Source organism: Stigmatopora argus, chromosome 4, assembly GCF_051989625.1.
Source record: "Stigmatopora argus isolate UIUO_Sarg chromosome 4, RoL_Sarg_1.0, whole genome shotgun sequence".
Classification (NCBI taxonomy): domain Eukaryota; kingdom Metazoa; phylum Chordata; class Actinopteri; order Syngnathiformes; family Syngnathidae; genus Stigmatopora; species Stigmatopora argus.
In genome coordinates this window covers 19,625,485-19,755,370 of record NC_135390.1, presented here as the reverse complement: position 1 = coordinate 19,755,370, position 129,886 = coordinate 19,625,485, and the positions used below count along the sequence as shown (strand labels likewise).

The following is a 129,886-nucleotide window of genomic DNA, read 5'->3' as shown; positions in this document are numbered from 1 at the left end:
CGACTCAGAAAGGTTGGATTGCCAAAAGAAATCTTAATACGTGATGACACTTGTCACCGCAAGGATGCATTTCAGACACATTTGATCACCTGTATTTACTTCCACATTACGGTCGTTAATCAAACTCTAGTTTTGCTGATCTTCTAAGAAAGTTCTCCATTTCTTATGTTCTTTTTAAAATGCCCACTAATGAACGGCCACATGATCGAGTGCATAAACAACAAACAAACAAAAAGAAAATTCCTCGAATATCGCGGTTAATGTAGACCTGACATCTCTCTCTCTCATTTTTCTCTCATTTTCTGAACCGCTTTATCCTCACTAGGTCGCGCGGGGTGCTGGAGCCTATCCCAGATGATTGTGGGCCAGAGGCAGGGAACACCCTGAAACGGTGGCCAGCCAATCAAAGGGCACAAGGAGACAAACAACCATGCATGCTTACACTCACTCATACCTAGGGGCAATTTAGAGTGTCCAATCAGCCTACCATGCATGTTTTTGGAATATGAGGAAACCGGAGTACCCGGAGGAAACCCACGCAGGCCTAGGGAGAACATGCTAACTCCACACAGATGGACATGACCTGGATTTGAACCCAGGACCCCAGAGCTGTGAGGCCGACGCACTAACCACTCGCGCTATATATATATATATATATATATATATATATATATATATATATATATATATATATATATATATATATATATATATATATATATATATATACATAAAAGTAAATACTTCAATTACTGTACTCGCAGTGAAAATAGTTCCTCTCCGCTTGATATAGTAAATCCCAAAAAACAGGTTAATGGGAGTTTTAGTCCAAGTCCTTTGTTTTCTTGTGGCCATGGGTCCATTGTCCACAATATTCGAGGGATTACTGAACCCCATTTCTCAATGTCAGATGGCATAAGATTCAGCTCACACATTTGATTGTAATTGGGAAAATCTGTGTAATAAATTTAAGTATACAAGCATAGTCCAGCTCCATGTTAAATATAAAACAAATATCGGAAAGAAAAACACAGCCATCTGGTGGGCACAAATCCAGGTCCTTATGCAAGTCCACCGATGGATGAAGCTTCTATTTTTGTCGGCCATTCTAATTGAGATGATCATGTTCATGCGCTCTTAATGCAAAATTTGCAGACAGTTGTTTTCCTGTCATACTGTGTGATAAATGTTCCACTTAATTGTCAAAGCTGTAAATATGATCTAACATCTTGCTGGCATTTTTGTTTATTGTCTAAAAGGGACATTTTTTTTCCCTCATGTCTGAATAGCCCTTTTCAAACGCCACGTTTTTGTGGTGTAAAAAGATTTTTCAAAACTTTAATATGAGCAATCACGTTTTCAAGTCAATGAGTAGAAAATGTACTAAAAGAATGTATAAAAACTTTCTATACCGACGTTACAGCATATACCATTTTCATGAAAAGCCCCTCTAAAGTTTTAATATTATTAATATCATACTTGTAATCATTATTAAGAGAAATTATATTAATACGTGGGAGCACTGTGTATGATCCCGGGCTTCGCGAACCTGCCATGTTGGGTACAGATACAAATATATATATATTTTTAACCTCGTGCACAAGGGAAGCTCCATAAGATTATAATAAGGCAAACACACGGGTTTGCTCTGGGTCAGAAAATTCTGACTATTAGCATTAGCAGAGTTTTGCTATGCTGATAATAGTGGCGAGGTGATGATGTGTGGGGTGCGTAAATAGAGGTCTATTAATAAAACCATGTGAAGTGGCCCTTCGCTGGGGTTAGCGCGTGCACTTTTAGCATGGCCACCTCCACAAAGTCAAAATGTGACTGTACTTGGAAACCTGTGTTGTTTTGTCAGAGCAGTCAAAGGGAATCAATTGTTAATCTGTGTCTGGCTTCTGATGAGTGGGGAATCACCACACAAATCATTCCGTGCTCGGAGACCATAAAATATTGCCCAACATACTTTTGGGGGCGCCGTAACCGGACCGCGAGTGATTTTTCATGCAGTGATTGTCCCCACTTGACAGATGTAGGACAAGGACTAAGTATGGTGGTCCGGTTGTAGATGGTTATTGCACGTGGGCTGTTCGGCGGTCGTGGAAAGTAAGGTAAAAATAATTTACAAGTGGAATTAATCTCGGGACGGCACATCTACCACCAGTAGTAGTAGTAGTAGTAGAAACTGTAACTGAAGAACATGATTTGATTTAATCTCTCACTATTTGATATTTAGGCCAATTGGGATCTGATGAATGTAAAAACAAAGAATTATCTTTTTACATGATGTAGTTTCAGAGAAAAATGATGTCCACATCATAAGTGGACGCCAGGCCCTTGTAGTCCAAAATTGAACATTGTAGTCTTTGACAACCAAAAATGTGATGCCAGGTTGACAAAACCAATCTGATTTTGTACCATAAAATGGTACATTGCTGCCATCTACTGGCATTTGTGTAGCAGTAACATTTATTTCAAGCTTGAAATTCACTGTGCGCCTGTGTTCAAACCATTTTTTTTTAGATCTGAGCTTAGTTATTAGTTTCGGATTTATCATTTTGTTTTATTGGTGTTGCTTTTCAGTCAGTCGTGAGTAAATTGTGCATTGAAATCAATTGTGGTCTTTAATGAAAATGGTTTTGGGAGCTATCAGGTTAATGATGACAACAACTGCCAATCTCAGAATTTTATTTATGTTATATCATTGTTGTAACATTCATCCTACTAACAAAAAATAAACAATTTGAAATTCCGGTTCCTTTAAAAAAATACACAGTGACTATATATGCACAAAATTTTACAGGCATTATAGATAAAGTTATAGCAAAAGTTTTTTTTAATTATTAAAACACACATGAATATACACACAGGAATCTATACAACAGGAGAATTGACGACAATATCTACAGATATAATAAAAAAAAACTGAAAATACAGAATACATTTGCTTACAATAAAATATATTTTTCTTGGTACAGTTCTTGTATTGAATTTAATTACATGTTGTGTGCAATCAAGTGCGGTTTTTCCCTGTATTACAAACTTAACGCTATAGTGCACGTTTGACACCCCTGATATATGTTTGACTACAAAAAAAAAAATCATTATCTTTCCCCTCTCCCTTCCCTCACCAGCTCTTCTCCCACTCCTCCCCCCACCTCCCCAAGTTTCCTGGCCTCCCGCCGGGCCTCCTCCTCCCTCCTCCTCTCCTCCTTCTCCGTCTCCATCAACCAGGGTCCCCCCAGGTAGCTCAGGATCTCCTCGGGGCTCCCCCGCCGCTCGGGGTCCGGATGGAGCAACAGTCGGAGGAGTTCCATGACGTGCGAGCTGAGGCCGTGGAACTGTGACGGCGGCGGGTTATTCCGCCGGTTCTCCTTTTGTACTGTGAAGCCGTCGGCTTCCTCGAGGCCCTCCCCTCGCTCGAACCAGACTTTGTATTTGGCGTAGCCGGGGTCGTCGCTGGTGCTCTCCTGCCAGGGGAAGCAGCCGGTCAGCAGACAGTAAGCAAGGACCCCCAGAGCCCAACTGTCAATGCAAGGCTCCACCGTGATCCAAATGGTCTCCTTCTCCTCCTCTTCCTCCGTCAGTTCGCCTTTCTCCACCTCCTTGGCGGGCTCCACTTCGGGAGTGCAAAAGGGCGACTCGTACCAGACGGCGCCCACGGTGTGGCCCACGGCCCGAGTCAGGCCGAAGTCGCCCAGTTTGACCCAGCGGCACGCGCTGTCGCAGAGGAAGATGTTCTCGGGTTTGATGTCGCGGTGGACGAAGCCCAGGGAGTGCAGGTGAGTCACGGCACCGCTCAGTTGGGACATGACTCTCTGGACGTGTTCCTCGTCCAGGCCCACCTAACGTCGACGCAAAAGAGTCTTTTTAATGCCGTGGATTTTCAGAAACAAGTTTAGCTAAGTGGTATATTTGTGTGGTTGTGCATAACAATCCATCGAAAACAGTTTAAGTTGAACCCAATTGAATTGAATGCTTTTATTGTCATATAGTGTAATGAGATTTAGGGGCGGCCCGGCGACTTGAGTGGTTAGCACGCCGGCCTCACAGCTCTGGGGTCCTGGGTTCAAATCCAGGTTGGTCCACCTGTGTGGAGTTTGCATGTGCGTGGGTTTCCTCCAGGTACTCCAGTTTCCTCCCACATTCCAAAAACATGCATGGCAGGCTGATTAGACACTCTAAATTTCCCCTAGATATGAGTGTGGGAGCGTGAATGGTTGTTCATCTCCTCGTGGCCACCGATTCATGGTGCCCCCCGTCTCTGGCCCAGACTCAGCTGGGATAGGCTCCAGCACCCCCCGCGATCCTAATGAGGATAAAGCGGTTCAGAATATGAATGAATAATGAGATTTAAAGCTTCACCACAATGTGTACAAATAACAACAACAAATCAATAATTAATAATAATAAATTATCAATAAATCGGGCGGTGCTGATGACAAGACGCGCGTAAACTCAGCGGCGCTGTGGGAAAGCTCCCTCCTCCCATCATGCGCTATCTTAAAAGGGGTTAGGTCGTGAGAGTCGAGTGTTCTCATGCTTATCGCGTTCTTTGCTCGTTACTGGCAGTGACAAGATGGCCGCAGTCGTTATCAACTTGCCGTTTTGCTGACGTGAGCAAAAGGTTGCCGCGTAGAAGCGCGGGTTCTGTTGCCGACGGTCGCGACAGTTGCTTACACATTTTTTTAAAAAATCAAGTGTACAGCCATTTTATTGATTGGTTAAGTCATGATCAAAATCAGTTTGATATCAACTGCATTCATTTTATTCATCTTCATTTTAATGAATCTATCTATTACTATTGTAATGATAAAATTACTAATTATTATTTATCACCAATAACACAGAGGAAAATATATTATTTATCATTCAAAAATAGGCCATTGCATAATTTCTATTTTTATTATTCATTCATTTTCCAGACCGCTTATCCTCACAACAGCCATGGGGGGTGCTGGAGCCTATCCCAACCAACTATGGGCACCAGGCGGGGGACACCCTAATTTGGTGGTCAGCCAATCGTAGGGCAGAAGGAAACAGGGGACCAGTCACACTCATATTCATACCAAGGGGCAATTTAGAGTGTTCCACCAGGCTACTACTATGCATGAGTACTTGGAGAAAACCCACACAAGGATGGGAAGAACATGCAAACTCCCCACATGAAGGTTCAGACCTGGCATCGAACCCTCGATCTCAGACCTGTGAGTCCAACGCGCTAACCGCCCCCCCAAATGCAACAATTTTCTCATAAATTTTCATTTTCAAAACGGCTAAATGTTTGCCTTCCATCCTTCCCAACACGCTTTGACGCCAACTGACCTCTGACACGATCACGCTGTACAGGTCGCCATAGAGACCGGCCTGCTGGGCGAAGACGTAGTGCGACGACGTGGAGAAGAAGATGCCCAGCGCCCGCGTCAGCGAGGGATGCGTGCAGTAGGAAAGCGAGAGGTTGTACTCCCTCAGGAAGGAGGTGAGTGTCGTTGACTTACGAGGGAAGAACTTCAGGGCCATCGGGGTTCCTGCCCGGGACCCACAAAAACATGTCAAGTCGAGATATTGAATAAAACACCCCCAAAAAACGAAAGAGCTCGCCTCAACATTGCGATTGAGTAACCCCGCGATCAAATTTAACTCGCTCTCCAGGGGCGATTGGATTACCAGAACATCACGGCAACTCTATCCGAAGAACGCCGCTTGATTCAAGCGGCTGGGGCGTAAAAAGCAAAACGGCAGCCATCCAAAGACTCATCCGTCCTCACATTGTAGCCAAAGTTACGCCACACGATACCAAGTTTCATCTCAAGAGCGAAACCAGAGCCAGGATGGCTTTCATTAGGGATGCGCTGGTCGGCTTTTTTTTCGCATCGAGTAAGCCGCGTTACCTAACCGACCGTATAATCAGATCGAAGGGCGGACCGTGACCGGACATTTGGTCGAAAGAAGTTTGGTCCCCGGACGTTTGGTCGACCGGACGTTTGGTCGATCGGACGATTGGTCGAACGGACGTTTGGTGGAACGGACGTTTGGTCGACCGGACGTTTGGTGGAACGGACGTTTGGTAGAACGGACATTTGGTCGCCGGGTTCGCTCGCTGTCAAATTATGACAGAGCGTTTACTGTTGATATTTTGATATTGGATATTTAGATATTAAACTCACTCTCTCTCTCATGATTATAATTTTGAGAGCTGGTTTCAACAGTAACAACCCGGCGACCAAATGTCCGTTCTACCAAACGTCCATTCTACCAAACGTCCGGTCGACCAAACATCCGATCGACCAAACGTCCGGGGACCAAATATCCGGGGACCAAACGTCCGGGGACCAAACGTCTTTCGACGAAACGTCCGAGTACCAGGGCGGACGGGGGAATTTCACACTGCGGCGATGGAGCTGACCTCTCTTCCTGTGCACGGCCAGCATGACTTTGCCGTACGAGCCTTCGCCCAGGAACTTTAGCACCCGGAAGTGCTCGGACACCTTGAGGCTGGACATGGCCTGCGCCGACAGGAAGCAGCGCTCGTCCAGCTCCTCGGCCGCTGCGTCCTGCGGAAAGGAGATCCTCCGATTCAAGATGTGGGAAATTGTACGGGTATGTTTATAGAGGCAGAAAATAGGAGGTCATTTTAGTACAAGATTCCTAACCTTCGCGATGACTTTTATTCAGATACAACTTGTTTTGTAGTGATGATTGATTGGCATTGATGGAGATAGACGTCCAATCCATTGTGACTGGGAGGCTCAAGTCCAGTAGGTATGATGGGACATCTATCGCCGTCAATGGCAGGTCAATGAGTACCCAATAGTACGACCAAATTTATCGTTGGTTGTATTTTCCTTCATTTATATTTATAAGTCACTTGAGACGTTTTTGTGTACTTCTAGGTTTTAATTTGTTTTTTGTCAACTTAAATTGAGTTTTTAGTGAGTATTCTGGTCACTTGTTGAGTGCTTCAGTAGAAAGTATTTGTTATTTTGAGCAAATATTTCAAAAGATTTAAGTCAATTTTGCGCATTTTATTTGGGCGTTTGAGTACATCTATGCCAACTCTCCTAGTTCAAATGAATTTATTGTCTTTTGCTGTCATTGGTCATGAATGAGTTAACTTTTAGAACATATATTTGAGTAGTAGGTTGAGTATTTGAGTACATATTAGTCAGGTGTTTTTCTTATTGTTTACATGCATATTTTCATGTTGGTCATTATTCTACTACTTTGAGAGCTGCAGATTTTGGGAGAGGTTACATATCAAAAGTTTGACATATGCTAATTTAACTTAGTAGTAGTAGTACTGGCACATTTACAATGCAACACTCCGTATAAAATGTGAGTGTACGCAAGAGAAAATGTTGTCCTGTCATGTCTTGTGAAGACTTTAGGGGGGTTCTTACAAAATGTCAATTCGTAGAATGCAAAGCGAATGAGATGAATGACACTGGGCACCCGTAGGAAGAAGACAGCTCTATTTTAAACAGATCATTTGACCTCTTTGAGGATGGCCGCTGGCTTGTTGATGTTGATGTTGTGCGCACGGATTAAGCGCTGCGGATTCAAATGTCCCAAAAATGTGAAGACAGTCACGTCTGGGGCAACACGTTTATACGAATGACCTCGCTGCTTGGAATATTGCGTTACCCCGGAGGTGTAAAGTGATGCCCATTAAAAGAGACATGGTAAAAATATGAACTGATCAATTCCCCGACAACTTGACGGTATCTATGATTGGCTGGCGACCGCTCTTTTAATTGGCAGGCTCACCTCGGTCATTATGAGGATAAGTATAGTCGAGAAAGTTGTATTAACTCATTGGCTGCTATGATTTTTTTTCCTACTCTCACAGGCCACTTTTTTAACCCTCAGACTGCCATTGAAGGCATTAGATGTCATTTAAGGTTTAATGAGTACATTTTTTAATTAAAAACAACGGAAAGCATAACTATCATCTTTTTTATCCTGTGTATGTTATAATTTTTATTTTAAATAAGACCAAAAAAGTAGAGCAATTATATGTATATGTAAATGTATATGTATATATATATATATATATATATATATATATATATATATATATATATATATATATATATATATATATGTAAATGCATATGTATATGTATACATGTATATATATATATGTATATGTGTATGTATATGTGTATATATATATGTATACATATACATATGCATATACATATATATATACATATACATTTACATTTACATTTACATATACATACATGTTCATGTACATGTACATATGTATATGAATATGTATATGTAAATGTATATGTATATATATGCATATGTATATGTATATATATGTATAATATACATATATATACATATGCGTATACATATATACATATGTACATGTACATGCACATGTACATGTATATGTATATGTATATGTATTTGTATATGTATTTGTATATGTATTTGTATATGTATTTGTATATGTATATGTAAATGTATATGTATATATGCATATGTATATATATATATATGTATAATATACATATATATATATGTACATGTACATGAACATATACATCTATATGTATATGTATTTGTATATGTATATGTATGTGTATGTATTGATAGTGCACAATTATTCACATTTTTAAATTAAAACTGGACTGCAGTGTTTGCAATAGTTTCATAGGTTAATTAAATACATTTTTTACAATGCATCATAGTCCAATTCTAATGAACTAAATCACTTAGGACTCCTACAATTTTTATTGCAGCATTGCAAGAAGAAATTAATATTCCGATTTAATAGCATGACTCATCTTCAAACAATTAATCGAGTCGGTGAGATTCTAAATAGTGAGGTACTCACTGCCATGCTTCCTTCTCCTGTTAAAATTGATCGTCCCTTGATTGTTCTGCTCTCGCCGCGTCTTCTTGCACTTGAATGAAGGAGCTGCCTTGTCCTGTTTGTTTGTTGAGTCTACTGCGCCCGCGACTGATCCACGTACTGGCAAAGTAGACAATGACCACCACTCCCTCGGGGGCAGGCCCTGACACTAACACCCCCTTCTCTTTTCCTACCCTGCGGCCAAATCTGTCTGCGGTTCAACTCTGGGCTTCTGGCGAGTGGGCCCGAATGGGTGGCGAGATATTTCAAACCTCTAGCTCACTCTCGCAGTGCCACCCTGTTTCCAATCTGTCATTGGCCTTAACCCTTCCTTCCCTTGTCACCTCCTCCCTCTTTCCATGTCCCCGTTTTTTTCTCACCCTCTACTTCCAGCTGGGGTCAGTGAATTCCCTCCATCGTGTGGGATTCTCGGTTTAATCAACAGGTATGCGGGAATGATCGCAATAGGCCAACAAGCTGTACCCTTGATCCAAGAATCTTACTGGGATTACTGGGTACAGTTAAGCGTGCCTCCAGTGACTTTATTGGGCAAGATCACTCTCCTCTTATATTACTCTTCATTCCATGTCTATCAATGCATGGGCGGTAATAAAGCAATGAAGAACCCTAAATGAGTCTGCCTTCGCCCACATGAATGCGTTCAATTGTTTGAGGACTTCAATCACATCCGTATCACTCATCTCAGCTTTCATTCTATTCTCCATTTGCATACAGAACATTTCTCAATAATAGGTCGGGAGCTAATGTATAATACTGTGACCGGACGTTTCGTCGAAAGACGTTAGGTCGACCGGACGTTTGGTCGACCGGACGTTTGGTCGACCGGACGTTTGGTCGACCGGACGTTTGGTAGAACGGGCGTTTGGTAGAACGGGCGTTTGGTAGAACGGACGTTTGGTAGAACGGACGTTTGGTCGAACGGACGTTTGGTAGAACGGACGTTTGGTAGAACGGACGTTTGGTAGAACGGACGTTTGGTAGAACGGACGTTTGGTAGAACGGACGTTTGGTAGAACGGACGTTTGGTAGAACGGACGTTTGGTAGAACGGACTTTGGTAGAACGGATGTTTGTTAGAACTGACGTTTGGCCGCTTTGGTTCGCTTGCTGTCAAATTATGACAGAGAGTTTACTGTTGATATTTTGATATTAGATATTTAGAAATTAAACTCACACTCTCTCTCTCATGATTATAATTTTGAGAGCGAGCGAATCCGGCGACGAATTGTCCGTTCAACAAAATGTCCGGCGACGAATCCGGCGACGAATTGTCCGTCGACGAAACGTCCGGTCACGGTACCACCACATTACTTCATGAAAAGTCTACTGGGGTACATTAACAAAGCATTTGTACTGGTACTAATGTACTCTATTTTGCCTCATTATGATGTTTTTAAAAATCAATTCCACACAATGGTCATGTTTTTATTTTTTATTTTTTTTTCAATTGGGCAACATAGGCAGCTGCTCATTTTGGCATTAAAAAAGGGAACCAGCACCAGAAAAATAACTAAATAAAGACAAACAACTCTACCTATTTCCTTGCTCCTACTGTATTATGGTATGTCAGCAGTCAATGCAAACTCCAATGTCTCCACCTCAGCTGTTGTTCCTACTTAGCACCATCTGCAGGACCCCTGGCTCCCACCTCAACACCCTCCTCCACTTTCTGTCAACGCCCTTCGATTTCCCCCCTGGTAGTACATACTACCATACTATTATTGCTACTGCCGGCGTTATGTAACACAAACACAGGCTGCTATCACAACGGCCGATTCGTACTCAGGTTACCGTCCCACTCCCAACTACTGTGTTTTGGGCCACTCCAGTTGTAGTCACTCCGTAGGGGTCCTTCGGCCCCTGCTGTGACAACGCCAATCCACTCCGCTCCATCATCCAAAATACAGACTTCATCCCAAGGTCTATGAAATATAAAGAGCGCACAGGTTCAAAATGAACATAAACGTGTTTTTATTAAGTACCAGTGGCGGTCCGTGCATTTCCTAGTGACGCCTTCAGCAAAAACTATTTTATGGCTGTCGTATTTCTGGCATCTGTATTTTCTTTGGTGTGGAAGAAAATATTCTTGACCATTTCAAAATATGTCTGAAGAGAATCGGACATTTTGACAAATGAAATGATATAAAAGCCAAAAAGGTGTGTTCAAGGGGTTAGTGTAGTATTTTCCATCTGATTTAGAGGTACACAAAATGTTTATATGAAATCGTAAGTGCAGGGAAAGAAAGTTTGTAGTGTGACATAACCACCCGCCGCCACAACACCTGTTATAATGGCCTTTTGTGACAGTGGTAATCGCCTGCATTTTGGGGGTTTATCTCCACGAGATTCATATTTCCAAAGCAGTGTCACTGCGTGTTAGAGTGCTATCTTTTCGCGTGGGTCACACCCCACTACAATTTCTCTCGTCCTTCTCCGTGGAGACCTGAAAGGATGAAAGAGACACAAGCGGGATAAAAGTCCAACGTGGGATCACACATGTCTGCGAGGGCAGCTGTTCCTCTCTTGTTTTGTTCTGTGAGGCTTACTATGTCGTATTTATGGATCCGCAGACAAATGAATGTTCGAGTTAGTGCGAGGATGCCGCGACGTGGACGCTTTATGCTATAACCACAGCTTGTCACACGTTAACACTGTTCAGCGTCGCTTATGCTGAGTATGGAAATAGTCAGCATACCTGGGAGCATGTGATGGGAAACAAAAAAGGTTGCATTGCAATGTTACACAATGCAAACAATGATGTGGCAATTAAATGCAGGAAAATGAGAAACTATTCTCAGATGTTCAAATCAACAAAAATGACCACAGTTCTGGGGTCGAGGTGTTCGATCCCCAGGGGGTCCTCAATGTATGGAGTTTGGATGTTCTTCCCGAGCTTGTGTGGGTTTTCTCCGGGTACTCTGGTTTCCTCCTAGATCACAAGAATGTGCAGGATAACCTGGTTGACCTCTAAATTGCCCCAAAGTAAGCGTGAAAGGTTGTCTGTCTCTTTGTGCCCTGCGATTGGCTGGCCATCGATTAAGGGTGTCCCCCGCCTGGTGACTGTAATTAGCTGAGATATGCTCCAGCACCCCCCTATAACCCTTGTGGGGATAAGCAGATGGGAAAATGAATGGATCAAATTTAGATAACATCCCTGTAGTCATGAATAAAAGGTCAAGAACTAGTGAAATTAGAAAATATATACATTTTTAAACATAAAATGTACAATATAAGAAATTAAAAGAGAATTTTTATGTTTTGTACCTTTTTTAATCACAGTTTTTTTATTTAGGGGTGTGGATAAAATAGATTAGATGGATAGACTGTGGATAGGTGTGGATAAAATAGATTAGATGGATAGACTGATAGTCAGATCGATGAATAGACAGATAAAGATAGGTGATATATTATAGATATATTATAGATTCTATAAAAGAAATAAAGAGATTTTTTATGTTTTGTACCTTTTTTAATCACAGGTATTTTTTATTTATTTAGGGGTGTGGATAAAATAGATTAGATGAGTAGACTGATAGTCAGATCGATGAATAGACAGATAAAGATAGATGATAGATTATAGATATCTATAATCTATCATCTATCTTTATCTGTCTATTCATTGACCGATAGTCAGATCGATGAATAGACAGATAAAGATAGATGATATATTATAGATATCTATAATATAGCATCTATCTGGATCTATCTATTCATTGATCTGACTATCAGTCAACCCAAATAAAAAATACCTGTGATTAAAACAGCTACAAAACATAAAAAATCTATTTTTGTTTCTTCCATTGTACATTTTATGTTTAAACAAATGTACATTTTTCAAATTTCACTATTCTTGACCTTTTATCCATGACTACAGGAATGTTATCTAAATTTTAATCTATAATATACATATATAAAGATAGAGATCGAACGATAGATATAGAGAGAGGTCGATCTTTAGTTTAATGATTATAGATAATTCTCAAGTAAAGTCGAACATTCTGTGAGCTTTTGGTTGGAGCCTTTTAATGGCGTCGCCATAAAATATGGCAAGAAACACTGCTATATAGTACATAGTTGATGAAAACAAAGGTGGCGGGGGTGCGGTCTGCTCCGTTCCGCTCTCGCCAGCTCCTCCGTCCGTCGTCGGGAGCGGAAGCGGAAACTCGGCCATCTCCTCCTCGCACGTACGTTCGGGCTACACTAACGGGGTCAGCCCACACGCTCCAATTCGAAGCCTTTTTCTCGCGCTTTCTCGTCACTTCTGGAGCTCGCGTTTGGCTTTTGAATGCGACCGCGTCCCGCACGGTCGTGCTCCCGAAGCCGGACATGCCTCCGCGGAAATCGGCCCGTTTCGCAGCCCAGCTGGCCAACTAGCATCTGCTAGCTAGCTGGCTAATCTCTCCTAGCAGCAAGTGATACCTTTGACCACCCGCTGGTAGGTAACACAACACTCAGTTCATCGCTTACTCTGGTTAAATGTTAACATTTAAATGACATTAGAACAAAAGTCATAGCTTTTTTATTAGCTAGCGGAGCTATTTGTTGTGTATTGTTTATGCTTTTAGACAGACTCTAAGTCAATGCTTTGGGGCAAAATTAACTCAGTGTTTCCATATTTCAGGTAGCGCCTAGCACGAGTTAGCAATGAGTTCATTGTGGACTGATCATTTGTATAATAATAATAATAATAATGTTTTTTAACTAACTTAGCATGCCGACATGCTAAGTTGGTAGGTGTGTCAGGAAGGCTACATTGAAGAGTGGGCGCGACTTCCTTCAGAATTGTTATTAATTAGATGATTTCATCTGCACCAAAGAGGACCATCTAAGGTTTGTATTCCATAAATTAAGTTTAGCTATGTTGTGTTGAAAGATACGGATCATTGGCAAATTCCCCTTTAACATGTCAATTTTACTGTGCTTGTGTCAAGGCGCTCAAGAACCAAGCTTTCCTGTACATTTTATTTGCCATAGCAATTATTTTATTCATTGAAGACACTGTTTTCAAAAATCAATTAAAATTACTTTAATTGAAATTGTCCCAATTCCCTGAATGAAGCATTTAACAGCAAATGCTATCCAATTTCCTCTCTCCCATTGAAAGGTATTTTTGTGTGCAGTCCAAATAAGACATTTGCAAACGTCAGCTTTTACACGAGGGGAAAAAAATATCACTTTTCTTGCCTATTTTTTTTGCACTGTCAATTAATAATACTTAAGTTCGCTCTTATGAGATGATATTTTTATCCAATTCATGTTTTAATAAAAAATAACAGAATAAACACAAATTTATAAATAAAAAAAGCATATGTTCAGCCCTTAATGGAGACAGACAGTTTTTTTAATTTACATATATTTATTTGATTTGATTTTTGTGAAGTATTTTGTGTTTGTGTGTGCACTTCATTAATGTGCGCACACGTTATTTATTTTTCGTAAATGGGACGTTTAGTGGCAGTAATGTGAAGATGCTCACCATATTTTATATCAAATTACATATAGTATTTTATATCATATTAATAATATCATATGTGGCGCTGATTAAATGATAGATGGAAAAATGATTTATACAATCATTATTTATCAGAAATAGTAGTTAACAACTAACAGTGAATTCAGCTGCATGTTTACAGATGAATTACTGAAAAAAAGACTGTATATAATGACTTTTTATTAATCTGTGACAACTTCATCAGTCATCTTCTTAAAAGTAAATACTAAATAAACAGGTTTTTTTTTATAATAGTTAACCACACAACCATAAATGTGACACAGACTGATGAAACTTTGTCAAATTTCAGTAGTGCTAAAATCAATCAGTGTATCCCAAAAGTCTCTTTCAAATAATTTCAGTAAATCATGGCACATTCTATAACTTTAGAAAGAAAGAAAAGGGAGAATTCTAAGCTTCAGTAGCTTTATCAATTGGCTCTTGTGAACTTTGAAACTTAGCAGTGACTAACTGATACAATGGTTCATTCCTGGTTGGTTACGCAACCCTGTGACCTGTATGTCGTTGTACATGTTTTAGTTTTCTTTCAAATCGATGTTTTGTCCTTTTTAAATTCAGTCCAGCATTTTTTTTGGTGCACGTGGTAAGTACTTATTTAAGGACATGGGTAAAGTTTGGATTTAGTTTGGGTAAACATACACGTTTGTATCTTTGTTTTAAAGGTCAAGTTGTGCACTTGGCCGACACTGTCTTATATCAGTGTAATAATATCCGAGCTGCGAGAAGGTTGACCTGTGAGTAGGAAATACTTGCATGCTTGGCGACTTAGTAGTTAAAAGGTGTGGTTAAGTACTTGGGAAAATATACACAAGTACGTATATGAAATCAAACTGCTGTTTTTATGGTAATAAAAAATGTAACTCTATGAATACTAAACAATATATACTGAATACCATTTTCAATACAGAAATGAGCAAAAAAAAGTTATTTAATTTTTTAACTCTTTCAGTGCCATTTGTGATGATGACATCCTAGCATGTGATCTTATTGTTTTATTTATTAATTCAATTGGGTTGGATAACTTTATTCATCCCGTATTTGGGAAATTTCATTGTGACAGTAGCAAGCGGGTGATTAGACAGAACAACAAAGCCAAAGTACAAAGCAAATCAAAGTAAATGCGATCATTAAGAATCACCAAATCAGATCATTAAGACAGAAAAGCAGCAAAAACACAAAACGAGCAAGAGTGGACGGAGCTACTGCCGCCGGCTGCCACTTGAACGGCGCCATCTTGGTTGCGGTAGCTAAAACGGATACACTCAAAAGACGTAAAGTTGGACAAAAATTGAAATGAGTTTGGCGTGAGTAGACGTCCAATCCATTTGAACTGGAAGGGTTGGTAGCGAATGCTAGTCAGTTTCAGCCAACGCCCTCACAAGGAAAATGGCCACCCGCCAGGCTTATAAAGCACTGGTGGAAACCCTGAAAATGATTTACAGAAATTTGAGTCAAGTGAAAGATTTGCAGTAAAAGGACGTTTTTTAAACAGAAAAATATTGTTTTTAATGTAGATTATGACGGCGCATCAACAAAATAGTAAAACTTTCATGGGGGAAAACATTTGTTCTTAGGAACTCTCATTAAAATGTGCGGATAAAACTTGTATTAAATGTATAGGCATTCATGGATTTACTTACCATTAGTTAGCAAAGTGTCGAAACTGTCATTTAGGAAATCAAATCCTAGATCAGATCTGCCAATCCAAGCAAATAAAATCTATTCTCTCTGCCCATGAGCTATTTGTTCTTTTCCAATCATGTGATTTTTCTTTTTTTTCCCCTCACTGAATATCTGCTTTGTCCTCATTTTATCACGGGCACGTTGGAATCTGCTGCTCAGCCAATGTTTGTGCGTGGGTGACTTAGCAGTCAACAACCGAGCGACGCTGTCATTTATTTGTATTGTTCGTCTCATCTCGCCCCGCAGTCTACTTCTTCCGGCGTATGTCATTTTGTGAGCCGATGTTGCCACGGGAAGAGAAAAGAGGCCGTTCGCTGTGAATGTGTGGCGCACCGAAGCGCAAGGCCACCCCGCACACCCAGAGGAGAGACCCCGATTCAGCGCTATTCTTGTGTAACAGGTGTGCATGACACTGATAACCAATTTTATTGGATTGTTTGATGGAATAATGCAAAATAATATGGTTAGGAATACCGTATTCTCGCATATATGCTGTATTTCAGGGGTGTCAGACTTGGGTTGGTTGGCGGGCCGCGTTAACGTCAACTCGATTTCACGTGGGCCGGACCATTTTAGATATAATATTTAGATTATTATTTTTTTAAATGGATTAAAAGAACTGGATTAAATATATCTGAATATTTGGTTTTTTATAGATCTAAAACAATGTTTATTTTAGCTTTTTTAAAATATATTTTTAGATTTTACAAAATGATTTTTGAACTAAAAACACAGAAAAAATGGATTAAAAAATTACAATTATTGATTTAAAAGGGGGAAAATCAGGAAATTTAATATACAACTATACTCTTCATTTTAATTTGATCCTAAAACAGAAAGTCGCCACTCATGATTTATATTCCCGGGCCACACAAAATGATGCGGCGGGCCAGATTTGGCCCCTGGGCCGGCACTTTGACACATGTGCTGTAGTTTAAAAAAATCTAGGGTACGGCTTATATGCGCACAAATTAGACTTGACATGCTCAAAACTGCAAGGTGACAAAGACGAAATGCCATTACGCAAGACAATGTGGCCACTACAGTTGCTTATTTCAAAATAGAGAAATTATAAACAGATAAAATGCTAAACAACATTTATTTTGATGTCTATGAATATAATTCTGGGAAAAAAATAAATCGTATCTTGCATAAAACGAGAAAAAACTCACTTTTGCCTGCCTTTGCTCAATCGGGGCAATTGTAAAATTCAATGATTTCTAAGGCAATTTTAATGGTAGATTTTATTGGTTTAAGTAGGGAAGCCAGTGATCAGAAATATTTTGTAAGTGTCATTTTGACAATAATATTTAATAGCTCTTGAAAAACAGCTTAATTTTAAAGCAACAGTTTGTCAATGCAGCTCACAAGTTAGTTTTTTAATCCCCTTTACAACCATTCTTCAGATTCCAATTCAGTTTGAAGGCCAGACGGTTGCCATGTCGACCTCATCGCTACGGCGACAAGTGAAGAACATCGTCCACAACTATTCAGAGGCTGAAATCAAGGTTGTTTCTCATGTCTCTATTTCTACTTTTTTTGTTGAAACACCCACATCCCCTTTTGTGTGTACAATTTTCAACACCCCATTTCATGTCTCCCACCGCACCAATGACTCAATGCCTGTTGCTAATCTAATATTTGTTAGAAGCAATCCTTTCCCCTTTCCTCTCATTATATGCTGCATGACCTAACATCACGTTGAGGATTCTTTAATATGCCTCCTTCAACTTGTTTTTTTTATGACCAGACTCTGTGAATGTCATTTCGTTAAAGAATTTCCCTTGTTTTAGGTGAGGGAAGCGACGTCCAATGATCCGTGGGGACCCAGCAGTTCTCTGATGTCAGAGATCGCCGATCTGACTTACAATGTTGTGGCCTTCTCTGAAATTATGAGCATGGTCTGGAAGCGCCTCAATGACCACGGCAAGAACTGGAGACACGTCTACAAGGTGCCTTTCTGTCGTGCTCGCATATTGTTTACAAACAAATTAAGAACTCCAGGGCAAATATATTATTTTTACCTTGTGCAGATACTAAAAAAATATAATATTTCATTTTTCTGAGGTGTAAAAGCAGAGGAAAACGTTACTAAAATGCTGCTACTATTTTAGTCCTTTCCTCGTTGTCGTCTATACCAGGGGTCTCCAACCACCGGTCCGAGGACTGCGAGCCACCTGATGCCGGTCCACCAGAGAAATACATACTAATAATGTTTTAAACCCCATTCAGCTGGTCCGAGTCACGTCCGACATTATGGAACAAATTAGTCTCTTATCTGTTTTAATTTGTAAATACCGTATTTTTTTCGACTATGCAGCGCATCGTATTTTTAGCCGCAGTGTCGGTAACGAGTGCTATTTCTGTATTTGACACACACAAAGGGCGCACCGTTTTTATAGACGCAGCCAGGCATGGCAAATCATACACCAGCTTAAACATACACGCTATACCCACACGCTAAAAACACATTTTTAAAAAGGCAACGGAAGCAAAACCGAGTTTGGTTGTACTTTATATAGCCATTTTACAATGTACTCACGTCATCACCCACAAATCCATCAAAGTTGCTTCGTAAGCTTTGTTGATGCCGATCGCCAGGCCACAATCCATTGGGTGTATTGACAAAAGAACTACATATCCCAGCAGTCACTGCGCAGTACTTTTTCTACGGGAAAATAGTAGTCGGGGGCTGCTTGCCCTAGTTGTGAGAGCTGTAGAGGATGGTGTACTGATTTATTTTATTTTATCGTGGTAAAAAATTTAGTATTGGTCCATATATAAAGTGCACTGGATTATAAGGCGCCCTGTCTTTTTTGGAGAAAATTTAAGACTTATGTGCGCCTTATAGTCGTGAAAATACGGTAATAATTATTTTTGAATTTATAAACCTAACAACATTTATAATGAATTCCTTGGTTTGTATAATTGAAACATGCTCATTCAATGTTTTTTTCTGTAATCTATTGTGTACATATCTGCCAGGCCATGACTTTAATGGAGTATCTGATCAAGACGGGTTCCGAACGGGTGGCCCAGCAATGTCGAGAAAATATTTACGCAGTCCAGACCCTGAAGGATTTCCAGTACATCGACAGAGACGGCAAGGACCAGGTATGCAAACCTATTTCCCTTTTTTTTTTTTTATCTCAAGGCAAAAGTCAAGACAAAACTTTGACACGGCTTTCCCAGGGTGTGAACGTACGCGAGAAGGCCAAACAGCTGGTGACCCTGCTGAAAGACGAAGAACGGCTGCGAGAGGAGCGGATCCACGCCCTCAAAACCAAAGAGAAGATGGCCCAGACCTCCAGCGGTAGGACTTTAGTTTTCATCCAGGTGGGGGATCTCACCACCCCACCGACAAACAGGCTCGTCTTTTCACGTTAGCTTCTTCGGCACCCTCAGCACCCAACCTCGGGGGCAGCCTGTCCCTGGGCTCCCACTCGGGCGGCGCCGACCCCGAGCAGGCGTGGCCGCAGAGCTCCGGAGAAGAAGACCTGCAGCTCCAGCTGGCACTGGCCATGAGTAAAGAAGAAGCCGAGCAGGTAACGCCAAACCACCGAGCGGAGAAAAGAAATACTGCTTATGGAAGTTTGATTTTCAGTTTCACTCTGTCTGCAACATTGAGTGGCGCTAAGCCACACGTACACCTAGCTTTGCCCTCACCTTGTGACCCCTGACCTCCCTCAGACTAGCAAGGACCCTCTGGAGGACGCAGAGATCCGCTATGCAATGACACTCAGCAAAGAGATGCTCCAAGAGGTTAGGGGGCAGTCGGCGCGTCCAGCCATCTTGTCTTTCTCTCGGCTGGAACTTTTAATATCGTCCAATCAAGGCGACAAATGTGTAGCTGAGATTTCTCCCGTGTCCTATTGGGACTGCAGTAACACTGATAGAGAGGGCTTTCACACCTATGGTTGGGTTTCTGTGGTTCACATCGGTTTGGTCCATTTTCCCCTGACTTTGGAAGACAAAAAAAGGAACCACTTGACATTGGTTTGGATTGTATTGGATTGGATAACTTTATTCATCCCGTATTTGGGAAATTTCGTTGTCTCAGTAGCAAGAGGGTGAGGATGCAGAAATAGGAAAGGCATTTTAGACATAAATAGAGAGGTAATAAGTAAGTTAATAAATAAATACATGAATAAATATATAAATAAATGTGTTGCTGAAATATATATATATATATATATATATATATATATACACATATATATACACACACACATATATATACATACATATACACACACATACACACATGCACACATATGCACACATATGCACACATATGCACACATATGCACACTTATGCACACATGCACGCATACATGCATACATGCATACATACATACACATACACATACACATACACACACACATACACATACACATACACACATACAAATACACACATACAAATGGCACATGGACATGGCTCGTCCTTTGTAAATGATTGATTTGGTATTTGACAAATCATTTTCATAAACTATAAATAATGTTATATACTTGTTTATATAGGAGAAATCAAGTAACCTTTTTTATTGATTTTTTTTTTTTGCTTTTTCATAAACAATTTAAAAAAATAAACTAATGATGAAAAGAATAATTTTTTAAATTTAAAAATGCTACGTTTTCAATATATCTGTATGTATATTAAATAGACCCGCCACGGTTAGTTTAAAACTGCTCATTTGATCTATGACTAAAGTTCACCATGGTTCTACACAAACACCTAACCAAACAGACTACAGAATAGGGGAAAGTGGACTAGACTTTGATTCTCGAAAGCCAAGCACATAAAAGTAATCTTTACTTCAGCATCAAATCTAATTGTTTTCAATCTAATCTGCTGTAGATTTTGCATGCCGAATATCTATTAGAAAAATCCAGTTTTTAACCATGAGTGGCTTATGAACCCGTGATTCTTCTTTCTTATGACGAACTTTGGGCTCGATATGAAATCACTCCTACTGACACCTCACTTTAGTTTCTGTATTTCTTCCTCAAGCGTTGATTAAGTTAAAATATAATCCCACAATCTTCATATGCTGTCTGCCGATCCTTTGTTTGGTTAGTTCCACGCTCTGCTTCCTCCAAAAAAAGCCCCTGGTTGATAATTACCCAGCAAAGTGCTGTTCATGCTGGACTTCAATGAGGAAGGCAGATAGATGGGTCAGCATGTGCTTTGAAAATTCATAAAGGAAACTGTAAGAAGTCATTTGTTAACACAAGCTTGGTATTAACTATCCCTTTGTAATAAACTTTATTTCACCTCAGGGGTCTTTCATAAAAGATTTTCACGGTTAATAACGTGTGAATGACTTTGCTTATGACACTGTGTGTGATCGACAGGAGGAACGACTGCGCAGAGGCGACGACTTGCGACTGCAAATGGCCATAGAAGAGAGCAGAAGAGAGAAGGCCAAGCCAGAAGAGGTCGGTGTCACGTTCACGGCACTACTTGCTCTTCACGAGTGGTTCTTCATGTTTACAAAAGTCGGAGCTTGACAAATGTACAAAGCTGCCTCTGTCTGCGTTTGCAAATCAGCTGGTCAACCGTAGCACGTGAATGCAAAATTCAAGTTTGTCAGAGCCAATCAGACAAAAGACATTTTCTATTGACCCGCAGCTTTGACAAATCAACTCAAGCTAAAATGGACGTGAGATACTACGGTACACGGTCGTTTGGTCGCCGGTCTTTTGGTCGCCCGGAAGGTTATTGATAATTACCATTTAAATTGTTGCTCAAATTCCCTAAATACAAACTGCGAATTACTATTTAGTCATACTTAATGCCCTAGTAATTAATAGGCTAAAGAAAAGCTCCAAATTTCCCAGACTTTTATTGTTTTTTGTTGGAGAACTTGTTAAGACCCTGACTGACATAGCTTCTTAAAGGGACAACGCATGTACATACAAACTCTTCTACACTCACACGTCGGCTCAGTGAAACTGCTCAGGGCCATTGTTGGCTTTTATTGATGCGTAGACCGTGTTGTTATACCTTGTTTTGTCGCCGGTCTTTTGGTCGCCCGTTGTCGCGGTCCGGGCGACCAAAAGACCGGCGACCAAAAGACCGGCGACCAATCGACCGCACACGAGATACTATATGCCTGAAAGAAAAAAACGCAGTCACCCCCCTCGCCCCTCTTAACGAAATGCGTATAAGCTAGTTGTACTGGAGTTTTATTTGTTAAATTGGTGGGTAGGATTAATATTTTTCGCTCATGACTGCAATATATTTTTCTGTGCTTGACAGAGTGCGCTAATGGAGCTGAGTGCTGTGGACCCCTGGGGGGCCCCTGCCGCCGCCGCCGCCCCCGTCCCCACCGTCGGCTCGGCCGGCCCATCCCCTCCGCCAACTCTTCCCATCGCCACTTCGGGCCCTTGGGCGGCGCCTCCCGCAGACCCATGGGGGGTGGCCTCACCCACCTCCCCTACCATCGCCGACCCCTGGGGCGGAGGGCCGCCGCCAAGCATTGCCCCTCCTCCGGACCCCTGGGGTGAAACATCCAACAAAGTTAACAACGTGGACCCCTGGGGAAGCTCAGGTGGGCACCAGTAAATGTTCGCCGCCCGCCCGTCCGTCATGACCGCGCACGTTGCCATTTCTCGCCATCGACTCCCATTCTTTCAGCTTTCTGTCATGGAAAGCATGCTTGTTCAATACATTCTCCTGCCATTTCCGCTCAGGATTGTTTCTCAAGCAGAGTGCTCTCACAAATCCCCGTAAATATGACAATTGACAAAATACCAGACCTCCAGCGAGAGCCCCTGTTTAAGAAACTAACTGGCCAGGCGATCAATGACTTTGCCCAGTCCTAATGTGTATCTAAGGTTTTGTGTTAACCGTCCCCTCACCCCTCGCATTTCCTCCTCCCTTCCTCCACTCCCCCCCCCCCCCCCCCCGTCATGTAGCTGTGACACCCACTAGTGTCGACCCTTGGGGCCCCACCATACCACCCAGCACTTCCTCCTCAGGGGGGCCCGTAGACCCCTGGGCGAAGGACATGCTCGTCCCCGCCTCCGACCCAATCACCTCTGACATCTGGAACGACTCCGCCAATCACACTAACGGCACAGGTACACCCGCAACGTTCGCGGACTTCCGAACGTTGACTCACTTGTCTTTGTTTGTCCAACATCTCATCCCCTTCAAGTAGATCAGGGGTGTCAGACTCGGGTTGGTTCGCGGGCCGCTTTAACGTCAACTTGATTTCACGTGGGCCGGACCATTTTAGATATAATATGTAGATTTTTTAAATAAATGGATTAAAAAAAAACTGGATTAAAAGCCCAGAATATTCAGTTTTTTATAGATCTAAAACAATGTTTATTTGAGCTTTTTTTAAAAATATATTTTTAGATTTTACAAAATGATTTTTGAACTAAAAAAATTGATTAAAAAATGACATTTTTTTATTTAAATGGGGGAAAATCAGGAAATGTAATATACATCTATACTCTTCATTTTAATTTGATCCTAAAGCAGAAAGTCGGCACTCATGATTTACTTTCCCGGGCCACACAAAATGATGCGGTGGGCCAGATTTGGCCCCCGGGCCGCCACTTTTACACATGTGAAGTAGATGATGGCTAGGTTAGTCTTGGGAACGGAATCCAACTTTGCACTCTGTTCCCGGCAGGAGACCCCGAGCGACGAGGGTCCTCGGCGACAGGATGCAACAGCACCGGCTCCCCCGTTCCCTTTGACCTCTCCTCCCTGGGCTCCTCCCTGCCGGTTCGCAAGACCCCCGAGTCCTTCCTCGGGCCCAACGCGGCGCTGGTGGACCTGGACTCGCTGGTGTCGTCCAAACCTAAACCCAAACAGCCGCCGCCTCCTTCCATCAACGCCTCGTCGGCACATAACCCCTTCCTCCAGAACACAGGTGAGATAAAACCACTAACAAAAACACGCTTTTTGACAATGGCGAAACAAGAACAGTCGTACTTTAGCAAACGAGTGAATTTTTGCTGTATGTGCCCAAGAATTTGAAGTGAAAGTATTTGTGTTCACTAAAAACTTGGGAGTTTTGAAATTTGAGGCTATTTACAGGTTTCTCCAAATCAGGTGAAGAGTGTAAGAATAACATTTTTTGTGCCCCTTCCACTTTTGCAGGAACCAAAAGTAATGGGACAATTGGCTGCTCATCTGTTCCATGGCCAGGTGTGTTATTGTTTTGTTTCATATTGGATTGGATAACTTTATTCATCCCGTATTCGGGCAATTTCATTGTGCCAGTAGCAAGAAAAGGCATAGTTATAAATTAGACAGTACAACAAAGCAAAGCACAAAGTACAAACCAAATCAAAGTAAATGGGATCATTAAGAATCAAATCATTAAGACAGAAAAGCAGCAAAAACACAAAACAAGCAAGAGTGGACGGAGCTACCACCACCGGCTGCCGCTTGAACGGCGCCATTTTTGGTTGCGGTAGCAGACACGTATACAGACTCCAAAGACGTAAAGTTGGACAAAAACTGGAACCACACACAGGAAGTCTTCAACGAGATGGGGAACTTCTGTAGACTGTGACCGAGGTAGAGAATATGCAGAGTCACTCTTCCAAGCTTAACCGCACAGTTCCTCATTAGTCTGGAGCTGAAGACAATAGTAGCAGAGTAGAACCCCTCGACTCCGTTTCCGGCCTGGTAAGCGCCAACAGCTCTTCCATCTTATCCCATGATGGAATGGTTGGTCTGAAGCGTTGCTTCTGCGTTGCTTCTTCTCCCGGCACTTTTGTCCAGCTCCGAATTTCCAGCGGTATTGAGGTGTTGCTCCTTCTGCTGCGTATTGTACCAGCTAGTCCCACGTGTATGACAGCGTAGGCATGGCTGAATGGTTCCAAAAAATAAGTAGCAGAAAGAAGCCAGGCTAACAGAACAAAGAAAGTTGTAAAAGAATTGAAGTGAAAAGTATAAATTACACAGTAAAGTAAAAAGGAACGTATTAAGAAATATTAAAATGTAATTAAGAAAAAGATAGAAGGGCTGTAAAACACAAAAAACAAATAAGAGTGGGCAGAGTTACTGCTACTGGCTTCCACGTGACGGCGCCATCTTGGGAAAAAAAACTTACTTATTATCTGTCTTTATGTCTAAAATGCCTTTACTATATCTGCATTCTCACCCTCTTGCTACTGTGACAACGAAATTTCCCGAATACGGGATGAATAAAGTTATCCAAACCAATTCAGCCAATTCCCTTGACTCAAACCCCATTGGAAATCTCTAAGTAAAAGTCAATTTGTGCGTAACGCGTTTTCTGATTGCTCCCCCCTTTCTCCCTTTCTCCATCTCAGGCTCGTCTCCAGCACCCGGCATGGCCGTGACCCCGGGCAGCGCCATCTCCAGCCGCGGGGTCTCTCCCACCCCGGCCTCGTCCAACCCTTTCGGCGTGGCTCCCGCCATGATCTCCATTTCACCTCAGCCCTCTTCCCTGGGCCTGAGTGGTCTTCGCAGCAGCCCCGTGCCTCCCAACCCCCTGTTGGGCATGGCGCCCGGCGGGATGAGCTTGGGTCCCATGAGCGCCGGTCCCCCCGCCATGGGACTGGGCCCCATGTCGGCCGCGAGCTACGGGGGGCTCTCCCCGATGGCCCCGCCCACTTCGGCTATGCTCGGCACCGCCATCGCTCCCCCTCAGCTGATTTTGGGCGGGCCCGGTAGAGCGGGCGGAGTGATGGGCGCCGGCGGCGCGGTGGGGGGAGCCGGAACGACGGCGGGAGCCAGCACGAATCCCTTTCTTCTTTGAGGACGCGTCGGTCGCCACCCATCCGTTTTAAACCTCTCGGTCTCAACCTGCTGCTTCCGTTTAATTTCATCCCCCACAAAGGCGAGTCCCCATTTCCGTTTGTCCAAAAAGCATTTTCACAGAGAACTAATTTCACCGCGTTCATTTCCAGAGGGGTTCTTTTAGGGGGAGGGGGGGAGAGATCTATTTATTTAGTCTAACATTTGCAGCCGCCGAAGACTAACAACGAGCCCAAGTGAGAAACTCTGCCTCGCCGATGAAGACTAACACAACCTGTGAAAGAAGTGTGCATGGAGAATGATTTTTTTTTTAACAACCTGCGCACGGACTGAAGAAAAAAAAAAATCAACATTTCAGGTACAATGTGGTCAAATCATTTCAATTAATTTAAGATTAATTTATTGTATTTTTATCCACTTTAGGGAACAATTAAGGAAAATCTAATGTGATCACGCCATATATAGAAAGGAATCAAATGGTTTTTTTTTCCTTTTTTTTTTTTAATTGCCGTGGAAGCCGGACGGGAGCCCCGAGTAATCTGGCTCTGGTGTGAGAAAAGTAACGCTACGTTGACGAAAACTTATTCGCGCAAGTCTGAAATATTTCCAATGCCTTTGTGTGTACGTGTTTCGAGATGTCGTCCTTTTCTTGTGTTTTTTCTGTCTTGTTTCAGTGACTCACGGGAAGACATTTTTCATCCTTTTGTTGTCCAAAAGACTAACCTGCATCGCTACTGCGCAATCTCGGAATTTGAAGGTATTTCTACGTTTAGCCCGTTGGAATTATTGTTATTTTTTTTATTTTTTTTGATCATCCATGCCCTTTCAATCCCGTTTGTACGTCCTTTTTTGTTTTGCCCCACGTCGCTCTTGTGAATAGGCAATGATGACATGAATGAGTAGAAATTGAAAAGACTTGACAACATGCACCAATGCTGTTCTTTTAATTTTCACATTTTATATCGACAAGAAGGAACAAAAATCTTATAGTGGGTCATCGTATGATGTTGCCTGTGAACATTCACCTTTGACAAGAAAAGAGAAATTTATGAGATTTTATCGAGGGGAGGGTGGGGGGCAAATAGGATGCGGGGTTATGGCTGGTTTCATGCTTGTGCTGTACTTTAATGTCTTTATCCTATTTGCAATTTTTACTGCTGCAGAGTACAATAATGTGACAAAAATAAATGTATATTTTATTTTCCTTGATCCAATTGCATTATGAATTCAACGCAAGAACACATCGCGGAATACATGTGGCAAGAAGCAATCTGGCAAAGCAAAATTGATAAAAATGTTTTAAAAAAAACAAACAAACGGAGAAATTGAACAGTTAATCTCTCGGTTTGCTCAACTCAAGTTCTTTAGACGAGTAGAGAATCCCAGTCAAAATCGTCTTGGAACTCTTCGCTGTTGCTGTGGAGACTTTTAAAAGGAGGATGCGGTCGGGGTGCTGTGGTGTGAGGCTGTGTGCTGGCTAAAAGACAAAAATTATATTAGTACCCGGAAAAAAACCCACGCAAACTCCAGGGAGAAATTCCGAACCTGCCATAGAAACCTTGTTCTCAACATTTTGGCACCAATAATTAGGTTTTGCAAATCAATCTCTGAAGTGATGCCTTTGGAACTAAAACGTGCGGCTATGAAGCGGGTCTTACCGGTTGTGTTTGCAGGCTGCGTTTGCGCGGGCCTATGACTGTTGGGGCCCTGCACGTGAAGGGCCCTGCGGGGCAATGGCGCCGTGCCGTTGGCGGATCCGTAGTGGGGAGACGGATGGGGCACCAGATGCTGTGCGTTGACGTAGAAAGAAGTTGGCGCCGGTGTCGGGTAATGCCCGCCCGGGGCCAGCGGGGATTGGCCGCCCGTGGTCAGCAAGCCTTTTTGAGCGAAGAAGCGGTTGAGGGAATCGCACAGCGAGGTGAAGAGCGCCGGGTCCAAGGCCCAGTCGCACAGCTCCGCTTGACGCATGCTTTCCAGCAGCTCTGACCACACAAGAAAATGTTTACATGATGCATGTGTTACTTAGGGACATGCATGTTCTCCCCAGACGTGTGTGGGTTTTCTCCGGGTAGTCCGGTTGCCTCCCACATCACAAAGACATGCTTGCCGGTTGAACACTAAATTGCTCCGAGTGTGGATGGTCCACCGTCTCCTTTGTGCCCTGCGATTAGCTGGCCACCGATTTAGGGTGTCCCCCACCTGGGGCCCGTAGTTAGCTGGGATAGGCTCCAGCACCCCCTGTGACCCTTGTGAGGATAAGCGGTTCAGAAAATGAATCACTCTATAGTACAAGCAAGTTAAAGCTTTAATCCCTTAACACCTGAGTTTATGTTTATCATAAAAAAGCATTGGGGAAATTCTGAAGTACATAAAAACATGTTCAAAACGGTCAAATTTTGTCTTTTAATTATTGCAAGCGTACGCAAGACTGTAATGCAAACAACGTTCAACCATTCGCCAAACTCAGTATTTGATTCTTATTAAAACCCAGATGTCAAACATAGGGCCTGGGATTAGATTAGATTAGATTAGATTTTTTTTTGCTAAAATGCCAAAATAGCAAAATCTTGCCACTTTTAAAATATGTGAGATATATTACCAGCATTTTCCTGCAGTCCCCTTTGTTTTTTCAAGTTATTTGGGTGCATCCGTTACTTTTAGAGTCTCACCTGGATGACCAGTGAGGTCAATGTTGGCCCAATCCAGATTACTGGCAATGCGGAAGCTCTCCTTCAGAGAATCTGTGTTCGTAAACCAGTCTGTCGGCACCGCTAGAACAAACAAAACAAAACGCAGTTTAAGAATATTGACCACTATAGAAATGGGTATCAATCAATCAAAAATAAATGAGCAAACAAGCGACATTCACATTTAATTTCTTTTTTTACATTACAAAAATCAGTTTGACACCCCTTTTTTGTCAATTTGAAAATGTTTGCCCAATTTTTGAAACTTTCGGGGACTCACTTTGTTGCGTAAACCGAACTGCGTCGCTTGGTGTTGCGAGCGATGCCGCGTGGTGAGGCGACATGGGCAGAAGAACCGGAGTGTGAAGTGGCGTGATTGATAGGTCATTGCTTGGCATGGCCGCGGGAGCCGAGTCAGCTGTTTAAAAAAAAAAAAAAAATGAAGACAAGACATGAAATGATTGCATTGCTGTGCAAAAAAAAATGGATTCGATGTCTAATGGTACGTTCAGACCGGCTACGGTTTTTCGTCACGCGATGGGTTCTCATACAAAATCAATGAAGAGCGTGAAAGGGCGACACGTGGTATCGCTTGTTGATTTTTTGCGTAGCAACCAAGAAACGGGTAAAAAATTGTAGTATTAATAGATTAATGTCATGGGACTACGAGATTAAATTCGCAATGACGAGCCTGAAGTCATAATACAATGAGATAAATCATTGTATTTGACTGGGTATCAAGTCGTGCATTGTAGTATTAAAGGATTAAAATGGTAAGATTACGAGATTAACCCTATAGGCCCAAACGTAGCAGATTTTAATGCATGAAATGTCCTATTTTTTTCCTGATTAAAATTTATTAATACAAATTTATGGCAGATTATATACTTAAAATTTTGCAATTTGTTTTCTTCCGAGACACCATTAAAGGCTCATAGTTTAATTTATTTTTACTTTTCTGCTTATTTTTACATTACGTGAACCAGAAGTTGTTATGCTTTTACGGGTTAAGACTTTGAATTACGTATAGATTAGATTAGATTAGATAACTTTATTCATCCCGTATTTGGGAAATTTCATTTCATTCATAAAGACAAACCTATTATAAGCGTAAAGTAACATAAGGATTTTTAAAAAAAAAATGTTATCATTACATATGGTTTATTTTTACATTGCGTAAAAGTTGTCCGACGTAGGCGGACTTTTGGCGATGTTAAGATCGTAGTGAACGCAAAAGTACATTTGGCAAAGAGCATAGCGCAAGTGACGCGTCAAAAAACGTGGCCGATCCGAACGCAACACATCGCCGCCGATGGTTGAGAACTAGTACGAGGTGTTAGTACGCTACTTTGTGAGCCTCCCCTCTCCCGCATCGTCTTGAAGAGAGACTTGAAGGATGCGTACAAGTCGGGTAAGTTCATCTCGTCGAAGGTGAATCGCAGCGGGGGGTCCGACGTCGGGGGTCCCGGCCCCGTCAAGGTTGAGGATGGGGTGCTTGCAGCTAGAGGATAAGCGAGACCGGAGGGGGTCGGGTGAGAAGAAGAGGAAGCGGTGCCGCATTCTGCTCCAGGGCGAGCACTGGGTGTGGGAATTGGGGGGATCGTGGGAGTGGGCTCGGGCCTTGGGGGGATGTTCACGGGGGTCGTGAGAGCTGGTGTGTAGGGTTTCTGCAACAACAACAAAACATGAGTATAAATTATGTGAGCAAAATTTAAGAATTGTCGGTTGCTATTAGTATTGCTCTATTCGTGTGCGGTCGATTGGTCGCCGGTCTTTTGGTCGCCCAGACCGCGACAACGGGCGACCAAAAGACCGGCGACAAAACAAGGTAAAACAACATGGTCTACGCATCAATAAAAGCCAACAATGGCCATGAGCAGTTTCACTGAGCCGACGTGTGAGTGTAGAAGAGTTTGTATGTACATGCGTTGTCCCTTTAAGAAGCTCCGTCCGTCAGGGTCTTAACAAGTTATCCAACAAAAAACAATAAAAGTCCGGGAAATTGAGCTTTTCTTTAGCCAATAATTACTAGGGCATTAAGTATGACTAAATAGTCATTCGCAGTTTGTATTTAGGGAATTTGAGGAACGATTTAAATGGTAATTATCAATAACCTTCCGGGCGACCAAAAGATAAAAGACCGGCAACCAATCGACTGATGGGGTTTTCAGCTTTTCTAAGGGTGCAATGCTAGTGTGAAAGTTTCTAAAGTGGGGGTTTGTTTAAAAGTCACAGATACTCACTTTGCTTCCACAGGGTGCCATATCTTATTTTGTCATCAAATGTCTGCGCTGTGTTGTGGCTAATGTATTTTATAAGGGCATTTGTTATCCAATCAGATGTCAGCGTGGACGTGTTGCCATGTAAACATTTTGGCGCAGTAGTGCTGATCTAACGTAAATTAGATTTCTAATTAGTTAGTCAGTAACGTCCATCAGAGAATACTGTTGAGTCATTAGCAGCAGTGTTCAGTGATTGTATTTTATGCTTCTTTAATGTCATGTTATTGGTGAAATATGGTTTAAGAGGCAGTATTTTTTTATGCTTTACCTTGTATGGGGGAGGTGAGGGTGACGAATGCTGTTCAGTAGGTACACTGCTTTCTTTGTGGAACACGGAATGAGGCGAGGGTTTTTTTGCGGGTACGTGCTGGAAAGAAATGTTGAACATATTGAATTGAATGATATTCCAGAATGTTATTTTAGACTTAATTTGCCGATTCACCCACATTTAGTCTTTGTCGTTCCTCCTCCGGGTGGGGCCGTTTGGATGCCTTGACTTGATTCAACTCAGCAGGACCGTCCATGGTCCAATAGGAGCCCTGGAAAAGTCCGAGCAGGACGTTTTGTCGACTCAGAGTCATATTTTAAAACAAATGATCAAGTAGTCACCTTTCCAGGGTTGTTATGTGGACGGGGAACTTTCCTGAAGCACTTATTGAGGGATAAATTGTGACGAATGGAATTCTGGTGTGAAGAAAATCAGGTCACAAAGAACTTCAGTCAAGTGTTTGTGTGATAGTTGGGTCAAATCTAAGGTAGCACTTTTAAATATGACTGACTTATTGTGAGTATGTGACTATATATATTTTTAAACCTTATTATTAATAATATTGGAATACCTTCCATCCCCGTCCTGTTCGGTTATAGTAAGGAAACATGTCGCTGATCCACGTGTAGATGTCATTCAGGCTCAATTTCCTCTCTGGCGCGGCGCCGATCGCCATGGCGATGAGGGTGGCGTAGCTATGCGGGGGTTTACCTTTGGGGTTGTCCGGTGGGGGGTCCCCTTTCTCCCCCCCTCGTTCCCTCCTCCTCTCCCTCTCCCCTCCTCGTTCTCTACCCGAACGCAGGCTGCTGATTCCCAGTTGCGGCAGCCAGTCCATGCTGGTGAGACTGGAATCCAGGTTGGAGGACATCTCGACAGTCTGAGGAGGGAGGAATCATCGTTAGGTTAGTCCAGGGGTGACCGATCGGGCTCGCCGAGGGTTGTCTACCTGGTTTGGCTCTTTCATACTGTACCTTAAGAATGAAATACTTTCATTTTTTTCACTCCCTGCCTTCAAAACAACAGCTTCAATGGCACCCAATGAGTTCATAAGAACCGTATAATGCCCCCAAATCAGCAGGAACCGACAAACAAACAAGAAGCATCCTGGGAAATCCCTCAAAATCAATAGGAAATGATCCAATCTGTAAATACCCTAAAATGGAAGTGAAATAAAGAAGTGACGCAAAGGCTCTTTGACAAAACAAATGGCTGATTGTTAAGACCTACCGTATGCATGCATGTACATCTGTGTGTATGTACTGGAGCTTAAATACTAACACTGGAACTTTTCAGACATCAGAACCGGGCCCACAATTGAAATATTATTTAGGAATATAGCCATATTTTACTCACCAAAAATCCTTTTTAACTGTACACAATATCCATCTACCTCTCTTTCTTCCTTCTTTTCTATCGCCATCGAAGCTAATGCTAAAAGTCGAACCTGTCCTGTCGTATTACTGGCATAGTCCGTCTTGAAAATGGCTTTAAATCAACACAACAATATATTTGCTTGTGCAGCTAGCTCCAGATAGTTTGGTAGCTCTGGCTAATCACTAGACAATCATAGTTGGTGAAAGCGATGACAAATCCCTACGCCTGCGACAATGCATTGTGGTGTTGCCAACTCGAAATCTGATTGTTTAAAGCAACAGTCTTATCGACGCTTGTTTAATGCAGCAGAGTCCGCAGAACTGATTGTGAAGGCCTTGAGGCAGATTTCTGACCCCGGCAACAAATGATGGCTGAAATGTGATTGGTTAAATGCTTCAATCTGAAAACACACATCTGGAAGCAGTGCAACCAGGGGGAAAAGCAATGAAAGGAAGCTAACAGACAATTTGGAATTATTTAATAAGTATCCATGGCCAAAATATAATATATGATTCAGATATTTCTTAGGCCAGCAGAGAAGGCCTTGGAGGCCCTGATGGCCCGCCACTGAATATATATATTTCAGAAACATGCTTATTTATTTATATATTTATTCATGTATGTATTTATTAACTTACTTATTACCTATCTATGTATGTCTAAAATGCCTTTCCTATTTCTCCATTCTCACCCTCTTGCTACTGTGACAACGAAATTTCCCGAATACGGGATGAATAAAGTTATCCAATCCAATCCAAAGTGAACTCAATGCCTGCTATTGACATTGATAGACGTCCAATTCCCTAAAAGTGGCTGTGGAATCTCATCTTTCAGTGCCATTGATGTTACCAGACGTCCAATCCATTTTGACTGGGAGGGGCGAATGAACGAACGAACCTCCCGGCACACACAAGATCTAGCTGGCATGAACGTGGCCCACCAACCCATCGGCCTTTGACCCCCAATTTTTAGTCTAAACATACGTTCACTTGACAGGAAAACTGAATCCCCCTTCACACAATCCAGCAGGAAATGACATATTTTCGTTTCTGTGGCTACTTGAAGGCCCAGGCCTTGAAAAGTGTTTGGTATCAGATTATTGTCAGCATTTTCAACACAGTAACCCCACCTTCCCCCCAGGCTCACCTTCAGATGTGCCCCCTCGGCATTGCAATCCCCTCCACGGCCCGAGTCGGGAAAAAGTTTGGTGGAAGTTTGTACACAACGAGACCTATCGGGAGAGTTTCCTTTTTTCTTCCCCTCCCTTTTTCTGCCCGTCAGATGCTCCTCCTTCGTGGCTGACATCATTCTTTTCGCTTCTGTCGGAACACCTCCCTCCTTCCAGCCAATTGGAGTGAGTATGAAAAGTTGGTCTTGCAAATCTACACTGGCTGACATCTTTGAATGTCAATACGTATTTCAATTTGAACTACAATTGACTTGGGCTGCCAATTCACACAGATTCAACCAAAAATGTGCCAAAAATTAAAGGTTCTACCCAAAATGTTTATTCTGACAAAAAAAAAGCCCAATGTTTTTTCAATGGAATTTCCTTAAAATCAATAAAATCTAAAGGGAGTGACATTGGAATGACCCTAAAAACTTGAAAAAATTGGAATTGAGCAAATTTATCGTTGTTCCTTTTTTTAACAAGGCTTTGGAAGCAATTTATTACTTATTTATTGATTATTCATTGTTGTTATTTATTTATTATTTATTAGTTTGATTGTTGTTATTTGTGCACTTTGTGGTGAAGCTTTAAATATCATTATACAGTGGTACCTCTACATACGAGCTTAATTTGTTCCGGGACTGCTCGTATGTCGATCTTCTCGTAACTTGAACGAACGTTTCCCATTGAAATGAACTAAAAACAAATTAATTCGTTCCAACCCTCTGAAAAAACACCAAAAACAGGATATTGGATTGGATTTTTATTTTCTAATTCGCCATCTATTAACAAAGTAACACATAAGTAGTTGTTTAATAGTAATAAAATGTGTTTAATAGAACTAAAACTAGACGCATTTCGCGGAGGATACACAGACGGACATAGTAACCGAACAAATTTTTTTTAATTAACTTTGATTAATGTATACAGACACACTCAAACATACGTTTAATGTAGCTGTACACTAAACTGAATTCTATTTTTTGTTTTTTTTGTTTTACCTTTGTTCTCCGGATTAGCTGTTTGCCACGCCTCCACCCTCACTTTCGCTATCGATGGGCTGTTTGCTGTTGTATTGCCTTCAAAATATTCCGAAAATGATGCACAAAAATGTCCTCACAAGCATCTCGTAGGTAGAGCTGCTCGTATGTAGAGGTACCACTGTACTTGTTTAATGACAATAAAAGCCTTCAATTCAATTCAACATTACAACCGATTCTAACTCTGACCAAAAGGATCCAAACTTCACGTGATGAGGGGTTATAAAAAAATAAAAATGAAGCATTAACCCCAAACTCAAATTTTTCGACAAAAAGACTCCTTTATTTCCAATTTAAGATACTTTGATTTCCCCCATAACCAATAAAAAGTGACCCAAAATGACTTCTCATTTTCAGAAAATCATGGAGAACAAAAATCACCAAAATAAGAGGTCCAAATTCAACATAAATCAATCAAAGACAAAGAGCGTGCTCCAAATGAAGGATATTGACGAAATGCTCAAATGTATTTCCATTTTACTGCCATTTTCAAGCACTCAGACAACCGCACATATTCAATTAATAATTCAGAATCCTTTTATTGAAGCACTTAGCTGTCCTGGAACGCTTTGGAATTCCAGATAGTTGGAAAGTATGATGGGATGGATGTTCTTTTATTATTCCTACAGGGCGCTGAAGTAGGCGAGGAGGCCCGTGTCAGGGGACGGATGCATCAGAAGTTGCTGAATCTGGTGGGTAATGCAATTCTTATTAATTGTGCAGTATGAATAATAAAAATCTGCAGTAGACACACATGAAATATTTACTGTAAATGGTGGCAGCTCTGTGGTCAGTTTGAATATGATTGGTTAAGTTTGGAAAAAAGAGATTGGCAGGTGTGCAAACCTTTACAAACACATGACTTCTGAAATTTTAAATGTTTTTTTAAAATTGATTTATTCGCTGTATAACTTTATTTATGCATTTTATTTATACATTGTTGAAAAAAAAAATCACTACCTTATTTTGGCATTGCACAAGGGGAAAAAAGGATTTGTGACTTTTCTTTTTGCGAACGTATAAAACTCAGCATTTTCGATGACTCATTTGGCTTGTTCAATTCGGACACAGAAAATGAGGTTCTTTGATGGATTTGTGGGTGACAATGACGTGAGTACATTGTAAAATGGCTAAATAAAGTACAAACAAACTCAGTTTTGCTTCTGTTGCCTTTTTAAAAATGTGTTTTTAGCGTGTGTCCGTATGTTTAAGATGGTGTATGTTTTGCCATGCCTGGCTGCGTCTTTAAAAACGGTGCGTCCTTTGTGTGTGTCAAATACAGAAATAGCACTCGTTACTGACTCTGCGGCTAAAAATACGATGCTCCGTATAGTCGTGAAAATACGGTACTTTTTTCTCCTACTTAATACTTTTCTTAGGTAACGGATCGGGACTCGGTATCAGTAGATTCTCAAAATCAGGCGACTCACATGCAAAAATGAGATTTTTTTTTTTGTACTTTTACTGACCGTCTTGTGCTGAATTCCATCAGATAATTGCAAGTAAGATGCTTCATACGCACCTCTTTAAAGTTGGGATGCTTGGAACCTTGGACCAACTGCAGCAGGACGGCTTCGGTGGTGGTGAGAAATGCGCCGCTCTGCTTCAAGCGGGACAACGCGAACAAGCGATCCGTCTGACTGCCAAAACAGAAAAGACACGTTTTTCCCCCAATTGCGCAAAAGTGAGATCATTGCACGAGCTGCTACCTTCGCGACGACACGGCGTCGGACACGATGTGGACCTCGATTCCCTTTTCCAGCAGGTCAAACGTCGTACACTGCCATTAGAGTCCAAGTGAATAAGTGAGTTTTGTCAAGTCAAGAAATTGAAAATTACCGCAATGCAAGCGTGCGCTTCAATGCCACACAAGATGGCCTGCTTGGGGTTTCCCAGAGCTTGCATTTCCTTCACCACTTCTTCTATCATCATCGTAAAGGATGTTTTGGCATGAGCCGTCAGTCCCTCCGCGCCCAACTCGGGCACCGTGGGGCCCAAACCTTTGGGGTACTGCTCGGTCAGGATGGCGGGGATCCCCAGAACCCGACTGGCCTATTGCAACCAAGGTAAAATAATATTAAAGATATTTTTTTGTGTTGGCTACAGGGCGCTGGTTGAAAACCTGGAGCAATCTGGCCGCATTGCTGACGATGTTGGTGAATTGGAAGATGTTTGGTCGGAATTTTTCTTGCATGTCGCACAGGAAGAGCACCGCATCTTTAGTGGAAAGTCTACCGATGACTGCCACTGTCAATATTGCAAAATACAATCAGGTACATGCTTTTAAATTGGTGGAAGATCAGGCATGTACTGTTTTTTTTTTCAGATTCATGTATGTAATATACCACAGTTTCCTGTTAGTAGTGATATTACAGGAGTAATAAAAAGCCCAAGGTGACTTACTCTTATCGATTGCCTGTCAAAGACACTTTTAAGTTCCAGTTAAACTGTCCTCATGTGACACCACCACCTAAGTTCAAGGAGAAATTACAACATTTTTTCATGCGTATAAAAAAGGGAAACTTCCATTCAGGAAATTAGGTTAATTCAAAGGCGTTATCGCGTCTGATTATTTAAAGAAATAAACAATAACAAACCTTAGCTTGCGTACAGCTCGAAGGCACAAGTGTGGAGTGCAGAGTGGTTTGTGTACTGTAAGCCACGCCCCAGCTCAATAGCCAATAGAATCAGGTAAACAAGTTGATTGACGTTAGTGTGAGCCAATAGTAGTCGGAAGCGGAAGCGAATTGCTTCGACGAGAACCGGAGGTGTTTACCAAGAGAAGACAGCCAGTCGTATCGTTCAAGATGTCTGACAATGCCGAGTCACCAACAGACGCGCAAAAAGAGGAGTTACACTCGCCAGCTGAAGACTCGACGACAAATGAAGAAAAGAAAAAAAGTAAGAAAGTTCATTCATAATCGAGTGTATTAATCGACTGTCAATGCGGTGTTACAGTCCTTCTTCCGTGTATGTGACGTAATGACTAATAACAACCAATGGAGTTGTTGTATTTTGGAGCTTTCACCAATGAAAATACAGGTTACTAATATGTCCTCTGTTTGGGTATGAAGCTAAAGCTAAAATGGATTTTTAGAATTGTTACTTTTATTTTGAATCGTCTTTTAAAATATAAATCTACTTGTTTATTTGGTGCTCTTGCCATTTTAAGTTATAGTAATTTAAATAGTATCCTAGTTATTCCAAACAAGAGAATTAAGAAAAATGCCAAAGATTTACGTAGAACATTTAATTTAGCTGTCAAAATTACCTGAACAAGACTTGTCATTTTTTAAAGGTTATTTATTTAGATTTTACTGATTGCCAATCTGATCACACTCTGTACTTGATTAGCTTTGAAAATACATATGTAGTTCAAACTGAAAAAGGAGAAATATTAATTCAACTCCTCGTAAAAGTTAAAGAAACATCATGTCTCAAATCCCATTGACAACAATGATTTGTTTTATAGTTTTTTACATTGTGAGTTGTAGAACGAACAAATCTATTGTCAAATTTGGAGAAAATCCTGTCAAATATAATACTGAATTATAAACACAGAAATACCAACAACCTCACGCTTTATTTTTGAATACAAAGAAAACTAACCATCGTCTTGTCTTCCTGCAACATGTAGTTGATGTCCTTTTAAAGGCAGTTGGGGACACCCCCATCATGAAAACCAAGAAATGGGCCGTGGACAGGAGCAGGACAGTCCAGTCCCTTTCTCAATTTATCTCTCGATTCCTTAAAATGGACGCCAATGAACAACTGGTAGGGGAACAAACACCATGTTCGCCTTCACCTTTCCATGTTAACACAGTATGATGCTTCTATGTCTCATTGTTTCTTTACAGTTTATCTATGTTAACCAGTCTTTTGCTCCATCACCGGACCAAGAAGTGGGGATCCTTTTTGACGTGAGTTCATAAAAATATTTTGACTTCTCAGTCAAGAACAACAACAAAAATGCTGCCAGCGTTTGAATGTAATATGGCAGTAGCAGTCTTTAACCAGCAGAGAGCGCCAAATGTGTCAACCTAATTGTGACTGCCAAAAATCCTCGGCTTTTAATTAAAGTGCTGGAGGGAAGATGGTTTAGAAAATCCAGAATTACCTAGATGAACTTTGAAGTGAGCCTCTCAATGCTAAAAAAATGTTTTTTTCTCTTTCAGTGTTTTGGCAGTGACAACAAACTGGTTCTACACTACTGTAAATCTCAAGCTTGGGGATGATGTTCTCTTTTAAAAGGGGGCATGTTAATATTTTCCACAGAGTAAAACAGTTCTAATTTGTCTGGGACACTTTAGTTAAAATAATCCTTTTCAAAAATCTCATTTTATGGACATGCCAAGGAACTGTTTTAAATTACCATATTTTCACAACTATAAGGCGCACTGCATTATAAGGCGCACCCTCTATGAATGACACATTTTAATTTGTTTTCCATATATAGTATATATGGATAATAAATAAATAAATAACATGGAACTCCTGTGTGTAAATAAAATCAAACAAGTGTAAAATTGCACCATGTTTTGACGGCAATATGTTGCGCTCACAGTACAAAGTCCCGCCTCCCAATTTCCTCTAATCGCATACAAAGGTGGTTTTATTCGCCATGCAAACATTGTTCGTTTGTAAAAACTCCCAAATTGGAATGAAATTTGGACGAAATGTAGCTGTAGATGTAAAGCAATTTCGTAACTCTTGGACGATGATAGACGCCCAATCGCGAGGCTTTTTTCATCCCGGGACCGGGAATTTAAAACCCACGTTTATCTGCCGCCGATAAGGCAACGAAAAAAGAAAGATTGAAAAGATGACGTCTGGAACCCACCCGCATATACTTGTATATAAAACACACTGGATTATAAGGCGCCCTGTCTATTTTGGAGAAAATTTAAGACTTTTAAGTGCGCCTTATAGTCGTGAAAATACGGTATGTGAAAAGAACCAATGTCTTAAACATCACGACGAACACATTTTTTAAGTGTCATGTACATAATGTAAATAAATTTTGCTCACAATATATATACGTTTTCACTGTGGTCATTTTCATGCAGGGAATTATTCAATCTTAGAATTTGTTTAGGACGGATGAGGGGAAAAACAAACATCCCAATTCTGATGGTTTGCAATTTTTTTCCAGTCGTGAAGGTAGTTAAAGGAAGAGAAAAGGGTTCACCATGAAAGGAGAAGAGGGGCAAGTACAGTAGCAGATGGATTTAGAGGGATTACTTGAATGAGGGTGAGTTTTCGACATCACTTCCTAAGAAAGACAGTCGAATGACGTGGAGAGAAAAAAGCCCAACTCTGCATCTTTACTATTGGCTGGGAGGATTAACAAAGGGGTGGCAGCGGTGCACTCGCGGAGGCTTCAACGCAGCCAAAGAGAGGTGAGGGTCACTGATGCTCTTCCTGGAAGAGAGAATGCCGCCAGCTATGATAATGAGGGAAAGATGCCGCCGTGTTAGCGGCAAATCCGTTCAAGATGGCTAAATGGGCTTTTTGACTTGAAGAAGCCTTTAGGAAATCTGATCGAGGACTGTTCAAGCCTTTTCTACTTCCAACCGTGACTACCGGAGAACGTTTTTGGGATTTGTTTCTTATCTAACGTGATCGACAGGATAACGAATTAGGTAAATCAACACTGAGCTTGTCATCTTTACTCATGTTTAAATGCCAAGTCAAAATGAAAGATGTGTTCTTGTCCAATTTTGAATTATCCCGCTGAGGTTTTGTATACTCTGTGAATGCTACTGTTAGAATATATCAAACAAAAAATAGAGCACTGACAAATGAGGAATGGCATAATCGGGACGCATTTTTTTTTTCATGGACATTTTTAGTGAGGTTAATAGGTTTATAAATTCGATTGAAATGGTTTTTAAGACCATGAAATAGAACACAATTTTGATATATAATTCAACTTGACCTACTTCAACCATGAAGTGATAAGATTTTCAATCATGAAATGACACAAAACATTTATTGAATAAAATCGTTCATTCACCTGGCAAAATTTTTGGACGTCTATCACCATCAATGGCAGTTTACAGGTTAACATTTCAGTGTACACTGATATTAATCATGTTTAATTAACGTTTATTTAAGGTCATTTCAGCCATGAAATGACACAATGCTAACTTTTATTAGACATCAAATTCATTTCAAAGGCACAAGGCAAACTTTCTGTTTTAGGATCAAATTAAAAAGAAGATTATAGATGTATATTATATTTCCTGATTTTTTTCCCCCTTTTAAAATCCTATTTTTTGCAGGGTTCATTTTTTTTCCATTTACAAGAAACCAAGGCCAAAAACTACGCATTAAAGTAATAATAACATAGATAGATAAATAAAAGGTGAAGAAAAATACAAGTCACACTTTTTGGGGTTTATATATATATTTTATTTATTTATTTATTTATTTTCTTATCAGAAGCCAAGGACAAACATTATATGCATTAAAGCACAGGTGTCAAAGTGGCGGCCCAGGGGCCAAATCTGGCCCGCTGCATCATTTTGTGTGGCCTGGGAAAGTAAATCATGAGTGCCGACTTTCTGTTTTAGGATCAAATTAAAATGAAGAGTATAGATGTATATTAAATTTCCTGATTTCCCCCCTTTTAAATCAATAATTGTCATTTTTTAAATAATTTTTTTCTGTGTTTTTAGTTCAAAAATATTTTGTAAAATCAAAATTATTAAAAAGCTAAAATAAACATTGTTTTAGATCTATAAAAAACTGGATATTCAGGGATTTTAATTCAGTTATTTTAATCCATTTATAAAAATAATAATCAAAATATTATATCTAAAATGGTCCAGCCCACTTGAAATCGAGTTGATGTTAACGCGGCCCGTGAACCAACCCGAGTCTGACACCCTTGCGTTAAAGTATTAGTAAAATAGGGAACAACAGACAAAATTAGCACCTGTTAATGTAGCATATTATTTTTTGGGGGCGGATTAATATAGCCTAAAAAAACACAACATAAAGTGTTGGCAACAGAGTGATAAAAATTCATTTCAAAGGTTGTAATTGCATCATCCTGTTTCACAATCAAATCAAATTTGATTGGACGTCACTCGCCGTCAATGGCAATCACGGAGTTAATTTAAATGACAAGAAAGTATATTCCCCAAATAGTGAAGGAATGACACACTGGTCAGATGAACGTTTCAGTAGGCCACATTTGGAAAGACACCTTTTGTACCAACAGATTACAGATTGACCGGGATTACTGACCACAATTCGGATCGGCGCTTTAGTCATAATTTCATCAAAACTCCCCGAAAAATATAATCTCTGCTTTTGTTATCTCTTTTCTTGGCGTCACACAGCTGTGGAGTCCATAATGAGCAGACGGCCTGGGACTTTTCATGGCAAAGTCAAGGTCCACCGCAGAGGGACGTCCAAAATGGACGCTTTGAAACCCGTTTGTGCTCGCTTCTGATTCTTCTTGTAACTTGAGGTGAGCGCATGTTTTCTTCACAAGTCACATCCAGGCGAGATAAACTACCGTTGATAGTGATAGACGTCCAATCCATTTGCACTAGGAGAGGTTTTCCCAACACTTGCAACCAATTCCGCTGGTTGGGTTAAGATCCAGCACCCCCGGCGACACTCACCAAGTGACATCGATTATGAGCGGATTTGTTCACAAATCCAATCACTTGGAAAACTATCAAAATCCACTTCCACTTCTCGGCTGCCAGGCGTCCAATCCATTTGAACATTCCTTTTTGGATTGGATGTCGACTACCGATAAACTCATTGAAATTGACAGCAAAAAAGAACCACGTCCTTAGACGTTTTCTCCATCGGACTTCATTACCATAACACCGATATATTATTTTTGGAAATTGAATTGAATTGAATTGAATTTTTGGAGATGGAGTGAGAGCGGAAGTTCTTTTGAGAATCCCACCTCTGTTTTCTCTTTCAGCCTGGGAGGATTTTCCAAAGACCCAGTTCGATCATAGCAGGCTTTTCCGGCCGGCAAGGCTCCCCCCCCCCCCCACTTTTCTCCTGAGCCGAACCTTGGAAATCCCATCTTGTCCATTTTCACCTCCATCTGTTTGCCCACCCGTGCATCAACTTGACATCATCTTCCATCCATCCCCAGCCACCCACCCACCCACCTCCCCCGTTTAATCACTCACTCTCCGGCGGTTACATCACATTCATCTTTGCCGCACAGTTTAATAAACCTGGCAGCTCCTCACCTCCCGACCCGCCTCCCCAGCGGAAGCATCTGCTCTCCCGTGCCCGGTTCCCCCCGCGACCGCCACACTGCGCGACACCGCCGGCCGGGTCATGGCGGAGCGCATGTCGCGCCGCTCTCGCTCCCTGCTTTCCCTGACCTTGACCTCTCTGGCCCTGGCGCTCTCCATCTTGGCCTTGTGCACCTCCTACTGGTGCGAGGGCACCCACAAGGTGGTCAAGCCCCTCTGCCTGTCCCCCGTCAAGATGAAGAACTGCGGGCAGAACGACAGCGAGCCTTACACTACCGGTACGTAGTACTTTTCATTTTTCGAAGAAGTCGCGCTAGCCAAAGAATACGCAACAAAAGAAAGAAAAAAAACAAAAAACAAAATATATATATATAATCAATCCCATTTTTGCAGGGTTCAGTTTTTTTCCATTTACAATAAACCAAGGCCAAACACTACACATTAAACACAATAAAAGGGGAAGAAATATACAAGTCGCACTTGTATTTTTGGGGGTAGTTTAAAAAAAATGTTTTTTAGCAGAAGCCAAGGACAAACATTATATGCGTTAAAGTATTAGTAAAATAGGGAACAACAGACAAAATTAGCACCTGTTAATGTAGCATATTATTTTGGGGGGATTAATATAGCCTAAAAAATACAATATAAAGTGTTGGCAACAGAGTGATACAAATATAAGATTAGTCGCAATAGCTAAAGAATGTACAATGAAAGGTAGAAAAAATATAAGTTGCAATGGAGTGTAAGTTGCAATTTTGGGGGGCAGTTTTTTCATTTTTCAGAAACTAAGACCAATTGGATACAATACATTAAAGTATAATAGGGTAATAAATAGGGAACAAAAGACAAAATAAGCAGCTGTTAATGCAAAATAATTAGGTTTTTGGATAACTATAGCCTAAAAAATCCCAAGTAAGAGACATCAAACATAAGCCCATTTTACACACTGTGTTTCATCACTGTGTATTTTTAGAAAGAATATTACTTTTTGTAATACTACAATCTAATGCTTTTTGATGTTTGTCTTTTTTTGCATACAACAATTTTTCTTATATTTTAAAATATTTCCCCACATTGCTGTGTATTTTGTTGATGACGTACTCCAACAATGTACGTACCTTTAGTGCGTGGTAATTAGTACACTAATGGGTCCTCCTAGTTGATCCTGATTACACTTATCGCAGATTTTTCCATTTTTTTTACTGCCAATACCTGGAATTAATCCCCGCGGATGGGTGTCAGGTTTATTTTATTCAAAAAGAAAAACTCGTTGTCCTTGGTGTTTTTTTAAAATCTTGTTTACCTATAGCTCGTTTTTAATTATGGTTGACATTAATCTGTGCTCACCCTCCACAGTTATTTCACCATGTATGCTTCAGTTACAATTGGATTAAAGTCGTAAAGGACTTAACTAGGATCAAACTGTATGTTATGTACGTGTAAAGAACGTACTGTATGTACTTGTAGCAATATACAGTGTCGGTTTGATGTGATTTGATTTATGGAGTAGTTCAAATTTGAAAATGAATGAATGAATGAATAAAGTCATACTTTTGGGATATAGTAAGTATGCTTTAATTTTATATGCTCTATTTTGTCATGTTAACTATGAAAATTTGACTTGAATGAGAATAGAATTGGGTAAGTAATAAAGTAACTTTATCTGGTTGATAGCAAAAAGTAATTTTGAGTCATTGATTTTTTTTTATATAAATCAGACAATTTTGAGAATTGTTGAGCATTTACAATAAAAACTCAACCTTATGGCAGGGGTGTCTAAACCTTTTTGTTTAAATTTAAAGAATGTGAGAGCCAAATTGAAATGTTAATGTAATTTAACCTTATTGAGACTTGAATACTTCATGAAAGAACAAAATATTTCTGACTAAATATCATTTTTAACACATTTTGAATCATTTTCCGCAAGGCACTAAATTCAATGAATACCATTAACGGTGGTAGTTCAAATTTGTCCTCTGTAGAGGACATTTCTAAACCTAAATATCTCCTACCCAGTGCATCCAATCGCATTAACTCCTTTTTGAGCTCCATAGAGGACATTCAGAGCTTTCCAATGATACCTAATTTCTTTTGCAGTATTCCAATTACTAGTACTTCGCATAGATTGGGGAATTTCAAAATAAATGTGATTGGAGATTTTTTTCCTGGTAGTCAGGAGGACATGTTTTTTTATTTTTTATGTTTAAGTAGGACAGGATAAAATAGTGAAGTTCATGATCCTAGAGGGAAAATTTTTGAATGTGCATATATTTGATCACAACGACAAACATTGGCGGTTGAATGTTCCCATGTCCAACATCAAGTCCACCATGTCCACACAGCCAAGCAAGCCCTGTCATGCATGTGAGCATCGCCCTACTTGTGCGTTGTCCCACAGAGAGCCCGACCCAAAACCCTTTCAACCGCACGCTGTCTCCGGCCAGACGCGAAGAGTTGGCCAAGATCCGACAGAGGCAGCTGGCCAACGCCGTCCACTACATCTGGGAGACGGGCGAGGACAAATTCGCCTTCAGATACTTCCACACCGGCTTTTGGGAAAGCTGCGAGAAACACAGTGACGGTGAGCTCAGCCGCCTCTTATTCTGTCGGCTCTATCGGGCTGCCATTGACGACGATCGGCGTCCAATCCGTCGCCGACCCTGTTCTGGGGGTGATTGTGCTGAAAAAGCGAGGTTTTCAAAAATTGTTCCGTGTTCTTAGTGTGTGCGAGACAATGAGAGAGAGAGAGCGCAAGACTATGTGCTCATATTTTATGGCAATATGAAGGCATGTTTTGGTACAAATGATGGATTAGTGTATTAGTTGTTGACAGAAAACTCATATTATCCCCCTGCAGTTAAGCCAATGCCCCCCACCCGCATGTACGCCGAAGCCGATGGTGACTTAAGATATGAAAAAAGAGAACAATGTCAAAAATACGAACTTAATTTGCTAATTTCGTGAAATGTTTAATGTGATTCTATGTAAATACATTAATAAAATAAATTGGATTATTTATTCTTTAATAAAAATAAGAATAGCATTAGTTTTTCCTATTTGAATATATATTTAAAAAAACTAAAATAAATAAGCAATAAAAATAAAGCACAATGCTTATTTTTATATGAAGAAGCAATAAGTGTAAAATAAAGTATTCCCTCTTTTCCAATGTTTAAATAAAATAAGAATAATATTAGTGTCTTCCATTAGAATATGTATAAAAAATAAAAAATAAAGGACAATGCTTATTTTTATATGTAGAGGCAATAAGTGTGTAAAAATAAAATAAAATAAAATATTATATATATTTTTCAATAATTTGTTGTACTGTAAAAAATGACAAATACAATGAAAATATTTGCTCCAAGTTCCGTTTCCCCTTTCTTTGCTTTCTTTATAAAATTTGTGTGTACATTTGTATCAATGTGTGTGTGTGTGTGTGTTGATGTATATATGTATATAGTTGTCAATTAGTTAATACTTTGTGGTAGCCGTAAATTGCAATTGCATAATGAACTTCAATAATAAACCAGAACTATGACGTAGCCCGCAACAAAAATGACTCTTGACGCACTTTATGAAGCTAAAGTATATTTTCCACATTCCGCCTGTACTGTATTACACCCAAACAAAAACAAAAAGATCTTATCACCATCATCCTCTTTGTTTGTTGTCAGGGGAGAAATGCAGGAGTTTTATCGAGTTGACTCCGGGGGAGACGCAAGGTGAGAACAATGCCTGCTTTTTGGAGTTGAGACGGGAGCAAATGTTACCCAAGTCTTGAGCTTTGCTGTCGTCGCCACAGGTGTGCTTTGGCTGTCGGTCATATCCGAGTTCACCTACATCGGTCTGCTGGGCATGGGCTTCTTGCTCATGTGGCTGGAAGTGCTGTGCTCGCACAAAGAAATGCACTCGCTCAAAATCAGTGCCTACGCTGCCATGTGCACTGTGCTCTCCGGTGAGAAACCTCGCTATTTTTAATGGAGACTTTAGAATATTTGCTCATCTTACTAGAGAGAGGACAAAAATTGTAGAAATGGGTGCTATTTCCTTTTTAAAAATTGAAATGAGTGCCCGTATAACATAATAAGAATTAAGATGATATGTGCTCCCTCTCAAGTGCTCCAGTTGAAACCCTATATAGACCACTCATTAAAGTAGGATGTCATTTAGGGGGTGGAAAGTCAACTTTAGAGGCTTATTAGTGGAGATATCCATATATTCACCTCACTGTTGTGTCCCCATTGCAGGCCTTCTGGGGATGGTGGCCCACATGATGTACACCACCGTATTCCAAATGACCGTCATTGTGGGCCCCAAAGACTGGAGACCTCAAACCTGGGATTACGGCTGGTCTTTTGCGTAGGTTCCTCCCATTCACGACACAGACGTGACGCGACTCAGGAAAACACTACATTGTACATTTATTTAAAATGAACCATCAAAAGTACCTGGAGAAAACCCACGCAAGTCCGGGGAGAACATCCAAACTCCACACAGGAACTGTGAAAATGAGGCGCTAACCACTTAAGCACCTTTTTCCAAAATATACTTGTTCCAGTCTCGCTTTTGAAATGAACCATCAAAACATTGCACAATTAGGACACTGGAGTACCAGTAGAAAACCCACGCAAGCCCGGGGAGAACATGCAAACTCCACACAAAACTGTGAATATGAGGCGCTAACCACTTAAGCAACTCATTTTCCAAAATATCCTCGTTCCAGTCTCGCCTTTAAAATGAACCATCAAAACATTGCTCAATTGGGACACTGGAGTACCTGTAGAAAACCCACTCAAGCCCGGGGAGAACATGCAAACTCCGCACAAAACTGTGAATATGAGGTGCTAACCACTTAAGCAACTCATTTTCCAAAATATGCTTGTTCCAGTCTTGCCTTTAAAATGAACCATCAAAACATTGCTCAATTGGGGCACCGGATTACCCGGAGAAAACCCGTGCAAGCCTGGGGAGAACATGCAAACTCCACACAAAACTGTGAATATGAGGTGCTAACCACTTAAGCAACTCATTTTCCAAAATATCCTTGTTCCAGTCTCGCCTTTAAAATGAACCATCAAAACATTGCTCAATTGGGACACCGGAGTACCCGTAGAAAACCCACACAAGCCCGGGCAGAACATGCAAACTCCACACAGGAACTGTCAAAATGAGGCGCTAACCACTTAAGCACCTCATTTTCCAAAATATCCTCGTTCCAGTCTTGCCTTTAAAATGAACCATCAAAACATTGCTCAATTGGGACACCAGAGTACCCATAGAAAACCCACACAAGCCCGGGGAGAACATGCAAACTCCACACAGGAACTGTCAAAATGAGGCGCTAACCACTTAAGCACCTTTTTCCAAAATATACTTGTTCCAGTCTCGCTTTTGAAATGAACCATCAAAACATTGCTCAATTGGGACACCGGAGTACCCGTAGAAAACCCACACAAGCCCGGGCAGAACATGCAAACTCCACACAAAACTGTGAATGAGGCGCTAACCACTTAAGCACCTCATTTTCCAAAATATCCTCGTTCCAGTCTCGCCTTTAAAATGAACCATCAAAACATTGCTCAATTGGGACACTGGAGTACCTGTAGAAAACCCACTCAAGCCCGGGGAGAACATGCAAACTCCGCACAAAACTGTGAATATGAGGTGCTAACCACTTAAGCAACTCATTTTCCAAAATATGCTTGTTCCAGTCTTGCCTTTAAAATGAACCATCAAAACATTGCTCAATTGGGGCACCGGATTACCCGGAGAAAACCCGTGCAAGCCTGGGGAGAACATGCAAACTCCACACAAAACTGTGAAAATGAGGCACTAACCACTTAAGCACCTCATTTTCCAAATTATGCTTGTGCCAATCTTGCCTTTAAAATGAACCATCAAAACATTGCTCAATTGGGACACTGGAGTACCTGTAGAAAACCCACACAAGCCCGGGGAGAACATGCAAACTCCACACAGGAACTGTAAAAATGAGGGGCTAACCACTTAATAACCTAATTTTCCAAAATGTGCTTGTTCCAGTCTCGCCTGGGTGTCGTTCAGCTGCTGCATGGGGGCCGCCGTGGTGACGCTCAACTCCTACACCAAAACCATCATCGAGCTCCGCCGCAAACAGAGGTTGCGGCTGGAAGAAGCCAGGGCCACCGCCCGAGCCCCCTGCTACGAGGAGGTGGTGCGACCCGGGGGCGGTGGCGCGGGAGCGGGGGGCTTCTACTCCGTCAGCGGCCTGCTGCAGTGCCCCGACGGCATGATCGACGTCGCGTGGGCCCCAAACGGCAGCGTGGTGGGGGTGGGCAATGGCGACGTGCCCACGCTGGTTTTAGTGGGAGGATGCGGACCGGAGGGCTGCGAAGACTGCGAAAGGGAGATGGACCAGATGGACCGCCCCATGGATAGAGTGGACTCCCCGTGCTGAAAGACGCTCCACATTTCAAGGATTTTAAAAATGGAAGACACGCTCGCAGAAAAGGTGAAAATAAAACAAAATATTGAACTCAATACGCATCAAATCTCACTATTGATTGATTAGTCAAACTTTGTTCTCAGTGCCTCACGGTAGGAGGGGACAGACCCTAGATTATTTTCGGCCCCCAAAAAAATATTTTCCCAGCCGCCATTGACGGTCATAGACGTCTAATCCATTTTGACTGGAAAGGGAGAAAAAGCAAATTTTTCCGAGTCGGATTTTCATTGTCATCATAACATTCTCGCTCACGTTTTTGTTTCCATTTTTAATGCAACACATGCTGGAAACAAAGCGCGCCTGCAGACAACCCCGTGCGCTGGGCGTGTGCGGTCTTTTGGTCGCCGGTCTTTTGGTCGCCGTCTTTTGGTCGTCGGTCTTTTGGTCGCCGATCTTTTGGTCGCCGTCTTTTGGTCGCCGTCTTTTGGTCGCCGTCTTTTGGCCGCCGGTCATTTGGCCGCCGGTCTTTTGGTCGCCGTCTTTTGGCCGCCGGTCTTTTGGTCGCCGTCTTTTGGTCGCGGTCATTTGGTCGCCCCTACCGAGTTTGTATGTACATGCGTTGTCCCTTTAAGAAGCTACGTCAGTCAGGGTCTTAACAAGTTATCCAACAAAAAAACAATAAAAGTCCGGGAAATTTGGAGCTTTTCTTTAGCCTAATAATTACTAGGGCATTAAGTATGACTAAATAGTAATTCACAGTTTGTATTTAGGGAATTTGAGCAACGATTTAAATGGTCATTATCAATAACCTTCCGGGCGACCAAAAGACCGGCGACCAAAAGACCGGCGACCAAAAGATCGGCGACCAAAAGACCGCCGACCAATCGACCGTGTACCGCGCTGGGTGGGTCGATACGGTGGAAAGACATAGTGAGATGGAAAGATTATAGAGATTTTGAAAAGTCTGCTCTCTGATGTTGAACAGAAGATTATGCATGAAGCGGTAATCCACAGTTGGACGGAAAGACAGGCGAGGAGAGCGGGAGGGAGGGGGAGAGAGAGAGGCGGTTGGGGGAGACGGTGCAGGGGTCAGAAGGAAAGTTGGAAAGAGGAGCTGGCACAAACTCTAGGCAAGAATCACCATGGTGCATCTGTGCATGTACTTTCATGGGAATTGTGCAGAATGTGTGCACCACTTCTGTTTTTTTTTAAATTACTATTTAAAATGAGGAGCTCCTGTTGGTTAAATTCACCTGGAATTTCTGTAGATTCTACATTTAGGATAATCCTGGCTTTACTGTACTGGGTAAATAAAATGGAAAGCTTTTTTAAAATTCATTTTATTAACCAGAAACAGCACTGATAAAAGCTATATTTCTACAGAGGCCGACGTGCTAACCACTTGTCCACCACGCCACTCCAATCCAATTAAAAAAATCTTGGATGGGCAATCAATATTCATTCATAATAATGTGTTTCAATTAAAATACACCAGAAGTCTGTAAAACAGCGAACCAGATTCCAATCGATGTAGAAAAATTAAACAAAACAACAACACGACTGAACACAATAAGAAGCAATTAATCAATCTCGCATTTATAGTATCTGCAACTATCGATTGTTATATAAGTGCTCTACCATTCATTAACCTAATTACCTAATTTCTCTTCCTATTATCACAAATAGTACATTTACAATCACAAGTCACATAATCTTTTTTTTTGGCTGTACAAATGATTAAACCACATGCAATATTCACTTCAAATTTGACTTTTGTTTCTATTTTTCACATATAAAAAAATGAAAACGGCAACTCTATTTATTATATCTATGTTTAAACGTGTCGCATCGTTAAATCCAGTAAATTCAACCCAAAAAAATATGAATTTTGCTTTCTTCTATTATGTGTAAACTTAACTTTCATCATTTGTATTGGCATACAGTTATACAGTTATCATTTTCAATTTTATCTTTTTTCTTGACATTGTGTATATCATTCATATCTCGAAAACAACCTCTTGCAGTTTTTAAGTCTGGTTTTGGTTCAATATATCTAACTTGTCAAACAGTAAAACAAAATGACATTTTCCGTAACTTAAGCAATAAGAATATTTACACAACAACAACAAAAACGGCGTTTTCAAAAGCAGCGAGGAAAAATAGCTGATTCAACATTACTGTTTCATGGGTTCGTAATGGATGAGTTTCATGGCGTTTTCATTTTCAATCACTCCCTTGATAAATTCTCCTTCAGCCAGTCGCTCTGTAAAGATACAAACAAACAAACAAACAAACAAACAATCACACACAATTGACTTAAGCAAGAAATCCGTTCTTATCTAATACGCATGCAACGCAAATGAGTCCGCTGAGGTTGGAAGCGAGCTGGCGTGCCAAACCACAGGTGGATTTGTTCTTACTTTTTATTGTTGTGCCCAACAATTGTTAAATCTAATCTCTGTGCATGTGTCGGAACAGCTGTCGAGGAAAGGTAGCACGCAGATATTCACCCCTCTTTCTTGTTTATTATAGGGTCAGTTGGAGTTGATACTTCATTCGCTAGAGATTACAACAACAGCAGTCTAATGTTATCTTTGTTCTCAGTGCCAGGGATATTCGTCCATCTGATATGGATTGGGAGGGATGGCGTCAATCATTCCATCGGTCACTGATTTTAATTGTTATGGCTTTTTTTAAATTCATATATGACAAGGGTCTCCAACCTGTGGCCCATGAGCCAATTTCAACCAATGGGACAAGATATTGCGGCCCTCATTTGACATAATACCGTTATGAATAGTAGTTTGAATCATGCTGACCGTTGTCTTTCTTCTCAAAGTAGGCCCACAGCTTATTGGCTCGCTTCTCGGGGGTGTTCTCGTCCTGCGGTAGTTTGCTCTGGTCCTCCTTGGGGATCAGCTTGAAGATGGCCTAGCGAGGTAAAATGGAAAAGCTGCATCAATTTGTCAGAAACAAAATCTAAAGTAATCAGTCTAAGTCATATTTCTGTTAAATTTTGTTTCTAGTCATGCCCAGATTAAATAAACTCAAATTTTGAGAGTACCGTATTTTCCAGACTATAAATTGCATTTTTTTTTAACACTTTGGCCAGGGGTGCGACTTTTGAGTGAGTATTCACACAGTATTATAACATTTCACGTTACTTTTCAATGAAAAAAAATCCCCCAGTACTATTTAAAATAAAACAGCCTTACCAATGATAGAAATACAATTCATTAAAACTATCATGATTGGCTGTGAATGCTCATTTTTCAGTGCCATTGACGATTGCCCCTCCCAGTCAAAAGGAATTGGACGTCCAGCACGGTTAATGGCACCCAATGAGTTAAGACCTTAATTAAGGCTGTTAACTCGCCACTTGATGTCCTCGTACTAATACACCGTCCACTACTACTTCCCATAATCCTCATAAATGCTGTTTATGACGCTCTACTTGGCTCTGTAGAAAACGACATCATGACAAAGCAGACCCGCTGACGGCCATTAAAATTCTGTAGCCCACGGCGCTGTCAAGGCAATGTACGACAGCCTTACATGTGTGTGTATGTGTGTGTGTCCCACTTAGAGATGGGGAAGCACACTCATCTGCCATGTTTAAAACACCTAGATTAACATGGATTAGAGCCAAGACTCGGGCCGAGCGCCAAAGAGCGAGATTTCCTCTTACTTACGGCGTTCTCGCCTCCATTTTGGCCTCTCTTAAACTCCTTGTCTTGGATGATTCGCGATAGCAAGAAGTTGGATTGAAGTTGCTTTTTATCCACTTTTGTAGAATATTAGTAGTCAATCTGTAGCACGTTTGGAATAGAAAAAACACAACTTTTTTTTACACGGGATTATGTGAGGTCAGAATATGTTGGAGTGAATCAAATCTAGTCGCATTACGATGTTTATACAATTGTGAACTATGTCCGAAAAATCTGGTAAATTGTAGAATTTTCTTAGGCATTACATTTCACTATGAAATTTGTCCCTATACTTTTATTGGCAAAATGTTCCTCAATTCCATCACCTTTAAATAAAATCCCAAATCTAGTCTGGTAAAAACCTAGTTTTTTTATTTAGCACCCATCACATTACGATATTTATACAATTGTGAACTATGTCCGAAAAATCTGGTAAATTGTACATTTTTCTTAGGCATTACATTTCACTATGAAATGTGTCCCTATACTTTTATTGGCAAAATGTTCCTCAATTCCATCACCTTTAAATAAAATCCCTGATCTAGTCTTGTAAAAACTTAGTTTTAGATTTAGCACCCATACGATATTTATAAAATTGTGAACTATGTCCGAAAAATCTGGTAAATTGTAAAATTCTCTTAGCCATTAAATTTCACTATGAAATTTGTCCCTATACTTTTATTTGCAAAATGTTCCTAAATTCCATCACCTTTAAATAAAATCCCAAATCTAGTCTTGTAAAAACCTAGTTTTTAGATGTAGCACCCATCGCATTATGATATTTATAAAATTGTGAACTATGTCCGAAAAATCTTGTAAATTGTAGCATTTTCTTAGGCATTACATTTCACTATGAAATTTGTCCCTATACTTTTATTGGCAAAATGTTCCTCAATTCCATCACCTTTAAATAAAATCCCAAATCTACTCTTGTAAAAACCTACTTTTTAGATCTAGCCCCCTGAGTCTGAGGCTATACCACAAGGCGTCCATTTTACCTGGCAGATTTCCGTCACTTCTGTCTTGTTAATATATCCGTTCTTATCGACGTCGAACAGCGAGAAGGCCCACTCCAACTTCCTGGTGGTCTTCCCGGTGGAGGTCATGTGAAGGGCGATGATATACTCCTTGAAGTCCAGCGTGCCGTCATCGTTGGTGTCGAAAGAGCGAAACACGTGGCGGGCGTAGCTCTTGGCGTCGCTATCCGGGAAGAAGCGGGAGTAAATCTGCTCAAACTCCTCGGGCGTGATGCGTCCCGACGGGCACTGCTTCTGGAAGTTCTCGTACCACTGCCCGATTTCGTGCTCTGTGAACTTGGTGCTCAGTTTCAGGTCTTCCAGGATTTCCTTGGACAAGGCGCTACTTGTGCTATTCCCCATGGCTGGATTTACTAAGTGTCTTAGAGTCGAAGCGTTGTTTCAGTCGGTTTCTGATGGCAGGCTGTCACATATATAGATCCACGGGGAGCTCTATAGGAGGTCAAAGTGCAGTCCTGATATAATATTCTTTTCTGGAAATGGTCAAAGATGCCAAAGAAGAGAGGAGAACTCGCGTTGTGGGTGTGCGTGGTGAGCGTGGCGGCAGCGTACGTGATAAGTTGGAGGTAAGTAAGTAGGGCAGGGGGGAACCTATCTCCTAATGTGGGACCAGGGTAATTCTGTTAATACGGGATTTAAGATGGCTGAGCTTTTGACTGAAATTAACCTCTTTGAAAACACTGCTTCAAAGAGCAATATTGTTTGCGTCAGACTCAATTTCTTGGCCTATCGTGCCTCTGTAATTCTTGATTTGTGTGATATGTCACGTCGGGATTTTACGTTGATGTGCCAAACCGCAGTTTAGGGATTATTCACAGGTTTCTTCAGCTTTCTTCAGTTGACCAAAGGCTAAAATTGATCAATGCAACCTTTTCTTGACTTTTTTTTGCCTTATCAAACTAGCAAAGATTGGATTGGATTGGATAACTTTATTCATCCCGTATTTGGGAAATTTCGTTGTCACAGTAACAAGAGGGTGAGGATGCAGGAATAGAAAATGCATTTTAGACATAAATAGATAGGTAATAAGTAAGTTAATAAATAAATACATGAATAAATATATAATATATTATAATAAATAAGCGTGTCTCTGAAGTATATATATATAGTATATATATATTATATATATATACATATATATATACTTCAGAGACACACTTATTTATTTATATATTTATTCATGTATTTATTTATTAACTTACTTATGTATATATGTATATTTGTATATATATATATATTATATATACATATATTTATACATATATACATATGTATATATACATACACACATACATATACATACATATATCCATATATATACATATATATATACACATACACATACACACACATACGTGTACATGCACCTATACATATACATACACACATACATATATATTGGCACATATAAACATACATACACAAATGTGAATTGATCTCAGTCTCTCCTGAGCTCTACAAAAAAATGACTCAAGAAATGATTCGGTCAATGAAATGCTTATGTTGAGGCCTTGATTCCACATTTTAATAACGCTGAATTGTACAGGTCCACTCTTTTGCTTGCAGGATTGACTTTGCGCCATAAATATTCCTTGAGAATCCATCTATTGGATTAGCCGTGCCCTGCCCTGTCCCACCCGATCCAACGCTTAGCCAATTACCATCACTGCCATCATCTCTGGACTGTTGCGGCCAATAGTATTAGTTAGCCACACTAAGAGAGAGAAAATCATGCTGACATTTTACCTCTGACCCAGAGTGGAGCAACTTTTTTAAACTAAATAAAAAAAAAACATTATGTTGACCACTCCACGTTAGCACTAAAGTTGTTGCTATGTTCAATTTAGCTCTAGTTAAATTTGTTGAACATTAGTAAACAGATTTTCACATGTTGGCTTTGTAACTCAAAACTGTCAATAATATTACCATACTATGCTTAAATAGTATCTATTTTGTTATCTTTATCATCTATTTGCCACAGCTGCTAGTGCAAGCCACTAGTCAATGCTAACATTACTAAGTCCTGAAATGCAATCACATAGATTACAGCACAGCACTATTAGTTTGTTTTTATGTAACCTAACCAAATTTTGTCCATGTATAATATATACCATATTTCACATTTCACCATGTCATTCTCAGTTTTTAACAGATATACCTAGCTCAAATATTTTAAGACAACTATTACTGGTGCTAAACGCTAGTTGATGCTAACATAACTGTAAACATCACCCATTATTATTTTCAACCTCGGTCACAGTCTGCAGAAGTTCCCCATCTTGTGGAAGACTTCCTGTGTGGTTCCAGTTTTATCCAACTCTACAACGTCTTTTCTAGTATCTGTATCCGTTTTTGCTACTGCAACCAAGATGGCGCCGCTCAAGTGACAGCCGGTAGCAGTAGCTCGGTCCGCTTTTGCTCGTTTAGTGTTTTTGCTACTTTTCTGTCTTTTTTATTGCATTTTGGTATTTAGTTTTTTTACCTAGGTCTACAATGTCTTGTGTGTCTTGTGTCTGTCTTGCTACTGCAACCAAGAAATTTCCCGAATTCGGGATGAAATAAAGTTCTAACCTAACCTAACCTATATGCCGTGCAAGCTCACTTTTAAAATGTGACGTAACACAACAAGCAATGGAGGGGTTGAAACTAAGTGGAAGTATTCCTTTTTATGAATAAAATATATGTTGCACAACAAAAGTAAATGATAACAAAACATGTTCAATAAGAAATGCTATCTGAACACGTGTACTTCAACTTGATTTATCGTCTTGGGTCAAAGAAAAATTCAATTCCAAACTCGGTGGTGGCCTAGAAAGGCTTTTTGTTTGTTTGTTTTAGTACTGACAGTTTCAATAATTACCACCTCGATAGCTCGCAGTGTCTAAACATTGCTGGCAGGCCTACGATAAGCAAGAATGCTTGTTTGCATAAAAATGACGTAAGAAAAAGCCAAATAGTTAGGGGAGCTGAAACAATGCCTTGGCGGGACCCCATTCCAATGTTGAGAGTGACAAGAGCTCAGTACAGAGGAAGGGAGTAGCTCTTAGATAAATATCGCTTAATGGTTCATAATGACGCTTAATGACAGACAACCGTTTCCTCGTGGACGCGAGGAAAGACAGGAACAAACAAAAAAACACGGCGCCCGCCGACGACAATCTCGACGAGAGTCGCCACCATCTTGGGAGGCCTCCGCTTCTGACGCATTTGATAAATTAAGCGCTTTCAAGTCGCTTGCATTCATTTTGTCACGCGTTGGTCAAGAAGAGAGGCGAAGTCACTTTCAGACCCATCTGGACGCCATTTTTTCTCTCGGGACATTTTCACACAAAGGTAAGACTATATAGTCTTAGTTCTAGGAATCATTAAAGCGCGCTGAAGAACGATTGGATTATTAAAAGATTTTCATTAGCAAGGGCATGCATTGTAATACATCATAGTTTTTAATTTATAGGCAATTTATATGCTGTTGGTCGGTATACAAAGTGTTTTTTGTTTTCGTGAAATTGAAAAGGAGTACTCAGATTAGCCAATTTATGTAATTATACTGGTTTTATATCATATTAAGTATAATTCAAAACACATTTTATTGGGAGTTGTGAAAAATGGGAATGAAAATGTCTGTATCTATTGTATATTTGCCCATAAGCTAAATTTACCAACCCAAATTCTAGTTCAAACGTTGTGTAAAATATATATGAATTGTAAAAATAAATCTATATTCAATTTAAACAATAGAAAGACAAGAGATTTCATTTTCCATCTGATGAATGGTAATTTTTGCTGCAAATATTCTTTAATTGTTCATCTGTCATTCTTTCATCCTGTAAAACAGGGGTGGGGAACCTATGGCTCGGGAGCCACATGTGGCTCTTTTGATGGGTGCATCTGGCTCTTTGCCAACCTGTGAGCTAAAATATGGAAATCGCTGTTGACAGAACTGAGATATTACATTTAGAACTGCTTTAATCTTCTTTTTTTTTTTGCTTTAATCTTCTTCTTTTTTGCAGTAGACTCTTCTGGAATGCATCCTCTCATTGATTAGCAATAGCATAAGAATCTCTTTTAAAAAATATTCATTTTTTTCCACTTTAAAAGTGGTGAAATTACAAAAAAAAATTGAAACAATTTACATGTATGTATTTTGACTTTTAAATTTGTAGTATGGCTCACAAGGAATAACATTGGAAAATATGAATTGTTTGTGGCTCTCTTCGTCAAAAAAGTTCCTGACCCCTGCTGTAAAACATGCCCAAAAAAATTGAAGAATTGCTCGATAAAGTACATTCGATATGTTAACCAAAATCAATTGAGTTTTATGGTTGGGTATAAATCAAGTGAAATGAAAATGCAGTTGCAAACTGTTTTTCAATATACAATAATATTAGGGATTTTATGATTGCATCCTTCGGGCCAAAAGAAAAGTTATAAAGCTAACATTACTTAGCTGTTCCACATTTGTCCTTAATTACGATATTTATGGTTTATGTACATATTTTTTTAGGTGGAACCAAGACAAAAAAGCTTCACCAATAACTACCCCCATGGAAACCCTGGATGCTTCCACTCTCTCAGCTTCAGCTGTGTCCTACGACCCGAAATCCGAGGTCGTGACCTTGCAGGGAGGCGTGGTGTCTGTGACTGGCATCGCCGTGGTAACTGGTGGCGTGGAGTTGTCCTGCTCCTCTTGCATGTTGGCTTTTGGCTTCTGGGGCACGCTCATCGGCTTCAGCTGCGTAGGCGTGGGCACGTGGGACCAGCTTAATCACTTTAGCGGTGGAACCTCGCACTTACTGGCGCTTGGACTGGTCATCCTGGCCTTGAGTTTTGTGGTGGTGGGGGCCGTGGTGGCCTTCCATGTTCTGAGCAAGAGAAGGAGGAGGAGGAGGAGGCGGAGAGAGAGGCAGGATGGCAGGGAAGTGCTGGTGGCGGAGAATGTGATTAAACGGCTCACTGTGTAGTTAACAGATGAGAAATCAATTTCATGAAACATGATCAACTACATTATATTCATCACAGAGCCTAATTAATGTATTCATGAGAGAAGATGAGGCCAAATTGAACTTGCCATTTGCTAGTCTGACCGATTAATCACAAGCTCGGTAAAGGCTGACATTCTTGAAGACTAAAAAAATAGCTAAAGGCTCAAATCTGATGAGACAAAATAAATAATCTACATTAGCACACATACTCGAAGCTAACAAATGAGGAGAAATGACATTTTTGCTGTTTCAAATCACATATAGTACTAAAATCTATCTATATATCATATCATCATATCATATCATCATATCATATATCATCTATATGTATGTAAATGTGTGCTTATATATGTGTATATATGTACATACATATATTTCAGCAACACGCTTATTTATTTGTATATTATTCATGTATTTATTTATTAACCGACTTATTACCTATCTATTTATGTCTAAAATGCCTTTCATATTTCTGCATCCTCACCCCTTGCTACTGTGACAACGAAATTTCCCGAATACGGGATGAATAAAGTTATCCAATCCAATCCAATCCAAAAAATTATCGGTTTTTACTACTGATTGACTTCCATACTGTTAATATCTTTTTTGTATTATTCATTACTGCCTTACATAGCATTTTAGCATTTCAATGGATACTGTTATTGAAATCTCGATGATAAAATACAGTTTTATTTCTTTTCTTTTATTGTTATCTTTGTTCAAAAAATGAAATGTGACACCTGTATCAATTAAAAACAAAAGGTTAAACTGTGTTTGCACAGTGTGGTTGGTCCTTCAGGTATGCCAAGTATTTCCCCAGTCAGGTATCAGCCTTCGACTAACCTCACGTCACATGACAGACCGCGTGGTCACGTGTCTCCGTTCAAGTTTCAGGAACTTTTTTTCGTCTTCTAAAAACACCATCGCTCAAGCCCCGCCTTCTGTTCACTCCTATTGGTCGCCGCTCAGAAATACTCTAATCTGATTGGTGCATATGGGTAACATGACAGGCGTCAAACACAAGCCACCCCCTTTCTCCAAACTGCCTATGTACGGCGTAATTGACACTTCCCCCCCACCATCAACGAATAAACGAGCGAAAGTTGCCAGTCTTTTGAAGAAGTGTAATAAAAGACCACCGGGGGTCCGACGTTTAAGGTGAGTGGGGTGAAAAACAACGTCTAATACACGGGGTTGCCTTCTCAGGTGTCTCCTGTCAGTCACGTTGTTTCTTCATAATGTCTTGTTTAAAAGTAGAACCTTTAGCTTTTGAGTGCTAGCCTGAAATGTACAGTTTCCGTGAGTGTTGACGTTGCAAATTCAGTGCAGTCATTTACATCTTTACTATACTTCCACATATGCGTTGGAGGAATTGTTAAATACGCACATGCTGCATTGTAAATTACAAATGCAGTTTTAATTTTTAACAGAACACGAGTTTCTTGTCGTAATTGCCCAAAAAAAGGCTGAGGTCAAATGGTGCGTCTGTGAATTACCTGCGAATGTTTAATTTACCCAATTTTCTTTGACGCACGTGAACTCATCTTTTTTGTACTGCATTTTGCATTGTGATAACTCAAATATAATGTATGTAGTATTTGAAAAGTTGTTTTGCCTGCAAAAATTGTGATAAAACAAGAATACACGGGCTATTGATGTGTATATTTTAACACGAAATATCTTTTGTACTTGGAGAAACGAGTAACCAGTCCAGCCAATTTTCTGCTTTGACTTAAAAACAACGTTTGGGTATAAGCGCTTTTAAAAGGAAGCGAATTCAAACTAACAATTTTTCAAACATCAACAATGAGTGAACAAGTCTTTCAAAAGTTTTACAAATTATAGTTTTCATATTTTTTATTTTTTTATTAACCATTATTTTTATAAATACAATTTAATATTATGTTATAATAAATATTATATTTTAAAACAAAACTAAAAATAAAAAATGCATTCTTAAGTTTCATCGCATTTAGTGACTCAGTGCCTGCCATTGACAGCAATAGCCGTCCAATTCAATTAAACTGGTAGGACTGGTGATGGTGCTACCTATCCAGTCAAATGAGTGCTGTCAACTTGATATTATTTTAATTTGAAATAACTCCTACTCATTCCCTTATCTATTTTCCTTTGTTCCAGTCTACAAGGATGCCATCCCTGTCAAGCACAAGCGGAACATGACGCTGCAGAAGATGGGTGCTGCTGCAGTTTGGCCTATTGTTCCAAAACCAGATAGATTCCATGGGGTTGTAACCTCACTCTGAGTGGGCGCTGTACTAAAAAAACGATGGAGTACAGTGAGAGAGTGTTGTGCGCAACAGGTGAACTGGAGCTGGATCCCAACATTGTCAGCGAGGAGGCGGGAAAACTGTATTCCGAACTGCAGGTAACATTTCTTGTGTGTTTTTTGTGTGTGTGCGTGTGGCAAATTCAAGCTAGTGCTTTGTCCTATTAAACAGACGGTTATCGAGGCCCATGGTGAGGGTGTGGTGGAGTCCCTGGTACCCATTTTTGTGTGGGTATTGGAAGTCCTTGCCAGCTGTAAAGCTCAGCTGAGAGAAAGAGAAGATGAGGCGGCAAGCGAGAGATCTGAACGTGAGGGCCTGCTGGAGCGATACCAGGCTGAGAAGGCGCAGAGGAAAGAATGTCAAGAGGTAATTAAAAAAAAAATGAAATATGTATTTTATTTTAAAAAATGGGGTGAGAAAATGGCATTTGATTTCAAACATTTGAACTTAATATTATAATCTTTATTTGTACTTTTTCATTAATTTTATTTAAATTTTTATCCCAAAAATATTTTTATAAAAAAATGTTCATTAAAATGTCAAAATTCACAAGTGGAAGTTGGGATCCCGCGAAGAATCCATATTTCACCATAGAAGAAGAATGGCGTGCCGAATAATATAAGTTAAAAGTTATATTATGTTTTTCTTTTTAAGAGGTTTTTGGAGCTGGATGATCAAATAGAGCAGGAAAGGAGAGCCATGAGAGGTAGGGAAAAGGAGCGAGAAAGCAGAGAGAAACGCCTGGAAAAGAAAGCCAGAGAGCAAGCGGATCAATGTGAGTACTGTGGGACCTTGACTTACGAATAATCGTTGAGTAATCGAGTAATCAGCGTTGTTTTTGTACTGCAGTGGTGGCCTTGGAAGAGCAGAAGTTGGCTTTGGGGAGAGAACTGAGTACACTGAGGCTGACACATAACAAGGTAAGATAAGGGTCAAATTGTTGTATAAATTATCCACACACATCCACTTTGTAAAATGATTTATTGTTGATCCTTCTTTCATTTAGATGGCTCACTCCTATCGAGAGCTGCTAGAAAAGAGGAAGGACTCAGAAAGAGATTCGCCCTTGAGGTTGTTATTAATCATTACTTTATTGCCGTCTTATTTATCTCCTGTTCAGCCACAAGGCGCTGCTGTTAGTCATTTAAATTACTTTAAAACAAAGTTTCCCGGAAAACTTTTTATTCACTAAAATGGCTTTGGTACTCTTTAGTAATGTCAACGTTTTCACAAAATGTGCTAAAAAGATTCAAGTTTGGTAGAAGTTTACAATCTTCTTGGTTAAGCAGTGCGGAAAATGAACGAATAGTAAATAATAGAAACCGACCCAGAAATTCAGAAAACAATTCCCAAGGTAGCATATGTGTTTTCCTTTTTTTCCTTGCCAAATCGTACAAAAGTACAATGGAGAAAAATTGGCCGAATAGGCATCTGTTAATAGTATATCTATTTTCCAGATAACTGTAGCCTAAAAACAAAACAGGCTGTTGGTGGAAGGATTGAAAGAAAAGGAAAAAAAAATTAAAAAGTGCAATTTATAGTCCGGACAATATGGTAGTCATAATCTTTAAAAAAATGTTACAATGGATAAATCTTAACTATTCAACATATTCAGGAATCCCTCACAGAGCAAAAATGCTGAAGTCCCCCCCAAAGATGTCTTGTCCGATACAAATGCTCAGGTAAATCTTAATCGGCGTTTTCATTCTCATAATAAAATTCAACCTCCATTAATGGATGTGGCATCTTACTTGCTTTAAACAGAGCCTCCACTCCGACTCTGGTGCTCTCCCTTTGGAAGACGTAAAAGCCAAAGAAGACAAGGTGATGGATATTATCAAAGCTGCCTCGGATCAGTTTGTCAACGACATCATCAGCTCCACTCCTGAACTGAGAGATTTCCACAGCTCTTGGGACGATGCGAGGTAATTTATTTGAAAGTGGTAGGAGCTACAATTTGTATAAATGGTGTCAGCTAACCTCCGGTTGACATGGTTAGCACCCCAGCAAGACCAAGCACAGAAACATCCGAGACCAACTTGGAGGACGAGCTCAAAAAAGACGAGGTGGAAGAAGAAAACGGAGGCGGGCCGCAAGAGCCGTCCAAGGAGAAGGAAGCCAACGAGCACGATGATGAAGACCTGGAAGAAGACGGCATGGAATGGGAGCTACGCAACACAGACTCTGTTTTCTCCGAGCTGTCGGAACTGAGTCAGGATTTTGTGGAGAGTGTCGACCAAGGGGCTAGCGTCAGAGGTAATTACTAAAACCTCCACACCAGGTGTTAAACTCCTCTTTGTCACGTGCCATGTCGCTAATGGTTTCCCTCGGAAGTCTGCTAACCAATTTGATGGCCTCATGCTATTACAAACACAACAAATTAAATCATACAAGGCCTCCACACTAAGATATTTTTAATGGGGGTGTAAAGTATAAAACAAAAAAAATGAAGGGTAGCAATGTTAAGACCTTTTTATTAAAATGTAGTATTTTTTTTATTGTCCCAATAAGTAGCTTTGAAATAAAAAAATGAACATTAGGTTCTACTACTGTTCCATTTTAAAAGTGGGATTGGTAAATCAAATGCATTCAAAATAGCGAGAAACATGAAAATTAAATTTTGCAGGCCTCATAAAATTGTGTGGCCTTCAGGCCTTGAATTTGATAGCTTACCCTGCCAACTTTTCTTCAATTCTTCTCTTTTTAGGCAGCGCTGACCAGTTTGAGCAGATTCTTGCTGAGTATGAGGAATTGAAAAACACCCAGTGAGTCCTGCGTGGCATTTAATCTGACTATGAGAGACTATTGTGAAATTTTCCCCCTTTTTTTGCTTTTTTTTTTTCTAGTGAAATGGTGGAGGCTGCCCGCAAGGCACTGATCTCTCGGGTCATGGAGCTGACGGATGACCGCTCTACTCTAAAACTGGAAGTGGCTTCCCTTCGGGAAACAGTGTCGCGCGTCGACTGCAGGATAAAGGAGCGAGAGGAGGAAATCAGGAGGTAAAAGGTGTCTGTTTGGGGTGGGGTTTAGTGGATGATTCAAATTTTAGCTGGTGATTCATGTTGTACCGATGTGGACATTTTTTTTTTTTTTAGACTTCGAGAAAAACTGGAGAAACATCAATCGCCAGATTCTTCTGTAAGAACAGATTTCTGTTTTGTAAAATAGTGATTGCCCCGGTGAAATGTCATTTAACTTATACTTTAGTTAATCCAATGATACAACAGTAACTAATATTGCCAATAGTTTTCACAAAAAAAAGTATAGGTTGAATAGTTGAAATTTTAAGTTAACCAATTTCACTTGATTTTTAAAGTTAGAAAATCTCCCCCAAAATGTAATCAGTTAAAACTTTTGAACTGGGTTTCAATTGAGTATTTTCCAACTTAACATTTGAAAATAAACTTGCATTCAGTAGTTTGAATTCAAGTTTAAGTAAAGTGGACTTCACTTTAAGTAAATAGACAGCGCAGACAACTGAGCTAAGAATTTTAGTTCTTCTACTTAAAATCTTAGCGCACCAATAGGAAGCTTCACTTTTTACCGTGCAAAAAGTGTACAGTAATCCCTCGAATATTGCGCTTTCACTACATTGTGGATTTTTTTCTGGGGGGAAAAGCAGATTTAAAAAGTAATTTAAATAAAAAAAAACACTTTTTTTAAAGTTCATAAAAATGTGAAAATCCACGCTAAAACGGAAGCCACTCCCGTCTTCTGCTTGCTACTAGGACTCAGCACTGAAGAAAAAAAACATAGTTATAATAGGGGTGAACCTACTTTGCGGTTTTTCGTTAAACGCGGCCATTAAACGCTACATTAATCGCGATATTCGAGGGATTACTGTATGTCCCTGTTAACCATTTAACAGCATTAATCTTTCCGTTCAGGCCTCATTATCTACATCCATGCGGCACTTCACTCGCTCAGAAATGGCTCGCGTGGTCATGGAGAAGAACCAGTACAAACAGCGGCTATTTGAACTGCAGGAGGCAATGACGCAAAGTCAAACACTCAGGTACGGAGTGTTTTTTCTGCAAGTTTTTATCTAAATTCACCATTTTACAGAGCATGACTCAGTATCTCCCCACCAATTGACTCTGCGTGTCCCCTTCTTCACATGTAAGGGCAACAAAAGAAGAAAGGCTCTCCGAAGAGAGACGTTCAAGCGTTTGGGCTAAGTAAGTTCTTCGAAATAGATCACTTCCTGACAGAAAGCAGATTTAACTTCAATGTCCTTTTTTCCCTCATTAAGGTTTAATCGTTTTTTTGGCCTGAGCAAACAACCGTTAATTCTACCACGTACAACTTTACCATCAGTCCATCTTCCTCCTGTGCCGCTATCTCAACAGAGACAGGAAGTCAGTTGCAGCCAGGCAGAGTAAGTGTGTGGCCAATGCCACTGACTGCGATGGACGTTCAATCCATGAAGTGATGGAAAAACGTTGCTGCTCTCACGCACTCTTTCCAGATTATCTGCCGCTGCAGTTGTATCGCCGCGTGCCAGAAGGAGAGAAATCTACAGAGAAATTCGCTCTCACGTTTGGGGAACACTAGGAAAGCGACAGCTGCACGGCTGGAGTGTGCCACTGGCTAACACTCAGGTATTGGGGAAATACTTTTCAAAGTGGGAAATAGTAATAGAGTAAAAATGTACTTCTCTGTAGGAATCTCAGGAATCTGTCCAAGAGCCCAAAGATGTTCCGGTCTTAATGCAACTTAGACTTCTGGACCAAAGAGACTCCACTGCAAAGGTGATGGCTACAGTACTCTTAGTGAACCCTGAAAAAAAAATCTTTAACCCAGGTGGTGTCAAACCTACGGCCCGTGGGACAGAAGCGGCTCAAATCTGGCCACTAGAGTTTTTCTTCCTGTCAAGCACTCTGTATCTTATTCATACGTACATCTTTAACCCTAGAATGGTAACCCTCTATTTCAGGGGTTACCTTTCACGCTTCAGAAATAGATGGTTACCATGGTTACCAGGGAAAAAATGGATCCTAAGCAAGACGGTGCAATGAAGGGTACCCATTTATCCCCCCGATAACCATGGTAATCATGGTAACCCTCTATTTCAGAAGCGTGAAAGGTAACCCCTGAAATACTAGAGGGTTACCATTCTAGGGTTAAGTGATCTTTAAGCAATCCAAAATGACAAATAAGTGACACAAATTTCACTCATTGACTGCCATTGCCAACAATAGATGTCCAATTCATTTAAATTGTCTTTGGATGCTAATTTTGCCATAAGTTCCTTGGCCAAAAATAAACTGGCCCGCGAACCAAACTGAGTTTGACATCCATCTGTGCCTTAACCTAAAAGCGTCTCCTTTTTTTTTAGCTGAATTGCGCCGTGGCAGTCCCACCTGATATCTCAGGAGATGCAACCGTAAGCTCATCACGCACACCGATTCAGCTTCTCCTCCTTTAATAACATCTTTTCCAAACTGCATCAGTGCTCCGTGTGGGTCGTTTCTGGCCCCGCCTCCAACAGCGGCGTCTCAGTGATTGACCCCGCTCGATCCAACACCGTCCTGGATCAGTTCAGCCTCCCCCCCACTGCTCCCGCCCTCTGCATCTGTGCCGTGCCTCCTGTCGGTCAGTGCCCGCACCCTTCACGAACACTCCCTCCGTTACTTTTGTGTCTTTTCCCGCCCTTTCCAACATTTTACTGGAAACTGATTAGCGCCGCTTTGGCTGGATTTTTTTTTCTCACGTGTTCCTGTTTTTGTTATGTCAGGGGACTCTCCAGGAACTGTCTGGATTGGCACTCAGGAAGGAAGGTAAATGTATGCTGAACAAGCAATTCTCTTCACGCTTTCATTTAGAATGAGCACGCCCACTTTGAGCTTTTGAATAACTGCACATTAAATTTCCCAATGGTCACTTAAAATGTGATTATTCTGTCTTCCAGTATAGTGATACACTCTGCCTCAGGAGACAGAGGGTACTGTTTGCACTCAGTTTCCCTCTCGGAAAGCGTTCATTCACTAAAGTGAGTGCAAGTTTATAGATGTATTTTTTGAAAGTAAGTTCTTATTGTATGAATTATAGGAAAATGTTCCTCTCAAATGTTGTCATTGGACAGATACACCCAAGGTCACGTGATAGCTGGTTTAGGCGATGGAACTTTGGCTTTCTTTTCCAGTACTTCAGGTAAAATATCTAAGCAAATGGAGATTTTCTTCATATCTTTTCCGAATTGGAGAAATTGGAGGCTTCAGTTCTCTGGTTTTATGGTACATATCAATAATAAGTAATAAACTATTAAGAGCTTGATTAGCTCAGCAGACAGAACAATCAGTGGTAAAATTCTTATAATCAGATTTAGTTGTTATTTACTGCATATGCATATATTTTATTGAAATACAAAAAAAATCTAAGCTTAGTCGGTAAACTATATATAAAAACTATTTTAAAGCATTCTTTTCTGTTAGTAGTTGCAGTAAATATACAGAGAAACTGCAGTTTTCGTATTTTGCATATTCATTACCGTATTTTCACGATTATAAGGCGCACCCTCAATGAATGACACATTTTAATGTTTTTTCAATATATAAGGCGCACTGGATTATAAAACCCCCTGTCTATTTTGGAGAAAATGTAAGACTTAAGTGCGCCTTATAGTCGTGAAAATACGGTAATTACATTTTGAAGGGTGGTGTAGAATATCATCAAAATCTGCAATACAATACCTCCATTATATTTACTCAGTCATATTCTGTGATTTACAGGTGGCTGGAACCTGCACTCACATTCATTGATGCCACTGGGATCAAACCCTGTACAGCCTATTCGTTGTTGCCTTGCTAAAGGAGGGCGCATGTGGGTTGGATATTGGAACAGAGTTCATGTGATCGACATAAACAGAAGGAAAGTGGAGGTAACTAGACAGAATGAATGTTTGTTTCATTTCTGGCATCAAAATCATTCAAATATTTTGTTGTTGTTGTTTGCAGCATGTTTTTCCAGTCTCGGAGCGCAGCGAGCAGCAGGTTCGTTTCCTCTGCGCTGGAGGAAGTGGCGTCTGGACGTCCTGCAGACTCGACTCCATTCTCAGGCTTTTTGACTGGGCAACAGGACGCCTGCTACAGGAAGTGGATTTTGCTGCTCTGGTTAACAAATCTTTAGGTGTGTGTAAAAAAGAACATGTATTGTAAGGGTACCACTGTAATTCTCCATCTACAACTCCAGGCCCAGCTTTCCTGACACTCTCGCCTCTTCAGATCACCTCGCTAGCTGTCATCTCTAGCCGACTATGGGTGGGCATGGCAGGCGGGGCGATCATCTCCATCCCTGTGTCCATCAGTAAGTGTCCTGATGTAATAATAATTGATGGTTTCATTCACTTTGTACGACCCCTATTGAGTGATGAGTTTATCATCCACAGCGTCTGAAGCCATTTCCATCCCATATTGTTCTCCCGCAAGTGCCCAGCTGTGTTACCATGGACACCGACAAGCTGTCCGCTTTATCATTGCTGCACCAGGTAATGATTGCTTTAACCCTTTCAGGTACAGTGCTCACTGCAGTTCAAAAGTTGACACTCAAGACCTTTAACCATATATAGAGCAAGTGTCTACTTTTAGGAAATAAAAAACTTAAATATCAGGAATGATTATATATTTTTAAACACACTTAATCAATATTGTATTTCTTATATTATTTTTTATAATTCTAAATCCATTTAGGAATTGATAGAATATCACTTAAAGCTAAATTTATCTAGTTGATCTATTTAGATAAATTAGCAAATTTAAAGCATTTTATTTCATTCAGAAATAAAATGAAAAATCATAATTAGTGCATGAAAGTGTTAATGCCATATATGTTTTGTGTTTATGTGCTGCAGTCATGTGCTGTGTATTGTTCATGTAATTTTAATTGCTTTTACGGTATAACTGATGTAATAGATTAGCACTTTTAAGTGATTTTTTTTTTCTCAGGATGTTTGATGGCAACCGCCAGCAAAGAGAAGTTTACAAGCTCTCAGCTTATCCTTAGTGGAGGGGAGGGATACATCAACTTTCGCATCGGTGGGTCAAAAGAAAATATCACACTTGTAACTTTTCATGACTGTTTTTTTCTTCCGCCTTAAGGAGACGACGAGGGCGACGGATCATTGGAGTTGAGCCAGGCAACGCCCCAGCGATTCGAACGCAGTCATATGATCATTTGGCAGAATTAAGCCACGCCTTAATTCTTATATACACTTTATTGGACATAAGTGTATGCATTTTTCTTTGAAATACATTGGTAATGAGCTGAACACTAGTACAGCCTAAGTGCACACCGTATCTATTTATTCCTATGGTCTTCTTTCTCTTTATGGGGGTCTGATTTTTAAAAAATATATATTTTAATGTCATCTCTCAAGCCAAAGATGCAGTATTTAAATACAGTTTTGCATATGGTTTGAACTAATGTGTATTTGGAATCATTCTTGTACATATAAAAAAACCCATTAATTTCTCAACTTCGCTTCTGATGTGTTGTACTATGTTGAAGAAGACTCCGGATATTATACAATCCTTTATGTATTTCTCTTCTGTGCATTGAATACAATAGTTTGTCCTTGTACATAATAACGCTCCTTTCACTTCAGTTTATGTGGGACTGCTCCGAGTCCTGGGGAGTCGTATTCTTCTGCTCAAGGACCGGGCCAGGCGATCCACAGCGCCTCCCATAGCACCCCCCAACTCCTTGCGTGAGGTCAGACCCTCAATGTTGCCGCTGTACCACAAGACCCAGCCGGCCAAGGACAGAAGCACCAGCAGAGCTCCCGAGTACACCAGAAAATCTCCAAAGTCACGTCCTCGGATCTCCAGGGGTGCGAAGACGCCCAGCAGCAGGGACGTGACGCCCAGAAGGTCCATCAGCACCGCAAACACCAGGGCGAGCTTGCAGTGGGACAGGCCGTCATTCTTTGAGGTCATGGCTAAGCGTGTAGAATAGATTGAGACAGATACTTAATGCATTCATTGTGGCAAATTCAATTGACAAATACGCAAAAACGTATAAAGAAATCCTTAAAGGGCATTGAGGATGCGGAAAAAACAATACCAGAGAATTAAAATGATGTGTAATAAATAGTGTAGTATATCACTTTAGGAAGATATACAAATAAATAAATAAATGACTTGAAAATGTACTTTAAAGTTTAAAGTAAATTTTCAAGTTTTTTTTATTTGTTTGTATATCTTCCTACAGTGCAGTTATAGCCTATAATAACTAAATAATACTGTGCTTCATGAAGTGAAAAAAACTAAGCAGAATTACAAACTAAAACGTTAGAAATTAAACGTTAAAACAGTTGAACCAAATTACAAATACTGGCTCAGTGTCAAAGCGGTCAAAAGTGCCACACCTGTCGAGTTTCAGGTAACAAAAAATAATCCAGCGGACAAGTACAGATCCAAACATCCTTGTGTACAAAGTGGCGTCATTATCAACTTTTAAATCTTACCTAGAATGCGGCCAGATTTATACACGATTCCAGAACGTCCTTGCAAATAGTTTTGACGGCAGCAATGACTCCGGAGTCAACAGTAAATAGTGAAACATGACACTCGAGTCGTCACTTGCTCTACCTGTCCTGCCTGATTCACTGGTGCCAACAAAGGTGAAAACAATTTAACAAAATTATTATTAATTTAAACCTTATTTTCCAGAGCCAAAACTTGGTTTTGTTTCATTTTATGAATGTTACAGAATTATTAAATATGTTTACATTATTCTGAAAACCACTCGAAATTCACTAGAAAATCTCCACCGGAAATTACGTCATCGTTTAGACAATAATAATAGTACTACTAGTGTTATTGTTAGCTTGTTAGCTAGCGGAAGCGCTTGCGAGATGGCGACATGACAGAGTAATAACGACGTCTTATTACATGTTTGTCACAAGGTTATTACCAGCGTTGATCTGGTAAGTAACGAACCCATTTTTACACTTTTAACACTGGAATGATATAATATTTAGACAGAGTGCAACATTGGAATGAAACGAAAATGATGCTTTATGATATTTTTTTGCAGCTGGACCGTTCCTAGCCTTGCTTTGATTAGCTTGTTCGCATGTTTAATCGGGATCGTAAAAATAAACATGTATATTCATAAGGTTACAGTAAATACTTGTTTAATGTGTTATTAAAGATAGCATGTACATAAAAAACTGCAATGAGCAGACACCTCAATTGCATATATAATTGAAATTTAAAAAAAAATCTGAATTCTGTCACAATCAAACTTGAATATATTTTATTTGTAAAGGCTGAATAATGTTATTACGTGTGTGTTCAGTGTGACGAAATTTGTGTAGATTTGTGTAGCTATAAATAAATAAAATATAATAATTTAAATCAGTTAGTATCTTTTTTTAAGGTTCTGATGATGGAAAATGGAAACAGATCTGACACTGCATCCACATCCAATAACCACTCAGGATCCACACACCTACAAAGTAAGATATTTTTCTCTAAATTATCTTTTTAAAATATGTAATGTATAATGTGTTGTGTTATTTTTCTTCCAAGTTCGCAAAAATGAAGACAGTTACGAAATAACCATTCCACTGGAAGAAAGCAACTTTGAGCAGCAAGGATTTTTCAACCAAAATCCCCAAAATTTTGAAGGTAAAAGACGATTTTAAATTTGGATGTTGGATCTTTGAATTCAATTTTCCTACGTTACATTAGCTTCATCTTTTCCTTGATAGGGTCGCCACCATCTGCTGGCTCCTCTCACGTGAACAGCAACTACATGGTGACCACCAACCTTCGGACGCAGCTGCAGATTTCTCTGGAGAAAAACTCGTGGCTTCAGAAACGCATTGAGGACTTGGAAGAGGAACGGGACTTCCTTCGGTGCCAGCTCGACTCTTTTATTACGTCCACAAAAATCCAGCGACAAAATCAAGGCAAGTACAGTAATGCCGATGAACATTATAAGGTTGAATGATATGGACTAAAAATAAATCAGTTTTTTTAATAATACTGTTCCCAATTCAAATCAACTGTTTTTTTCTTTTCTTTATTTGTTATTTTCTGTTTACAAAGCACATTTATTGCTGAACCAGACTAGTGGTCCAGTCCGACAGTTTAATTTGTATAATTTTGCATTTGCAGGTTATGAGTCAAGACGGTTCAACTGGAGGGAAAGACGAGACGATGGACATCCTGCTGGTTAGTGTGAGCACATGGAAATTATTTACTATTTTGCTGTAATTTTAACTCAGCAGTTGAAATGGACATAAGTGTATACTAGGATTATAAATCACCTATTTTATGACAATACAGTATTGATTTTTTGGCCATCAATATAAGGCGAAATTTCTACAAAGAAATTCTTGCAGTTTTTATCTTTTCTTTGCCAAAATATTTCAAACTTTTGAATGAAAACAATTCTATTTTAATGAAATGACAATCCTAAAGATGCTTCTTGACTTCTTGGATCTTACTACAATATTGACTGGTGTCTTATTCTCGTAGGGCAACAAAAGACAGACTCGCAACGCTTGCCCTCTCACCAAATGATCCAACAAAGGCCCCCTATGACTTCAGCGGCTCCCTCCCAAAACCACATGTCCAATCCCATAAGCAACCAGATGGCCTCCATGAATTCTCTGTTTACTTCGGCACGATCCGCAGCTCTCCTGCACGGCCTCGGCGCTGCCAGTAATTCTGCTGGTAGCACCGCCGCTAACAGCGCTTCAAGACTGCTAATGAATGAACATCGAAACTTAAATCCAGGTGGTTAAAAATATAACAAGATAACTCGCCCCCAGATTAACAACAATATGACTTTCGTTCTTTCATCAGATTCTCTTCCACTCCTGCGGGAAGAGGACGAATATTTGGACAATGATGGCTACCTCGAAGAGGAAGAAATGATATCTGGAGAGGGTGCCATGCAAGATTCCATTAACAGCAACAAAGTATTATTCAAGAGAAAGCGGGTTTTCAGAGGGATCAGAGAGAGGCAAAGAGGTAAGAAATGACAATTTACGACAAAATTGTTTTTGATAAAGTCTATTTTCATGTTCCACACCTCAGTAAAAGACCCCGCCGGGGTGCTTTTCCGCTACAAGAAAATTCTCCTCACATACCAACGGCTGAAAAACATGTCCAAGGCATTTCAAATCCACGGCGTGGATCGCAACACGGTGGCTTCCACCACGCCCATCGCCGAGCTACTGCTGGTGGCTCCCGAGAAGGTGGCGGTGGTTGGAGAGTTTGACCCGGCCAAGGAGAAACTGCTAGACTACGCTCGCCGGTGCTACATGGCGTTGGATGAGGAGACCGTGAACAGGGTGCAAGCTCTGAAGAAGAACAACTTACTTCTGCCAATCGCCTACAGGTTCAGACACTGAACTAAAGTAGATTGATAAAGTCTACAGGTACAGAATAATATTTTATTCTCTTTTTTTCACTCATTTAATCCAGAAACACTCATCAAAACAGACATCCTCATTAAGATTTTTTTTTTGTGAATAAGCCCAAAGGTTTTTTTTTTCTAAAGGCTTACTTTTTGAAAATTCAATGTGAATTTTAGTGCCATCTTCAGTATTCATATTATGATAGCTGCATTTACATCACATGGTAAATATAATCACTTTGCAGTATTATTGTAATGTTTGGATACAATCGGCAATAATATATTTATATCTGCACTGCAGTTTTGTAAAGATATTATTTAATTGTAAGGAATGATAATTTTATATATTGTCGCTGTGTTTTGTGTTTACTTGATGTTTTTGCCATGACTATTTAATTACATTGCCTTAATTAAAGTCGTTTCTTTGAATTGTAGTATCACTCATGATCTGTTTTCTGTAAGTGCCTTTGTTCGACAACTGATAAAAGTATTTTAGTATTCAAATTGCGACTTCTGACAACGGGGAAAATGTTTGACACAAAAAATGACCCCGCTTAAGGGCGCATTTTGAGATATCGACGAAACCGATGCATATAAACACTATAAACACAACTGCATGAGATGATGAGTATTAATGATGCCACGAGGAAGCCTATTTGAGATACTATTCACATTTTGTTAGCTAAAATAGCACTGGCATTGTTAAATTGCTGCCTGCACTAAAGACGGCCAATTACTGAAAATTCTGTTTTTTTATTCATGTTTTTCCCTAATATTAACACAACAGAAAAAAATTCAGTGAATTCCATGTTTGTTTTCCTCAGAAATCAGAATAAAGCAAGTTACACACCAACTAATGTATTAAAAGTATTCAATTATGAAACTTAGAATAAATAAAAAAAAAACAGGTCTTTCCTGTCTTATTGTTAATAAACATGGGACACAATAGCAAACAAAATCACATTGTGCATTAGAAGGCCTACATGTATATTGTGAATCAAATGGTTAACTACATCGAATATATACATGGTATAACTAATGAATAAAATAAAAGAAAGATAATAAACGTGCGTTTTTCTAATTAATTTATTTCCCCAAAATAAAATGCTATATATTTTTAGCTAGCCATTTACCGGAAGCCCGTGAGTCGACTTCCGTTGTTGAGGAGGACCAGGGAGACGGAGGGAGAAAGAAACGCGGGCGTTCTGTGTTCTTTATACTCTTCGCTGACCTCCAAACTCGATAAGGCGCGCGCGTATGGATTTTAAAGCCGATTGACTTCCCTTTTTGGATGCCTAACGAACCTCGGAGTTTGTGTTTGGCGTTCGGTAAAATAGTCCCCATTCATTCCGTTGTCTGTGCTAGCAAGCTAAGCTAAGCTGCGCCAGGCCTTTTTTTCTCCCCTTGCTGGACTTTGCGTTGCTAATGCTAGCGGGGCTAAGCCACGTTTTTTCCTCCATATCTTTACCGCTCGCTTTGTAAATAAAGATCACTTATTTTATGTGCTAATCCGAACGCAGTTATTCTCATCGGGCTTGTAAATCGAAGCTGATTTCCTTGTGCGACCTTTTTTCGGGGGGTGGGATTCGAGGTTCACTTTTTAGCTAGAGCGAATAACGCAGACGCGGAAAGCGGCCGAAAGCTTCAGAGATGTCGGATTTCGACGAATTTGAGCGGCAGCTATCCGAAAATAAGCAAGGTGAGCAGATTTTGTTTTGGAGAAGTGTTCTTCGAAAGCAATGCAATCAATCACGTAGATATGTGTTGCCGCCATGACGCTTTGCTGCTCCGGCTCGGTCTATTTACTGGAAGACATCGCTGCCGTTAGCTAAAAATGGCACCAATTGCTACGCGCTATGGGAAACTTTGCAGTTTTGCAGCTGGTCGCGTGCCTAATTCTAAATACATTTGAAGTTATGATAACAAACGAAGTATAATGTTACAGTAGTTTGGTTATCGTGTAGTCGTGTTCGTCTTTTTTCATTTCTAAACTAGTGTTGCAAAAGTCCGGAATTATGTGCAAGTGCAGGGACTTGGAAAGATAAAATTGAGGTGAAAGTGCGCAAATCTAAATTGATGGATTCATTTGATCCATTTACCTAATCTAAATGCAATAAAAATGATTCAACGTTGAGTACAAAACCAAACAGTCATTTTCAAATGAATAAGAACTAATTTATACCGTTTAAGACTTCGATTTGGTTTTAATGTTATACATAACTTAACAACACAGTCGTTAAGTAGCTAAAATTTTACTGAAATCTTGTAGCACGATGTCCTTAAATATCTTAATAATTAGAATGGGGTGGGGGGTTGATATGATGGTTGGCATGTCAAAATAAAAACATGTCCTATCAATTGTAACATACTGTAATAGTATCTCCCAAGCACAGTCATTAAGTCATGATTACAGTAAATATTTGTATGATAAACAGATTTGTATAAAACAATCAGATCTGAATGTGTCACATGACCTGGAATCATTATATGCCAGAACACTTAACATGTCATTTTTACTTCCTGTTAATGACCCGCTCATGATAAGGTCCATCATTAAGCAGGCATTAATTTTTGTATTTCCAATTACCTCTTTTGGTGCCCTAGCTGAGCGGGATAAAGAGAACCGGCACCACCGCCGCTCCGGCTCTCGCAGCCGCAGCCGAGACAGGAAAAGGAGGAGCAGAGACAGGGACAGACGTTCCCGGGATCGCCGTGGCGATAGTAAGGATCGCAGACACAGACGCAGGTGAGTTTTCCCACTCTTCATCCATGTCTGGACTTCCGAGCTGGAACATCCTTCCCAGCGCTTGAGTGCCACGCAGTATCTTTTGTTTTAAAACTAATATTTTTCTAGTCATTTTTTTAAAAAGAAAATGGGTTAAAACTCAGCGGTTGGCTCGCAACCAGATAGTCTCCAGGGTCCCCATGTCCTTAGTGAAAATAAGATGCATGAATGGATGAAAAGTACCAGAAGGGAGTCATAATTTTTTCACATGCACCAGAAACACTCAGGCAAATGATTGGCAGGAAATGAGAAGTCATTTTCCTGACCGAAACTTGAAGAATCTTACCCATGGTGTTGGACGTGACGTCTTAGAACATAATATAACTTTTACACAAATTAGAATGACAACCATAAAATGCATACAGGGGGATCAAAAGAACCAAACAAAAACCTTTGACATTTTACAACAGGGATACCTAGCTTTGCAGGTGTCCCAACTAATATGTATATGATTAGTGTCTGTTTTTGAATTTTGTCATATAAATAAAAAAAATTGGAATGAGGAATGAACTTTAGCTAAAATGCTAAAAAAATAAACAGTTTCAGCCACTTACTGAGCAGGACAAAAAAGTAGATATTTAAAACTGGACAGAGCTACAACAAGTAAATGGCATATATACAGAAAACATTGTGCTAATTCCTTCAATAAAAGACAATCAAAAAGACTATACAGTACAATACAAGTGTAAAATGTTAGCGAATGATTTTGTCAACACCCTCCAATGTCATTTCAGCTCACCACCGAGCTACCCACAGGACAAAACTGCAAGGTAATACAGCAAAACGATCGCAAAGCTGTGTTATGCCACAATCTCATGTCCTGCCTACGAAAAGGAAAAACAAGTCAAGTGTTTTCAACTTGCCATCGACGTTTCGATTATGTCGTGACACGCGTTTTAGCATGACCTTGGATTGATTTCTTTTTTTTTTTCCTCTCTGCTGAAGACTCCTACTCAGAAGGCGTGTTTTGTTTGTATCCCACAGCCGTTCTCCGCACCGTGAGAAGAAGAAGATAAAGGTGAAGAAGTACTGGGATGTCCCGCCACCCGGTTTTGAAAACATCAGCCCCATGCAGTACAAAGCCATGCAAGGTAGTGCCGTCGTGTGTCTCGTGCTGACTTTTATTTGCATTTTTTTTCTCTACCTTTGTGCATCAGAAATATAAGACTGCGTGTAAATGGGTACTCGGACGATTCGCCGAAAGACGTTTCACCGACGGATGTTTGGCCGACGGACAGTTCAGAAATATGTCCAGCGGGGGGCAGTACATGCCCTTGTTATTCCTAAATGAATGTTATCTGTAACGGGCCGTATATGGCCCGCGGGCCGAGGTTGAAAAACATGTACACACACGATCCGGGGGACGGGGCGAGCGCGCGAATCCCGTTTTGGCGAAACGTCCGTTCGGCGAACTGTCCGTCGGCCAAACGTCTTTCGGCGAATCGTCCAGTCAGGGTGTAAATGAATTCAATACAATTCTTTCTGTGGGGATACTGGTGTTTGTTGTTTTATTACAAAAAGATATGTTCTGATTTGATTTTGTGCCCCTAGCTGCCGGTCAGATCCCAGCAACAGCCCTCTTGCCCACCATGACTCCAGACGGCCTGGCCGTCACCCCCACCCCGGTGCCCGTGGTGGGGAGCCAGATGACCCGACAGGCTCGAAGGCTTTACGTGGGAAACATCCCCTTTGGGATCACTGAGGTAGCGACGCTAAAAATCGCCTAGCCGACCGCTCGAAACCGCTGGCCGTTTACCTGACGTTCCGAATGTCTCCTCATTTCCAGGAGTCAATGATGGACTTCTTTAATGCTCAGATGCGTCTGGGTGGTCTCACTCAGGCGCCGGGAAACCCGGTGCTTGCGGTGCAGATCAATCAAGATAAAAACTTTGCCTTCCTTGAGGTTTGTCTCCACTCTTCATTTCATCCCGTTCTGCGTCTTTGGAAAATAACGCCGGATTAACGTACCATTTTTTTCTTTCCAGTTTCGCTCAGTGGATGAGACAACACAGGCAATGGCTTTTGACGGAATCATCTTTCAAGGTCAAAGCCTAAAAATACGCCGTCCCCACGATTACCAGCCACTGCCGGGCATGAGCGAGAACCCCAGTGTCTATGTGCCTGGTACACAGACAATTAATGGTTTTTACTATTACTACTCCTGTTGGCATAATTCATACACCATTTGCGTAAATATGTATGGGAGTTGGCACTGTTTGCTGTCCTCAAAGGTCTTGTTGTCAACACAGGAGTGGTCTCCACAGTAGTGCCCGACTCGGCCCACAAACTCTTCATCGGCGGGCTGCCCAACTACTTAAATGACGACCAGGTTTGTGGTTGCACCGTAACTACGGGCGACCGAGCGTTTTTAGTCCCAGCGTCGACGGGTCCACTTGAAAAACCTCTCGCTCTTGGATATCGTTTTGCAATGTGTCTCCTCCAAACCCCACCCCCCACTTCCCTCACCAGGTCAAGGAGCTTTTGACGTCTTTTGGCCCTCTGAAGGCCTTCAACCTGGTCAAGGACAGTGCTACCGGCCTGTCTAAAGGATACGCTTTCTGTGAATATGTCGACGTCAACCTAAACGACCAGGTAACTTAGCCGTGAAATCCTCAGTGGGGAGGTGAAGGACACGTTTTAAAGATGTGGTTTGATTGCAGGCGATTGCCGGGCTTAACGGCATGCAACTGGGAGACAAGAAACTCCTGGTGCAGCGGGCCAGTGTGGGATCAAAGAACGCAACTCTGGTATGTGTCGACCATACTATGATCAAATAATACTCACACACACGCAGGTATGAGTCGATTGGTCAACTTAATGCAAAAATAACAGGCGATTATTAAACTATGCAAATAATTGTTTGTGGAAGACATAGTTGAAATTAACTCAAGTAGGTAGGGTGGAAGTGAATGGGTTCCCCTTCTTTTCTTCTGAACTTTGTTGTTTCCCTGCAGACCAGCATAAACCAGACCCCCGTCACGCTGCAGGTGCCCGGCCTGAACAGCACCGTCACCCAAATGGGCGGCTTGCCCACCGAGGTGCTCTGCCTGATGAACATGGTGGCACCGGAGGAGTTGCTTGACGACGAAGAGTACGAGGAGATTGTGGAAGACGTCCGGGACGAGTGTAGCAAGTACGGCCAGGTCAAGAGCATCGAGATCCCGCGGCCCGTCGATGGCCTGGAAGTGCCCGGCACTGGCAAGGTGGGTCATTCTGGCATTACAGGGGAATTTTGGCTTCAAAACTGTTGGAAAATAAGCCTTCACCTCTCTTTTTGCTACGTGGTCGTCATTCACTCATAGTCACATTGACGATGATAGCCGTCCAATCAGGTGGCTCTTTTCATCCTTCCGAGGTGAATTTAAAATGCCTCGAGTAGACGCCCAATCAGTTTGAACTAGCAGATTTGCCAGGAAACGAACAAACGTAATGTTCATTTTGTGCCATGGATGCACGTCTATTGCCGTCAATGGCAGCCATTGAGTTGACAGGTAATAAATAACACTTGATTGGATCAATGCTAAAATGTTTATGACCAATGTTCCCTCTAAGCTGCGCGCGTGTGCAATTGTGCAATACTCTCGTCTTATCTGCGCACAGCAAATCATATGGCGCGCACAAAATATTTTTTTTAATTATTTTTTTAAGCGGTGAGGCCGACGCGCGAACCCCTCATCCGCCGGGCCGCCCAGTCATAGATATCAATCATTACATTTTATTATTACAAAATCATTTGTGTAGTAGACATGCACCTGCTTATGGTAGGTGTGATACTGATGTGTGCCCATACCGAGCAATGATGATGTTGCTCACACCGGTACTCTGTGTGCTCAGGGAGTTCGTCTTTCTGCCCAGACAAACAAAAAATTAGAGGGAACGTTGTTTATGACAGTATTTGGCATAATCCCAGTAACAGATTTGCAAATCTTTGCTAAATTTATCTTTTTCTCAGGTGTAGAAGCTAGCTGTTTACCCTGTTTGGCATTTTAGGGGGTGTACTCCAAATTTAATAATATTAATTAATAATGTTTTTTTTCAGAATGTTTTTGTTGATTTTTACAACGCAAGATAATCCACAACACCAACACGGCATAAAAAAACAGTCAAAAACTGAACGATTTATATTTGTTATTTAGATGTGGTGGCAGGCCTCTGTAAAACTGCTTGTGTCCTCCCTCCTGCAGATCTTTGTGGAGTTCATGTCTGTGTTCGACTCCCAGAAAGCCATGCAGGGCTTGACCGGAAGGAAGTTTGCCAACAGAGTAGTGGTGACCAAGTACTGCGACCCAGACGCGTACCATCGCCGGGACTTCTGGTAGAGGAGGTGCGACAGAGTGGAAAAAGGGGGGGAGGGATTTGGGTGGGATTTTGGGTTGACCTCCCACTTGATCAGATTAGCCCAATGAGTGATTATAGGTTTTTTTTTTTTTTTTTGGGTGGCGATCGTTGTCTCTGATCTCCTAAAAAAAAAAGTAAAGTGGGCTCGGTCTGCGGGTGGGGGGGCTTCCTCTGTGGGAGGTTGGGGAGGGTTCTAAAGTTTTTGAGAAATGTGTGTTAAATTGGTCAGGGGTGGGATCAACATTTTTTATACTTTGCAAGCCAGAGATGTCATTTTTGGGGGGAGGGGGGGCGTAATACATCGGTGTTTGTATTTAAATGGAAGGAAGTTGTCATGACAACGGCAAGGAAAAGAAAAGAGGGTGATGAGGGCATTTTTGGTTTGCCGCCTCGTAGTTCTTATTATTATTCACTAGCTGTTAACGTCCAATTAAATTTTGCCGCCATTAGAAAGACTAGAGAAGACGATTTTTTTTTTTTTAAATTTGTTTGTTTGTTTTTGTCAGACTACTGCCCCTCGCCCCCCCTCAGGACGATCGCTAGAGAATGTGTTGTGTGAATGTCAACTCTTAACTGTTCCGATACCGCGTGTAGCTTCACTGGCTCCAGCTTGTAAACATCAATATTGTACTCGGCCTGTAGAAAAACTTGAGCTACAGTAAAGGACGTTTTCCATCCACTTTTTTTCTATTGATCCTTTCTTTGAACAGCTTTTGTTCAGGCCACACTCAAACATATTTATTGGGGGTTTAGCTTACCAAAAGCCTTAATCGGATGATTCCGTGACAATTGGACGAAGAAACGCCTCCGGCCGGCCCCTTTTTCGGACCACCGCGTCCGTACTTTCAAAGGCGTCACTCACCTGTACTTTGCCTGGCTTGGCCAATCACGACCCTTGTTAGAGTTGACCTGTCATTTTGTGCCCGTGATGGTTTTTTTTCCTGTTTCGTTTGTGCATCGTCTCACATCTTTGACAAGACCAAATAAACACATGAATAATAATTATGACTTGTGTTGTATTGGAAATGTAAAACAATCTCCACTCTAGCCATTGTGGGACGATAATAAAATCCATGTTAAAATACTATAATAATAGATTAATATATAATACTAAAACATTAGGAAAAACAGCCTCTAAATCACAAGTGTCAAAGTGGCGGCCCGGGGGCCAAATCTGGCCCGCCACATCATTTTGTGAGGCCCGGGAAAGTAAATCATGAGTGCCGACTTTCTGTTTTATGATCAAATTAAAATGACGAGTATAGATGTATATTATATTTACTGATTTTCCCCCTTTTAAATAAATAATAGAAATTATTTGAATCCATTTTTTTCTGTGTTTTTAGTTCAAAAATAATTTTGTAAAATCTAAAAATATATAAAAATATTTTCTATTTTCCACTTTAATACAGAACATAATGATTACAAGAGATTTTCCCTAACTAAGAAAAAAGCACAAACATTGTTTTAGATCTATAAAAAAATGAAAATTCAGGGCTTTTGATCCAGTTCATTTAATCCATTTATAAAAAAATATATCAAAAAATTATATCTAAAATAGTCGGGCCCACATAAAATCGAGTTGACATTAATGCGGCCTGCGAACAAACCAGAGTCTGACACCCCTGCTCTAAATTATTTTCTAGAAAAATTGGAAAAATCTTATTATGGACATCACACTGAAATATCTGTTAAACCCATAAGATGGCGCTCTTTGATTAACCCAGCTTGGCAAAAGCAAACTGAAAAGCTATTGATGACAACAATGTTCTTTTTTTAAGTTCTCCCTTTATAACCTTTTATTAAATTGACCTGTTATAACTAAAAAATAAATAAAATTTAAAAAAACCTGCTGCTATTGACACAGATAGACAGTCAATCCATTTGGGCAGCCACCTTCCACTTGAAATGAATTGGACATTTACTAGTGATAAACTCATTTAAATTGGCCACACAAGGATGAAATACATCATTTGATTGGACTTCTGTCACTGTCATTGGCAAAGAAAGTAAAAAAAAAGCGACAGAAGCCCTGCTAACATGTAACATGTCCCGATGACGTAACTTCCACTAGTGCTAATTGTTATTCCAGGGTGCTCTTCCCTCATTGATCTCCATTCAGAGCCAACATGGCAGTCCGGAGAGAGCATGCCTTTTAGGCATTTAATGATTCGGCACTCACACGTCAAAATATTTAATGCACTGTCAGGGTCATTTCTGAACATAAGTTTGTCCATCTTGGATAAAAGAATGATTACTTTTTCTTAAAATGCATTTTTGCCATCCTGTGGCATCTAAAGACAAGTTTACAGTCTTCCCTCGATTATCGCGACTTCACTTATGGTGAATTCACTTCTTTGCGATTTTTTTTCTGCTATTAATTATTTTTTTTAAATCATAAAATGTGAAAATCCCCGCTGAAACTCGCAAGCGGAAGCCACTCCCCTGTCTTCCGCACTGCAAAAAAGGTAATTGCACTTAGACTTTATCCACGGCAACGCACTCGTAACCGAACAAACATTTAAATTAACTTGAATTAATATATACAGACACACACAAACATATGTTTAATGTAACTTTACACAAAACTGAATTCTATTTTTTTTTTTTACCTTCGTTCTGGGCGAGTTAGCTGTTTGCCACGCCTCCACCCTCACGTTCGCTATCGATGGGCTGTTTGCTTTTGTATTCTCTTCAAAATATTCCCAAAATGATGCACACAAATGTCCTCACAATCGGATAACGCACAACCACTTGCCAACGAGAAGTAGTCTTGAATGAGCAATCGCGAGAGCTAACAGGCTAAAGAAGTAATAACAGCTTACCTACCCACGTATTGATTGTGGGTAATGAAGTTTTATTCTGAGAAAGGGTGCCATTGGCTATCTGTGTTGTGTGCACGAGTATACTTCATTACCCAGAAAGCCCTTTTTTTTGCCCGCCCATGCGCGTTGTGCGTTTTCTGGTCGAAACTCGTCTGAATAAATCGTTCAGTGCTCGTAATATCTGTTATACACGAAAGAGATGCGGCAAAATAGACAGTGCTCTACAATGATAAACAGCCTCTCATGTCATGGCCACCTGGCTTGGTCGCATCTCGAAATTTTGATCGTATCTAGGGCGAATTATCCGATTGAAATTTTCATCGTACCTCGAGCATGTCGTAGGTAGAGCTGATCGTAGGTCGTCCTTATTTGGGGGGCTACTTTTCAGATGATCTCTAATTGTGTCAAGGCTTCTTGTGGAGTAAAATTTCATATCATGCATACATATTCGATGCGCTCTGTCCAAGCGGATGATTTCCGGCCCGCTGACAGCTGCACTTGTGCAATGTGCCAAAAAGGTTGCAGCGGGCATCAGCGATGCGGTGGTGCATTATTGATGGCGTCCGTCCGCGGCTGGGTGGCCCTTTTCTGGCCCCTGGTTGGCGAGCGGCTGAACGCGTACAAGTGGTCTCGTTTTAGGGGACTGAGAAGTAAAAATGTGCAGTCCAAAGCCTAGACACTGTCACTGAAGTAGAACGGACTTGACACAGCCTGGAGCTTGTTTTGTCCTGTTCTCAGCTGGTCAACTTCACAAACACTCCCTTGCTATATGCTACATAATGTATGGACAGCCTTTGTATGGGCCAAATAAACTTGATGTAATGCCAAAAAACTCCAATTTAGACAGTATCAACAGGAAGGTACTTAAAAGTAGACCCACCTTTACACATAAATGCTTTAAAACAAGGGTGTCAGACTCGGGTTGGTTCGCGGGCCGCTTTAACGTCAACTTGATTTCACGTGGGCCGGACCATTTTAGATATAATATTTAGATTTTTTTAAAATAAATGGATTAAAAGAACTGGATTAAAAGCCCTGAATATTCCGTTTTTTATAGATCTAAAACAATGTTTATTTTAGCTTTTTTTAAATATATTTTTAGATTTTACAAAATGATTTTTGAACTAAAAACACAGAAAAAATGGATTAAAAAAATGACAATTATTGATTTAAATTGGGGGAAAATCAAGGAAATGTAATATACATCTATACTCTTTATTTTAATTTGATCCTAAAACAGAAAGTCGGCACTCATGATTTACTTTCCCGGGCCACATAAAATGATGCGGCGGGCCAGATTTGGCCACCAGGCCGCCACTTTGAAACATGTGCCCTAAAATAAATAGAAGAACATCAGTAAATTCCTAAAAATGAGTAATGGGAAGTGGCCTGGAAATGCCTCAGGTCAATCAATCAATCTGAAATTACCTGGAAATCCTGGTAAGTCCCATTTTAGACTTTATACATCTACACATGATAAACTCGGCAAAAGAATAAAAACAGCCAGATTATTTTTATTGCCTACAAATACGAACATTTAAGAAATGAGTTAAACACAATTAAAATATGAATCCGGACTGTCCGTGTGCTGCAAATAACGTTGTTCGCGGTAGACCACTTTCAACATTCTTCATCGTTCCCTCACCTCACTCACTCACTCACTCTCCTGCGGTAAAATGAGCCGCCTGAGCGTAAACTCCTAAAGTGTCATTTAATGTCATTAACAGGTGGCTTTCCAAAATAGACGCCGCAACCACGGCGAGGGCCTGACGGACACAGACATGTTTTCAATAACGTTAGCGCGCCGTGTGCCCCCGCGCCATTTCGGCTTACTGCTTACTAGCGTTACCAGTCGGTATGGCGTACAGGGAATATAGGGGTGAAACTGATCTCGTTTTCCCCATCTTGGCTCTAATCCGGATCGTCTCGGTCACTGGTAGCAGACAAAAACATCATCGTGGATTGCTAATGTTAGTCACTTCCGCCTTTTCATTATATAAATATAAATATACATTCTACGTGAGCAAGCAATCTAAAGAATCTTGAATTTAGTGGATATTAAAGACGGACCGACTGATTGGGTGAAATTTTAGACTTTTAAGTGCGCCCTATGTGAGTAAATATTTACCATGTTGAGTTTTTACGGTTTATTATCACTTAATAAAGGGAATTTCAATCATTAATAATTGCCCGAGTTTGACAGGTATGTATTTATATATATTTAAAAAAAGGAACTGTAAATAGCTATTTCAGTCCCCGTATTACTTGACTTAATTAATGAAGCGAACACACTGTTTATTGCCGTTGTACGATTTGTCATCCCTTAATAAGGGGAATTGCAATCATTAATAAGGGAAGCGATTGGCCGAGGTTGAGAGGCATGCAGTTAATTATTATGAAAAAAAAAAATTTTTTTTACATATAGTTCAGTTATTGTGTTTAAAAATGCTAAAATGCCAGTTCAGCTCATGAGTGTGAAGACAAACAGCTGAATTTATAGACATTGAAATGTAACCATTAAAATTAAGCGCAAAAATGTAGCCGAAATAATATTTTTAGCTAGCCATTTACCGGAAGCCCGATTTTTCACAGAAAAAGAGCCAAATTTTAATTTCAACCCGAACCAACCTCTGAAAATACCCCAATTGGGCAGGAAGCCAGTCCATCTGGCAACCCTGGCGCCCTCCCCTGATTTTCCATTGGGGTTTATTTACTGGCTGCTCCTCCTTCCCTGTCTGTCTGTCCCTGTCTGTCCCTGTCTTTCCTTTTCACTCCCCCATAAGCACTCTTTTTCTAGTTTAACTTTGTAGCGACCTCTCCACAACGCAACACCCTACCACAGGTCAGAATTATTATTATTATTCTTTCATTTATGGATTTCACACAGACACAGTTGAAAACTTTCCATGGGAATAAACAGGAATAAACCAGTAGTGTTCAAATTCTAGCAAACTTTGGCTGAAGGGAAAAGTTAAGGGGGATGAAACACTATGTTTAGGATTTAATCTAAATTAAAATGACCCTTAATCCCTGTTTAATACTCATGTAAAGTGTCTAATTTGGAATAATGCTACTCATAAAATGCCCCTTAATTTAACTAGTTTGAAACCTTCATTGATGTCTTCTATTCATTTGCAACCCTGCAGACATCTTGTTGTGTGTGTGGTTAACAAGTGGGTGTGTTTTGTTTTGTACCTCGAATTCTGCACAGGCAAAATTAAAACATGCATACACAACAAATTATGTAACCACCATAGTACTTTAAAGCTCAAATGTCCATGTGTCTTTTTTCAGACTGTGTGACATTTTCAATACATTGATTTAAAAAAAAATGTTCATAATAATAAAATCTAATGTATTCACGAAATAATAACGCGAGCAAACTTGCTAATCAAAACTACCGCTTTAAGGTAGTGCTGTAAATGATGAGTAAACTAATGGTAGCTACAAAAAACATGGTTATAATAAACATAATAAAAATCTATTTTATGAAGTATATAAAACAAATTAAAAATATATATGTAACCCTATAATATATGATCGTACGTTATTCTGAAATCGAGTATTTTTTTTCTTGTCTTTTAGACCTGTAATTATATTATGTGTATTTAGATAAATATTATAAATTGATTTTTTAATGAGCTCTCAATCAGTAATATTAGTTTTTCATGCTATTCTATTTTTTTAATAATAATTTTGGCAATGTGTCTGTATGCAAAGAAGCACGATTATAATAAACAGAAAAAAATATATATTCCAGTAAATATATAAAACAAATTAAAAATATATATATGCAACCTTATAAGTTATTCTGTAATCGATTATCAACTTAACTTGGTGTCACCAAATCGAATTCCAATTGGTTAAAGCAACAGTCTTATCGACGCTTGTTTAATGCAGCAGAGCCTGCAGGACTGATTGTGAAGGCCTTGAGGCAGATTTCTGACCCTGGCAACAAATAATGGCTGAAATGTGATTGGTTAAATCCTTCAATATGAAAACACACATCTGGAAGCAGTGCAACCAGGGGGAAAAGCAATGAAAGGAAGCTAACAGACAATTTGGAATTATTTAATAAGTATTGATAGACAAAATATAATATATGATTCAGATATTTCTTAGGCCAGCAGAGAAGGCCTTGAAGGCCATGACGGCCCGCCACTGTTATGTTATTATTTCAACTTTGTTGTGGCCACTCCAATGAATTACCGGCATTAAAAGCAACAGGTGTTGCAATAACCTATATAAAACCTCGGAGACCACTGGCGCAAAGCTGGGAATTAAGTCGACCACCAACTCTATGTGGGAGAGGGGGGCCTTTTGTGCTCTTTGCCCATGATGTGACCCTTCAGACCCCCCCTTTATGCCAATTAGCACACTTTGCACTCTGGTGCTGGTGAGAATTATCACCCGTCTCACACCCAACATGGGTCAACTGCCACCTTGTTGTAACGATCCCACGGGTATTTCGTCATATTTAGAGGTGGGGGTGGCGGAAAATGCTTTTTTCTAAGCCTGACTCCCACACCTGATTCCCGCATCTGCTATGACATGTGATGTCGGATGTGGGATATTTGTGGCGTCGTGTTATATCCCCCCCGGATCAGACGGGATCCAAATTCAAGCCAGACAGGGTGGGCCGACTCCACCGCGCTCTGGCGGGTGCAAAAGATGAAACTGAGGAATTCGGGTTTTAGGAATGCACAAGATGGCGTGATGTCATCTAAAAAAGTTTAGAGCTCACTTTTTCAAGTTTCAGTTTCCTAGTAGCGTCTTTGAGGGTATTTTTGAGTTGCAAACCCAGTTTCAGCTCCCTAATACCGTATTTTCACGACTATAAGGCGCACATAAAAGTCTTAAATTTTCTCCAAAATAGACAGGGCGCCCTATCATCCAGTGCGCTTTATATATGGACCAATACTAAAATTGTTATCACGATAAAATTAAATAAATCAGTCGATAGGGTACACCGACTCTACAGCTCTCACAACTATGACAAACAGCCCCCGACTCTACTATTTCCCCGTAGAAAAAGTACTGCGCAGTGACTGCTGGAATATGTAGTTCTTTTGTCAATACACCCAATACGAAGCATGGAAAGCAGCGTTGGAAAAGTTATCCTAGCTACCAGCTAGCTACTATTTGCAAATGGATTGTGGCCTGTATACATCGACATCAACACAGCTTTACAAAGCATGGAAAGCAGCGTTGGAATAGTTACGCTAGCTACTAGCTAGCTACAATTTGCGAATGGATTGTGGTCGCCTGGACGAACGTATAAAACTCATTTGGACAATTGTTCAATTCGGACACAGAAAATGAGGACTTTGATGGATTTGTGGGTGATGATGACGTGAGTACATTGTAAAATGACTAAATAAAGTACAACCGAATTCAGTTTTGCTTCCGTTGCCTTTTTAAAAACGTGTTTTTAGCATGTATGTTTAAGCTGGTGTATGCTTTGCCATGCCTGGCTGCGTCTATAAAAACGGTGCGTCCTTTGTGTGTGTAAAATACAGAAATAGCACTCGTTATTCACACTGCAGCTAAAAATATGATGCGCCGTATAGTCGTGAAAATACGGTAGATGTTTTTTTCTTTCTTTCAAAAATAACAAGCAAAATCATGAACTGGAATTTATTTCAATGTGGTTCAGCCTCCATTGATTTTGCAGGGAAGTTAATCCTTTCAGGGACTACAGTGGCGCTTAAGACTTTTTAAAAACCCTAATTATTTTTGGTCATTTATTTAGATATAGTACCCATATTTTTTGACGTTTAGGAAATTTAATCCTTTACCGGGCAGTAGACTACATTTGGTCATCTAAAAAAAACTATTTCTTATTTTTTATTGTAAATAAATATATAATTCAGTGTAATGTTAATAAAAACTAAATTACTCCGATTATTACTATTATTATTATTGTTATTGTTATTGTTACTGTTATTGTTACTGTTATTGTTACTGTTATTGTTACTGTTATTGTTACTGTTATTGTCATTGTTACTGTTATTATTACTGTTATTATTACTATTATTATTATATGTGAAAACAGGAATACAGTGTAATATTTTTTTTTTATAGTATTAAACTCACTTGATGTCATTGATGGCGATAAACATCCAATTTATTTAAATGAGAAATACTAGCCATGTATGCTCTTGTTTCAGTTCCATTGACGGTGCTAGTCGTCCAATTCATTTTGACCGTGACTCCAAGTCCAAATAAATTGGACATCTTACACCATCAATAACAGTCAATGAGTCAAACAACTGTCCTGTATTGGCATAAATAAAAATGAGTGATTAACTATTGCATGAAAAGGTTCAACATTTACAAAGTTGGTCTTAAATTTAGTCTCATCGCTTTGTTTTCTTTCTTTTCCAGATGACAGGAAAAAGGAAACGGCTTCATTCACACCTCGAATTCCACGTATCCACTTTTTTCACTTGATTCTATTCTCGTATTAGATGGGATTTATTCATCCGCCATTATAAAGCGACGCTCTGACATCCATACGAAATATCCCAGCTGGAGATGTGGAATAACTTCTTTGTACCCCACGACGATGAGAGCCGCGCAGGGCAGGCGGGTGGCGGCCAGGGCGGGGGTCTGGCCGCCTTGAAGGGGGGCCGCGCTCAGAGACGGAGCCAGAAGATGAGCGACAGCCAGGACGGCAAGATCAAGTTGGCCTTCCTGGTGTGCGCGGTGGGTGTGACGCTCACCGTGCTGGGAGTGGGAACCGAGTTTTGGGTGGAGTTGGCCCAGCCCAAGAACTTTGGCGGAAACCAAACGTGCCAGATGGCACACTACGGCCTGTGGAAGGTGTGCGTGCGGACCCTTTGGGTGGCTGACGTGGACCCCGAGAGGGCTAGCTGTGGCCCCGCTGAACTGCCGGGAGGTGAGTCGGGGGGACCTCACCGCCATTGGTTTGGTAAAAAAAAACCACACCCGTTTTTTCCCCCATCTTCACTTTAATCCAGTTAAGAAGCAGGTGTTTACCGTATTTTCTGTACTGTATGGTGCATCGGATCAAAAGGCGCACCTTCAATGAATGGCTTATTTTGACATTGGTTTCATATAAACTGTGCACTGGATTATAAGGTGTAGTAGTAGGCGTCGGCCTCACAGTTGTCAGATCGAGAGTTCGATCCCAGGTACGGACCTTCCTCTGTGGAATTTGTATGTCCCCCTCATTTTTCGGGTACTCCGCTTTCCTCCCACATCCCCAAAACGTGCTGGGTAGGCTAGTTGTACACTAAATTGCCCCAAGGTAAATGGTTATCCGTCTTCTTGTGACCTGCCATTGATGAATACATGAATAGTAGTAGTTGTTGTAGTAGTAATAGTTGTAGTAGTAGTAGTTGCAGTAGAAGTAGTTGTTTTAGTAGTAATAGTGGTAGTAGTAGTTGCAGTAATAGTATTGGTACTGGTAATAGAGGTAGTAGTAGAAGTAGTAGTAGTAGTAGTAGTAATAGAAGTACTAGTAGTAGTGAAGTAGTAGTAGTACTGGTAATAGAAGTAGTAGTAGAAGTAGTAGTAGTACTGGTAATAGAAGTAGAAAGAGTAGTACTGGTAATAGAAGTAGTAGTAGTAGTAGTACTGGTAATAGAAGTAGAAGTAGTAGTAGTACTGGTAATAGTAGTAGTAGAAGTAGTACTGATAATAGTAGTAGTTGTTGTAGTCATAGTACTGATAATAGTAGTAGTTGTTGTAGTCATAGTACTGATAATAGTAGTAGTTGTTGTAGTCATAGTACTGATAATAGTAGTAGTTGTTGTAGTCATAGTACTGATAATAGTAGTAGTTGTTGTAGTCATAGTACTGATAATAGTAGTAGTTGTTGTAGTCATAGTACTGATAATAGTAGTAGTTGTTGTAGTCATAGTACTGATAATAGTAGTAGTTGTTGTAGTCATAGTACTGATAATAGTAGTAGTTGTAGTTGTTGTAGTCATAGTACTGATAATAGTAGTAGTAGTAGTTGTTGTAGTCGTAGTACTGGTGATAAAGACACCCTTTAATATAGAATTTTGAAAAAAAAATCCCAGATTTTTTGCACATCTTGGCTACTGGGGGGCAGTGAGGTTTGGGAATTTGACACCTGTGATATCATGCATTTAGGCCATCCGATCCACCCTCCACGTGCCAATTAAAACATTCTTGAAACACAATCACAGCAGTCGTCCGATTGAAGAAGAGCGTAGGGAAGCCACGCGGAGGATTATGTAATATCGCTTTCCATGAAGCAGCGCGAAGAGGCGTCGTGATGTGTACCTAACAGTCTGTTGACGAGTGACGCCGTGCCAGCCGGTCTGCTCACGCGTCTCGGCGCCATGGGCAGATGGCGGCCATGTTTGTTTGGGGCGACAAACAACTGTTTTTTTCTCGGCCGAGCCGCCACCGCTGTTTGGTGTTTTCTCGCCGGGCCTCCGAGCGCTTTGGAAGCAACGTGCGCAGGATGAGCGAGGGGGAGGCGGCTACGTCTCGGGTGTCAAAGGTGCGGCCCGCGGGCTGGAAGTGGTCCGTTAGAGGGTCCGATCCGGGTTGTTCTGACCGACGGGCACTGTGTAGCTCATTCATATTGGACATACATAATTAAATGCTTTAATTCGTGAGTTGTGTGATCAAGTGTGTGTCTGCCTGAGCAGTTTCACTGAGCCGACGTGTGAGTCTATAAGAGTTTGTATGTACATGCGTTGTCCCTTTAAGAAGCGACGTCAATCAGGGTCTTAACAAGTTGTCCAACAAAAAACAATAAAAATCCGGGAAATTTTGAGCTTTTCTTTAGCCTAATAATTAATAGGGCATTGAGTATGACCAAATAGTAATCCGCAGTTTGTATTTAGGGAATTTGTGCAACGATTTAAATGGTAATTATCAATAACCTTCCGGGCGACCAAAAGACCGGCGACCAAAAGATCGGCGACCAATCGACCGTGTACCAAACTAAACAGAGTTTGACACTCCTGGTTTACATTGACTGTGTGTGTGTTTGTGTTGGAGCACGTGCGCCCTGTTACGCTCTGTGGGTGAGACTTGTCACTATGCGCCCAGGAAGCCGAGCAGAATGTGTCTACTTCACAGTTTTTGTCTAAAAATAGTGAAAGGGAGAGGAAGAGGAGGTCTAATGCAGTATTCAGGGCCCCCCTGCGTGGCAGCCCCTTGGCTCCCGCTCCCGCATCCCTGGTTCCCTCAACCTCCTCCTCCTCCATCTGTGGCTGACTTCTTTTTTTTCTTTCCTTAGCTTTCACCAAGCACCCCTCCATCTGCGCTCATAATCCCCAAGCGTCCTCGTCTTTGCTACGTCAACGCCGTTTGGGCACGTTTTTGACGTCGTCGTGCAAATTCTGCTCTGTTTTTGATAAGGGTCGCTGGAAAATAAGTGACCGAGATTCTGACTTAATAGTCAGAATTCTGTGAATGGTGACTTTTGTCCAAATTCTGAGAATAATCAGAACACAGTGGTACCTCGACCTACGATCAGCTCTACCTACGACATGCTCGAGGTACGATGAAAATTTCGATCGGATAATTCGCCTGAGATACGAGATGCGACCAAGCCAGGTGGCCATGACATGAGAGGCTGTTTATCATTGTAGTGCACTGTCTTTTTTTGCCACATCTCTTTCGTGTATAACAGATATCTACGAGCACTGAACGATTTATTCAGACGAGTTTCCGCTACACATGGACCAGAAAACGCACAACGCGCATGCGCGGGCAAAAAGAGGGCTTTCTGGGTAATGAAGTATACTCGTGCACACAACACCGATAGGCAATGGCACCCTTTCTCACAATAAAACTTCATTAAACACAATCAATACGTGGGTAGGCTGAGCTGTTGCATTTTTTCAGTTCTGTTTTTCCTTCCTTAGCCTGTTGGCTCCCGCGATCGCTCATTCAAGACTACTTGTCGTTGGCAAGTGGTCGTGCGTTATCCTTATTGTGAGGACATTTGTGTGCATCATTTTGGGAATATTTTGAAGGGAATACAACAGCAAACAGCCCGTCGATAGTGAACGTGAGGGTGGAGGCATCGCAAACAGTTAACCTGGCCAAGAGAAGGTAAAACAAATTAAAACCAAATTAGAATTCAGTTTTGTGTAAAGTTACATTAAACATATGTTTGAGTGTGTCTGCATATATTAATCCAAGTTAATTTAAATTTGTTTGTTCATTTCCTCTCCTGGCCAGCTGTTTCCATTTTGTGATTAGAACCCTTGTCTGGGTATTTTAATGAGTGTTTGGTGACGTTATTGTTGGAGTGTTACCTGGGTGTTTCCCTGTCCATGTAAGTCATGTTTCTGCTTATTTGTCTTTCCCAGTTTAATCCCATTTTGGTCACCCATTTTTATTGTTTTTGTATGAGTATTTTTGGTACTCGGTCGTTTGGTCGCCGGTCTTTTGGTCGCCCAGAAGGTTATTGATAATTACTATTTAAAACTGTTTCTCAAATTCCCTAAATACAAACTGCAAATTATTATTTTGTCATACTTAATGCCCTATTAATCATTAGGCTAAAGAAAAGCTCCAAATTTCCCGGACTTTTATTGTTTTTTGTTGGAGAACTTGTTAAGACACTGACTGACGTAGCTTCTTAAAGGGACAACGCATGTACATACAAACTCTTATACACTCACACGTCGGCTCAGTGAAACTGCTCATATCCATTGTTGGCTTTTATTGATGCGTAGACTGTGTTGTTTTACCTTGTTTGGTCGCCGGTCTTTTGGTCGTCGGTCTTTTGGTCGCCGGCCTTTTGGTCGCCGGACGTTTGGCGACCAAAAGACCGGGGACCAAAAGATGGCGACCAAAAGACTGGCGACCAATCGATCGCACACGTTATTTTTGTCATTGCTTGCCTTTTTCTCCATAGGTGAGTGCTGAAATATTTTTTCCATTGTCAGAGGTTTAAGAAATATCCGATTTCCATACACAAATTATGATTATTTTTAACCTCCGTTTACCTCATCTGCTTCTTTTTATTGGATTTCTTGATGCAGTAATTATAAGTGCATTCATTAAATTATCATCAGATTACTGATAACACTCAAAAGTAGCTTTTAAAAAAAAAATCATTTTGATCATTTTACTCATTGGTCACCATTGGTGACCATCGGCGTCTCATTCATTTATTGTGATACAACTAATCGTGAGTGCTCATCTTTCAGTGCCATTGACGATGCGAGACGTCCAATCCAATGCATGTGACACCTTCCACCCATGCGTGCAACGTGTGTGTGTGTGTGTGTCCGTACGTATTCCGAATCAACACTTGGCTATTAATAGAATCGATGCCTGGAAGGACAATAGCGTGCGCAGGGATGCAGAAAAGGCAATTGGCGGAAGACCGGCAGCCGCGCGTGTGTTTGTATGTTGTGCTAAAGTTGTCTTTTGGTCTGCAGAATCCAACTGTACCTACTTCAAATTCTTCACCTCAGGGGAAAACGCTGTCGTGTTCAGGAAGACGACAAGCAAAAGTAAGGCCGTTTTTACAATGAAAGGAAAACACTTTTTTTTGGGCACTGGTTTTCTTGGCCCGCGACACCACTAATCAATGGGACGCTAGTTTTTGGTGACATCCCGGCCTCGCTCGTACGTATTGGCTCGGGCTATCTAGGTTGCACCTGTGCGTGTTCACCTGCCAGAAAATTCCCTTTCAAGTGCAGCCAAATCAGCATGTGAATCATTTTCTGTCAACATTTGGCTTATCAACTCAAATGTTAATGTTTCATTCATGTATTTTTCTTTTTCTAAAGTCTGGCCCTAATGCTATTTCTTCAGAAGAAATAGGAAACATATTATTTTATGAAAAATTGTGTTTTATTTTGAGATCTTGGAATATATTTTAATGTCAAAACATCTGAAAAACGTCCTAATGCAAGTGTATAATCTTTTTTGTAACTTTTTTTTTTAATTATTGGGGGATTTTCAGAATATAAGTGCAAAATTCAGTTTTTTGTTTCATGTTTGCAAAATAATTATGGAAACACATCTTGTTTAACTGTATATTGCACATTTCCAAAGTTAAGGATCTTTACAAAGCTTGTTCCTGTTTCCACAGAATAGTTTTGACGTTAATGTTTAATTTGATGATCAATTTATTGATCTACTATGAATGTGTTTTTTTTTCTTCTCTCAACATTTCTATTTTTTTCTGCTAGATTTGAATCTGGCGGCCGCTGTTTTGGCTCTCCTAAGTCTCACCATGATGGTGACAGGCTCCATTTGCATCATTATGACTCTCAGTAAAAGTGTTTCCTTCTTCCTCAAGCCGGCATCCTTCTGTTTCATCCTATCAGGTTAAGTATGGTGGATTGGAAGCGCAGTCCCCTGACTTTCAGTGTGCCCCGCAAAATTTGAAAAATGCAAAAAACGCAAAAAATTAAAAAATGCAAAAAAACAGGAGGAATACCATGTATAGTAAGGCTTTTTTCGTTAAAATAATGACCATGTATAGTAAGGGTTTTTTGTTCAAAACTGACAATATTTAGTAAGCATTTTTTCGTTTAAATAATGACCATGTATAGTATACATTGTATACTATACATGGTCATTATGGCCTTACTATACATGTTCATTTTTTTGTTCAAAACTGACCATGTTTAGTAAGCATTTTTTCGTTAAAATAATGACCATGTATAGTATACATTTTTTTACGAAAAACGCCTTACTATACCATGTCGTTTTTTACAAAAAAGCCTTACTATACTATGTCGTTTTTTAAAGAAAAAAGCCTTACTATACTGACATTTTTTATGAAAAAAAGCCTTACTATACTGTCATTTTTTTTACGAAAAAAAGCCTTACTATACTATGTTGTTTTTTTTTTACAAAGAATAACTTACTATACTATGTCGTTTTGTACGAAAAAAGCCTTACTATACTATGTTGTTTTTTTACGAAAAAAGCCTTACTATACTATGTCGTTTTTTACGAAAAAAATCTTACTATACTATGTTGTTTTTTAAGAAAAAAGCCTTACTATATTATGTTATTTTTTTACAAAAAAGCCTTACTATACTATGTCATTTTTTTACGAAAACAGCCTTACTATACTATGTCGTTTTTATGGAAAAAAGCCTTACTATACTATGTTGTTTTTTTACGAAAAAAGCCTTACTATACTATGTCGTTTTTTTACGAAAAAAGCCTTACTATACTATGTCGTTTTTTTAAAGAAATAAGCCTTACTATACTATGTCGTTTTTTACGAAAAAAGCCTTACTATACTATGTTGTTTTTTTTACAAAGAAAGCCTTACTATACTATGTCGTTTTTTATAAAAGAAAGCTTTACTATAATACGATGTCGTTTTTAATGAAAAAAGCCTTTCTATACTATGTCGTTTTTTACAAAAAAAAGCCTTTATACTATGTCGTTTTTTATGAAAAAAGCCTTACTAGACTATGTCGTTTTTTACGAAAAAAGCCATACTAAACTATGTCATTTTTTTACGAAAAAAGCCTAACTATACTATGTCGTTTTTTTTTACAAAAAAGCCTTACTATACTATGTCGTTTTTTACAAAAAAGACTTACTATACTATACTATGTCGTCCTTTACGAAAAAAGCCTTACTATACTATGTTGTTTTTTACAAAGAAAGCTTTACTATAATACTATGTCGTTTTTTTACGAAAAAAGCCTTACTATACTATGTCGGGTTTTTTTTACAAAAAAGCCTTACTATACTATGTCGTTTTTTTACGAAAAAAGCCTTACTATACTATGTCGGTTTTTTTTTTACAAAAAAGCCTTACTATACTATGTCGTTTTTTACAAAAAAGACTTACTATACTATGTCGTCCTTTACGAAAAAAGCCTTACTATACTATGTTGTTTTTTACAAAGAAAGCTTTACTATAATACTATGTCGTTTTTTTACGAAAAAAGCCTTACTATACTATGTCGTTTTTTTTTACAAAAAAGCCTTACTATACTATGTCGTTTTTTTTTACAAAAAAGCCTTACTATACTATGTCGTTTTTTACAAAAAAGACTTACTATACTATGTCGTCCTTTACGAAAAAAGCCTTACTATACTATGTCGTTTTTTACGAAAAAATTCTTACTATACTATGTTGTTTTTTAAGAAAAAAGCCTTACTATATTATGTTATTTTTTTACAAAAAAGCCTTACTATACTATGTCATTTTTTTACGAAAACAGTCTTACTATACTATGTCGTTTTTATGGAAAAAAGCCTTACTATACTATGTCGTTTTTTTTAACGAAAAAAGCCTTACTATACTATGTCGTTTTTTAAGAAAAAGCCTTACTATACTATGTCATTTTTTAAAGAAAAAAGCCTTTATACTATGTCGTTTTTTATGAAAAAAGCCTTACTAGACTATGTCATTTTTTACGAAAAAAGCCATACTAAACTATGTTGTTTTTTACAAAGAAAGCCTTACTATACTATGTCGTTTTTTATAAAAGAAAGCTTTACTATAATACGATGTCGTTTTTAATGAAAAAAGCCTTTCTATACTATGTCGTTTTTTACAAAAAAAAGCCTTACTATAGTATGTCATTTTTAACGAAAAAGCCTTACTATACTGTCGTTTTTTATGAAAAAAAGCCTTACTATACTATGTCATTTTTTAAAGAAAAAAGCCTTTATACTATGTCGTTTTTTATGAAAAAAGCCTTACTAGACTATGTCATTTTTTACGAAAAAAGCCATACTAAACTATGTCATTTTTTTACGAAAAAAGCCTAACTATACTATGTCGTTTTTTTTACAAAAAAGCCTTACTATACTATGTCGTTTTTTACAAAAAAGACTTACTATACTATACTATGTCGTCCTTTACGAAAAAAGCCTTACTATACTATGTCGTTTTTTACAAAGAAAGCTTTACTATAATACTATGTCGTTTTTTACGAAAAAAGCCTTACTATACTATGTCGGTTTTTTTTACAAAAAAGCCTTACTATACTATGTCGTTTTTTACAAAAAAGACTTACTATACTATGTCGTCCTTTACGAAAAAAGCCTTACTATACTATGTCGTTTTTTACAAAGAAAGCTTTACTATAATACTATGTCGTTTTTTTACGAAAAAAGCCTTACTATACTATGTCGTTTTTTTTACAAAAAAGCCTTACTATACTATGTCGTTTTTTTTTACAAAAAAGCCTTACTATACTATGTCGTTTTTTACAAAAAAGACTTACTATACTATGTCGTCCTTTATGAAAAAAGCCTTACTATACTATGTCGTTTTTTACAAAGAAAGCTTTACTATAATACTATGTCGTTTTTTTACGAAAAAAGCCTTACTATACTATGTCGGTTTTTTTTTACAAAAAAGCCTTACTATACTATGTCGTTTTTTACAAAAAAGACTTACTATACTATGTCGTCCTTTACGAAAAAAGCCTTACTATACTATGTCGTTTTTTACAAAGAAAGCTTTACTATAATACTATGTCGTTTTTTTACGAAAAAAGCCTTACTATACTATGTCGTTTTTTTTACAAAAAAGCCTTACTATACTATGTCGTTTTTTTTACAAAAAAGCCTTACTATACTATGTCGTTTTTTACAAAAAAGACTTACTATACTATACTATGTCGTCCTTTACGAAAAAAGCCTTACTATACTATGTCGTTTTTTACAAAGAAAGCTTTACTATAATACTATGTCGTTTTTTTACGAAAAAAGCCTTACTATACTATGTCGTTTTTTTACAAAAAAGCCTTACTATACTATGTCGTTTTTTACAAAAAAGACTTACTATACTATGTCGTCCTTTACGAAAAAAGCCTTACTATACTATGTCGTTTTTTACAAAGAAAGCTTTACTATAATACTATGTCGTTTTTTTACGAAAAAAGCCTTACTATACTATGTCGTTTTTTTTTTTACAAAAAAGCCTTACTATACTATGTCGTTTTTTTTACAAAAAAGCCTTACTATACTATGTCGTTTTTTACAAAAAAGACTTACTATACTATGTCGTCCTTTACGAAAAAGCCTTACTATACTATGTCGTTTTTTACAAAGAAAGCTTTACTATAATACTATGTCGTTTTTTTACGAAAAAAGCCTTACTATACTATGTCGGTTTTTTTTTACAAAAAAAGCCTTACTATACTATGTCGTTTTTTACAAAAAAGACTTACTATATTATGTCGTCCTTTACGAAAAAAGCCTTACTATACTATGTCGTTTTTTACAAAGAAAGCTTTACTATAATACTATGTCGTTTTTTTACGAAAAAAGCCTTACTATACTATGTCGTTTTTTTTACAAAAAAGCCTTACTATACTATGTCGTTTTTTTTTACAAAAAAGCCTTACTATACTATGTCGTTTTTTACAAAAAAGACTTACTATACTATACTATGTCGTCCTTTACGAAAAAAGCCTTACTATACTATGTCGTTTTTTACAAAGAAAGCTTTACTATAATACTATGTCGTTTTTTTACGAAAAAAGCCTTACTATACTATGTCGTTTTTTTTTTACAAAAAAGCCTTACTATACTATGTCGTTTTTTACAAAAAAGACTTACTATACTATGTCGTCCTTTACGAAAATAGCCTTACTATACTATGTTGTTTTTTACAAAGAAAGCTTTACTATAATACTATGTCGTTTTTTTACGAAAAAAGCCTTACTATACTATGTCGTTTTTTTTTACAAAAAAGGCTTACTATACTATGTCGTTTTTTTTTACAAAAAAGCCTTACTATACTATGTCGTTTTTTACAAAAAAGACTTACTATACTATGTCGTCCTTTACGAAAAAAGCCTTACTATACTATGTCGTTTTTTACGAAAAAAATCTTACTATACTATGTTGTTTTTTAAGAAAAAAGCCTTACTATATTATGTTATTTTTTTACAAAAAAGCCTTACTATACTATGTCATTTTTTTACGAAAACAGCCTTACTATACTATGTCGTTTTTATGGAAAAAAGCCTTACTATACTATGTCGTTTTTTTTTAACGAAAAAAGCCTTACTATACTATGTCGTTTTTTAAGAAAAAGCCTTACTATACTATGTCGTTTTTTTAAAGAAATAAGCCTTACTATACTATGTCGTTTTTTACGAAAAAAGCCTTACTATACTATGTTGTTTTTTACAAAGAAAGCCTTACTATACTATGTCGTTTTTTACAAAAAAGACTTACTATACTATACTATGTCGTCCTTTACGAAAAAAGCCTTACTATACTATGTCGTTTTTTACAAAGAAAGCTTTACTATAATACTATGTCGTTTTTTTACGAAAAAAGCCTTACTATACTATGTCGTTTTTTTTTACAAAAAAGCCTTACTATACTATGTCGTTTTTTACAAAAAAGACTTACTATATTATGTCGTCCTTTACGAAAAAAGCCTTACTATACTATGTCGTTTTTTACAAAAAAGACTTACTATACTATGTCGTCCTTTACGAAAATAGCCTTACTATACTATGTTGTTTTTTACAAAGAAAGCTTTACTATAATACTATGTCGTTTTTTTACGAAAAAAGCCTTACTATACTATGTCGTTTTTTTTTTACAAAAAAGGCTTACTATACTATGTCGTTTTTTTTTTACAAAAAAGCCTTACTATACTATGTCGTTTTTTACAAAAAAGACTTACTATACTATGTCGTCCTTTACGAAAAAAGCCTTACTATACTATGTCGTTTTTTACGAAAAAAATCTTACTATACTATGTTGTTTTTTAAGAAAAAAGCCTTACTATATTATGTTATTTTTTTACAAAAAAGCCTTACTATACTATGTCATTTTTTTACGAAAACAGCCTTACTATACTATGTCGTTTTTATGGAAAAAAGCCTTACTATACTATGTCGTTTTTTTTTAACGAAAAAAGCCTTACTATACTATGTCGTTTTTTAAGAAAAAGCCTTACTATACTATGTCGTTTTTTTAAAGAAATAAGCCTTACTATACTATGTCGTTTTTTACGAAAAAAGCCTTACTATACTATGTTGTTTTTTACAAAGAAAGCCTTACTATACTATGTCGTTTTTTACAAAAAAGACTTACTATACTATACTATGTCGTCCTTTACGAAAAAAGCCTTACTATACTATGTCGTTTTTTACAAAGAAAGCTTTACTATAATACTATGTCGTTTTTTTACGAAAAAAGCCTTACTATACTATGTCGTTTTTTTTTACAAAAAAGCCTTACTATACTATGTCGTTTTTTACAAAAAAGACTTACTATACTATGTCGTCCTTTACGAAAAAAGCCTTACTATACTATGTCGGGTTTTTTTTTACAAAAAAGCCTTACTATACTATGTCGTTTTTTACAAAAAAGCCTTACTATACTATGTCGTTTTTTACAAAGAAAGCTTTACTATAATACTATGTCGTTTTTTTACGAAAAAAGCCTTACTATACTATGTCGTTTTTTTTTTACAAAAAAGCCTTACTATACTATGTCGTTTTTTACAAAAAAGACTTACTATACTATGTCGTCCTTTACGAAAATAGCCTTACTATACTATGTTGTTTTTTACAAAGAAAGCTTTACTATAATACTATGTCGTTTTTTTACGAAAAAAGCCTTACTATACTATGTCGTTTTTTTTTTACAAAAAAGGCTTACTATACTATGTCGTTTTTTTTTACAAAAAAGCCTTACTATACTATGTCGTTTTTTACAAAAAAGACTTACTATACTATGTCGTCCTTTACGAAAAAAGCCTTACTATACTATGTCGTTTTTTACGAAAAAAATCTTACTATACTATGTTGTTTTTTAAGAAAAAAGCCTTACTATATTATGTTATTTTTTTACAAAAAAGCCTTACTATACTATGTCATTTTTTTACGAAAACAGCCTTACTATACTATGTCGTTTTTATGGAAAAAAGCCTTACTATACTATGTCGTTTTTTTTTAACGAAAAAAGCCTTACTATACTATGTCGTTTTTTAAGAAAAAGCCTTACTATACTATGTCGTTTTTTTAAAGAAATAAGCCTTACTATACTATGTCGTTTTTTACGAAAAAAGCCTTACTATACTATGTTGTTTTTTACAAAGAAAGCCTTACTATACTATGTCGTTTTTTACAAAAAAGACTTACTATACTATACTATGTCGTCCTTTACGAAAAAAGCCTTACTATACTATGTCGTTTTTTACAAAGAAAGCTTTACTATAATACTATGTCGTTTTTTTACGAAAAAAGCCTTACTATACTATGTCGTTTTTTTTTACAAAAAAGCCTTACTATACTATGTCGTTTTTTACAAAAAAGACTTACTATATTATGTCGTCCTTTACGAAAAAAGCCTTACTATACTATGTCGTTTTTTACAAAAAAGACTTACTATACTATGTCGTCCTTTACGAAAATAGCCTTACTATACTATGTTGTTTTTTACAAAGAAAGCTTTACTATAATACTATGTCGTTTTTTTACGAAAAAAGCCTTACTATACTATGTCGTTTTTTTTTTACAAAAAAGGCTTACTATACTATGTCGTTTTTTTTTTACAAAAAAGCCTTACTATACTATGTCGTTTTTTACAAAAAAGACTTACTATACTATGTCGTCCTTTACGAAAAAAGCCTTACTATACTATGTCGTTTTTTACGAAAAAAATCTTACTATACTATGTTGTTTTTTAAGAAAAAAGCCTTACTATATTATGTTATTTTTTTACAAAAAAGCCTTACTATACTATGTCATTTTTTTACGAAAACAGCCTTACTATACTATGTCGTTTTTATGGAAAAAAGCCTTACTATACTATGTCGTTTTTTTTTAACGAAAAAAGCCTTACTATACTATGTCGTTTTTTAAGAAAAAGCCTTACTATACTATGTCGTTTTTTTAAAGAAATAAGCCTTACTATACTATGTCGTTTTTTACGAAAAAAGCCTTACTATACTATGTTGTTTTTTACAAAGAAAGCCTTACTATACTATGTCGTTTTTTACAAAAAAGACTTACTATACTATACTATGTCGTCCTTTACGAAAAAAGCCTTACTATACTATGTCGTTTTTTACAAAGAAAGCTTTACTATAATACTATGTCGTTTTTTTACGAAAAAAGCCTTACTATACTATGTCGTTTTTTTTTACAAAAAAGCCTTACTATACTATGTCGTTTTTTACAAAAAAGACTTACTATACTATGTCGTCCTTTACGAAAAAAGCCTTACTATACTATGTCGGGTTTTTTTTTACAAAAAAGCCTTACTATACTATGTCGTTTTTTACAAAAAAGACTTACTATACTATGTCGTCCTTTACGAAAAAAGCCTTACTATACTATGTCGTTTTTTTACAAAGAAAGCTTTACTATAATACTATGTCGTTTTTTTACGAAAAAAGCCTTACTATACTATGTCGTTTTTTTTTACAAAAAAGCCTTACTATACTATGTCGTTTTTTTTTACAAAAAAGCCTTACTATACTATGTCGTTTTTTACAAAAAAGACTTACTATACTATACTATGTCGTCCTTTACGAAAAAAGCCTTACTATAATATGTCGTTTTTTACAAAGAAAGCTTTACTATAATACTATGTCGTTTTTTTATGAAAAAAGCCTTACTATACTATGTCGGTTTTTTTTACAAAAAAGCCTTACTATACTATGTCGTTTTTTACAAAAAAGACTTACTATACTATGTCGTCCTTTACGAAAAAAGCCTTACTATACTATGTCGTTTTTTACAAAGAAAGCTTTACTATAATACTATGTCGTTTTTTTACGAAAAAAGCCTTACTATACTATGTCGTTTTTTTTTACAAAAAAGCCTTACTATACTATGTCGTTTTTTTTACAAAAAAGCCTTACTATACTATGTCGTTTTTTACAAAAAAGACTTACTATACTATGTCGTCCTTTACGAAAAAGCCTTACTATACTATGTCGTTTTTTACAAAGAAAGCTTTACTATAATACTATGTCTTTTTTTTACGAAAAAAGCCTTACTATACTATGTCGGTTTTTTTTTACAAAAAAGCCTTACTATACTATGTCGTTTTTTACAAAAAAGACTTACTATATTATGTCGTCCTTTACGAAAAAAGCCTTACTATACTATGTCGTTTTTTACAAAGAAAGCTTTACTATAATACTATGTCGTTTTTTTACGAAAAAAGCCTTACTATACTATGTCGTTTTTTTTACAAAAAAGCCTTACTATACTATGTCGTTTTTTTTTACAAAAAAAGCCTTACTATACTATGTCGTTTTTTACAAAAAAGACTTACTATACTATACTATGTCGTCCTTTACGAAAAAAGCCTTACTATACTATGTCGTTTTTTACAAAGAAAGCTTTACTATAATACTATGTCGTTTTTTTAAGAAAAAAGCCTTACTATACTATGTCGTTTTTTTTTTTACAAAAAAGCCTTACTATACTATGTCGTTTTTTACAAAAAAGACTTACTATACTATGTCGTCCTTTACGAAAAAAGCTTTACTATACTATGTTGTTTTTTACAAAGAAAGCTTTACTATAATACTATGTCGTTTTTTTACGAAAAAAGCCTTACTATACTATGTCGTTTTTTTTTTACAAAAAAGCCTTACTATACTATGTCGTTTTTTTTTACAAAAAAGCCTTACTATACTATGTCGTTTTTTACAAAAAGACTTACTATACTATGTCGTCCTTTACGAAAAAAGCCTTACTATACTATGTCGTTTTTTACGAAAAAAATCTTACTATACTATGTTGTTTTTTAAGAAAAAAGCCTTACTATATTATGTTATTTTTTTACAAAAAAGCCTTACTATACTATGTCATTTTTTTTACGAAAACAGCCTTACTATACTATGTCGTTTTTTTTAACGAAAAAAGCCTTACTATACTATGTCGTTTTTTAAGAAAAAGCCTTACTATACTATGTCGTTTTTTTAAAGAAATAAGCCTTACTATACTATGTCGTTTTTTACGAAAAAAGCCTTACTATACTATGTTGTTTTTTACAAAGAAAGCCTTACTATACTATGTCGTTTTTTATAAAAGAAAGCTTTACTATAATACGATGTCGTTTTTAATGAAAAAAGCCTTTCTATACTATGTCGTTTTTTACAAAAAAAGCCTTACTATAGTATGTCATTTTTAACGAAAAAGCCTTACTATACTATGTCGTTTTTTATGAAAAAAAGCCTTACTATACTATGTCATTTTTTAAAGAAAAAAGCCTTTATACTATGTCGTTTTTTATGAAAAAAGCCTTACTAGACTATGTCGTTTTTTACGAAAAAAGCCATACTAAACTATGTCATTTTTTTACGAAAAAAGCCTAACTATACTATGTCGTTTTTTTTTACAAAAAAGCCTTACTATACTATGTCGTTTTTTACAAAAAAGACTTACTATACTATACTATGTCGTCCTTTACGAAAAAAGCCTTACTATACTATGTCGTTTTTTACAAAGAAAGCTTTACTATAATACTATGTCGTTTTTTTACGAAAAAAGCCTTACTATACTATGTCGGTTTTTTTTTACAAAAAAGCCTTACTATACTATGTCGTTTTTTACAAAAAAGACTTACTATACTATGTCGTCCTTTACGAAAAAAGCCTTACTATACTATGTCGTTTTTTACAAAGAAAGCTTTACTATAATACTATGTCGTTTTTTTACGAAAAAAGCCTTACTATACTATGTCGTTTTTTTTTACAAAAAAGCCTTACTATACTATGTCGTTTTTTTTTACAAAAAAGCCTTACTATACTATGTCGTTTTTTACAAAAAAGACTTACTATACTATGTCGTCCTTTACGAAAAAAGCCTTACTATACTATGTCGTTTTTTACAAAGAAAGCTTTACTATAATACTATGTCGTTTTTTTACGAAAAAAGCCTTACTATACTATGTCGGGTTTTTTTTACAAAAAAGCCTTACTATACTATGTCGTTTTTTACAAAAAAGACTTACTATACTATGTCGTCCTTTACGAAAAAAGCCTTACTATACTATGTCGTTTTTTACAAAGAAAGCTTTACTATAATACTATGTCGTTTTTTTACGAAAAAAGCCTTACTATACTATGTCGTTTTTTTTACAAAAAAGCCTTACTATACCATGTCGTTTTTTTTACAAAAAAAGCCTTACTATACTATGTCGTTTTTTACAAAAAAGACTTACTATACTATACTATGTCGTCCTTTACGAAAAAAGCCTTACTATACTATATCGTTTTTTTACAAAGAAAGCTTTACTATAATACTATGTCGTTTTTTTACGAAAAAAGCCTTACTATACTATGTCGGTTTTTTTTACAAAAAAGCCTTACTATACTATGTCGTTTTTTACAAAAAAGACTTACTATACTATGTCGTCCTTTACGAAAAAAGCCTTACTATACTATGTCGTTTTTTACAAAGAAAGCTTTACTATAATACTATGTCGTTTTTTTACGAAAAAAGCCTTACTATACTATGTCGTTTTTTTTTACAAAAAAAGCCTTACTATACTATGTCGTTTTTTTTACAAAAAAGCCTTACTATACTATGTCATTTTTTACAAAAAAGACTTACTATACTATGTCGTCCTTTACGAAAAAGCCTTACTATACTATGTCATTTTTTACAAAGAAAGCTTTACTATAATACTATGTCGTTTTTTTACGAAAAAAGCCTTACTATACTATGTCGTTTTTTTTTACAAAAAAGCCTTACTATACTATGTCGTTTTTTACAAAAAAGACTTACTATATTATGTCGTCCTTTACGAAAAAAGCCTTACTATACTATGTCGTTTTTTACAAAGAAAGCTTTACTATAATACTATGTCGTTTTTTACAAAGAAAGCTTTACTATAATACTATGTCGTTTTTTTACGAAAAAAGCCTTACTATACTATGTCGTTTTTTTTACAAAAAAGCCTTACTATAATGTCGTTTTTTTTTACAAAAAAAGCCTTACTATACTATGTCGTTTTTTACAAAAAAGACTTACTATACTATGTCGTCCTTTACGAAAAAAGCCTTACTATACTATGTCGTTTTTTACAAAGAAAGCTTTACTATAATACTATGTCGTTTTTTTACGAAAAAAGCCTTACTATACTATGTCGTTTTTTTTTTACAAAAAAGCCTTACTATACTATGTCGTTTTTTTACAAAAAAGACTTACTATACTATGTCGTCCTTTACGAAAAAAGCTTTACTATACTATGTTGTTTTTTACAAAGAAAGCTTTACTATAATACTATGTCGTTTTTTTACGAAAAAAGCCTTACTATACTATGTCGTTTTTTTTTACAAAAAAGCCTTACTATACTATGTCGTTTTTTTTACAAAAAAGCCTTACTATACTATGTCGTTTTTTACAAAAAGACTTACTATACTATGTCGTCCTTTACGAAAAAAGCCTTACTATACTATGTCGTTTTTTACGAAAAAAATCTTACTATACTATGTTGTTTTTTAAGAAAAAAGCCTTACTATATTATGTTATTTTTTTACAAAAAAGCCTTACTATACTATGTCATTTTTTTACGAAAACAGCCTTACTATACTATGTCGTTTTTTTTAACGAAAAAAGCCTTACTATACTATGTCGTTTTTTAAGAAAAAGCCTTACTATACTATGTCGTTTTTTTAAAGAAATAAGCCTTACTATACTATGTCGTTTTTTACGAAAAAAGCCTTACTATACTATGTTGTTTTTTACAAAGAAAGCCTTACTATACTATGTCGTTTTTTATAAAAGAAAGCTTTACTATAATACGATGTCGTTTTTAATGAAAAAAGCCTTTCTATACTATGTCGTTTTTTACAAAAAAAGCCTTACTATAGTATGTCATTTTTAACGAAAAAGCCTTACTATACTATGTCGTTTTTTATGAAAAAAAGCCTTACTATACTATGTCATTTTTTAAAGAAAAAAGCCTTTATACTATGTCGTTTTTTATGAAAAAAGCCTTACTAGACTATGTCGTTTTTTACGAAAAAAGCCATACTAAACTATGTCATTTTTTTACGAAAAAAGCCTAACTATACTATGTCGTTTTTTTTTTACAAAAAAGCCTTACTATACTATGTCGTTTTTTACAAAAAAGACTTACTATACTATACTATGTCGTCCTTTACGAAAAAAGCCTTACTATACTATGTCGTTTTTTACAAAGAAAGCTTTACTATAATACTATGTCGTTTTTTTACGAAAAAAGCCTTACTATACTATGTCGGTTTTTTTTTACAAAAAAGCCTTACTATACTATGTCGTTTTTTACAAAAAAGACTTACTATACTATGTCGTCCTTTACGAAAAAAGCCTTACTATACTATGTCGTTTTTTACAAAGAAAGCTTTACTATAATACTATGTCGTTTTTTTACGAAAAAAGCCTTACTATACTATGTCGTTTTTTTTACAAAAAAGCCTTACTATACCATGTCGTTTTTTTTACAAAAAAAGCCTTACTGTACTATGTCGTTTTTTACAAAAAAGACTTACTATACTATACTATGTCGTCCTTTACGAAAAAAGCCTTACTATACTATATCGTTTTTTTACAAAGAAAGCTTTACTATAATACTATGTCGTTTTTTTACGAAAAAAGCCTTACTATACTATGTCGGTTTTTTTTACAAAAAAGCCTTACTATACTATGTCGTTTTTTACAAAAAAGACTTACTATACTATGTCGTCCTTTACGAAAAAAGCCTTACTATACTATGTCGTTTTTTACAAAGAAAGCTTTACTATAATACTATGTCGTTTTTTTACGAAAAAAGCCTTACTATACTATGTCGTTTTTTTTTACAAAAAAGCCTTACTATACTATGTCGTTTTTTTTACAAAAAAGCCTTACTATACTATGTCATTTTTTACAAAAAAGACTTACTATACTATGTCGTCCTTTACGAAAAAGCCTTACTATACTATGTCATTTTTTACAAAGAAAGCTTTACTATAATACTATGTCGTTTTTTTACGAAAAAAGCCTTACTATACTATGTCGTTTTTTTTACAAAAAAGCCTTACTATACTATGTCGTTTTTTACAAAAAAGACTTACTATATTATGTCGTCCTTTACGAAAAAAGCCTTACTATACTATGTCGTTTTTTACAAAGAAAGCTTTACTATAATACTATGTCGTTTTTTTACGAAAAAAGCCTTACTATACTATGTCGTTTTTTTTTTACAAAAAAGCCTTACTATACTATGTCGTTTTTTTTTTTACAAAAAAGCCTTACTATACTATGTCGTTTTTTACAAAAAAGACTTACTATACTATACTATGTCGTCCTTTACGAAAAAAGCCTTACTATACTATGTCGTTTTTTACAAAGAAAGCTTTACTATAATACTATGTCGTTTTTTTACGAAAAAAGCCTTACTATACTATGTCGTTTTTTTTTACAAAAATGCCTTACTATACTATGTCGTTTTTTACAAAAAAGACTTACTATACTATGTCGTCCTTTACGAAAAAAGCCTTACTATACTATGTCGTTTTTTACAAAGAAAGCTTTACTATAATACTATGTCGTTTTTTTACGAAAAAAGCCTTACTATACTATGTCGTTTTTTTTACAAAAAAGCCTTACTATAATATGTCGTTTTTTTTTACAAAAAAAGCCTTACTATACTATGTCGTTTTTTACAAAAAAGACTTACTATACTATGTCGTCCTTTACGAAAAAAGCCTTACTATACTATGTCGTTTTTTACAAAGAAAGCTTTACTATAATACTATGTCGTTTTTTTACGAAAAAAGCCTTACTATACTATGTCGTTTTTTTTTTACAAAAAAGCCTTACTATACTATGTCGTTTTTTACAAAAAAGACTTACTATACTATGTCGTCCTTTACGAAAAAAGCTTTACTATACTATGTTGTTTTTTACAAAGAAAGCTTTACTATAATACTATGTCGTTTTTTTACGAAAAAAGCCTTACTATACTATGTCGTTTTTTTTTTACAAAAAAGCCTTACTATACTATGTCGTTTTTTTTTACAAAAAAGCCTTACTATACTATGTCGTTTTTTACAAAAAGACTTACTATACTATGTCGTCCTTTACGAAAAAAGCCTTACTATACTATGTCGTTTTTTACGAAAAAAATCTTACTATACTATGTTGTTTTTTAAGAAAAAAGCCTTACTATATTATGTTATTTTTTTACAAAAAAGCCTTACTATACTATGTCATTTTTTTACGAAAACAGCCTTACTATACTATGTCGTTTTTTTTAACGAAAAAAGCCTTACTATACTATGTCGTTTTTTAAGAAAAAGCCTTACTATACTATGTCGTTTTTTTAAAGAAATAAGCCTTACTATACTATGTCGTTTTTTACGAAAAAAGCCTTACTATACTATGTTGTTTTTTACAAAGAAAGCCTTACTATACTATGTCGTTTTTTATAAAAGAAAGCTTTACTATAATACGATGTCGTTTTTAATGAAAAAAGCCTTTCTATACTATGTCGTTTTTTACAAAAAAAGCCTTACTATAGTATGTCATTTTTAACGAAAAAGCCTTACTATACTATGTCGTTTTTTATGAAAAAAAGCCTTACTATACTATGTCATTTTTTAAAGAAAAAAGCCTTTATACTATGTCGTTTTTTATGAAAAAAGCCTTACTAGACTATGTCGTTTTTTACGAAAAAAGCCATACTAAACTATGTCATTTTTTTACGAAAAAAGCCTAACTATACTATGTCGTTTTTTTTTTACAAAAAAGCCTTACTATACTATGTCGTTTTTTACAAAAAAGACTTACTATACTATACTATGTCGTCCTTTACGAAAAAAGCCTTACTATACTATGTCGTTTTTTACAAAGAAAGCTTTACTATAATACTATGTCGTTTTTTTACGAAAAAAGCCTTACTATACTATGTCGGTTTTTTTTTACAAAAAAGCCTTACTATACTATGTCGTTTTTTACAAAAAAGACTTACTATACTATGTCGTCCTTTACGAAAAAAGCCTTACTATACTATGTCGTTTTTTACAAAGAAAGCTTTACTATAATACTATGTCGTTTTTTTACGAAAAAAGCCTTACTATACTATGTCGTTTTTTTTACAAAAAAGCCTTACTATACCATGTCGTTTTTTTTACAAAAAAAGCCTTACTGTACTATGTCGTTTTTTACAAAAAAGACTTACTATACTATACTATGTCGTCCTTTACGAAAAAAGCCTTACTATACTATATCGTTTTTTTACAAAGAAAGCTTTACTATAATACTATGTCGTTTTTTTACGAAAAAAGCCTTACTATACTATGTCGGTTTTTTTTACAAAAAAGCCTTACTATACTATGTCGTTTTTTACAAAAAAGACTTACTATACTATGTCGTCCTTTACGAAAAAAGCCTTACTATACTATGTCGTTTTTTACAAAGAAAGCTTTACTATAATACTATGTCGTTTTTTTACGAAAAAAGCCTTACTATACTATGTCGTTTTTTTTTACAAAAAAGCCTTACTATACTATGTCGTTTTTTTTTACAAAAAAGCCTTACTATACTATGTCGTTTTTTACAAAAAAGACTTACTATACTATGTCGTCCTTTACGAAAAAAGCCTTACTATACTATGTCGTTTTTTACAAAGAAAGCTTTACTATAATACTATGTCGTTTTTTTACGAAAAAAGCCTTACTATACTATGTCGGGTTTTTTTTACAAAAAAGCCTTACTATACTATGTCGTTTTTTACAAAAAAGACTTACTATACTATGTCGTCCTTTACGAAAAAAGCCTTACTATACTATGTCGTTTTTTACAAAGAAAGCTTTACTATAATACTATGTCGTTTTTTTACGAAAAAAGCCTTACTATACTATGTCGTTTTTTTTTACAAAAAAGCCTTACTATACCATGTCGTTTTTTTTACAAAAAAAGCCTTACTATACTATGTCGTTTTTTACAAAAAAGACTTACTATACTATACTATGTCGTCCTTTACGAAAAAAGCCTTACTATACTATATCGTTTTTTTACAAAGAAAGCTTTACTATAATACTATGTCGTTTTTTTACGAAAAAAGCCTTACTATACTATGTCGGTTTTTTTTACAAAAAAGCCTTACTATACTATGTCGTTTTTTACAAAAAAGACTTACTATACTATGTCGTCCTTTACGAAAAAAGCCTTACTATACTATGTCGTTTTTTACAAAGAAAGATTTACTATAATACTATGTCGTTTTTTTACGAAAAAAGCCTTACTATACTATGTCGTTTTTTTTTACAAAAAAGCCTTACTATACTATGTCGTTTTTTTTACAAAAAAGCCTTACTATACTATGTCATTTTTTACAAAAAAGACTTACTATACTATGTCGTCCTTTACGAAAAAGCCTTACTATACTATGTCATTTTTTACAAAGAAAGCTTTACTATAATACTATGTCGTTTTTTTACGAAAAAAGCCTTACTATACTATGTCGTTTTTTTTACAAAAAAGCCTTACTATACTATGTCGTTTTTTACAAAAAAGACTTACTATATTATGTCGTCCTTTACGAAAAAAGCCTTACTATACTATGTCGTTTTTTACAAAGAAAGCTTTACTATAATACTATGTCGTTTTTTTACGAAAAAAGCCTTACTATACTATGTCGTTTTTTTTTACAAAAAAGCCTTACTATACTATGTCGTTTTTTACAAAAAAGACTTACTATACTATACTATGTCGTCCTTTACGAAAAAAGCCTTACTATACTATGTCGTTTTTTACAAAGAAAGCTTTACTATAATACTATGTCGTTTTTTTACGAAAAAAGCCTTACTATACTATGTCGTTTTTTTTACAAAAAAGCCTTACTATACTATGTCGTTTTTTTTACAAAAAAGCCTTACTATACTATGTCGTTTTTTACAAAAAAGACTTACTATATTATGTCGTCCTTTACGAAAAAAGCCTTACTATACTATGTCGTTTTTTACAAAGAAAGCTTTACTATAATACTATGTCGTTTTTTTACGAAAAAAGCCTTACTATACTATGTCGTTTTTTTTTACAAAAAAGCCTTACTATACTATGTCGTTTTTTACAAAAAAGACTTACTATACTATACTATGTCGTCCTTTACGAAAAAAGCCTTACTATACTATGTCGTTTTTTACAAAGAAAGCTTTACTATAATACTATGTCGTTTTTTTACGAAAAAAGCCTTACTATACTATGTCGTTTTTTTTTTTACAAAAATGCCTTACTATACTATGTCGTTTTTTACAAAAAAGACTTACTATACTATGTCGTCCTTTACGAAAAAAGCCTTACTATACTATGTCGTTTTTTACAAAGAAAGCTTTACTATAATACTATGTCGTTTTTTTACGAAAAAAGCCTTACTATACTATGTCATTTTTTTTACAAAAAAGCCTTACTATAATATGTCGTTTTTTTTTTACAAAAAAAGCCTTACTATACTATGTCGTTTTTTACAAAAAAGACTTACTATACTATGTCGTCCTTTACGAAAAAAGCCTTACTATACTATGTCGTTTTTTACAAAGAAAGCTTTACTATAATACTATGTCGTTTTTTTACGAAAAAAGCCTTACTATACTATGTCGTTTTTTTTACAAAAAAGCCTTACTATACTATGTCGTTTTTTTTACAAAAAAGCCTTACTATACTATGTCGTTTTTTACAAAAAAGACACTATACTATGTCGTCCTTTACGAAAAAAGCCTTACTATACTATGTCGTTTTTTACAAAGAAAGCTTTACTATAATACTATGTCGTTTTTTTTACGAAAAATTTCTTACTATATTATGTTATTTTTAACGAAAAAAGCCTTACTATACTATGTCGTTTTTTACGAAAATTTTTTTACTATATGTATATAGTAAGGCTTTTTTCTTTAAAAAATCGACATAGTATAGTAAGGCTAAGAAAGTCGGAGAATAAATCTGACTTCTGATTCCTCTCCTAGTTATTGCTGTGGTCCAGTGGCAAAAATATTGGTTCAGAACTTGAGGTGGGAATCAGGAGTGAGTTCAATTCCACTCTTTGCAATTCACAAATTGTTTATTGAGGTAATGAAAAGGATAAATATAACTTCCAATCACTTCATTTCAGAAGTCACTGTGGTCCAGTTGCAAAGACAAACGGTCAGAACTTCTGGTGGACTCAAGTTCAAATCAGGAATGAGTTCAATTCCTCTCTTTGCAATTCTCAAATTGTTTATTTAGGTAATGAAAAGGATAGATATAACTTCCAATCACATCGTTTCAGAAGTCACTGTGGTCCAGTGGCAAAGACAATGGGTCAGAACTTCAGGTGGACTCAAGTTCAAATCAGGAATGAGTTCAATTCCACTCTTTGCAATTCTCAAATTGTTTATTGAGGTAATGAAAAGGATAAATATAACTTCCAATCACATCATTTCAGAAGACACTGTGGTCCAGTGGCAAGAACAATGGGTTGAAATTGAAGTTGGACACAAGTTCAAATCTGGAGTGAGTTCAAGTCCACTCTTTGCATATCTCAAATTGTTTATTGAGGTGATGAAAATGATAAATATAACTTCCAATCATCTAATTTCAGAAGTCACTGTGGTCGAGTGGCAAAGACAATGGGTCAGACAGACCTCAAGTTAGTGGATTTGACTGCCATGTGGGAGATGGGGTTCGAATCCCGCTCTTGTTTGACTAATCACTACACTAGTAGTTCAGTAAATGAGTAATCCTTTTTTCATTCAAATAAAGACTTAGTCATTTTTTTCAGCAAAACAATATTTCCGGTCAGCCTTCGGCTGACCGGAAGACAGTTGGGAGGGGGGGTTCCTGGTGGTGTTCGACAGTCGGCCTTCGGCCGACTGCCGACACCATACAGTCGTTGACTGGCGACACCGGGACGTGAACCCTCGACACCCACGTCGCAGGCAGGTGGCTTACCCACTACACCACGAGGCGGCCCGCCTATACATGATTGGAAGTTATATTTATCATTTTCATTACCAAATAAACAATTTGAGAATTGCAAAGAGTGGAATTGAACTCACTCCTGATTTGAAATTGAGTCCACTTGAAGTTCTGACGCATTGTCTTTGCCACTGGACCACAGTGACTTCTGAAATGATGTGATTGGAAGTTATATCTATCCTTTTCATTAACTCAATAAACAATTTGAGAATTGCAAAGAGTGGAATTGAACTCATTCCTGATTTGAACTTGAGTCCACCTGAAGTTCTGACCCATTGTCTTTGCCACTGGACCACAGTGACTTCTGAAATGTTGTGATTGGAAGTTAGAACTATCCTTTTCATTACCAAATAAACAATTTGAGAATTGCAAAGAGTGGACTTGAACTCACTCCAGATTTGAACTTGTGTCCAACTTCAATTTCAACCCATTGTCTTTGCCACTGGACCACAGTGACTTCTGAAATGATGTGATTGGAAGTTAGAACTATCCTTTTCATTACCTCAATAAACAATTTGAGATTTGCAAAGAGTGGACTTGAACTCACTCCAGATTTGAACTTGTGTCCAACTTCAATTTCAACCCATTGTCTTTGCCACTGGACCACAGTGACTTCTGAAATGATGTGATTGGAAGTTAGAACTATCCTTTTCATTACCTCAATAAACAATTTGAGATTTGCAAAGAGTGGACTTGAACTCACTCCAGATTTGAACTTGTGTCCAACTTCAACCCATTGTCTTTGCCACTGGACCACAGTGACTTCTGAAATGATGTGATTGGACGTTAGAACTATCCTTTTCATTACCTCAATAAACAATTTGAGATTTGCAAAGAGTGGACTTGAACTCACTCCAGATTTGAACTTCTGTCCAACTTTAATTTCAACCCATTGTTCTTGCCACTGGACCACAATGTCTTCTAAAATGATGTGATTGGAAGTTATATTTATCCTTTTCATTACCTCAATAAACAATTTGAGAATGGCAAAGAGTGGAATCAAACTCACTTCTGATTTGAACTTGAGTCAACCTGAAATTCTGACCCATTGTCTTTGCCACTACACCACAGTCAAGTTGGAAGTTGTATGTATCCTTTTCATTACCTCAATAAACAATTTGAGAATTGCAACGAGTGGAATTGAACTCACTCCTGATTCCCACCTTATGTTCTGACCAAATGATTTTGCCAGTGGACCACAGCAACAACTAGAAGGTGAAGAATCAGAAGTCAGATTTATTCTCCGACTCTCTTAGCCTTACTTGCTATGTCATTTTTTAAAGAAAAAAAGCCTTACTATACTATGTCGTTTTTTAAGAAAAAAAGCCTTACTATACTATGTCATTTTTTAACGAAAAAAGCCTTACTATACTATGTCATTTTTTATGAAAAAAAGCCTTACTATACTATGTCGTTTTTTTAAAGAAATAAGCCTTACTATACTATGTCGTTTTTTTAAAGAAATAAGCCTTACTATACTATGTCGTCCTTTACGAAAAAAGCCTTACTATAATATGTCGTTTTTTATAAAAGAAAGCTTTACTATAATACGATGTCGTTTTTTCATGAAAAAAGCCTTACTATACTATGTCTTTTTTTACAAAAAAGCCTTACTATACTATGTCATTTTTTAAAGAAAAAAGCCTTACTATACTATGTCGGTTTTTTTTAACAAAAAGCCTTACTATACTATGTCATTTTTTTAAAGAAAAAAAGCCTTACTATACATGGTCGTTTTTTACGAAAAAAAGCCTTACTATACTATGTCAATTTTTACGAAAAAAGACTTACTATACTATGTCGTTTTTTAAAGAAAAAAGCCTTACTATACTATGTCATTTTTTTCAAAAAAGACTACTATACTATGTCGTTTTTTAAGAAAAAAGCTTTACTATACTATTAAGTTTTTTACAAAAATAACCTTTACTAAACTATGTCGTTTTTACGAAAAAAGCCTAACTATACTATGTCGTTTTTTACAAAAAAAGCCTTACTATACTATGTTGTTTTTTACGAAAAAAGCCTTACTATACTATGTCGTTTTTTACAAAAAAAGCCTTACTATACTATGTCGTTTTTTTTTAAAGAAAAAAGCCTTACTATACTGTCATTTTTTATGAAAAAAAGCCTTACTATACTATGTCATTTTTTTATCGAAAAAAAAGCCTTACTATACTATGTTGGTTGTTTTTTTACAAAGAAAAACTTACTATACTATGTCGTTTTGTACGAAAAAAGCCTTACTATACTATATTGTTTTTTTACAAAAAAAGCCTTACTATACTATGTTGTTTTTTACGAAAAAAATCTTACTATACTATGTTGTTTTTTAAGAAAAAAGCCTTACTATATTATGTTATTTTTTTACAAAAAAGCCTTACTATACTATGTCATTTTTTTACGAAAACAGCCTTACTATACTATGTCGTTTTTTTAAAGAAATAAGCCTTACTATGTCGTTTTTTACGAAAAAAGCCTTACTATACTATGTTGTTTTTTTACAAAGAAAGCCTTACTATACTATGTCGTTTTTTATAAAAGAAAGCTTTACTATAATACGATGTCGTTTTTAATGAAAAAAGCCTTACTATACTATGTCGTTCTTTACAAAAAAAGCCTTACTATAGTATGTCGTTTTTAACGAAAAAAGCCTTACTATACTATGGCATTTTTTTACGAAAAAAGCCTTACTATACTATGTCATTTTTTATGAAAAAAAGCCTTACTATACTATGTAGTTTTTTTAACGAAAAAAGCCTTACTATAATATGTCATTTTTTTAACAAAAAAAGCCTTTATACTATGTCGTTTTTTATGAAAAAAGCCTTACTAGACTATGTCGTTTTTTACGAAAAAAGCCATACTAAACTATGTCATTTTTTTACGAAAAAAGCCTTACTATACTATGTCGGTTTTTTTTTACAAAAAAGCCTTACTATACTATGTCGTTTTTTACAAAAAAAGCCTTACTATACTATGTCGTCCTTTACGAAAAAAGCCTTACTATACTATGTCGTTTTTTACAAAGAAAGCTTTACTATAATACTATGTCGTTTTTTTACGAAAAAAGCCTTACTATACTATGTCGTTTTTTTTTACAAAAAGCCTTACTATACTATGTCGTCCTTTACGAAAAAAGCCTTACTATACTATGTCGTTTTTTACAAAGAAAGCTTTACTATAATACTATGTCGTTTTTTTACGAAAAAAGCCTTACTATACTATGTTGTTTTTTTACGAAAAATGCCTTACTATACTATGTCGTTTTTTACGAAAAAAATCTTACTATACTATGTTGTTTTTTAAGAAAAAAGCCTTACTATACTATGTAATTTTTAAAAGAAAAAAGCCTTACTATACTATGTCGTTTTTTACGAAAAAAGTCTTACTATACTATGTCATTTTTTTACGAAAAAAGCCTTACTATACTATGTCATTTTTTATGAAAAAAAGCCTTACTATACTATGTCGTTTTTTTAACGAAAAAAGCCTTACTATACTATGTCGTTTTTTAAGAAAAAGCCTTACTATACTATGTCGTTTTTTACGAAAAAAGCCTTACTATACTATGTCGTTTTTTACAAAGAAAGCTTTACTATAATACTATGTCGTTTTTTTACGAAAAAAGCCTTACTATACTATGTTGTATTTTTACGAAAAAAGCCTCACTATACTATGTCTTTTTTACGAAAAAAATCTTACTATACTATGTTGTTTTTTAAGAAAAAAGCCTTACTATACTATGTCATTTTTTTAACGAAAAAAGCCTTTATACTATGTCGTTTTTTTATGAAAAAAGCCTTACTCGACTATGTCGTTTTTTACGAAAAAAGCCATACTAAACTATGTCGATTTTTTACGAAAAAAGCCTTACTATACTATGTCGTTTTTTTTTACAAAAAAGCCTTACTATACTATGTCGTTTTTTACAAAAAAGCCTTACTATACTATGTCGTCCTTTACGAAAAAAGCCTTACTATACTATGTCGTTTTTTACAAAGAAAGCTTTACTATAATACTATGTCGTTTTTTTACGAAAAAAGCCTTACTATACTATGTCTTTTTTTTTATTACAAAAAAGCCTTACTATACTATGTTGTTTTTTACAAAAAAGACTTACTATACTATGTCGTCCTTAACGAAAAAAGCCTTACTATACTATGTCGTTTTTTACAAAGAAAGCTTTACTATAATACTATGTCGTTTTTTTACGAAAAAAGCCTTACTATACTATGTTGTTTTTTTACGAAAAAAGCCTTACTATACTATGTCGTTTTTTACGAAAAAAATCTTACTATACTATGTTGTTTTTTAAGAAAAAAGCTTTACTATACTATGTAATTTTTAAAAGAAAAAAGCCTTACTATACTATGTCGTTTTTTACGAAAAAAGCCTTACTATACTATGTCATTTTTTTACGAAAAAAGCCTTACTATACTATGTTGTTTTTTAAGAAAAAAGCCTTACTATACTATGTAATTTTTAAAAGAAAAAAGCCTTACTATACTATGTCGTTTTTTTATGAAAAAAGCCTTACTAGACTATGTCGTTTTTTACGAAAAAAGCCATACTAAACTATGTCGATTTTTTACGAAAAAAGCCTTACTATACTATGTCGTTTTTTTTTACAAAAAAGCCTTACTATACTATGTCGTTTTTTACAAAAAAGCCTTACTATACTATGTCGTCCTTTACGAAAAAAGCCTTACTATACTATGTCGTTTTTTACAAAGAAAGCTTTACTATAATACTATGTCGTTTTTTTACGAAAAAAGCCTTACTATACTATGTCTTTTTTTATTACAAAAAAGCCTTACTATACTATGTTGTTTTTTACAAAAAAGACTTACTATACTATGTCGTCCTTTACGAAAAAAGCCTTACTATACTATGTCGTTTTTTACAAAGAAAGCTTTACTATAATACTATGTCGTTTTTTTACGAAAAAAGCCTTACTATACTATGTCGTTTTTTTAACGAAAAAAGCCTTACTATACTATGTCGTTTTTTAAGAAAAAGCCTTACTATACTATGTCGTTTTTTACGAAAAAAGCCTTACTATACTATGTTGTTTTTTTTACAAAGAAAGCCTTACTAGACTATGTCGCTTTTTACGAAAAAAGCCATACTAAACTATGTCGTTTTTGTACAAAAAAGCCTTACTATACTATGTCGTTTTTTACAAAAAAGACTTACTATACTATGTCGTCCTTTACGAAAAAAGCCTTACTATACGATGTCGTTTTTTACGAAAAAAGCCTTACTATACTATGTTGTTTTTTTTACAAAGAAAGCCTTACTATACTATGTCGCTTTTTATAAAAGAAAGCTTTACTATAATATGATGTCGTTTTTTAAGAAAAAAGCCTTACTATACTATGTAATTTTTAAAAGAAAAAAGCCTTACTATACTATGTTGTTTTTTACGAAAAAAGCCTTACTATACTATGTCATTTTTTTACGAAAAAAGCCTTACTATACTATGTTGTTTTTTTACAAAGAAAGCCTTACTATACTATGTCGTTTTTTATAAAAGAAAGATTTACTATAATACGATGTCGTTTTTTATGAAAAAAGCCTTACTATACATGGTCATTTTTTTAAAACAAAAAAGCCTTACTATACATGGTCAGTTTTTGACAAAAAGCCTTACTATACATGAACATTTTTTAAACGTAAAAAGGCTTACTATACTATGTTGTTTTTTTACGAAAAAAGCCTTACTATACTATGTCGTTTTTTACGAAAAAAATATTACTATACTTTGTTGTTTTTTAAGAAAAAAGCCTTACTATACTATGTCGTCCTTAACGAAAAAAGCCTTACTATACTATATCGTTTTTTACAAAGAAAGCTTTACTATAATACTATGTCGTTTTTTTACGAAAAAAGCCTTACTATACTATGTCGTTTTTTTTTACAAAAAAAGCCTTGCTATACTATGTCGTTTTTTTACAAAAAAGACTTACTATACTATGTTGTTTTTTAAGAAAAAAGCCTTACTATACTATGTCATTTTTTTTACGAAAAAAGCCTTTATACTATGTCGTTTTTTATGAAAAAAGCCTTACTAGACTATGTCGTTTTTTACGAAAAAAGCCATACTAAACTATGTCGTTTTTTTACGAAAAAAGCCTTACTATACTATGTCGTTTTTTTTACAAAAAAGCCTTACTATACTATGTCATTTTTTACAAAAAAGCCTTACTATACTATGTCGTCCTTTACGAAAAAAGCCTTACTATACTATGTCGTTTTTTACAAAGAAAGCTTTACTATAATACTATGTCGTTTTTTTACGAAAAAAGCCTTACTATACTATGTCTTTTTTTTTTTACAAAAAAGCCTTACTATACTATGTCGTTTTTTACAAAAAAGACTTACTATACTATGTCGTCCTTTACGAAAAAAGCCTTACTATACTATGTCGTTTTTTACAAAGAAAGCTTTACTATAATACTATGTCGTTTTTTTACGAAAAAAGCCTTACTATACTATGTTGTTTTTTTACGAAAAAAGCCTTACTATACTATGTCGTTTTTTACGAAAAAAATCTTACTATACTATGTTGTTTTTTAAGAAAAAAGCCTTACTATACTATGTAATTTTTAAAAGAAAAAAGCCTTACTATACTATGTCGTTTTTTACGAAAAAAGCCTTACTATACTATGTCATTTTTTTACGAAAAAAGCCTTACTATACTATGTCATTTTTTATGAAAAAAGCCTTACTATACTATGTCGTTTTTTTAACGAAAAAAGCCTTACTATACTATGTCGTTTTTTAAGAAAAAGCCTTACTATACTATGTCGTTTTTACGAAAAAAGCCTTACTATGCTATGTTGTTTTTTTTACAAAGAAAGCCTTACTAGACTATGTCGCTTTTTTCGAAAAAAGCCATACTAAACTATGTCGTTTTTTTACAAAAAAGCCTTACTATACTATGTCGTTTTTTACAAAAAAGACTTACTATACTATGTCGTCCTTTACGAAAAAAGCCTTACTATACGATGTCGTTTTTTACGAAAAAAGCCTTACTATACTATGTTGTTTTTTTTACAAAGAAAGCCTTACTATACTATGTCGCTTTTTATAAAAGAAAGCTTTACTATTATATGATGTCGTTTTTTAAGAAAAAAGCCTTACTATACTATGTAATTTTTAAAAGAAAAAAGCCTTACTATACTATGTTGTTTTTTACGAAAAAAGCCTTACTATACTATGTCATTTTTTTACGAAAAAAGCCTTACTATACTATGTTGTTTTTTTACAAAGAAAGCCTTACTATACTATGTCGTTTTTTATAAAAGAAAGATTTACTATAATACGATGTCGTTTTTTATGAAAAAAGCCTTACTATACATGGTCATTTTTTTAAAACAAAAAAGCCTTACTATACATGGTCAGTTTTTGACAAAAAGCCTTACTATACATGAACATTTTTTAAACGTAAAAAGGCTTACTATACTATGTTGTTTTTTTACGAAAAAAGCCTTACTATACTATGTCGTTTTTTACGAAAAAAATCTTACTATACTATGTTGTTTTTTAAGAAAAAAGCCTTACTATACTATGTCGTCCTTAACGAAAAAAGCCTTACTATACTATATCGTTTTTTACAAAGAAAGCTTTACTATAATACTATGTCGTTTTTTTACGAAAAAAGCCTTACTATACTATGTCGTTTTTTTTACAAAAAAAGCCTTGCTATACTATGTCGTTTTTTTACAAAAAAGACTTACTATACTATGTCGTCCTTTACGAAAAAAGCCTTACTATACTATGTCGTTTTTTACGAAAACAATCTTACTATACTATGTTGTTTTTTAAGAAAAAAGCCTTACTATATTATGTTATTTTTTTACAAAAAAGCCTTACTATACTATGTAATTTTTAAAAGAAAAAAGCCTTACTATACTATGTCGTTTTTTATGAAAAAAGCCTTACTATACTGTCATTTTTTTTTACGAAAAAAAGCCTTTATACTATGTCGTTTTTTACGAAAAAAGCCATACTAAACTATGTCGTTTTTTTACGAAAAAAGCCTTACTATACTATGTCGTTTTTTTTTTTACAAAAAAGCCTTACAAAACAACCTTATGACTCAACAATGCAATTCTCCATGAGAATTGCTATGTCATTTTTTACAAAAAAGACTTACTATATTATGTAATTTTTCAAAGAAAAAAGCCTTACTATACTATGTCGTTTTTTACGAAAAAAGCCTTACTATACTATGTCGTTTTTTTAAGAAATAAGCCTTACTATACTATGTTGTTTTTTACGAAAAAAGCCTTACTATACTATGTTGTTTTTTTACAAAGAAAGCCTTACTATACTATGTCGTTTTTTATAAAAGAAAGCTTTACTATAATACGATGTCGTTTTTTACGAAAAAAGCCTTACTATACTATGTCATTTTTTTACGAAAAAAGCCTTACTATACTATGTTGTTTTTTTACGAAAAAAGCCTTACTATACTATGTCGTTTTTTACGAAAAAAATCTTACTATACTATGTTGTTTTTTAAGAAAAAAGCCTTACTATACTATGTAATTTTTAAAAGAAAAAAGCCTTACTATACTATGTCGTTTTTTACGAAAAAAGCCTTACTATACTATGTCATTTTTTTACGAAAAAAGCCTTACTATACTATGTCGTTTTTTTAACGAAAAAAGCCTTACTATACTATGACGTTTTTTAAGAAAAAGCCTTACTATACTATGTCGTTTTTTACGAAAAAAGCCTTACTATACTATGTTGTTTTTTTTACAAAGAATGCCTTACTAGACTATGTCACTTTTTACGAAAAAAGCCATACTAAACTATGTCGTTTTTTTACAAAAAAGCCTTACTATACTATGTCGTTTTTTACAAAAAAGACTTACTATACTATGTCGTCCTTTACGAAAAAAGCCTTACTATACTATGTCGTTTTTTACGAAAAAAGCCTTACTATACTATGTTGTTTTTTTTACAAAGAAAGCCTTACTATACTATGTCGTTTTTTATAAAAGAAAGCTTTACTATAATATGATGTCGTTTTTTAAGAAAAAAGCCTTACTATACTATGTAATTTTTAAAAGAAAAAAGCCTTACTATACATGAACATTTTTTAAACGTAAAAAGGCTTACTATACTATGTTGTTTTTTTACGAAAAAAAGCCTTACTATACTATGTCGTTTTTTACGAAAAAAATCTTACTATACTATGTTGTTTTTTAAGAAAAAAGCCTTACTATACTATGTCGTCCTTAACGAAAAAAGCCTTACTATACTATATCGTTTTTTACAAAGAAAGCTTTACTATAATACTATGTCGTTTTTTTTACGAAAAAAGCCTTACTATACTATGTCGTTTTTTTTTTTACAAAAAAAGCCTTACTATACTATGTCGTTTTTTACAAAAAAGACTTACTATACTATGTCGTTTTTTATAAAAGAAAGCTTTACTATAATACGATGTCGTTTTTTATGAAAAAAGCCTTACTATACTATGTTGTTTTTTACGAAAAAAGCCTTACTATAGTATGTCGTTTTTAACGAAAAAAGCCTTACTATACTATGTCGTTTTTTACAAAAAAGACTTACTATACTATGTCGTCCTTTACGAAAAAAGCCTTTATACTATGTCGTTTTTTACAAAAAAGACTTACTATACTATGTCGTTTTTTACGAAAAAAGCCTTACTATACTATGTTGTTTTTTTTACAAAGAAAGCCTTACTATACTATGTCGTTTTTTATAAAAGAAAGCTTTACTATAATATGATGTCGTTTTTTAAGAAAAAAGCCTTACTATACTATGTAATTTTTAAAAAAAAAAGCCTTACTATACTATGTTGTTTTTTACGAAAAAAGCCTTACTATACTATGTCATTTTTTTACGAAAAAAGCCTTACTATACTATGTTGTTTTTTTACAAAGAAAGCCTTACTATACTATGTCGTTTTTTATAAAAGAAAGATTTACTATAATACGATGTCGTTTTTTATGAAAAAAGCCTTACTATACATGGTCATTTTTTTTAAAACAAAAAAGCCTTACTATACATGGTCAGTTTTTGACAAAAAGCCTTACTGTACATGAACATTTTTTAAACGTAAAAAGGCTTACTATACTATGTTGTTTTTTTACGAAAAAAGCCTTACTATACTATGTCGTTTTTTACGAAAAAAATCTTACTATACTATGTTGTTTTTTAAGAAAAAAGCCTTACTATACTATGTCGTTTTTTAACAAAAAAGCCTTCCTATACTATGTCGTTTTTTACAAAAAAGCCTTACTATACTATGTCGTTTTTTTACGAAAAAAGCCTTACTATACTATGTCGTTTTTCAAGAAAAAAGCCTCACTACTATGTTGTTATTTACGAAAAAAAAGCCTTACATTACTGTCGTTTTTTAAGAAAAAAGCCTAACTATACTATGTTGTTTTTTAAAGAAAAAACCCTAATACTTCCGCAGTAGTCTCCCGACTTTCGCAGTGTCCCGCAAAATTTAAAAAAAACGCAAAAACGTGAAAAAATTAAAAACCGCGAAAAACCAGGGAATTCTGCTATAACAACTTTCACAGAGGTCCTTCAACGAACGCAACATTCGAAAAAACGTAAACCCACCAAAAACTCACCATCCAGTGGCTACCTTCCTACCTTTTTTAAACAGAATGACATCATCAGTAAATCCTTCTTTCTCTTTCCCACATTTCCAGGCGCCCTGGTGCTCATCTCCATTGTGATGTTCCACCAATCCGTGCTGGCTCTGCTCGCCAGCGACCACACCATCCCTCTTCACCACCAGTTGTCGTGGTCAGCGGCCTGCGTCGGTGTGGCGGGGGCCATTCTTATTGTTGGGGGGCTATTTTTTATTATCCTTTCAAATCCTGTCAGTTCTTGGCAGAAGTGCTTGCCACAGAAGAACAGCGCCACCTAGTAGGGAAATCGAATGTCTGATCTTTTTTGTCACTCCTGTTTGTATGTGTCCAACCTAATGTCGTACAGTAAGAATCATTGGCTGCCATTGACGGGGATTTATGTCTTAGTGTGTCTCTTTTCGTTCTTCTGCTGTGAATTTAATTGAATTTACCACCGACAGGTATAAAATGAATTTTTGAATACATTTTAAAAATTGACGTTTTAGTGTTAATTTTTGAATGCATCACCCACACAAAAATGTAAGATTTTGTACACCGGCAGCGCCGCAATGTACATAACACATGCTTTGAATTTGATAAATGTCACTGTTTTGAGGTGTTTTCTTTAGTCGCACTTCTTCACTGATTTTCATAAAAATTCATCATTTTTTAGTCATTTTTTGAGAAAATAAGCCTTATTACAAATGATCATTTTTTAAGAAAAAAAGGCCTTACTATACATGGTCATTTTTTAAAGAAAAAAGGCCTTACTATACATGGTCATTTTTTTTTAGAAAAAAAGCTTTACTATACATGGTCATTTAAAAAAAGCCTTACTATACATGGTCATTTTTTTCAGAAAAAAAGCATTACTAGACATGGTCATTTTTGGAGAAAAAAGCCTTACTATACATGGTCATTTTTTAAAGAAAAAAAAGGCATTACTATACATTGTCATTTTTTAAAGAAAAAAAGGCATTACTATACAGTCATTTTTAAAGAAAAAAGGCCTTACTATACATGGTCATTTTTTTTTGGGAAAAAAGCTTTACTATACATGGTGATTTAAAAAAAGCCTTACTATACATGGTAATTTTTTCAGAAAAAAAGCCTTACTGTATATGGTCATTTTTGGAGAAAAAAAAGCCTTACTATACATGGTCATTTTTTTAAGAAAAAAAGGCATTACTATACATGGTCATTTTTTAAAGAAAAAAAGGCCTTACTATACATGGTCAATTATTTTTGAAAAAAAGCTTTACTATACATGGTCTTTTTTTAAAAAAAAAAGCCTTACTATACATGGTCATTTTTTTAAGAAAAAAAGGCATTACTATACATGGTCATTTTTTAAAGAAAAAAAGGCCTTACTATACATGGTCAATTATTTTTGAAAAAAAGCTTTACTATACATGGTCTTTTTTTTAAAAAAAGCCTTACTATACATGGTCATTTTTTTCTGAAAAAAGCCTTACTATACATGGTCATTTTTGGAGAAAAAGGCTTACTATACATGGTCATTTTTTTAAGAAAAATAGGCATTACTATACATGGTCATTTTTTGAGAATAAAAGCCTTACTATACATGGTCATTTTTTAAAGAAAAAAGGCCTAACTATACATGGTCATTTTTTTTTGAAAAAAAGCTTTACTATACATGGTCATTTTAAAAAAGCCTTACTATACATGGTCATTTTTTAAAGAAAAAAAGGCATTACTATACATTGTCATTTTTTAAAGAAAAAAAGGCATTACTATACAGTCATTTTTAAAGAAAAAAGGCCTTACTATACATGGTCATTTTTTTTTTGAAAAAAGCTTTACTATACATGGTCATTTAAAAAAAGCCTTACTATACATGGTCATTTTTTTAAGAAAAAAAGGCATTACTATACATGGTCATTTTTTAAAGAAAAAAGGCCTTACTATACATGGTCAATTTTTTTTTTTAAAAACTTTACTATACATGGCCATTTAAAAAAAAAAGCCTTACTATACATGGTCATTTTTGGAGAAAAAAAGCCTTACTATACATGGTCGTTTTTTTTAAAGAAAAAAAGGCATTACTATACATGCTCATTTTTTAAAGAAAAAAAGGCCTTACTATACATGGTCAATTTTTTTTGAAAAAAAGCTTTACTATACATGGTCTTTTTTTAAAAAAAAAGCCTTACTATACATGGTCATTTTTTCAGAAAAAAAGCCTTACTATACATGGTCATTTTTGGAGAAAAAGGCTTACTATACATGGTCATTTTTTTAAGAAAAATAGGCATTACTATACATGGTCATTTTTTTGAGAATAAAAGCCTTACTATACATGGCCATTTTTTAAAGAAAAAAGGCCTTACTATACATGGTCATTTTTTTTAGAAAAAAAGCTTTACTATACATGGTCATTTAAAAAAGGCCTTACTATACATGGTCATTTTTTAAAGAAAAAAAGGCATTACTATACATTGTCATTTTTTAAAGAAAAAAAGGCATTACTATACAGTCATTTTTAAAGAAAAAAGGCCTTACTATACATGGTCATTTTTTTTTAGGAAAAAAGCTTTACTATACATGGTCATTTAAAAAAAGCCTTACTATACATGGTCATTTTTTTAAGAAAAAAAGGCATTACTATACATGGTCATTTTTTAAAGAAAAAAGGCCTTACTATACATGGTCAATTTTTTTTTTTAAAAGCTTTACTATACATGGTCATTTTTTAAAAAAAGCCTTACTATACATGGTCATTTTTGGAGAAAAAAAGCCTTACTATACATGGTCGTTTTTTTAAAGAAAAAAAGGCATTACTATACATGCTCATTTTTTAAAGAAAAAAAGGCCTTACTATACATGGTCAATTTTTTTTTGAAAAAAAGCTTTACTATACATGGTCTTTTAAAAAAAAAAAAGCCTTACTATACATGGTCATTTTTTCAGAAAAAAAGCCTTACTATACATGGTCATTTTTGGAGAAAAAGGCTTACTATACATGGTCATTTTTTTAAGAAAAATAGGCATTACTATACATGGTCATTTTTTGAGAATAAAAGCCTTACTATACATGGCCATTTTTTAAAGAAAAAAGGCCTTACTATACAAGGTCATTTTTTTTTAGAAAAAAAGCTTTACTATACATGGTCATTTAAAAAAAGCCTTACTATACATGGTCATTTTTTTCAGAAAAAAAGCATTACTAGACATGGTCATTTTTTGAGAAAAAAGCCTTACTATACATGGTCATTTTTGGAGAAAAAAGCCTTACTATACATGGTCATTTTTTAAAGAAAAAAAGGCATTACTATACATTGTCATTTTTTAAAGAAAAAAAGGCATTACTATACAGTCATTTTTAAAGAAAAAAGGCCTTACTATACATGGTCATTTTTTTTTAGGAAAAAAGCTTTACTATACATGGTCATTTAAAAAAAGCCTTACTATACATGGTAATTTTTTCAGAAAAAAAGCCTTACTGTATATGGTCATTTTTGGAGAAAAAAAGCCTTACTATACATGGTAATTTTTTCAGAAAAAAAGCCTTACTGTATATGGTCATTTTTGGAGAAAAAAAGCCTTACTATACATGGTCTTTTTTAAAGAAAAAAAGGCCTTACTATACATGGTCAATTTTTTTTTAAAAAGCTTTACTATACATGGTCATTTTTTTTTAAAAAGCCTTACTATACATGGTCATTTTTGGAGAAAAAAAAGCCTTAC

At 37.2% G+C, this 129,886-nt stretch overlaps 13 protein-coding genes across 23 annotated transcripts; 8 read left to right on the top strand and 5 right to left on the bottom strand.

Moving 5' to 3' along the window:
- Positions 1 to 3,107: 3,107 nt before the first annotated feature.
- On the bottom strand, positions 3,108 to 8,958 carry sbk3 (SH3 domain binding kinase family, member 3). Its single transcript, XM_077599446.1, has 4 exons — positions 8,855 to 8,958; positions 6,410 to 6,557; positions 5,329 to 5,531; positions 3,108 to 3,848 (listed from the first exon to the last, which is right to left on the bottom strand). The coding sequence occupies exons 1-4, from the start codon at positions 8,858 to 8,860 to the stop codon at positions 3,108 to 3,110; spliced, it is 1,098 nt and encodes a 365-aa protein (XP_077455572.1). The 5' UTR covers positions 8,861 to 8,958.
- Positions 8,959 to 13,007: 4,049 nt separating this feature from the next.
- On the top strand, positions 13,008 to 27,053 carry epn1a (epsin 1a). Of its 2 annotated transcripts, XM_077598618.1 has the most exons (14): positions 13,008 to 13,327; positions 13,603 to 13,722; positions 16,334 to 16,487; positions 17,494 to 17,595; positions 17,881 to 18,039; positions 19,073 to 19,201; positions 19,280 to 19,400; positions 19,475 to 19,632; positions 21,446 to 21,529; positions 22,353 to 22,644; positions 23,012 to 23,176; positions 23,740 to 23,982; positions 24,213 to 24,260; positions 25,397 to 27,053. In XM_077598618.1, the coding sequence occupies exons 4-14, from the start codon at positions 17,527 to 17,529 to the stop codon at positions 25,843 to 25,845; spliced, it is 1,917 nt and encodes a 638-aa protein (XP_077454744.1). In that variant the 5' UTR covers positions 13,008 to 13,327; positions 13,603 to 13,722; positions 16,334 to 16,487; positions 17,494 to 17,526; the 3' UTR covers positions 25,846 to 27,053. The 2 variants fall into 2 exon arrangements, with proteins under 2 accessions (XP_077454744.1, XP_077454742.1); XM_077598616.1 differs by lacking the exons at positions 13,008 to 13,327; positions 13,603 to 13,722; positions 16,334 to 16,487 and adding an exon at positions 19,778 to 19,849 and having other exon boundaries at positions 17,497 to 17,595.
- On the bottom strand, positions 26,772 to 33,737 carry foxj2 (forkhead box J2). The gene is made up of 10 exons (XM_077598615.1): positions 33,602 to 33,737; positions 31,653 to 31,958; positions 31,423 to 31,497; positions 31,260 to 31,352; positions 31,082 to 31,180; positions 29,880 to 30,198; positions 28,812 to 28,949; positions 28,514 to 28,615; positions 27,503 to 27,826; positions 26,772 to 27,321 (listed from the first exon to the last, which is right to left on the bottom strand). Exons 2-10 carry the CDS (start codon positions 31,947 to 31,949, stop codon positions 27,209 to 27,211), a joined length of 1,560 nt encoding a protein of 519 aa, XP_077454741.1. The 5' UTR covers positions 31,950 to 31,958; positions 33,602 to 33,737; the 3' UTR covers positions 26,772 to 27,208.
- Positions 33,738 to 35,180: 1,443 nt separating this feature from the next.
- isoc2 (isochorismatase domain containing 2) lies at positions 35,181 to 37,336 on the bottom strand. The gene is made up of 7 exons (XM_077599574.1): positions 37,264 to 37,336; positions 37,070 to 37,136; positions 36,789 to 36,913; positions 36,506 to 36,718; positions 36,376 to 36,446; positions 36,189 to 36,306; positions 35,181 to 35,355 (listed from the first exon to the last, which is right to left on the bottom strand). Coding segments are annotated over exons 2-7 (594 nt in total). The 5' UTR covers positions 37,071 to 37,136; positions 37,264 to 37,336; the 3' UTR covers positions 35,181 to 35,289.
- An 89-nt stretch (positions 37,337 to 37,425) lies between these two features.
- atg12 (ATG12 autophagy related 12 homolog (S. cerevisiae)) lies at positions 37,426 to 39,700 on the top strand. The gene is made up of 4 exons (XM_077599575.1): positions 37,426 to 37,567; positions 38,304 to 38,440; positions 38,524 to 38,586; positions 38,842 to 39,700. The coding sequence occupies exons 1-4, from the start codon at positions 37,474 to 37,476 to the stop codon at positions 38,899 to 38,901; spliced, it is 354 nt and encodes a 117-aa protein (XP_077455701.1). The 5' UTR covers positions 37,426 to 37,473; the 3' UTR covers positions 38,902 to 39,700.
- Positions 39,701 to 39,917: 217 nt separating this feature from the next.
- Positions 39,918 to 49,431, top strand: LOC144073139 (germ cell-specific gene 1-like protein). Its single transcript, XM_077598732.1, has 8 exons — positions 39,918 to 40,308; positions 42,016 to 42,146; positions 42,621 to 43,187; positions 45,308 to 45,490; positions 46,587 to 46,634; positions 46,715 to 46,867; positions 47,160 to 47,271; positions 48,955 to 49,431. The coding sequence occupies exons 3-8, from the start codon at positions 42,992 to 42,994 to the stop codon at positions 49,346 to 49,348; spliced, it is 1,086 nt and encodes a 361-aa protein (XP_077454858.1). The 5' UTR covers positions 39,918 to 40,308; positions 42,016 to 42,146; positions 42,621 to 42,991; the 3' UTR covers positions 49,349 to 49,431.
- A 1,801-nt stretch (positions 49,432 to 51,232) lies between these two features.
- On the bottom strand, positions 51,233 to 54,654 carry rcvrn2 (recoverin 2). The gene is made up of 3 exons (XM_077599571.1): positions 54,042 to 54,654; positions 52,156 to 52,267; positions 51,233 to 51,599 (listed from the first exon to the last, which is right to left on the bottom strand). Exons 1-3 carry the CDS (start codon positions 54,420 to 54,422, stop codon positions 51,511 to 51,513), a joined length of 582 nt encoding a protein of 193 aa, XP_077455697.1. The 5' UTR covers positions 54,423 to 54,654; the 3' UTR covers positions 51,233 to 51,510.
- LOC144073600 (uncharacterized) lies at positions 54,082 to 59,794 on the top strand. The gene is made up of 2 exons (XM_077599572.1): positions 54,082 to 54,646; positions 58,585 to 59,794. Exons 1-2 carry the CDS (start codon positions 54,570 to 54,572, stop codon positions 59,039 to 59,041), a joined length of 534 nt encoding a protein of 177 aa, XP_077455698.1. The 5' UTR covers positions 54,082 to 54,569; the 3' UTR covers positions 59,042 to 59,794.
- A 282-nt stretch (positions 59,795 to 60,076) lies between these two features.
- On the top strand, positions 60,077 to 69,823 carry LOC144073224 (C-Jun-amino-terminal kinase-interacting protein 3). Its single transcript, XM_077598890.1, has 28 exons — positions 60,077 to 60,220; positions 61,202 to 61,448; positions 61,522 to 61,716; positions 62,005 to 62,125; positions 62,200 to 62,270; positions 62,357 to 62,421; positions 62,966 to 63,032; positions 63,115 to 63,275; positions 63,350 to 63,606; positions 64,058 to 64,115; positions 64,197 to 64,349; positions 64,446 to 64,488; positions 65,238 to 65,365; positions 65,475 to 65,528; positions 65,603 to 65,728; positions 65,819 to 65,951; positions 66,015 to 66,101; positions 66,689 to 66,736; positions 66,804 to 66,945; positions 67,088 to 67,130; positions 67,262 to 67,342; positions 67,436 to 67,503; positions 68,082 to 68,230; positions 68,307 to 68,478; positions 68,542 to 68,655; positions 68,738 to 68,836; positions 69,294 to 69,383; positions 69,447 to 69,823. Exons 2-28 carry the CDS (start codon positions 61,350 to 61,352, stop codon positions 69,533 to 69,535), a joined length of 2,913 nt encoding a protein of 970 aa, XP_077455016.1. The 5' UTR covers positions 60,077 to 60,220; positions 61,202 to 61,349; the 3' UTR covers positions 69,536 to 69,823.
- A 43-nt stretch (positions 69,824 to 69,866) lies between these two features.
- Positions 69,867 to 70,972, bottom strand: LOC144073226 (transmembrane protein 238-like). Of its 2 annotated transcripts, none has more exons than XM_077598892.1 (2): positions 70,814 to 70,972; positions 69,867 to 70,285 (listed from the first exon to the last, which is right to left on the bottom strand). In XM_077598892.1, the coding sequence occupies exon 2, from the start codon at positions 70,281 to 70,283 to the stop codon at positions 69,954 to 69,956; it is 330 nt and encodes a 109-aa protein (XP_077455018.1). In that variant the 5' UTR covers positions 70,284 to 70,285; positions 70,814 to 70,972; the 3' UTR covers positions 69,867 to 69,953. The 2 variants fall into 2 exon arrangements, with proteins under 2 accessions (XP_077455018.1, XP_077455019.1); XM_077598893.1 differs by lacking the exon at positions 70,814 to 70,972 and adding an exon at positions 70,715 to 70,791.
- Positions 70,973 to 71,145: 173 nt separating this feature from the next.
- On the top strand, positions 71,146 to 74,156 carry ccdc106a (coiled-coil domain containing 106a). Its single transcript, XM_077598891.1, has 8 exons — positions 71,146 to 71,275; positions 71,731 to 71,809; positions 71,883 to 71,981; positions 72,065 to 72,265; positions 72,474 to 72,530; positions 72,837 to 73,097; positions 73,167 to 73,334; positions 73,401 to 74,156. The coding sequence occupies exons 2-8, from the start codon at positions 71,737 to 71,739 to the stop codon at positions 73,715 to 73,717; spliced, it is 1,176 nt and encodes a 391-aa protein (XP_077455017.1). The 5' UTR covers positions 71,146 to 71,275; positions 71,731 to 71,736; the 3' UTR covers positions 73,718 to 74,156.
- Positions 74,157 to 74,857: 701 nt separating this feature from the next.
- Positions 74,858 to 81,847, top strand: u2af2a (U2 small nuclear RNA auxiliary factor 2a). Of its 9 annotated transcripts, none has more exons than XM_077598701.1 (12): positions 74,858 to 75,421; positions 76,327 to 76,468; positions 77,242 to 77,277; positions 77,492 to 77,598; positions 78,059 to 78,210; positions 78,294 to 78,410; positions 78,493 to 78,649; positions 78,757 to 78,836; positions 78,977 to 79,099; positions 79,168 to 79,254; positions 79,462 to 79,710; positions 80,692 to 81,847. In XM_077598701.1, the coding sequence occupies exons 1-12, from the start codon at positions 75,373 to 75,375 to the stop codon at positions 80,824 to 80,826; spliced, it is 1,434 nt and encodes a 477-aa protein (XP_077454827.1). In that variant the 5' UTR covers positions 74,858 to 75,372; the 3' UTR covers positions 80,827 to 81,847. The 9 variants fall into 9 exon arrangements, with proteins under 9 accessions (XP_077454827.1, XP_077454824.1, XP_077454828.1 ...); XM_077598698.1 differs by having other exon boundaries at positions 78,739 to 78,836; XM_077598702.1 differs by having other exon boundaries at positions 74,858 to 75,424; positions 76,321 to 76,468; positions 78,493 to 78,631.
- Positions 81,848 to 86,358: 4,511 nt separating this feature from the next.
- Positions 86,359 to 126,793, top strand: cacng6b (calcium channel, voltage-dependent, gamma subunit 6b). Its single transcript, XM_077599150.1, has 5 exons — positions 86,359 to 86,512; positions 90,058 to 90,571; positions 95,079 to 95,153; positions 95,838 to 95,975; positions 126,257 to 126,793. Exons 2-5 carry the CDS (start codon positions 90,208 to 90,210, stop codon positions 126,475 to 126,477), a joined length of 798 nt encoding a protein of 265 aa, XP_077455276.1. The 5' UTR covers positions 86,359 to 86,512; positions 90,058 to 90,207; the 3' UTR covers positions 126,478 to 126,793.
- The last annotated feature ends 3,093 nt before the right edge of the window (positions 126,794 to 129,886 follow it).

Excerpts from the sequence above, each read along its gene's own strand:
- sbk3 (XM_077599446.1), bottom strand. Across the intron at positions 5,532-6,409 it reads GGCCGTGCACAGGAAGAGAG|GAACCCCGATGGCCCTGAAG; the intron begins GTCAGCTCCATC and ends GGTCCCGGGCAG. Across the intron at positions 3,849-5,328 it reads ACAGCGTGATCGTGTCAGAG|GTGGGCCTGGACGAGGAACA; the intron begins GTCAGTTGGCGT and ends CGTCGACGTTAG.
- epn1a (XM_077598616.1), top strand. The coding sequence starts at position 17,527 with ATGTCGACCTCATCGCTACGGCGACAAGTGAAGAACATCGTCCACAAC. Across the intron at positions 19,633-19,777 it reads GTAAAGAAGAAGCCGAGCAG|ACTAGCAAGGACCCTCTGGA; the intron begins GTAACGCCAAAC and ends GACCTCCCTCAG. Across the intron at positions 24,261-25,396 it reads CTCATCTGTTCCATGGCCAG|GCTCGTCTCCAGCACCCGGC; the intron begins GTGTGTTATTGT and ends TCTCCATCTCAG.
- foxj2 (XM_077598615.1), bottom strand. The coding sequence starts at position 31,949 with ATGTCCTCCAACCTGGATTCCAGTCTCACCAGCATGGACTGGCTGCCG. Across the intron at positions 28,616-28,811 it reads AGTTCGGTTTACGCAACAAA|CGGTGCCGACAGACTGGTTT; the intron begins GTGAGTCCCCGA and ends TGTTTGTTCTAG. Across the intron at positions 27,827-28,513 it reads TGACCTCACTGGTCATCCAG|AGCTGCTGGAAAGCATGCGT; the intron begins GTGAGACTCTAA and ends TTGTGTGGTCAG.
- isoc2 (XM_077599574.1), bottom strand. Across the intron at positions 36,307-36,375 it reads GACGCCGTGTCGTCGCGAAG|TCAGACGGATCGCTTGTTCG; the intron begins GTAGCAGCTCGT and ends CTGTTTTGGCAG. Across the intron at positions 35,356-36,188 it reads AGCATCCCAACTTTAAAGAG|ATTCAGCAACTTCTGATGCA; the intron begins GTGCGTATGAAG and ends ATTACCCACCAG.
- atg12 (XM_077599575.1), top strand. The coding sequence starts at position 37,474 with ATGTCTGACAATGCCGAGTCACCAACAGACGCGCAAAAAGAGGAGTTA. Across the intron at positions 38,441-38,523 it reads TGGACGCCAATGAACAACTG|TTTATCTATGTTAACCAGTC; the intron begins GTAGGGGAACAA and ends GTTTCTTTACAG. Across the intron at positions 38,587-38,841 it reads AAGTGGGGATCCTTTTTGAC|TGTTTTGGCAGTGACAACAA; the intron begins GTGAGTTCATAA and ends TTTCTCTTTCAG.
- LOC144073139 (XM_077598732.1), top strand. The coding sequence starts at position 42,992 with ATGGCGGAGCGCATGTCGCGCCGCTCTCGCTCCCTGCTTTCCCTGACC. Across the intron at positions 43,188-45,307 it reads CAGCGAGCCTTACACTACCG|AGAGCCCGACCCAAAACCCT; the intron begins GTACGTAGTACT and ends GTTGTCCCACAG. Across the intron at positions 46,868-47,159 it reads CATGTGCACTGTGCTCTCCG|GCCTTCTGGGGATGGTGGCC; the intron begins GTGAGAAACCTC and ends TCCCCATTGCAG.
- rcvrn2 (XM_077599571.1), bottom strand. The coding sequence starts at position 54,422 with ATGGGGAATAGCACAAGTAGCGCCTTGTCCAAGGAAATCCTGGAAGAC. Across the intron at positions 52,268-54,041 it reads AAGTGACGGAAATCTGCCAG|GCCATCTTCAAGCTGATCCC; the intron begins GTAAAATGGACG and ends TTACCTCGCTAG. Across the intron at positions 51,600-52,155 it reads CTTTGAGAAGAAAGACAACG|AGCGACTGGCTGAAGGAGAA; the intron begins GTCAGCATGATT and ends GTATCTTTACAG.
- LOC144073600 (XM_077599572.1), top strand. The coding sequence starts at position 54,570 with ATGCCAAAGAAGAGAGGAGAACTCGCGTTGTGGGTGTGCGTGGTGAGC. Across the intron at positions 54,647-58,584 it reads GCGTACGTGATAAGTTGGAG|GTGGAACCAAGACAAAAAAG; the intron begins GTAAGTAAGTAG and ends ATATTTTTTTAG.
- LOC144073224 (XM_077598890.1), top strand. The coding sequence starts at position 61,350 with ATGGAGTACAGTGAGAGAGTGTTGTGCGCAACAGGTGAACTGGAGCTG. Across the intron at positions 62,422-62,965 it reads GAAAGAGATTCGCCCTTGAG|GAATCCCTCACAGAGCAAAA; the intron begins GTTGTTATTAAT and ends CAACATATTCAG. Across the intron at positions 64,350-64,445 it reads CGAGAGGAGGAAATCAGGAG|ACTTCGAGAAAAACTGGAGA; the intron begins GTAAAAGGTGTC and ends TTTTTTTTTTAG.
- LOC144073226 (XM_077598892.1), bottom strand. The coding sequence starts at position 70,283 with ATGACCTCAAAGAATGACGGCCTGTCCCACTGCAAGCTCGCCCTGGTG.
- ccdc106a (XM_077598891.1), top strand. The coding sequence starts at position 71,737 with ATGATGGAAAATGGAAACAGATCTGACACTGCATCCACATCCAATAAC. Across the intron at positions 71,810-71,882 it reads AGGATCCACACACCTACAAA|TTCGCAAAAATGAAGACAGT; the intron begins GTAAGATATTTT and ends TTTTCTTCCAAG. Across the intron at positions 72,531-72,836 it reads AGACGATGGACATCCTGCTG|GGCAACAAAAGACAGACTCG; the intron begins GTTAGTGTGAGC and ends TTATTCTCGTAG.
- u2af2a (XM_077598697.1), top strand. The coding sequence starts at position 75,373 with ATGTCGGATTTCGACGAATTTGAGCGGCAGCTATCCGAAAATAAGCAA. Across the intron at positions 75,425-76,320 it reads ATCCGAAAATAAGCAAGGTG|CCCTAGCTGAGCGGGATAAA; the intron begins AGCAGATTTTGT and ends CCTCTTTTGGTG. Across the intron at positions 77,278-77,491 it reads CCACAGGACAAAACTGCAAG|CCGTTCTCCGCACCGTGAGA; the intron begins GTAATACAGCAA and ends TGTATCCCACAG.
- cacng6b (XM_077599150.1), top strand. The coding sequence starts at position 90,208 with ATGTGGAATAACTTCTTTGTACCCCACGACGATGAGAGCCGCGCAGGG. Across the intron at positions 90,572-95,078 it reads CCCCGCTGAACTGCCGGGAG|AATCCAACTGTACCTACTTC; the intron begins GTGAGTCGGGGG and ends TTTGGTCTGCAG. Across the intron at positions 95,976-126,256 it reads CTTCTGTTTCATCCTATCAG|GCGCCCTGGTGCTCATCTCC; the intron begins GTTAAGTATGGT and ends CCACATTTCCAG.